Source organism: Muscardinus avellanarius (assembly GCF_963383645.1).
Source record: "Muscardinus avellanarius genome assembly, chromosome: X".
NCBI classification, from domain to species: domain Eukaryota; kingdom Metazoa; phylum Chordata; class Mammalia; order Rodentia; family Gliridae; genus Muscardinus; species Muscardinus avellanarius.
The window spans coordinates 110,006,217-110,148,326 of record NC_137792.1 but is presented as its reverse complement, the minus strand read 5'-3'; the positions used below and the strand labels follow the sequence as shown (position 1 = coordinate 110,148,326).

The window sequence follows — 142,110 nt, the reverse complement described above, 5'->3', positions numbered from 1 at the left end:
CACCATACATGGCTTCCTATTTTATTCTTTATTTTGAAGCAGGGTCTCACTAAGTTGAGGAGGGCCTCAGTATGTTGCTGAGGCTGGCCACAAACCTGTGATCCTCTGGTCTCAGTCTCCTAAAGAACTGGGATTACAGGCATGCACCACCATGCACAGTTTAGCCTGGCAATTTAGGAAGAACTTGTCTCGAAAGAGAAAGAAAGAGCCGGGCGTGGTGGCGCACGCTTGTAATCCCTGCGCTTGGGAGGCGGAGACAGGAGGATCGAGCAGGTTTGAAGCCAGCCGCACTGCTTTAAGAGACCCTGTGTCCAAATAAAAAAAGTATAAAAATAGGTCTGCGAGTGTAGCCCAGAGGTAGAAGGGTTTCCAGGAATCTCAGTATCGAGAGAGAGAGAGAGAGAGAGAGAGAGAGAACAAGAAAGCAAGCAAGCTAGGTATGGGGGTGTAGCTCAGAGGCAGAATGCCCCTGGGTTCAATCCTTAATACTGCAATGAATGAATGAATAAATACATAAATAAATAAATAAATAAATAAATAAATAAATGGCTGGGGATATAGCTCAGCGGTAGACTTACCTCCTCATATCTTTTTGTTTTGTTTTAAGATGGGGTCTTACCAAGTGTGGTGGTGCAAGCCTGTAATCCCATCTACCTGCAAGGCTGCTGCAGCAGCAAGAAGCCAGACCCTATGTTAAAATGAAAATAAAAGGCAGACTGAGGGTGCAGCTCAGTGGTTAAACGCCCTGGATTCACTTCCCAGTACCACACACAAATGCACACACACAAGATGGCGTCTCCCTGTGTTGTTCAGGGTAGCCCTGAACTGTTGGGCTCAAGTGATTTTCCTGCCTCAACCTCCCAAGTAGCTGGACTACAGGCACCTGCTACCATGCCTGGCTTCTCCTCACATCTTTTGACTTCTTCTCTTCCTTTCTATTCTACTTTCACTGGCTTAGTGCAGACATTGATAATCTTCCAACAGGATTAGTAAATCAGCTTCCTCCTCACTGTCTCCCTGCCTCCATTCATGGCCTCTTCAAATCTATTCTCCAAAATTTCTTCAGAGTGTTCTTTCTAGAATGTGTATATAGCAGGGTGAGGTGCCGCATGCTTTAATCCCAGTATTTAGGAAGCTGAGACAGGAGGATCGCAGGTTTGAGGCCAGACTCAGCAATTTGGTGAGACTCTGTTTCAAAATTAAAAATTAGCCGGGCATGGTAGTGCACACTTGTAATCCCAGCATTTGGGAGGCTGAGACAGGAGGATCACGGTTCGTGGACAGCCTCAGCTACCTAGTGAGGCCCTCTGCAACTCAGCGAGACCCTGTTTCAAAATAAAGAGTAAAAAAATAGGTCTGAAGGTGTAGCTTGGAGGTAGAATGCCCCTGAGTTTCATCCCAGTACTGCAAAAAAAATTAAATAAATAAAATAAAAATTTAAAATTTAAAAAATTAAATAAAAAAGGGCCAGAGGTGTAGCGCAGAGGTAGAATGCATCTGGGTTCAATCCCTAGTACTACTATGACGACAACGACAACTACTACTAATAATAATAAACAAAAAATAGTAGAATATGTATCTGCTTCATGTCACTCCCCTGCCTCAAATCTTTCATTGGAACTAGGACGTGGGAGGCTGAGACAGGAGGATCACAGCCTCAGCAACTTAGTGAGGCTGTTTAAAAAAAAATAATCCAGGTATGGTGGCACACACCTGTAATCACAGTCTGTGGGAGGCTGAGACCAGATGATCTCAGATTCACAGCCAGCCTCATCTACTTAGCAAGGCCCTCTGCAACTTAATGAGATCTTGTTTCAAAATAAAGAATAATAAATGGGGCTGGAGGTGTAGCTCAGAGGTAGAATGCCCCTGGGTTCAATCCCCAGCACCGCCAAAAAATAAAACAGAAATAATAAAATAGGGCTGGGGGTATAGCTCAGAGGTAGAATGCTCCTGGGTTCAATCCCCAGACCACAAGAAAGGAAGGAAGGAAGGAAGGAAGGAAGGAAGGAAGGAAGGGAGGGAAAGAAAGAGAAGGAAAGAAGAAAGGAAAGGAAGAAAGGAGAGAAAGAAAGGAAGAAAAAGAGAAAAAGGGAAGCAAGGTCTTTCTAGGTTGCTTAGAGTCTCATTACTTGCTGAGGCTGTCCTCAGCCCTGTGGTCCTACTCTCTCAGCCTTCCAAGTACTGGGATTACAGGTCACCAGACATGGTGTGTGTGTGTGTGTGTGTGTGTGTGTGTGTGTTGCTAGGGATTGATTGAACTCAGGGCCTCAGGCATGCTAGGAAAATGCTCTACTACTGAGCTATGTTTCCAGTCTTGGAGATCAGATATTTTGCCCTTCATATACAGTGACCAAGGAGGGGTGAAAGGTTGCCAGTAACCTTTTGTGCTAAATTCAGTTTAATTTTTTTTTGTAGTGCTGGGGATTGAACCCAGGGGCACTCTACCTCTGAGCTACACCCCAGCCTGATTTTTTAGTCTTTATTTTGAAACAGGGTCTCACTGAGTTGTGGAGGGCCTCATTAAGTAGCTGAGGCTGTTCTCAAACTTAGATCCTCCTGTCTCAGCCTCCCAAATATTGTCAGCTTAGGATTTATTCCTTCCACTATATGTATGTCCACCTCTTCTGCCTTATACATCTCTGTGGGAGCACCTATCATAGTAAGCCATATTGTCTGTTTACCTGTGTGCTCCTCCATTAGATAAAATAAGGGCAGAGACCATTTATCTCTATAAGTACCTATGTATTTGGCACACAGTAGGACTTTTTTGGTATTGGGGATTGAAACCAGGGGCGTTTTACCTCTGAGCTAAACTCCTAGCCCTTTTTATTTTTCTATTTATTTATTTAATATTTATTGTGATACTAGGGATTGAATCCAGGGGCATTATACCTCTGAGCCATAACCCCAGTCCTTTTCATTTCTTTCTTTAGGTTTGTAATGGTCTTGCTAGATTGCTGAGGGTCTACCTAATATGCTAAGGCATGTGCCACCATGCTTGGTAAGTAGGGATTTAGAATAAATTTGATGATGTCAGGCATGGTGGCACACACCTGTAATTTCAGTACTTGGGGGGCTGAGACCTGAAGGATTGCGGATTCAAGGACAGCCTCAGCAAGCACTGAGACTCTCATCAACCTAGTGAGATCCTATTTCAAGATAAAAATGAAATGGGGCTGGGGCTATAGCTCAGAGATAGAATGTCCCTGCGTTCAATCTGCAGCACCACAAAAAAAGAGAAGTTTGATACGTGATCAAGAGGTGGCCAAGGAGAAATGACTTGAAGCTGTCAACACAAGACCGTGGTCATTTCATCCTGGCAATATACCAGGCAGCACTCACAGAATTGTAATGAACTACACAGTAGCCTGTGGTAAATACTGTGTCCCGAATGGCCTGGACCAGATCCTACTTGAATGACTCGAAAGATGTCACACAGGCTAGCCTCTTGACCTGCACCATCCACCACCATTACCCACTCTTCCAAAGAAAATTATCCTGGAAGCTCAGTCAGTAATATCTTTCCAGGGAAAGGTTTATTTTCTGGATCATGATAGACTCTTTTTTAACAAATATTATTGGCATTAGAATTTGAACCCAGGGGTCATTCTACCTCTAAGCTATACCTCCAGCCATTTTTTCATTTGTTTAAAAAAATTGAAACAGGGCCTCACTAAGTAGCTGAGGCTGGCTATGAACCTGTGATCCTCCTCTCTCAGCCTCCCAAATATTGGGATTACAGGTGTGCACTGCCACATCCAGCTCATGGTAGTTTCTTTTTACAAATGGCTCCAAAGTATTGTACTTCTACCTCCTTGTCTCTTCAGCAGCAGCCATTGATCTCTCCAGCTACCTGTAACCCACTGAAGGGGGAGAATGGGCCTCCGTTGACCTCTGTTTATTTTAAAGAATAAGCAAGAACCTTATCTGAGCTGCCACCCTTCCTACCTCATCGCCTTCAAGAAAACTGCCAAGTTAAAAGTTATTGAGAGCCATGCACGGTGGTGTACACCTGAAATCTCAATACTTGGGAGGCTGAGACAGGAGGATTTGAAGCCAGCCTCCCCAACTTGTTGAGACCCTGTTTCTAAAGAAAAAGGGCTGTGGATGTAGCTTGTTGGTAGAGTGCCCTTGGGTTCAATACGCAATGCTGAGAGAAAGAGGGGGGAGAGACGAGAGGAGGAGGAGAGAGAGAGGAGAAAGAGGACAGAGAGAGAGAGGGAGAGACGAGAGAGAGGAGAAAGAGGAGCGAGAGAGGAGAAAGAGGAGAGAGAGAGAGAGAGAGAGAGAGAGGGAGAGAGGAGAGAAGAAAGGAGAGAGGGAGAGGAGAGAAGAGGGAGAAAAGAGAGAGGGGACAGAGAGGAGAGATATATTGAGAGGAGAAGAGAGAGAAGAGGGAAGAGAGAGGGGAGAGAGAGGAGAGAGAAGAGGATACAGATACATAGAGAGAGAGAAAAGAGAAGAGAGAGCGAAAAGAGGGAAGAGAGTGGAGAGAGAGAGGAGAGATAGAGATAGAGATATATAGAGAGGGGAGAGGGGAGAGAGAGAGGAAAGTTACCGAGGCTGCTCTGAGTGAGGTACATTGTTGGAGTTTTACCAACACGGTTTCCCAGATTTCTCTTCTCTCAACGTGTCGCTCCATGTTCAGCAACAGGAATGGGTTCTTGCTGAATTACTAATGAGATGATATTTCAAGACTTGGCTACAAAGCGTTCATTTCAACAAATATTTGCTAAGTACCTATCGTGTGCCAGGAGCTCTGTTAGGGGCTGTGGAGGACGGAGACTTGAACGAGACAAGTCTCTGGTTATTTAACCAACTAGCTCTAATAGAAAGTAAGCAAAATAAGTGTTAGGGATAGTAAGAGTTCGTGGTGGGAACACAGGTGAAAAAGGAAGGGTGAAGGGAATTCGAACTCACATGTCGTGAATTCCCAACTAGAAAAGCAAGTCCCGTCACATACAGTATCGCACAGATGAAATGTTTTGTGATGCTGGGGATTGAAGCCGGCGGCATACTACCTCCAAGCCACATCCCCAGCCCTTTTTATTTTATTTTTTATGTTTTGCAGTACTGGGGATGGAACCCAGGGGCATTCTACCTCTGAGCTACACCCCAGCCCTATGCTTTTATTCTTTATTTTGAAACAGGGTCTCACTGAGCTGCAAAGGGCCTCACTAAGTAGCTGAGGCTGGCCATGAACTCGGATCCTCCTGTCTCAGCCTCCCAAATGCTGGGATTACAAGTATGTGCCACCACGCCCGGCTTTTTTATTTTTATTTTGAAACGAAAGTAGATGAGGCTGTCCACGAACCACGATCCTCCTGTCTCAGCCTCCCAAATGCTGGGATTACAAGCATGTGCCACTGCGCCTGGCTTTTTTATTTTTATTTTGAAACGAGGCCTCACTAAGTAGCTGAGGCTGTCCACGAACCACGATCCTCCTGTCTCAGTCTCCCAAGTACTAAGATTATAGGCATGTGCCCTGAGCCTAGCTACAGAGATTAAGCTTAGAGAATCTGAGGGATTTTTTTTTTTTTGCGAACTGGGGATGGAACCCAAGACATTCTACCTCTGAGCAACACTCCTAGCCCTATATATATTTTTGTGGTATTGGGGTTCCTGGAAACCTTTCTACCTCTGGGCTACACTCCATGACCTATATTATATTTTTATTTGGAAACAGGGTCTCTCAAGCCAGCGAGGCTGGCTTTGAATCTGCGCGATCCTCCTGTCTCCACCTCCCAAGCGCGGGGATTACAAGTGTGCGCCACCACGCCCAGCCTCTATTTTTTATTCTTTATTTTGAAACCATCTCACTGAGTTGCAAAGGGCCCAAGTAAGCTGAGGCAGTCTGAGAATTGCAATCCTCCTGTCTCAGCCTCCCAAATGCTGGGATCACAAGCGTGCGCCACCGCGCCCGGCTCTGAAGGATCTTCGTGCACTAGGACCCGTAAGTCTTCAGAGATGAGTAAGGACTCCATAGCAAGTCAAATCAAAGGAAGTTGAAAGCAAAGTATGTAAAAAGGCCGCAGGGCATGAAAGTTCACGAGCTGTTCCAGGAACACAGAGTATTGGACGTGGCCAGGCCATCGGGTATCAAAGTTTAAAAGGGTGATGAGCCATGAAGAAGTATTTTGTCAGCAGACTTTGGAGGGATTTTAGTGCCTGGCTTGAAAATGTGAATTTTATTTAGTAGGCAATGAGGAAGCACTAAAAGCTTTGCAACGAGGAGGATGACAAGGTAGACATGATGTTTCAGGGAGATTATCTTGGCACAGTGGACCAGGGTTGGAGGAGACTAGAGTTACAAAGAAAGGTTGGAGGCCGCGTCAACAACCTGCGCATGAGGTTATAAAGATCTGGACTGGGGACGTGGGGAGAGCGAAGAAGCAGCAGACCCAGTAAGACTGCAACAAGTAACGAGAAGCAGTGTGGACTGCAGTGGGCCAGGAGCCCTGGCTTCCAGTCTAGACTTCCATTGTCAGGCCTTTCTTTCTTTCTTTCTTTCTTTCTTTCTTTCTTTCTTTCTTTCTGTATTAAGGATGGAACCCAGGGGCAGCCAACCTCTGAGCTACACCCCCAGCCCTAATCTATCTATCTATCTATCTATCTATCTATCTATCTATCTATCTATCTTTCTTTCCTTTCTTTCTTTCTTTCTTTCTTTCTTTCTTTCTTTCTTTCTTACTTACTTTCTTATTTTGGTGGTACTGGAGGTGGAACCCAGAGGCTTTCTACCTCCGAGCTATATTCCCAACCTTTTTTTAATATTTTATTTGGAAACAGGGTCTCACTAAGTTGCTGAGAGCCTCACTAAGTAGCTGAGGCTGGGTTCGAACCCGTGCGATCCTCCTGTCTCAGCCTCCCGAGCGCGGGGATTACAAGCGTGCGCCACCACGGCCAGCTTATTCTTTATTTTGAAACCGGGTCTCACTGAGTTGCAGAGGGCCTCACTAAGTAGCTGAGGCTGTCCGCGAACGGCGATCCTCCTGTCTTAACCTCCCAAATGCTGGGATTACAAGTGCCACCTGTAATCCCAGGGGCAGGCCTGTAATCGCAGTACTTGGGAGGCTGAAACAGGAGAATCACAGGTTTGAGGATGGCCTCAGCAATTTAGTGAGACTCTCAGACACTTATTTTCTGTTTCAAAACAAAACATAAAAAAGGGCTGGGGGACCGGGAATGGTGGCACATGCTTGTAATCCCAGTATTTGGGAGGCTGAGACAGGAGGATTGCAGGTTCATGGCCAACCTCAGCTACTTAGTGAGGCCCGCTGCAATTTAGTGAGAACCTGTTTTTATTTAATTTTTTTTTCTTTCGGAACTAGGGATGAAACTCAGGGGCATTCTTCCTCTGAGCTACACCCTAAAATCTATTTTTTTACTCTTTATTTTGAAACAGAGTCTCACTGAGTTGTAAAGGGTCTCACTAAGTAGCTGAGGCTGTCCGCGAACTATGAGCCTCCAATCTCAACCTCCCAAATACTGGGATTACAAGCGTGTGCCTCTACACACGGCCCTAATTTTATTTTTATTTTTGAAACAGGATCTCACTAAGTTGATGAGTCTCACGACTTTCTGAGGAGATCCTTGAACCCATGATCCTCCTGTCTCAGCCTCCCAAGTACTGGGATTTCGGGCATGTACCATCATGCCCAGTGAGACTCTGTGTTTATTTGTTTTTGGTGGTACCAGGGGATGAAACCCAGGGGCATTCTATCTCTAAGCTCCACCCTCAGCCTTATTTTACATTGTTTATTTTGAAACAGGGTCTCACTAAGTTGTGGAGGGCCTCACTAAGTAGATGAGGCTGGCTGTGAACCTGTGATCCTCCTGTCTCAGCCTCCCAAGTACTGGGATTACAAGCGTGCGCCACCACGCTCAGCTCTTATTTTTATTTTTGAAACAGAGTCTCACTAGTTGCTGAGACTGTCCTCAAACCTGTGATACTCCTGTGTCAGCCTACTAAGTACTGGGATTACAGGTATATGCCATCACACTCAGCTCGGACTAATGTTTAAGTGCAACTAAACTTTAATGATAGGAACTAGATTGTGTGTGGGGGAGGGTCTTCAAGCCCTGTTAATGAGTTTAGAATTAATCAGGTGTGGTAGCATATGCCTGCAATTTCAGTATTTGGGAGACTGAGACAGGAGGATTGCAGGTTGGGGACCAGCAAGTTAGTGAGACACTCATCAATCTAGTGAGGCCTTTTTTTTTTTTTTTTTTTTTTTTTTTTTACAAAAGAATTAAAAAGGGCTGGGGATGTAGCTAGGGGGTAGGATACCCCTGGGTTCAATCCTTAGTACCAAAAAAAAAAAATTTGGAATTTATTCTGAAATGTGGATCATGGAGATCCTTCAGGGCTGTTGTTTGTTTTGTCCTTGTTTTTGAGTCAGATTGGTCACATGTCCAGAATTGGAAGGGTAAAACTGTAAGAAGAGAAACCATTTGAGAGACTGAGCATGAAAAGATAAGGACCTGTTCTAAGACAGTGTCAAGGCACTGGGGGAGAATGAGCTGGGCACAGAGGTTCGTGCCTATATTCCCAGGGTTTGGGAGGCCAAGACGGGAGGATTGCAGGTTCAAGACCAACCTCAGTAACTTCGTGAGACCCTATTTCAAAATAAAAGTTTAAAAGGGTTGGCGGGGGTATAGCTCGGGGTAGATCATTCTTGTGTTTAATCGCTAGCATAAACATACACTGGCGCGTGCAGGTACACACAAACACACACACATATACACACACAGAGACACATACACAAATTATGTTGGGGAAAATGAAACAAATGGACAAATAAGAAAGGCGAGCTTTTTTAGGAAATAAAGATAATGGCAATTTCAGAACTATCATAGTGAAACCATTTCTTTTTTTTTTTTTCTTTTTTCTTTTTTTTTGGTGGTACTGGGGGTGGAACCCAGAGGCTTTCTACCTCCGGGCTATGCCCCCAGACATTTTTTTTTTTGATATTTTATTTGGAAACAGGGTCTCACTAAGTTCCTGAAAGCCTCACTAGGTAGCTGAGGCCGGCTTTGAATCTGTGCGATCCTCCTGTCTCAGCCTCCCAAGCGCGGGGATTACAAGCGTGCGCCACCATGCCCGGCTAGTGATACCATTTCTATCATCATCTTTCTCATTATATTGTGGTACTAGAGACTGACCTCAGGGGTATTATACTTTTGAGTTACACCTCCAGGCCTTTCTACTTTTTTATTTTGAGGCAGGGTCTCACTAAGTTGCTGAGACTGGCCTTGAACTGACCATCCTCCTGCCTCAGCCTCTCAAGTACTGGGATTCTTCTAAGCATATGTCACTGCATCTTGCAGTAATAGTGAAATTAAGTTCTTAGGCTTTAGACTCAGGAAGAATCCTGGCTCTGCAAAATCCCACTTGTGTGACCTTACACACATTTTTAAATTATTATTATTATTATTATTATTATTATTATTATTATTATTATTTTGTGGTACTGAGGGTAGAACCCAGGGGCTTTTCTACCTCCGGGCTATACTCCCAGACCTATTATTTTATACTTTATTTGGAAACAGGGTCTCACTAAGTTGCTGAGAGCCTCACTAAGTAGCTGAGGCTGGCTTCCAACCTGTATGATCCTCCTGTCTCAGCCTCCCAAGCGCAGGGATTACAAGTGTGCGCCACCATGTCCGGTTTATACACATTATTTAATATCTCAGAGTCTCAACTCTTCATCTGCAAAGGAGGATAATCACATACTTGCCTTGAGCCAAGCGTAGTGGCACAAATGTGTAATCCCAGCTGTTTGGGAGGTCAGAATGGACACGTTAATGAGATAGGAAGTGTCTGGAAATCCCAGTTCTTTGCAGGCAGGTTCAAGACCAGACTTAGCAAATGTGCAAGACTCTGTAACTCAGGGAGACCCGCTCGGGAGGCTGAGACAGGAGGCTCGCGCAGGTTCGAAGCCAGCCTCAGCTACTTAGTGAGGCTCTCAGCAACTCAGTGAGACCCTGTTTCCAAATAAAATAGAAAAAAGGTCTGGGAGTATAGCCCAGAGGTAGAAAGCCTCTGGGTTCCACCCCCAGTACCACCAAAAAGAAAAAAAAAAGAATCCTATTTGATGTGCATGAGTATCTTTAAATTCAGTCATGTGTGGTGGCGCACGCTTGTAATCCCCGCGCTTGGGAGGCTGAGACAGGAGGATCGCGCAGGTTCGAAGCCAGCCTCAGCTACTTAGTGAGGCTCTCAGCAACTTAGTGACACCCTGTTTCAAAATAAAATATAAAATGGGTCTGGGAGTATATCCCAGAGGTAGAAATAAAAAGCAGAGTCGGGCGTGGTGGCGCACACTTGTAATCCCAGCATTTGGGAGGCTGAGACAGGAGGATCGCGGTTCGCAGACAGCCTCAGCTACTTCATGAGGCCCTTGGCAATTCAGTGAGACCCTGTTTCAAAATATAGAATAAAAAATAGGGCTGGGGGTGTAGCTCGGAGGTAGAAGGCCCCTGGGTTCCATCTTCAGTACCGAAAAAAAATAATAAAAAAATAAAAAGGAGCTGGGCATGGTGGTGCACACTTGTAATCCCAGTACTTGGGAGACTGAGATAGGCAGATCTGGGTTCACAGTGAGCGCCAGCTACTTAGTGAGGTCCTCTGCAACTTAATGAGACCCTGTTTCAAAATAAAAGAATGGCCAGGCGTAGTGGCTCACGCTTGTAATTCCAGTGCTTGGGAGGCTGAGACAGGAGGATCGCACAGGTTGGAAGCCAGCCTCACCTACTTAGCGAGGCTCTCAGCAACGTAGTGGGACCCTGTTTCCAAAAAAATAGAAAATAGGTCTGGGAGTATAGCCCAAAGGTAGAAAGCCTCTGGGTTCCACCCCCCAGTACCACAAAAATAAATAAACAAACAACAATAAAAAGAATAAAAATCAGGCTGGGGGTGTAGCTTGGAGGCAGAATGCCCCTGGGTTCAACCCCCAGCACCACAAAAAAATAATTAATTAAAAAATAAAATAAGCTGGGCGTGGTGGCACAGGCTTGTAATGCCAGCATTCTGGAGGCTGAGACAGGTGGATCGTGGTTCGAAGACAGCCTCAGCTACTTAGTGAGGCCCTTTGCAACTCAGTGAGACCCTGTTTCAAAATAAAGAATAAAAAATAGGGCAGAAGGGTGTAGCTCGGAGGTCGAATACCTCTGGGTTCCATCCCTGGTACCACAAAAATAATAATAACTAAAATGAAATAAAAAGGAGACAGTCATGGTGGCACAGGCCAGCAATCTCAGTTTTGGGGAAGCTGATACAGGAGGATCACAAGTTCGAGGCCAGACTCAGCAACTTAGTGAGACCCTGTTTCAAAATAATAAGAATCAGCTATCATTAGTAAAATTATTAATTTTATGGCAAACTAATTTTTAGCGCCTGATAGGAGTGCCCCCAAATCAGTTGGTAATGCAAAGTGAAAATTAAGGTATGGAGCAAAGATTTCTCTTCACCTTTATAGAAATAACGATTGGTGTGGGAGAGGGGCTGAGCATCTGTGGAGGGCAGAGGACTGCATTTCCAGAATGTTCACAGAGGAGCCAGGAGAAAGGACACAGAAAATGAGTGGCAGGAGAGGAGGACGAGCTCATTACGTTGGAGAGGATCTTTAAATCGCCAAGCGCAGTGGCTTCATCTCCATCCTCAGGCCCGGACGCGTCTGCGCATCGGATGCAAGTGACCTCTTGAAGCCTTCTTTTGAGCAGCTCCTCTTCAGTTTCCATGGTGTTCTGCGCCCTTCCATCTTCCCTGATTATGCAGAGATGTCACAGCTGAAAGCCTCATGGTGCCTCCTTCCTCCAACCCCCTCATTTTACAAATGACGGGAGGCAAGGGCCAGAAAATGGAAGTGGCTTTATCCAGATTCGCAGTGGCCTCTGCCCTCTGTCTTTTCCTCCTTTTCTCGCTTCGCGCAGCTCTTTTCCCTTTGTCTTTCTACACTCACTTCCTCTTTCGATAAACTGATCTCTTTGCAGGCTTAGAGTATTGCTTTTAAGCTTCTTCTTTTTTTTTTTTTTTTTGCAGGGAGGGTACTGGGGATTAAGCCCAGCGGTGTTCATCTTCCCAGCTACAGCCTCCACATGTGTGTGTGAGTGTGAGTGTGTGTGTGTGTGTCTGTGTGTGTGTGGTACTAGGATTGAACCCAGAGGCATTCTACCTCTGAGCTACACACCCGCCCCATTTTATTTTTTCTTTGGAAAAAGTCTTGCCAGGTTGCTGAGGGCCCCTCCACGGTGCTGAGGCTGTCCTCAAACCTGTGCTCCTCCTGGCTCAGGCTCCCAGATATAGGGCTTATAAGTGTATACCACTATCTAGGAGCCCCGCCTTTTTGATTTTTTTTTTTAATTTTGAAACAGGATCTTGCTCAGTTGCTGAGGCGGGCCCCTCAGCTGCAGTCCTCTCTTTGGACCGCAGGTGTAGGCTGCTTTTAGGCTTCTGATTGACACATACAAATCTTCTGCCCTTCCTTTTCTTTTTTTCTTTTTTTTTTTTTTTCCTTTTGTGGCACTGGGGATGGAACCCAGGGGCACTCGACCGCCGAGCTACACCCCCTGCCTTATTTTTTATTCTTTATTTTGAAACAGGGTCTCACTGAGTTGCAAAGGGCCTCACTAAGTAGCTGAGGCTGGTTGCAAAGCACGATCCTCCTGTCCCAGCCTCCAGAATGCTGGCATTACAAGCGAGGGCCACCACACCTGGCTGCCCTTCCAGTGTTCCACCACTACCTTGCACTCACTATGCCTGAGTCCCTCCTTCCTCCCTTCATCTTCCTTCCTTTCTTTCTTCTTTCTTTCTTTCTTTCTTTCTTTCTTTCTTTCTTTCTTTCTTTCCTGGGGATTAAGCCCAGGGGCACTCTACCTCTGGGCTACACCCCCATCTCTATTTGATTTATTTATTTTTATTTTGAATCAGGGTCTCACTGAGTTGCAGAGGGCCTCACTACTTGCTGAAGCTGGCCAGGCACCTGCAAGCAGGTCTACATGGCCACACCCTCTGTGGAGATGCTTTACCTCACTCTAGGCCCACAGCAATGGCATCAGCCAGCCGCGAACTGAAACTTCGGAAACTATGAGGCAAGATACATCTTTCTTCCTTTAAGTTGTTTTGCTCGGGTGTTTTGTCACATTGTCAAAAAGCTGATGCAAGCCGGGCGTGGTGGCGCATGCATGTGATCCCAGTACTTGGGAGGCTGAGACAGGAGGATTGTAGGTTTGAGGCCTGCCTCGACTACTTAGTGAGGCCCTCCCCAACTTAGTGCGACTCTGTTTCCAAATAAAGAATAAAGTAGGGCTGAGGATGTAGCTCGGAGGTGGAATATTCCAATGCTGCTGGGAATTGAACTCAGGGGCATTCGACCTCTGAGCTGCAGCCCCAGGATTTTTCATTTCTTTTATTTTTTATTTATTTATGTTTTTGCGTTTTGGGGATGGAACCCAGGGACAGTCTACCTCTGAGCTACACCCCCAGCCCTAGTTTTTATCCTCTATTTTGAAACCGGGTCTCACTGAGTTGCAGAGGGCCTCACTAAGTAGCTGAGGCTGTCCGCGAACCGCGATCCTCCGGTCTCAGCCTCCTGAACGCTGGGATTACAAGCGTGTGCCACCATGCGTAGCCTAATTTCTTTTATTTTAAAACAAGGTCTCAAGTAACTTATTTTCAAGTTACTCCACTATATCCCTCTGATGTTGTGCTTTAATTTAATTTCTGTCCTATCTTTCTGCCTTTGTAATAATAAAATTGCTTAAGCTTAAAAAAAAGATTAAAAAATAAGGTCTCAAAGTGTTCTTGGTGGTGTACACTTATAATTCCAGTATGTGGGAGGCTGAGACAGGAGGATCCAGGTTCGCAGACAGCCACAGCTACTTAGTGAGACCCTGTTTCAAATTAAAGAATAAAAAATAGGGCTGAGGGTATAGTTTGGAGATAGAATGCCCCTGGGTTCCATTCCCAGTACCACCAAAACACAAAACAAAACAAAACAGAATCTCTCTGGTCATGATGGTGCATTCCTGAAATCCCAGTATTTGGAAGGCTCAGACAGTATGTGCCAGGCATCCTCGTAATCTCAGCACTTTAGGAGGCTGAGACGGAAGGATAGCAGGTTCACGGCCAGCCTCAGCTACTTAGTAAGGCCCTCTGCCACTTAGAAAGACCCTGTTTCGAAATAAAGAAGAAAAACTCAGGCTGGAGGTGTAGCTCGGAGGTAGAATGCCCCTGGGTTCCATCCCCAGTACCAAAAAACAACCAAGCAACCAACCAAGAGAGAGACATGCAAAAAAGAAAAAGGAAGGGCTGTAGCTCAGTGTAGCCTCACTAAGTTGCTGAGGCTGGCCTTGAACCTGTGATCCTCCTGTCTCAGCCTCCCAAGTACTAGGATTACGAGTGCGCACCACCACGCCCAGCTCCCAGCCCTTTTTTAGTCTGCATCTTGAAACAGGCTCTCCTTAAGTTACTTACTGTGTGCTGACCTCAAACCTATGATCCTCCTGTCTCAGCCTCTTAAGTAGTGGGATGACAGGTATGCACCTCCAGGCCTGGCTGGGGGACTATGTTTCAAAATAAGAAATAATAACGCATGCAGAGGGGCTGGGCTTTGCTTTGGGAAGCAGCCATGCAAACTACAGACCAGTTTTCTGTGACTGCCACTGTTGTCCCCACGCCACCATCTAATGATGCTTCAATACCAATGCAGAAGTCTTCCTGGGCTGTGGCTCTATCCCAGTGGTAGAGCCCTTGCCTAGATAGCATAGCAAAAGCTCTGACTTTCCCCCAGCATGGTGAGAGAAGGAAGGGAGGGGGGAAAGTGTGTGTGTGTGTGTGTGTGTGTGTGTGTGTGTGTTACAGGGGATTGAATGAAGGTACATTCTACCTCCAAGCTACACCCCAGCTCTTTTTTATTTTTTGTTTGCAAACAGGGTCTCTTTAAGTTGCTGAGGCTGGCCTCGAACCTACTAACCTCCTGCATCAGCTTCCCAAGTGCTGGGATTACAAGTGTGTACCACCTCACCTGGCCAATACTCTTTTCTGTTGTTGTTATTGTGGTGGTGGTGGTACTGGGAATTGAACCCAGGGGTATTGTACTTCCAAACTACATCCTCAACCCTTTTTACTTTTTTATTTGGAAACAGGGTCTCACTAAGTTGCTGACAGCCTCACTAAGTAGCTGAGGCTGGCTGCGAACCTGTGCGATCCTCCTGTCTCAGCCGCCCAAGTGAGTACTGGGATTACAGGTGTGTGCCACCACACCCAGCTCACTACTTTTCAGTGATGCTATGGAGAATTCGACCTTATTTTTCTTAAAATTATCTTGATATATAAACATTTTTAGTACTGGGGACCGAGCCCAGGGGTGTTCTACCTCTGAGCTACACCCCTACCTCTATTTTATTTATTTATTTATTTATTTATTTATTTATTTATTCATTTTGCATTACTGAGAATTGAACACAGGGGCATTCTACCTTCAAGCTATACGCTTATCCCTATTTATTTATTTATTTATTTATTTATTTATTTATTATTTTTCTAGTACTGGGGATGGAACTCAGGGTCATTCTACCTCTGAGCTATACCCCCAGCCCTATTTTTTATTCTTTATTTATTTATTTTTATTTATTTATTTATTTATTTTTGCGGGTCTGGGGATGGAACCCAGGGGCATTTGACCTCCAAGCTACAGTCCCTGCCCTATTTTTTTATTCTTTATTTTGAAACAGGGTCTCACTAAGTTGCGGAGGGCCTCACTATGTAGCTGAGGCTGTCCGGGAACCATGATCCTCTGGTCTCAGCCTCCCAAATGCTGGGATTACAAGCATGAGCCACCATGCCCGGCTTTATTCTTTATTTTGAGACAGGATCTCATTGAGTTTCAAAGGTCCTCATTAAGTAGCTGAGGCTGTCCTGAACTTAGATCCTCCTGTCTCAGCCTCCCAAGTCCTAGAATTACAAGTGTGCACCACTGCACTCAGCTTTTATTTAAAAAAAATTAAGCTGGGCGTGGTGGCTCACGCTTGGAATCCCAGCGCTTGGGAGGCTGATACAGGAGGATCACACAGGTTCGCAGCCAGCCTCAGCTACTTAGTGAGGCTGTCAGCAACTTAGTGAGACCCTGTTTCCAAATAAAGTATAAAATAGGTCTGGGAATATAGCCCGGAGGTTTGAGCCCCTGGTTTCTACCCCCAGTACCACAATTTTTTTTTTTTTTTTTTAGTTTTTGTGGTACTGGGGATGGGACCTAGAGACATTCTACCTCCAAGCTATACCCCCAGCCCTAATTTTATTTATTTATTTATTTGTTTGTTTATTTATTTATTTATTTTGGGGTACTGGGGATAAAACCCAGGGGCATTCTACCTCTGAGCTACATGCTCAACCCTATTTTTTATTCTTTATTTTAAAATGGTCTCACTGAATTGCAAAGGGCTTCACTAAGTAGCTGAGGCTGTCTGCCAACCGAGATCTCCTGTCTCAGCCTCCCAAATGCTGGGATTACAAGCGTGTGCCACCATGCCCAGCTTGCAGTATTCTCAACCATTAAAAAAATGAATGAACCGGGCATGGGGGTACATACCTGTAATCTCAGTACTTGGGAGGCTGAGACAGGAGGATCATAGGTTCATGACCAGTCTCAGCAACTTAGCACATGTCCCTCTGCAATTCAGTGAGATCCTGCTTCAAAATAAAAAATATAATAGGGCTGGGGGGTTAGCTCAGAGGTAGAATGTCTCTGGTTTCAATCTCTAGTAACACACACAGATATAGATAGAGAGATAGGGAGATAGGGAGAGAGAGAGAGAGAGAGAGAGAGAGAGAGAGAGAATGAATATGAGTCTGGCCTGGCCTGGTGGTGCATACCTCAGCAAATTAGTAAGACCCTGTTTCAAAATAAAAATATAAAATAGGGCTGGGCGTGGTGGCGCACGCTTGTAATCCCCGCGCTTGGGAGGCAGAGACAGGAGGATCGCGCAGGTTCGAAGCCAGCCACGTGTGCTGGCGTAGGAGACCCTGTTTCCAAATAAAATAGGTCTGTGAGTGTAGCCCGGAGGTAGAAGGGCGCTTCCAGGAACCCCAGTAACACACACACACACACACACACACACACACACACACACACACACACACTATATATATATATATATATATATATATATATATATATATATTATATATATATAATAAAATAGGGCTGGGGATGTAGTTCAGAGGTAGAACACCCCTGGGTTCAGTCCCCAGTACCCGCACACACAAAAAAATTAACGATCAGCTGCCAGTACTAGCTGAATGCAGTATACTAGTAGAGGTGCCTGCAAATTATGCAGAACATTTTTAGAAGGATTTTTGAAACTCAGGCCAGAGCCAGCAAGGTCTGGGTTGCTTTCTACTTTCATTCTTGTCCTGCCCCAGCGGTTCCAGATGTGCCTGCGCATCTGCCTGCCCTCTTGGGATAGGCTCCCTTAGCCCCTCTCCTAGAGGTTAGCAGATCAGGATCAGAAATCTGCCCCCCCACAATCAGTTGTATTGCCATTTAATCCTCTGTGTGTGTGTGTGTGTGTGTGTGTGTGTGTGTGTTACTGGGGATGGAACCCAGAGGCCTTCTACCTTCGAGTTACACCCCTAGCCCGATTTTATTTCTTATTTGGAAACAAGGTCTCACTAGGTTGATGAATCTCACTACTTGCTGAGGCTGTCCTTGAACCTTCCATCCTCCCGTCTCAGCCTCCCAAGTACTGGGATTATAGGCGTGCACCACCATGCCCCTCTCCTTTAATCCTTTGTGAGACCCAATGCAAGAACATCCTACTAGAGTCTTACGGGACACAGTTTAGCTCACTCTTTACCTGAATACCTTGGCAATATTTCCCAACTTTTCGTCATGCATGTGTTACCTTCGGAATTTTTGCCGTCTCCATGTGAACAATTATGCTATTCTTAACATTGTTCTTTAAAGGGCCTTTAAATCAATCTACTCCTCCCTTTTGGTGATTTTGCGTCTCCATAAAACAACAGGGAGACTCGCCCTTCAAAAATTCATGGGGAATACGTCACACTAGAGTGCAAAGTATTTCCTCCCAAGAAGTTCAACGAAACAGGTTTTGTTTCTTGGTTGAGTCCCTGGAGAAGTTGAGGGCATGCAGAGTTAGGAGCTGCACTGTTGAAAAACCTAAAAATTCAAACCCCATTTGGTGTCATTAGATTCCCATGGGGCTGGCAGTCTATTAGGGGGACATAGCAAACCCACATTCCCAGCGGTACTTCACTGAAGGAAAGGTGGGTGTTGATTGAGATCTTGGGGGAAGAGGTTGGGGGGAGGACCTAGACTATTTAAATATTTCTTTCTCTCTCAAAATTAATTAATAGTTTTTTTGGTACTGGGGATTCAGCCCAGGGCGATTCTACCTCTAAGCTAAACCCTCAGCCTTATTTTATTTTTAGTTTAAAACAGGGGCTCGCTAGGTTGATGAGAGTCTCATTATTGTTGAAGGGGCCCTCGAACCTGTGATCCTCCTGTCTCAGCCTCCCAAGTACTGGGATTACAAGTGTGTATCACCACGCCATTTCTGTTTTTTTTTTTTTTTAATTGAAACAGGATCTCACTAAGTTGCTGAGGGCCTCGCTAAGTTGCTGAAGTTGGCCTCTAACCTGCAATCCTCCTGTCTCAGCTTCTCAGCTTCCCAAGTACAGAGGTTACAGGTGTGTAATCACTATGCCTGGCTTCCCTCTCGAAATATGTAGGTGAATTCACTCATCTCAGTTTAATATGCTTATGATGGACATTACTAAATCCATAAATGTCCATTATCTGAATATACTCACAGGAGAGCCAGGCACCTTTGGCCTTCACCACAGAACAGCGTATAAGTAAATTAAAAATTACTCCAGATGTGAGGGGGAAAAGTACTGAAGATCTACTGGCTTCGCTGGTGTGGAAGCACATGCCTGTTATCCCAGTATTTGGGAAGCTAAGACAGGAGGATTGCATGTTCATGGCCAGCGTCAGCAACTTAGTGAGGCCTTGTTTCAAAATGAAGATTGAAAAGGACTCTGAGGGTAGATCAGTGGCAAAATGCCTTGGGTTCAATCCCTGGTGCTTAAAAAATTAATAATACAAACAATAATAAAAATACAAACAATAATACAAAAATAATAAATGCTGGTGAAGATGTGGGGAAATAGGAACCTTTATATGTTCTTGGTGGGATTGTAAATTAGTATAATCAGTATGGAGAGTCATATGGAGGTTCCTCAAAAGACTAGGAATGAAACAGCTTATGACCTGGCCATATCACTCCTTGGTGTCTTTCCAAAATAATTAAAGTTAGCCGGGCGTGGTGGCGCACGCTTGTAATCCCCGCGCTTGGGAGGCTGAGACAGGAGGATCGTACAGGTTCGAAGCCAGCCTCAGCTACTTAGTGAGGCTCTCAGCACCTTAGTGAGACCCTGTTTCCAAATAAAGTATAAAATAGGCCTGGGAGTATAGCCCGGAGGTAGAAAAAGCCCCTGGGTTCCACCCTCAGTAACACACACACACACACACACACACACACACACACACTCACAGAATTAAAGTTAAAATATAGTGATACATACCTGCATGCTCTTGTTTATAACAGTACAATTCACAAGAACCAAATTATGGAACCAACGTAGGTGTCTAGTAACAGATGACTGGGTAATGAAAATGTGCCCTAAACAAACAACGGAATCTCACTCACCCTTAGAGAAGAATAAACTTGTCATTTACAGGAAAATGTATGGAACTAGAGACTATTATGCTAAACTAGATCAGCCAGCATCAGAAAGTCAAGGTTTATATGTTTTATCTGATATGTGAAAGCTAGAGAGAAAATAGAAATAAGAGGGATTTCAGGTAAATGGGGAGACCAGGAGCTGGGTGCCGTGGCGCGCGCCTGGAACCCCAGTACTTGGGAGGCTGAGACGGGAGGATCGCAGGTTGGAGAACAGCCTCGGCAAGTAGTGAGACGCTCATCAACCTAGTGAGACCCTGCTTCCAAATAAGAAATCAAACTGGGCGGGAGACGTAGCTTAAAGGGAAGATGTGTCTGGGCTCAATCTCTAGTACCACAAAATAAGTAAGTAAGTAAATCAATAAGACCAGTAGAATAGTGGAATGGGATTGGAGGATGGAGGTGAGGACAGAAAAAATCGATGCTTGAGGAAAGAAACAGTTCATATAATGCTACGCTCATATATGAAGGTATTGCTACCAATCTCACTAATATGGACTGGAAGAGAGAAGGGGGAGCAGGACAGGATGTGAAGGGAGATACAGCAATAATATGTAGGTATGAATGTATCACTTTGAGCCGGGCGTGGTGGCGCACGCTTGTAATCCCAGCATTTGGGAGGCTGAGACCGGAGGGTCGTGGTTCAAGGACAGCCTCAGCTTCTAACTTAGTGAGGCCCTTTGCAACTCAGTGAGACCCTGTTTCAAAATAAAGAAAAAAAAATAGGGCAGGGGGTATAGCTCGGAGGTCGAATGCCCCTGGGTTCCATCCCCAGACCTGCAAAAAAATAAATAAAAATAAAAGAATGGCCGGGCGTGGTGGCGCACGCTTGTAATCCCCGCGCTTGGGAGGCAGAGACAGGAGGATCGCGCAGGTTCGAAGCCAGCCGCGCGCTGGCTTAGGAGACCCTGTTTCCAAATAAAAATGTAAAAATAGGTCTGGGAGTGTAGCCCGGAGATAGAAGGGCTTCCAGGAACCCCAGTACCACCAAAATAAATAAATAAAATAAAATAAAATAAAAGAATGTATCACTTTGGGTTTATTTATTTATTTATTTATTCAGTACTGGGGATTGAATCCAGGAGTATTCTACCTCCGATCTACATCCATTTTTTGTGTGTATGTTCTTCGGGATGGAACCCAGGGGCATTCTACTTCTGAGCTACACCCCCAGCCCTATTTTTTATTCTTTATTTGAAACAGGATCTCATTGAGTTGCGGAGGGCCTCACTAAATAGCTGAGGCTGTCCATGAACGGTGATCCTCTTGTCTCAGCCTCCTGAATGCTGGGATTACAAACACGCGCTATCACACCGGGCCAATCTATATCCATTTTTCTTCTTTTTTTGTGGTACTGTGCGGAGGGGCTTTTACCTCCGGGTTACATCCCAGTCCTATTTTATACTTTATTTGGAAACAGGGTCTCACTAAGTTGCTGAGAGCCTCGCTCAGTAGCCGAGGCTGGCTTTGAACCTGTGCGATCCTCCCGTTTCAGCCTCCCAAGCGCTGGGGTTACAAGCATGTGCCACCACGCCTGGTACTTTCTTCCTTATTTTGAAACAGACTCTCACTAAGTTTTGGAAGGCCTTAGTAAGTAGCTGAGGCTGGCTGAGAACCTACAATCCTCCTAACTCAGCCTCCTAAGGACCGGGAATCCAAGCGTGCGTCACCATGTCTGGCAAATCTCACTACAATGTACTTTGAATCTCACTACAATGTACAATTACAATGCACCAAAAAGGTATTTTAAAAATCCACCTCAGCTGGTCATGGTGGTGCCCGCCTGTAATCCCAGTACTTGGGAGGTTGGGACAGGAGGTTGGTATGTTTGAAGACAGCTTCAGTAACAAAACAGAACTCTCAGCAACCCACTGAAACACTATTTTCAAAACCAAAAAATAAAATAGGACTGGAGATGTGGCTTGGAAGTAAAATGCCCCTGGGTTGAATCTCCAGTACCAAAATAAAGAAACAAATAATAAAAGTAAAACCAAACCTCTGCTTTTGCTTTTTTTTTATAACTATAAATACAAATAAAATTTGGGAAAAAAACATCCCCAAATAAAATAGGCCTAGTGGGGTAGTTCACACATAGAGTGTGCCTAGGTTCAATCCTCAGTAACACACACACACACACACACACACACACACACACACACACACACACACACCACGGCTGGCTGGTTCTCATGTATGTAAGGGAAAACATCTAAAACCTTCACTGGCACTCACGCAGTCTTTCCTATCAAGCCGTCTTCAGATTCCTGTTCCAATTCACACCCTTCCCCCTCATATCCCCATTGTGCGGTGTGAATTGCTTGCTCTTCCTCAAATATGTAATACTCTTTCAAAACTCTGTGCCTTGGCCCCTGTTGTTTCACTGCTCTGAGCCTCTGAAATGTTTCCTCTTCTTTGACTTACAGCACAGGGTTAATATTCTTCGTGAAGTCTCTCAAGAAAAGTTAGTCTCTCCCACCCCCGCCCCACACGCTCTGTGCCTCTAATACTGAACTCACCACACGGCATTGTACAGACCTGTTTTACAGGTCTGGCTCCACTGCTGGACCGTGTCCTACCCCAGAGCCTAGCGCAGCGCTTGGAACAAGGCGAGAGCCAAGAGAGTTGCTGTTGAGGCTGGCCTTGAACCCGCTCAGCCTCAGTCCTCCTGTCTCAGCCTCCTAAGAACTGGGATTCCACGTGTGCACTACTACTGCGCCCAGCCCCAAAATGTTGTTGAAAGAATAGCTGGAGCTGGGCGTGGTGGTGCACATTTGTCATCCCAGCATTCGGGAGGCTGAGACCCGAGGATCGCCATTCACGGACAGCCTCAGCTACTTAGGCCCTCTGCAACTCAGTGAGACCCAGTTTCAAAATAAAGAATAAAAAATAGGGCAGGGGGTGTAGCGTGGAGGTCGAATGCCCCTGGGTTCCATCCCCAGTACCACGAAAGAGAGAGAGAGAGATAGAGAGAGGGGGGGGGGAGGGAGGGAGGAAGGAAGGAAGGAAGGAAGGAAGGAAGAAAGAAAGAAAGAAAGGAAGAAAGAAAGAAAGAAAGAAAGAGAAGCTGGAAAGGGGACTAATGGAGCCAGTTCCTAGACCTAGTCACTGGGCTGTTTCCTTTGTTGCATAAATGATCCTAACTTAATCCCCTCACCTGGGACACCCATGTCCCCAGGCCTGCCACTCTGTCTGACATCTCAGTCTTCATAGGAATCTAGCCCTTGCCAGACCTTTTGATACCTGTCATTCTGCCCTGAAAGCTCCATGGCCTTTGTCGCTGGCTGCCAACCTCCTATCCACCAGGGCTTCCTCCTAGTTTCTGCTGCATCCTGGTTAAGCAAATGCTTGCTCTATCTGCCTGTTTGAATAGTTGGCCGGGAGCCCTGCTGCTACCTCTGGGATCTTCTGCTTTACCCTGGCCCATCTGTCTGCTTTTAAAGTCCTGACCCTCCTTGCCCTAGTTTCTCCTGCCACCAAATGAGCCCCATTTTGTATAACTGTCCATCTAGAAGTCCGAACACTGCGTACTGATTAAAGTCATGACTCTGCATGCCAAGATTCAAACCCCAGCTTTTCTGCTGATAGCCAGTTGTGTGATCTTGAAGGAAGTCACTTTATCTCTTTTGTGTGTGGTACCAGGGATTGAACCCAGGGGGTTTCTATCTCTGAGTTACATCTCCGGCCCTTTTATTTTATTTTATTTTTTTGTTTTGAAACAGTCTTGTTAGATTGCTGAGAGTCTCGCTAAATTGCTGAGGCTGGCCTCGAATCTTCGATTCTCCTGTTTCAGCCTCCCAAGTACTGGGATTACAGGTGTGCGACACCATGCCTGGCTCACTTCATCTCTGAAGCACAGTTGGCTCATCTACAAAATGGGCATGATAATATCCGTATTATAGCCAAGTGGGGGGCTCATGCCTATAATCCCAGTACTTGGGGGTTTGAGACAGGAGAATTAAGGAGTTTGAGACAGGAGAATTGCAGGTTTGAGGACAGTGTGGGGTAGTTTACCAAGACACCGTTTCAAAATAAAAAATAAAACAGAGCTATGGGTATAGCTCAGAGGTAGAAAGCCCCTGGGTTCAAGCCTTAGTACACGCGAGTCTCTGCCCCCCAATCTACTGAATGTGTATTGGTTTTACACCACTGGATTGTCATAAAATCTTTAAATTGGACTGTCATAAGCTGACAGCTGTCAGTAATGTGACTAACACAGGACCTGGCACATGGTAAATATCCAATAACTATTTTCTGTCCTTTTACATTATTTTTACATTTCCAGTATCTAAGACAGAATTGGCACACAATAAATGTGTGTTGAGACGGAAAGGAAGAGAAGAAATAACAGTCCCTGGTTTCCTGTTCAAAATCCACTCCATCTGCTAATCCCGCTCCCACCCCAGGATGCAAATACCTTATGGCTAGTTGGTTCTGTCACTCAGCAATCTATCTTTCTTTCTTTCTTTCTTTCTTTCTTTCTTTCTTTCTTTCTTTCTTTCTTTCTTTCTTTCTTTCTTTCTGTGGCACTGGGACTTGAACCCAGGGGCATTCTACTTCAAAGCTACACCCTCAGCCTTTTTTATTTTTGGTTTTGAAACAGGGTCTTGCTAAATTGCTGACCTGGCCTTGAACCTATGATTCTCCTGTCTCAGTCTCCCAAGCACTGGGGATTACAAATGTGTGCCACCATGCATGGCCCTCAGCTATTTCTTAAATTCCACCTCCTCTAGGCATCATTTTACATTTGAAAGCCAATGGTTTTGCTGGTCCAAATCTGGTTGAAGAGATGTAAAACTCTTCCACTCCCCACTGTTCAGCAAACCAAACGCATTTCCTCTGATTATGCTTCCAAGGGCACTGACCCCCTAGATGTGTGGCTAGTGTGAAATTCTCGGATTATATATTTTACAAATGAGCTCCCTCTCCAGCAGCCTGCCGCATGTGTGTGCTTTCTGCACTCGTCTCAGATTGCCAGGGCAAAGACTGTGTGTAAACGAAGGAGGACAGACAGAGCTTGCATAGAGAGATGCTTCAGGGATGTTTTGTGATGAAGATGAGGAGCTGGGCTGGGGGGTAGTAGGATCTGCGTTTCCGCTTGCTCCTCACCTCAGCAGGGGCAGTAAAGTCTTTCCTGTTCTTTGGCTTACCTTCCTCTCTGAGGCCGGAGGGGCCGGCTTGGATAATACAGATGAGCTGTGGATGGGGCTCAGTCTAGGGGCCTGCGAAGGGGGCCCAGCTGGCTGGGAGGAAAGAGAAAAGGAAGCTGCCTACTTCATTCTTAGCACCCTCTCTGTTTCCCCAAGTTGTAAGCTACTCTCAATCAGTATCAAGGTGCAAAATTTGCCTCACAACACAGACCTGAGTCTGGGAGCTCTCTGCAGACTGGGTGGCCCTGAATCTCTAGCCCTTGATAATGACACTGAGACTCAGCGGAATTCATTGTGCACCTACTATGCACAAAGCCCTATGAGGCAGTATTAAGCCAAGATCCAACTGGAAGCACTGAATGATATACTTTAGCCGTGGGATAAGAAACAGAGCAGAGAAGGGATGACTGTGTAAGCATAAAAAAGCAACTGAAACAAGAACCAGCCCGGAGGGGACACGTTTAGCCAATTCCTTGCCAACCTCCTAATGAGCGATCTAGCTTCACTTGAGCCAATCCAGGAAAACATGCTGTGAAGACACGCATGAGGAACGGCACGGTTAAGGGCCCTCACACAGGACCATTCTTTCACCTGTTTAAGTTATCTGGGTCCGGGACAGTTTTTTGGTTCGGTCTCAGCTGCTACCCACCCCTCCATTAGGGATGGGAGGCGTTTTTTTCTTTACAGCGGCAGTCTCCCGGCAAAGCTGTGGTATGTGCCTGATGCACACGAGCAGGAGACCAGCAGAAATGTTTGGAAACTTCCAGCCCTAATTGTGTCCTCTCTGGACCCCTAGCTTAGCGAGGCAGTTGGGACAGAACCGCCTGACCTTTGCTAGGCACGCAGAGCTGCCTGCAGTCCGAAGTCGATCTGGAGACCCAAGCAGCAGCCGGGCCATCGCGTTTCTTCCTCACCCACCCCCATCGTGTGGAAGGCAAAGCTCAAAGAACAGTGAGGGGTTAAGCTCCTTATAAGGAAACGAACCTCCTCTTTCCTCTGCGGAAATTGTTTTTTTTTTCTTGCTTCTATATGTTTAAAGTTACACTGTAAAAAATATACATACTCGATGGGACACACACACACACACACACACACACACACACACACACACACTCCCCTAAGACAGGGGATGGGGGCGACAAGGAAAGAGGGAGCGAAAAAGGCCCAGTGGCCCGGGGCGGGGCGGGGCGGGGCTGAGGAAAGCGACCAGGCGAGGAATTTGAGGGATGAGTCATCAAAAAGAACCTGGAAAAGGGAGCGGAACTAGTCATCCGAGCGGGGCGAGAGATGAGCACTCATTAGACGAAGATTGTGTCAATCACATCTGCTCCGCCAATGACTGATAGCCTCGGGGCTTCTCAGACCGGAAAAAGGGTCTTGGGAGGCGGTCTAAAGCCTTTGAAATCGGAAAAGACCGTGCGCGAGGGAGCAGTCCGAGAAATCTGAGGCGGCGCAGGCAGGCTTGATAGGAAGATGGCGTTTGCCATCAAGGTCACATGGCCACTTTAGGGGACTAAAACGAAATGACAAGCTGAGGACAATGGGGGCGGCCACCATGGGACCAGATTTTCAGAAGACGGCTTAATTTCCAGTTTTTTTTGTTTGTTTACAGTTTCCAATTAGGCCTGTGAGCACATTTGCATTAGAACCCCTCCCTCTCGGCTGGGTAAAGGGGTGGGGACTCTGGGGCTTCACGCCTCCTGGAAGCCTGATTAGGTGGGGGAAGCCCAGCGACCCGGGGGACTGGAGAACCGGGAGGCAGCACGTGGTAGGATCGAAGGCGCCCGCTAGGGTCTGAGAACAAGAAAAGCTGATTCTGCCAGATACTGTGCACCTCAGAAAATCTGCCAGGCTCAAATCTAGGCAGCTTGGTTTAATGTCTGATCTCTCACTTGTTTGGAAAGGTCGGCCTGGTTGGTTAGATGTCTGGTACGTTGAATCAGATAAGTTCCTTTAAGGCGAAATTTTAGGCGATTCAGGAAAAGAAACGGGAGCTTTAGAAATTCATTTGTTCATATGTTCTTTTGTTACACTGTTATCCCGTTGTTTTCCTCACAAACGTTACTTTTGGAAAATTCCAGGCTTGTGTTAACCAAAGGATATGAAGGGATTTGTTCGTTCCTTGGCCAGTATAGATAGGCAGCCAGTATTCATGAGCCCCTGTATTGTAGGGACCAGGAAAGAGTTAGGGCATATAAAAGTACCCCAAGAATTGAAGCAGTCTAATCTAGTTGATGATCTCTTCCTTGTACACTTTGGCCATTTTTATGTCCCCCCCACCCCTCTGCTGCACAATCTCCCCAAACTGAGAGCTGTCCCAGAATTCACCAGCACTAGAAGAACCAGTAAAGGCTGCGCTTGGGAGGGTGAGGCACAAGAGACACGCAAACTTCCAAGGTGCCTGGGAATAGAGGCAGTGGCAGAGATTAACCTTTTCACTAGCTCCGTTTGTCCAGCCATCCCCTTAATCTAACCCATTGTGAGGCATACCTTCAGTTTGATTTTTCGTTTTTGAGACAGTCTTGCTAAGTCACCCTGGCTGGCCTCGAACTTGGCATCTTCCTGCTTCAGCCTCCCAAGTAGCAGGGATTACGGGCACGCACCCCCGCCAGCTTCTCCAGTTTTAGTTTGAATGATTACTGTGAATCTCTTTAGAAATGGAGTTTGAAGGAAAAAAAATGGCCACCGCCTGTCTGTCCTTTGAGGCATTCCTTCTTTCTCCCCTAACCTTTTAGAGGGACTGTAGGAATCGGAAAAAACCACATAAACCTGAGCTCAGAGGTGAACAAGACCCTTTAACTGTTACTCCCTTGGCCACCCTACAGGCACATGACATTTATCTGGTCAAATCCAAGATCTTGTATTATATGTGACAGTCTCAAGCCATCTTAAGAGACTGTGAGTGGAGAGCGAACAGAGGGAGGGGGACATGGCAACCCCAATCCTGTAGTACTCTGGAGAAAGTCCACATTCCTTGGGTTACTCTGGGTGAAACAAAAACCTCAACACCCCAGGAAATATGGCCATGAGGCCTGGAGCACCAATTTCTCTTCCTCTGCTTTTCCATTACACAGTCCCCAGAGCGCCTCTGAAAGGCTGTTTCTACCCTACTGGAAGGAAGCTAGCCCCATCCCCAGCTGCTGGGCTCTAAATTTAGGAAGGGAGGGGAACTGCTATATTCTGCCTTGAACACTAGGTGGCACCAAATCATAACCATTACTCCAAATAGGCTGTCTGGAATGGACCTTGAGAGCCCTTGAACTATTTTCCTCCCGTCCATGCTACCCGCCTGGAATTGAAGAATAAGAAGCCTTTCCGGTATGGTGGATAACCCTTCATCAGCGAGAACGCTGGAGTCCTTAAGCTAGAGCCGCTTGCAGCTGAAGATTGCTGGGGTTTATATATGGCCTTCCTTAGTCCCTGCTCTCTCTAGATACCCATTTTTCAGCCTCAGATAAGGACAAAGTTATTTTCGTGGAGTCTTTCCAGATGCCTCTATCCTCCAGAAGAGTTGTTTTCCTTCGAGAAGGTCGGTTGATTGATCTCAGACACGAAACTTAGGAGAGTCTGCTGAGATTCATAGGCATGCTGGGAATGACCTTGCCTAGAAGAGTGGTGTGGCGGAACAGACTCATTGCCTCTGCCAAGGCAAACAAGACTGCTTCCAGGTCCTCCGACACACTTCGTAAATTCCCATTTCAGGCTCTTCCACTTGAAATGCCGTTTTAGCTCAGCCATTTCTATATGTCAGATCTGTCCCATTTGCTGGGGGCACAGATCAGACCCCAGAAAGTGATTTTTGCTGTCCCTTAGTCTTAGGGACCACCTCCTCTTCTAAATGACCACAGCAACTTGTGCCATTTGTCCTGCTCTTCTATTTTTTGTGGTACTGGGGACTGAACCCAGGGTGGTTCTTGGTCTTAGTGACATCCCAGCCCTATTTTATATTTTATTTTTAAAAAAGGTTCTCGTTGCCCGGCATGGTGGCGCACGCTTGTAATCCCCGTGCTTGGGAGGCTGAGACAGGAGGATCGCTCAGGTTCGAACCCAGCTTCAGCTACTTAGTGAGACCCTGTTTCCAAATAAAGTATAAAATAGGTCTGGGAGTATAGTCCGGAGGTAGAAGGCTTCTGGGTTCCATCCTCAGTACCACAATTTAAAAACATAAAAGGTTCTTGCTAGCCAGGCATGGTGAAACACGCTTATAATCCCAGCATTTGGGAGGCCAAGACAGGAGGATCGTGGTTTGATGACAGCCTCAGCAACTTAGTGAGGCCCTTTGCAACTCAGTGACACCTGTTTCAAAATAAAGAATAAAAATCAGGCTGGGGGTGTAGCTCAGCGGTAGAATGCTCCTGGGTTCCATCCCAATACTGCCAAAAAAAAAAAAAAAAAAAGGTTCTTGCTAAGTTGCTGAGGCTGGCCTTGAACCTGCGATCCTCCTGTCTCAACAGATGTCATCACCACATCCAGCTTCCAGCTTGTTCCACTTTATAGCATGGTTATTTGTGAACATATCTTCCAAAATTGTGTACTTCCTGAGGACAAGGATCATGTTTTATTTACCTTTTTATACCCTATTCTTTCTTTTCCTTTTCTTTTTTTTTTTTCGATACTGGGGATGGAACCCAGGGGCATTCTACCTCCGAGCTATACCCTCAGCCTTGTTTTTATTCTTTATTTTGAAACAAGTTCTCACTAAGTTGTGGAGGGTCTAAGTAGCTGAGGCTGGACATGCATCTGTGATCCTCCCGTCTCAGCCTCCCAAATGCTGGGATTACAAGCATGCACCACCACACCTGGATCCTCCTCCTCCTCCTCCTCCTCCTCCTCCTCCTCCTCCTCCTCCTCCTCCTCCTCCTCCTCCTCCTCCTCCTCCTCTTCTTCTTCTTCTTCTTCTTCTTCTTCTTCTTCTTCTTCTTCTTCTTCTTCTTCTTCTTCTTCTTCTTCAGAGCTAGGGTTTGAACCCAGGGTCCCCTACACACTAGGCAAGAGATCTACCACCATTTATACCCTATCCTGATGAACACAGGAGGCACCCAGTAATCATAACACCACATTTGTGTAGCTTACTTTTTACAAAAGCACATTCTCATACATTTCTCACTTAATCCTCACAACTACCCTGTGAGGTAGGTATTATCCTTGTTTTTATAAATCAACACACCCAGACAAACTAAGCAACTTGCCCGAGATCATACAGCCAGGAAGAGGCAGAGTTGGATCTAAATGGAGGTTTTTCTTTTTTCTTTTCGTGGTACTGGGGTGGAATCCAGGGGCATTTGACCATCAAGCTATACCCCCAGCCCCAAATTTTTATTCTTTATTTTTGAAACAGGGTCTCATTGAGTTGCAAAGGGCCTCACTAAGTACCTAAGGCTGGTCATGAACCACAGATCCTCCTGTCTCAGTCTCCCAGATGCTGGGATTACAAGCTTGAGCCACCACTCCCGGCTTCAAATGCAGATTTTTCTGACTCTCAGTCCTGTTTTTTCAACTTTCTTTTTTTCCAGTACTGGGGATTGAACCCAGGGCATCCTACCTCCGAGCTATACCCCCAGTCCTATTTCATTCTTTATTTTGAAACAGGGTCTCACTAAGTTGGGAGGACCTCACTAAGTAGCTGAAACCGAGAACCTGTGATCCTCCTGGCTCAGCCTCCCCGGGATTACAAGTGTGTACCACCACGTCTGGCTTTCTTTCAACTTTCTGTAACTGAGCTGCCATCCAGAAATTTCCTCTTGAAGACTAAAGCCAGGAGGGCTCATCTAGGGATTGGGGAGGAGAGAGTAGAAGATCTTTAAAAAAAATGTTCTCTCCTTTCGTCGCTACTCACTTCTCCCTACTTCTGTTTCCAAAGAGGATTTCATAAAGCAGTTTTATTTTGTTTAAAAATGTCTGTTTGAGCCAGGCGTGGTGGCGCACGTTTGTAATCCCAGCATTCGGGAGGCTGAGACAGGAGGATCACGGTTCACGGACAGCCTCAGCTACTTAGTGAGGCCCTTTGCAATTCACTGAGACCCTGTTTCAAAGTAAAAATAAAAATAGGGCAGGGGGGTGTAGCTCGGAGGTCGAATGACCCTGGGTTCCATCCCCAGACCTGTAAAAACAAAACAAAACAAAACAAAACAAAACAAAACAAAACAAAAAAACAAAAAAAGTCTGGTGTGAAACTGGTTGTCAGTAGTGCATGCCTGTAATCCTAGTCCTTGGGGCTGTGGAGACAGGAGGATCACAGGTTCAGGGCCAAGCTCAGCAACTTGACAATGCTTTTAGCAATTTAGTGAGAACCCTGTTTCCAAATAAAAAGTAAAATAAGGTTGGGGTGTAGTTTTGAGGTTCAATCCCCAGCACTGAAATACATAAACAAATAAAATGTCTGGTGTGAGATGCCCTTTGTGGTTAAGAGGGGACACGTGAGGTGAAGACAGGACAGTAAGGTGTAGTCTCATTCGATTACCAATGGATCTTCGTCAGCCTCGAGGGTGGTCCCCGGGCTGCCCGATACTTCAGTTAATGACGTGGATGAGGACGCTGATGGTACTCTGATCAAATCTGTCAACGACATGAAGCTGATTTTAGAAAGATTCCAAGAAGTCATAATGAACCAGAAGAGGAAATGTAAAGTTTCAGAGCCAAGTTTGTTGTAACCAAATGTCTAAGTGTAAGGAAGGAGAGACATGACTTCTTAGCAATTGGCGTGAAAAGGTTTTAGGTGTTTAAAGTGACTGTGAGCTCATTAGTTTTGACACCAGCTGCCCCACATGCTAATGTATTCAGGTTTAGAATGGAGGGAGATTATAGTTCTGTTTTCTGCTCTGCTTAATAGATCACAGTGGAGGATCGGTTTTTAGCCTTGGGCACCAGACAGGAACAAGGACATTAGCAACTTAGAACAGTACAGAAGAGAAGCCGGGGGTGATGTGCACACTTGGAGTCTCTGTACTTGGGATGCTGAAGCAGGGGGATCACAGGTTCATGGCCAGCCTCAGCTACTCAGTGAGGTCCTCCGCAACTTAGTAAGATCCTGTTTCAAAATAAAGAATAAAAAGTTATCCCCCAATACTGCAAAAAAAAAGGGAGAGAGAGAGAGAGAGAGAGAGAGAGAGAGAGAACAGAAGTGTGAGAGACTTAAAAATTATTAGGTACATAGCCAAGTGGGGTGCCTGTCTGTAATTCCAATACAAGGGAGGCCAAGACAAGAGTATCCCAGGTTCAAGGCCAGCTTCAGCAATGTAGCAAGACCTTCAAACAACACAAACAACAATCCCAACTGTCCTGTTTCAGTTTAAAAGGAAAAAGGGCTATAGGTTTAGGTAGGAGATAGAATGACCCTGGGTTCAGTCCCTAGTACCGAAAAACAATTATCATGTACATACTACTGAAGCCATTGAACCTGGAGAAGGGATGAACAGGGTGATGGTGGCAGCTTATTATTCACTTTTCAAATATAGAAGAGAGATTACCCTTATTTTGCTTTGAAAGAGGGTACAATCAGGAGAAGAGGGTGAGCGCTACAGGAAAAATGATCAATCTTGGTCAGGCATGGTGGCGCACGCTTGTAATCCCCGCGCTTGGGAGGCGGAGACAGGAGGATCGCGCAGGTTCGAAGCCAGCCGCGCGGGTTTAAGAGACCCTGTTTCCAAATTAAAAAATATATATAAAATAGGTCTGGAAGTGTAGCCCGGAAGGAGAAGGGCTTCCAGGAACCCCAGTACCACCAAAAAAAAAAAAATAAATCAATCTAAGGAGGAACTTCATAATGGTTCACAATAATCCAGTGTGCAGTGATCTCCCTTGAGGAGGAGATTTTCCTATCACTGGAGGTATTTAAGCAGAGGCAAGATAACTACTTGACAAAGAGGTTGCATAATAGCTAGGCAAGATGGTACACACCTGTAATCCCAGTACTTGGGAGGCTGAGGCAAGAGGATCACAGGTTGGAGGCCACCCTCAGCAACTTAGTGAGCCGCTCTTTCCAAATAAAATATAAAATAGGGCTGGGGATGAGCTCAGAGTTAGAATGACCCTAGATTCAATCCCTAGTATATCACACACAAAAAGAGACGGCGTAAGGGAATCAAGGATAGATCATCAGGGAGAAGAACTAGAGAACCAATAAGGCTGCTTTTCACATTTTTTTTTTTTTTTTTTTTTTGTCAGTACTGGGGATTGAACCCAGGGACATTCTACCTCCGAGCTACACCCCAGCCTTTATTTTGAAACAGGGTCTCACTAAGTTGCGGAGGACCTCACTAAGTAGCTGAGGCTGTTTAGGAACCTGCGATCCTCCTGTCTCAGCCTCCCGAAGTACTGGGATTACAAGTATGCGCCACCACGCCCGGCTTCACACTGTAATTTTTTTTTTAATTTTGGTGGTACTGGGGCTCCTGGAAGCCCTTCTACCTCTGGGCTACACTCCCAGACCTATTTTATCCTTTTTTTATTTTTGGAAACAGGGTCTCTTAAGCCAGCGCGGCTGGCTTTGAACCTGCGCGATCCTCCTGTCTCAGTCTCCCAAGCGCGGGGATTACAAGTGTGCACCACCACGCCCGGCTTCACACTGTAATTTTGAAATTCAAAGAGGGGAGGGTGGAGGTGAAAATAGCTGTAGCCCTCAGAGCAGGTACCTCTCAACTAGTTACTATCTTTGTTTCCAATCTCTCCTCCTCTAGCCCACTCTGCACCTCTGCTGAAGAAATATTTTCCTGAATACTTTACCATGAGACTTTCCACCTCAAGTATCAGAGAATCTCAGTAACCCTAGAGGTCACTTGCTTTAGTCTTCAATCAGACACTTTCATCGCCTTTGCATCACACACCTGGGGTTGTTGACTAGTCCCTGCTTGATTGTCTCTGGTGCTAGACAGCTGCCTTTGGGGACAGTCCACTCCCCTTTTATTTTGCAATATTTGGAATGGAACCCAGGTGTGCTCTACCATATAGCTACATCCCCATCTCTTTTAATTATTTTTTTATTTTTAGTTTTGAGTCAGAATCTCCCTGAGCTGTCCAGGCTATCCCAGAACGTGTGATCCTCCTGCCGCAGCTTCCCAAGTTGCTAGGGTGACAGGTATGCATCACTGCACCTGGCTTGGGGCAGTCCCTTCTAATCCTTAGAAGGCCTCTTCTAAATACAGCAAAAATGCTTATGTTGGGATGTTAGGATTTACGTGAGGTTAGGGCTTTCGGGTCATTGTTTTCCTCCTCCTCCTCCTCCTCCTCCTCCTCCTCCTCCTCCTCCTCCTCTTCTTCTTCTTCTTCTTCTTCTTCTTCTTCTTCTTCTTCTTCTTCTTCTTTTGGTGGTACTGGGGTTCCTGGAAGCCCTTCGCCCTCCGGGCTATACTCCCAGACCTTTTTTTATTTATTTGGAAACAGGGTCTCTTAAACCAGCGAGGCTGACTACCAACCTGCGCGATCCTCCTGTCTCCGCCTCCCAAGCGCGGGGATTACAAGCTGTGCCACCACGCCCGGCTCGGGCCCGGCTGGCTCGGGTCCTTGTTTTCTATGGTGCTGGGGATGGAGTGCTAGTTAGGCAAATGCTCCACCACTGAATCACACCCCTAGCCCTGGGGCATTTTTTTTCTTCTCAGTTTTTGAGATTATTAATAATAAACTTTAAAGGACTTCAAGAGGCTGGAATCATGAACTGAAACTTTTATTAGAATTTTTCATTATAAAAAAGAAAGGAATAAAAGAGCAACTTCTTTATGTTCAACCCCAATCTGCTTTTCTGTAACTCCAATTCATTAGATGTCAGAGCCTTGGGAGTTATACAGAACAAATCTACAGTTTCTTCTTCCCCGTGAGCCCATTAACAATTTACTTGAGGATTCTCGAGCCCTCTTACTATTGTTGCCACCGTCCCCTAGACACCATTTTGGTGACAGCTCTTGAAGTCTGATGCCCACAGTGGAACAGAGCAGCACAAGGCAATCGCCTCCTTTACTCTGAATGATACACTCTTATTAATACGGTCCAAGGTCACAATACTCTTTGGAGCAACCAAACCAGACTTTTGTCTCATAGCTCATGATGAGCTTTCATTTACCCTAAAAACCCTGTAGGCCACCTTCTCTCGCATCCTATACTTGTGCTATTACATGTTGGAATTCAAATGAGGGGCTGTGCCGGCTTTGTGTGTATTTATAAATCTGAGCTGGTGACATTAAAACCAAATCCTTTTGTGTGGAGTCACTTAGCCAGTTAAGAGTCCACCTAGGTTTATATGTACCCACCCTGTATTGCTCTGTGCCATCCCAAGAGTGTTGAGACTATTTTGCTGAACTCCAAATACACCATGGGAATAGCATTTTCCTACTCTACTCATCCAGTCTCCCTATAAAAGGAAATAAATGGAGTGGGGAATGATTTGTTTTTTCCTGAAACCTATGTAAGTGCTCATCAATCATCCTTTTTTTTTTTTTTTTTTTTTGGTGGCACTGGGGGTGGAACCCAGAGGCTTTCTACCTCCGGGCTATACTCCCAGACCTTTTTTATATTTTATTTGGAAACAGGGCCTCACTAGGTTGCTGAGAGCCTCACTAAGTAGCTGAGGCTGGCTTCGAACCTGTGCGATCCTCCTGTCTCGGCCTCCCAAGCGCGGGGATTACAAGGGTGCGCCACCACGCCCGGCTTATCAATTATCCTTTTAAGCATTTGTCTGAAAATCTTGCCTTTGCTCAGTATCACATTTGTTGATCTATACATTTGTGGAATTTACCTTTTCTCACCTGCAAAATGGCAAGTTCACGGTTGCTTATCTCTAGGCTGCAGCACACACTTCTTCCCTTCTCTATGGGGGGTTCAAAGCTACCAGAAGTTATCCTGCAACTGAGCTGAGTCCTCCGAGTGCTCTTGGTGGTTATGGGCCCAGACTGAGATGGAGTTTCTCAGGACAGTTCCAGGCTCTCTGGGATAAGGCTGCCTTGTGGAGCTTCTTTCTGACGTTCGCCTTGTCCTTTTTTTTTGTGTGTATATGTGGTACTGGGGATTGAACCCAGGGACATTCTACTGCTGAGCTACACCCGCAGTACTATTTTATTTTTATTTTGAAACAGGGTCTCATTAAGATTCTGCATGCTGGTTTATAACCTGCAATCCTCCTGTCCCAGCCTCCCATGTACTGGGATTATAAGCATGCACCACCATGCCCAGCTCACTTTGTCCTTTCTACTCCGAAAATCCTTCTCCTTGAAGAACAGAAGAAGCAACCATGTAGCTGAGGAGGTTTTGTTTTCTCACTCTAAAACCATTAGCAAAAGCATTCATTCAGGGCATCCCATCTCTCATCCAGTAATACCCTAGTTCTCCTCTGTTATGAAGACTCCTCAACCACCTTTCCTATCTGACTTGCCATCATCAAACTTGGACCCTCTACTTTGCTCAGAACAGTCCCCTCAGCCAGGTATGGCAGCGCGTGCCTGTAATTCAAGTACTTGGGAGGCTGAGACAGAAGGATCACAGTTCGAGGACAGCCTCAGCAAGTAGTGAGACTCTCATCAACCTAGTGAGACCCTGTTTCCATATAAAAAATAAAGCTGGAGGTGTAGCTTGGAAGTAGAATGCCCCTGAGTTCAATCACCAGCACACACACACACACACACACACACACACACACACACACGTGCCCTCGCCGCTCCTCAACCATCTTTGACCTTTTCATCTCCATGCTCTGGCTGAGGTTTTTCTCCCGATTTGGAATGTCCACTGTTTCACCACACACATCTCATCTTAGCCTTTCTTACAATTTCTCCTGTCCTTTGAACTTTACTATACAATTGAAGTCACAAACTAGGCTCAGTTTTGTTTTCCTTACAGTACGCACCCCAACGTGGGTGTCTTCAAAGCATATATAAGCAGCACAGAGCCAGGCCTACGGTCCTGGTGGTCCCAATTCTATGGAGATTTCCGTAGTGACCGACCTCTGAGCCTTCACAAACACTACAAATTCAGATTCCTGAAGATAGTTGTGTTCAGCTCCATAAAGAACTAAAATATAAACCAGACTAACCTAGGGATGTAAGCTGGACCGAAGCTAGGCACTAATGATTTTTGCAAGGTAGAATTAAAAGTATGTCCTCAGCCAGGAATGGTGGCACATCTTTGTAACTCCAGTACTTTGGGAGGCTGAGACAGGAGGATCGCAGTTTTGTGGCTATTCTCCACAACCTAGTGAGACTCTGTTTCAAAATAAAAGAATAGGGATGGGGCATAGCTTAGAGGTAGAATGCCCCTGGGTTCCATCCCCAATACCACACACACACACACACACACACACACACACACACACACACACACACAAGTATGCCTTTAGCTTCTCTTTAAACAAAGAGCTGGGTTTTTTTTTAAAGCTGGGCTCAGGGCTGGTAGTCAGCAATCAGGCCAAGAACCTCAAGTGACATAGACACAGAATTGACTGTCACTTAGATTGAAATCCTGCCCCTCTAGCTGGGTGTGGCGGCACACGCTTGAAATCCAAATACTTGGGAAGCTGAGACAGGAGGATCACAGGTTTAAGGACAGCCTCAGCAAGTAGTGAGACTCTCATTAACCTAGTGAGACCCTGTTTCAAAATAAAAATAAAAAATAGGGCTGGGGGTGTAGCTCAGAGGTAAAACGCCCCTGGCTTCTATTCCCAGCACCACATGCACACATAAAAAATATCATGCCTGTCTTGGAGACAACCTCTTCACCCAGGCCTCTCAAAGTTATGAAGGCCCATTGTAATCTCTCACTGATGTGTCCCTAATAGTATTTGAAGTGGGTTTTCTATGGCACCTTGAGTTTGGAGAGGAAAGGAAGTATGTAAACTTTTCCGAAATAGAGACCTTCCTAACTTATAGGTGCACGCGCGCGCGCGCACGCACGCACGCACACACATGCACACACACACATACACACACACGCACACACACAGAGAGGCCCTGTTTGGAAATATCTGAAATGGAACAATCGAAGGTTGGAACAAGAACAAAGACTCTGACCTGGTGATGCAATCCAGCCCTGTGCTCTCTGGAAAGTGAAGGATACCAGTAATTTCCTCAGTAGCCATTCATTCCATTTGGCAACTCTTAGCCCATGATCATCTCCTCTCCATAGCAAAGCCTGTCTTTTCTCGGGTTCTCACTAAATCTCATTTCCCCCTCTCTCATGCTCAGAACAAACAGAGCACGTAAATCATGAGAACGCAGCCCTATCCTGATTTAAAAGTCACATTTTGCAGATGGTGATAGTACACTCGTCACATAGTAGGTGCTCTACAGCCGTTGAATGTTACTTTCTTTTTTTGCTAAATAATAAAAAAATACAGTGTGGGGGCACACACCTGTAATCCCAGTACTTGGAGGCTGAGACAGGAGGATGGAAGATTTGCAGCCAGTCTCAGCTACTTAGGTGAGGCCCTCCGCAGCTTAGACCTCGTTTCAAAATAAAGAATAAAAAATTAAAAATTAAAAAAAAAACAATGAAAACTCCAACACCCAGTCATTTGGCGCATTGTTTTTGTTGTGTTCTTTCCTTCTCCAGACCCTCTCCACTTTTCCACTTGTTAGAATGTGTTGATCAAGGATAAACCCATTTATGCTTTGGAAGGCATAACCAATGGCAGGTCGAGTGGAATAAATTGAGTAGGGTCTTATATTAACGGGTCACATTCTAGGTCTGTTTCTCACGCTAACTGTGATGGTTTTTTTTTTTTTTTTTTTTGGTACTGGAGGTTGAACCTAGGGATGTTGTACCTCTAAGCTACACCCTCAGCCCTTTTTATTGTTTATTTTGAAACAAGGTCTCCCTAAGTTACTGAGGCTGGCCTCAAACCTACAGCCTCCCAAGTTTTGTGATTATAGATGTGCGTCACTCTGCCTGGCTCGTGATGGGCTTTTGGGGGCCATTTCCCCAACTATCAGATAAGAGGTTGAAGTAGGTGACCCCAGGGTTACCTCTAGTTCTAGCACATCCTGATTACTTTCTGGCTCCTCCATGCTATATTTTGGTCACTATACACTATATCCCCATTAGTTTTGGAAAGAAGAAAGGAAAGAAAGGAGGGAAAGAGGAAAAGAGGGAGGAAACCAGCACTACAATCTGTGGACTCATGCAGATTACACCCTTTCCCCAGTTCTTCTTATTCGTAACTGTACATGTGTCCAGTCAATCACTGGCCATCTCTCTTGTCCCATGTGCCACATTAGTATATTAGTTCTGGTTTTGGTCTTTGTACACACTACCTTGTGTTTATCCCCTCTGAACATCATCCTGGTTGTGATGGTTCACTCCCTCATATTGTCAGAGTCACTTTGAAGAATTCTATCCCTGGATTCTGAGGTATCAGTAACTCTGCCCAACTGTCATACTCGATGAGCAGATTGCAGTTCGGTCCTTCAAGCCACTGAGAATCACATGAAATCCCATAATACTAACCCTGTAGAGCCCCACGGAATCTGTCCCCCAGATTTGCCTGGGAGCCAGTGATCACAATTCCGGAGAGAAATCGCTTCAAGGGTCTCAGCAACTTCTCCCATTCTAATATACAGAAGGGAAATGAGCATCCCTGGGAAGGAGAGGGGCCCCACTCTAACAGTCACCCAAGGCCAGGGAGTCCGCCTGTCTGATGCCGTATTGGATTTAAATAGGAGAAAGAACTTTAGCGTGTCAGAGGTCAAGCCTCCTCCCAGCCCCCAGTCCAAGATGAGGGCAGGGTGGTGGCGATGGCGATGGATGGCATGGTGACAGCAGAAGAGGATGTGGTGGCGCGGCAGTGGCCATGGTGCAGAGGAAGGAAGTATTATCTTTGTTGTTTCATTAGGAGGTGCTGAGAAAAGGCTTGGGCCTGCCCCAGGAACCCGGAGCGCTGGGGCAGGGGGATGGGGACAGCAACCTGATTGGAATCTGAGACGCCTCAAGCAGGGGGCCAGCCAAGTGCGGCCCAGACTTGTACCAGCTCAGAGGTAGGGGAGGCTGCCTGATTCCTAGCCCGCAGGGACACCCTGCTCCGAGGTCTGTTAGGGAAAGGCCTGTGCAAGGGAGGCAGGTTGGGAGTGCTAACTGGATTTTTTATTTTTATATCAAGACACTGTGTTTAAATTTCTTACAAAGGACAAACTCCATGGGTTTCCGTTAGTGTTTTAAGAACTTTTCTTAAAAAAAAAAAAACCAACAACAACAACAGAAAAAAAAAAGCACACCGCCTTTTGAAAGAGAAATGACAGACACAAAAGAGACTGTAAAAGAAAATGGGGTGAATTTCTGATAGTATATCCCCAAGGGCAGAGTCAGAACCCAGATTATCAACTGGGGGGGGGCAATAATGGCATGGCCTCCACAGTACCTCGATCTCCAAACCTAAGGTCTCCCCGGTCTAGTAAGGCCAACGCTGCTGGTCTCTGAGGAAGCAGGTCACCCTGCAGGGTCTGCAGCCCTCCACAGGGACACAGAGACAGACAGTTGGAGATCTCTCCTTGATGGCCCTCCAGCCCCATCCATCATTAGCCCCTTCCTCTGTTCACCCCATGGTCTTGCTTGAATCTGTTTCTTGGGGGGTCCTGTTCCTTGGTCCGATTGTGTGAGCACAGGGCGGGGGGGTTCCAGAACCAAGAGAGGCCTGGGCCTGGAGCCCTCCTTTCCAGAGCCTCTTAGCACTCATGGGTTGGAAAAAGCATGTGTTCCAAAAATTTTTTTAAAAAATCAACAAAAACAAGACCCAGAAAAAAGACCAAATCTGGGGGAGGAAGAGCTACTCTGCTCTTTCAAGCTCCCAAGTCTGGAGTTGGTCGGTGGTGCAGTTCCGAGAGAGGCCGAAGGCGAGCACCAAGGGGGTGTCCAGCTGTTGCTTTCAGGCCCCCCGGGAGTGTCTGTGGTCAGGCTCAGGGAGCTGGCTTTAGCTGCTGTTCCTGTTCCGGGTCCTTGGTTTACCAAGGACTCATTCGCGTCCCCATTTGCAGGGTCTGTCCAGGTTCGCTTCCATATTTGTGTTCTCGTACGTGCGGGTGCATGTCCACATCTGTCTCTGTTTGTGCAGATGGGCCTGCTGTAGGGTGTAGGTGCGTGCGTATACATATGTGTGTATGTGTGCAGATGTGTGTGTGTGTGTGTGTGTGTGTGTGTGTGCATGTGCGTGTGTTCATGGGTCTGGGAGGGAGGGAGCTGGGAGATGAGCTGTTTTCTGGGCTGGAGCTATACCCGGGTAGTAGAGTGTGAGTGAGGCAGCCCGGTACTGTTGAACCCTGCAGCAAAGGTGTTATAGGGGTGCAATGTCTGCAGCCCTACCAGGGAGTTGGGAATCATAGTGATGGTGTTGGGGGTCATGAGTGGGATGTCATCAGGGGAGCGCCGCAGGGTCAGAGTGTAGTCGGGCAATGCAGTGAGGCGCAGTGTGTCGTGGGGGGGTCCGGCCTCACACTCATGGTGAGTGGGGCCAAGCTGTAATGCTGCCAGCTCCTCCTCAGGAGCAGCTCCCAACTCAGGGGCCCCAGCTCCCCTCTGGGGGCTAGGCTGTCGCAGGGGTTCCTGGCGCCGTTTGTCCTTCCGGTAGTAGAGGGCAGCAAAGGCCAGAACATTGAGGAACAGGAGGGAGGCCCCTACAGCAATGGTGACACTTAATTCAGTAGAGTAGTCCCGAGGGTTTTCCACCAGGAGAGGCCCTGTATCCTGGTCCCCGTTCCAGGACCCTTGCGCATTCTCGTTGCTGTAGGCAGGTGAGATGGCTGGCCGCTTGGTGCTCCAGGTCTTGCCATTGGGCCTGCGGGTGATGTGGGAGCTGTGCGTGGTATCTGGGGGTGGCACTTTGGTGGTGGTGGACGTATAGTGGAACATGTCGTGCAGGTTGTACAAGTGGGGCACCAGGTGTTTCCAGAAGGCCACCTTGGTGGCTCGGTAATGATCGCGAACCCTCGGCTTCAGCCCGATGTGAAGGTAGAGCTGGTCTCGGGGATTGTATTTGGACCAGGCCACTTCTTCAAAGCGGTTAGCCTTGGTGTGAATGAACTTGGTGTCCTGGGGCACCGGCTTGTTGGGATCCCTGAAACACCACATGGGAATCTGGGGTCACTGCTCTTCCTGTATAAGGAAAGGGCCCAACCTCTTTCTTCTTGCATCCACCCTTAAGCTTACTCTTCCTCAGCCCAAAACTTCCCACCCCTTCCATCTTTTCCAGTGTCCCCCACTCTGTCCATACCACCTTTTTCCCCCAGGGCTTGAACTCATCAATAAATAAATATTTATTTATTTAATAAATAAATCATCAGGATTTATTTATTTTGGGAGTACTCGTGATTGAACTGAGGGGCATTCCACCTCCAAGCCATAACCTCAGCCCTTTTTGCTTTTTTTATTTTGAAACAGGGTCTCTTGCCAGGCATGGCAGCGCACGTGTGTAATCCCAGCACTTGGGAGGCTGAGACAGGAGGCTCACAGGTTCAAAGCCAGCCTTGGCAATTTAGGGAGATCCTGTTTAAACCTAAAAAATAAAATTGGAGTCAGGCATAGTGGCACAGACCTGTAATCCCAATACTTGGGAGGCTGTAATCCCAATACAGGAGGATTGCAGGTTCGAAAACAGCTTCAGCAAGTAGTGAGACTTGTTAACTTAGTGAGACCCTATTTCACAATAAAAATATAATGCTTCTAGATTCAATCCCAGCCCCACACATACAAAAATAATAACATGAAATAAAATTGGGCTGGGCATGTAGCTCAGAGGTAGAATGCCCCTGGGTTCAATCCCTAGTAGCCCCCATTCCCTGCACACACACACACACACACACACACACACACACACACACACAGTCTCACTAGACCGGGCGTGGTGGTGCACACTCGTAATCCCCACGCTTGGGAGGCTGAGACAGGAGGATCGCACAGGTTCGAAGCCAGCCTCAGCTACTTAGTGAGACCCTGTTTCCAAACAAAATATAAAAAAGGTCTGGGAGTGTAGCCCGGAGGTAGAAAGCCCCTGGGTTCCACCCCCAGTACCACCAAAAAAAAAAAAGAGGGTCTCACTAGGTTGCCAAGGCTGAAGACTCTTGATGTCTTGTGTTCTCATATGGTATGGATATCTGTTGATCTTTTCAGCTGTCCACTTTTGCAAAAAAAAAGCCCTCTGAGAGGATCTCACTAAGTTGCTGAGGTTGGCCTTGAACTTGTATACCTCCTACCTCACTCTCCCAAGTAGCTGGTATTATAGGTATATGACACCACACCCAGTTCCTGATAGCTCTTTAAATTTTTTTTGGTGGTGCTGAGGACCAAACCCAGGGATGTTCTACCTCTGAGCTACATCCTTAGCCCTATTTTGCCTTTTTTTTTTTTTTTGGTACTGGGGGTGGAACCCAGAGGCTTTCTACCTCTGGGCTATACTCCCAGACCTTTATATTTTATTTGGAAACAGGGTCTCACTAAGTAGCTGAAAGCCTCACTAAGTAGCTGAGCCTGGCTTTGAACCCGTGCGATCCTCCTATCTCAGCCTCCCAAGCACGGGGATTACAAGCGTGCGCCACCACGCCCGGCCTCTATTTTACTTTTTACTTTGAAACAAGGTCTAAGTTGCTGAGAGCCTCACTAAATTTCTGAGGTTGTCTGTGAACCTGAGACCCTCCTGTCTCAGGATTACAGGTGTGAGCCACTGCACCCAGCCCTAATGGCTTTTAAAAAAAATGACTATAAAAGTAATTTTCATGGTCATTTCACATGGCCTCTGACCAGCTAACCTTGAATTTCACAGTTCAACCAGTAACGCTCACTCCTGCTCAGTCACGATTGTAACAGACTTTTGGGTCTCAATACCATTTTTCCTTTTTGGTTCTGGGGATGGAACCCAGGGTTTTAGGGATGCCAAGCAGGAGCTCTACCATTGAGCTACATCTCTAGCTCCTTCAACAAAAAATGCGAAGGAAAATGGTCACAGAATCTTGAGAAGGAAGGTAGGAAAGGAAGTGAAAGGGTTAATAGGCAAGACTTTAGGAATATGGAGCCTGTGGCACAGTAACCCCAGTATTTAGGAGACTAAGCAGGGAGGATTGAAAATCTGAGGCCGATCTCAACAACTTAGTGAGACCCTTTTCCAAGGTAAGAACATAAATAGGGTGGTGCATGCCTGTAATCTCAGTACTGGGAGGCTGAAGCAGGAGGATCGTGGGTGTGAGGTTAGCCTCAGCAGCTTAGCGAGACTCTGTTTCAAAATAAAAATAATACAGTAGGGCTTGGGGTGTAGCTTAGAGATAAATGTGCCTGAGTTCAATTCCCAGTACCAGGATATATACAGGGATACAGCTCAGAGAAAGAATACGCCTCTGGGTTGAATCCCCGGTGCCACACAGCAAATGACTTGTAGAATGTGGTAGGAAGGAAGAGGATGAAAAAGATTAGCGAAGCAGATGAGGGCATGCTGGGTCCCAAAGAAGAAAAAATAATCATTTTATCCTTACCCAGTCTTGGCAAAGTTGGTCCAGTAGGTCATGACGACAGCACTGAGCATAACATCATTCTTGGAGAAGTTGCAGGGAAAAAGGTCAGTGGGGCCTACCATGGGGACACCGAAAACGTACGGTACTTCGTCCCCATGAGCTGCATCTGACCACGCAGGCTTCATGAGGCTCTGGCAGTGATGGTAGAAGGCGTAGAAGTAGGTGGGTGAGCCGTAGCGGGCATGCAGATCGGCTGTCACAACTGAGGGCTCCACCCACTGGTGGTCAGTGAAGAGTGCCACCAGCGTTTTACGACGGGTCTCGGGGTTGTCACGGTCGGCCCAGTCTGTGTACATGAACTTGATGGTCTCCCGCAGGGTGTCTTTCCCCTCGGGATAGCCATATAGATTGTCCACAAAGTTGGAGACGGAATAGTCAAAGTCAGTGCCAGAGACACCATCCTCAGGGTCTACCACCCCTTCCACGAACTTGAGACCCTCACCCTGGTTGACACCCAGCATGATGTCATAGTTGAGGAACTCGCCCTGTTCCATGAGGATCTCAGGGTCATCGGGAATGACATCACCATCAATCACAGGGCCAAAGGCCACATGGTAGCGGGCGGGCTGGATGTCTTGCTCTACCAGTTCTTTGGCGCTCTTTTGCCGAAGGCAGTCCACCATGTCCACGGTGTCCAGCACATTACAGCCCACTTTGTCTGCCAGCAGGCTGGTGTACTTTACCGGCTGGTAGTTCACTGCCCAGCTGGACAGAGCAGAGCCACTTTGGATGATGGCCCTCTGGAAAAGCCCTGTAGAAAACAAGTGCCATCAGGTCAGATTTGTGTGTCTCACACGGCCATAAAATACCTTACTCTCCTGTCACTGAGGCTGCCCTATGCTTTGCAAGGGAAGGGAAGGAGGAATTAACTCTTCTGGCCAGGGATGACAGGTTAGGACCTAAGGAGAAGGGATTGCTGAGCCTCTTCCTTGACTGCTCCCCTCCCTGATTCCTCTCTTGATTCCCTGTCCTGGTGTGGTGGCTGGTAACTTGGGGGTTAAGGAAATACCAGGGAGAATTAACCCCTTGTCTTCTGGACATCAGCCTCCTTATGCGCCCTCTCTTTATCGCTCCTTGTCTCCCGCGCTTGCTTCCTGCCCAGCTGGGCCCAGCTCTGTGCCAGCACAGCACCAGGGAGCTGGCACTTGCACCACAAAGGGGTCTTTTTCAAGAGGGATGAGAAATGCAGGCAGGGGAGAGCCCCATATTCTGGGAATTTGGGGAAGGATCCCAAGGGCAAAGGCCTTGCTTGGGGTCTGAAAGTCTCCTGGGCACATGCCCTGCTGGTCTGCAGTCTCCTTGGAAACTTTCCTTGGGTTGAAACTACTGGCACTTCACACCCTGATTTCCCCCAAGCCAACAAATAGCGAACCAGTCCCCCAACTAAAAAATGAGATGGTTCTTTTCCCTCTCGGAAAAAGAAGGGTGTCATTCTCTCTCTCTGACCCCAACATTCCCAAGGGAGAATCTGCTTCTCAGGCACACCATTGCATGGCAGAGAAAGGGAGTGTGCATGAGCAGAAAAAGAGGAGAGAAATACACACTGCTACTTAAGAGAGGGCCTTATTTTTATGAAGATTATTCTCCGGGAGACAATTGCAGCAAGGCAGAGAACGAGGCTTGGCTTCTTCCCTTTTTTCCTTTTTGTTACTGTAGATTGAACCCAGGGACATTCTAACTCCGAGATACACCCCCAGACCTTTTTTATTTCTTTATCTTGAAACAGTCTTGCTAAGTTGCAGAGGATCTCAGTACATTGCTGAGGCTGGCCTTGAACTTCCGATCCTCCTGCCTCAGCCTCCGGAGTACTGGGATTTATAGAGCTGCGACAGTCCTTCCTTCCTCCCCTCCCCTTCCTCCCGTCCTCCCTCCTCACTCCCTTCTTCCCTCCCTCTCTCTCTTCCTTCTTTCTTTCCTTTCACAGTTCTGGGGGACGGAGACATGTACCCTACCGCTGTTTTGCATCCCCAGCCCTCCATTCTCTCTTTAGAGACGGGGACCCCACTTTCGTCTTCCTTCATCTGGGTAGGGGAAGACTGGAGGAGCAGAGACTGAAGTTCTAGGTCGGGCAAGGTGATTCTTCTCTTTCAGAGAGACAGGCCCTCTTCAAAGTCTTCCTGGGAGATGATCACTAATTCATGGAGCTGATTTCAATGGAAAAAATGCATCCTCGCTCACAGATTCGCTCGCTTCAGGGAAGGGCACCTATTTTCGGGAGGTTTTTTCTTTGTAAGAAGCTCAGCTTTGTCTCTTGGAGACAGAATGTTCCCCAGTTTAGAGGCGAAGAGAACAAACTGGGAGAAAGATTCAGCCTATTGGAGGCGTCACCAGCAGAGAGGCCCACCACCAGGGGAGACGCTCCCTTAGGTGGCTTCCCTGCCCAGGAGGAGGTCTGAAGTCCAATCACACGCCATTGGCCCTTGGAAAATGCCCATCTCACAGGCTGGGATTCTGACTTTGGACCCACCTCCTGCTCAAGAACATTTTCGCTCTTGTATAGACTTGTTCTTTAGAGGAAAAGGCAGAAATGAGTGTTTCTTACACCTAGAAACTAATTTCCACCCTCTCGACTCTGAAGTCATGTGTCATTCCCATACTGCAAGATTCCTCCTGCCTCCAAACAACTATTGTCCCTTTGGAGAGAGGCATTCTAGCTGAGATTGGTGGCCACGCACACCTGTAATCCCAGCACTTGGGAGGCTGAGCCAGGAAGATCATAGGTATGAGGCCAGCCTCAGCAATTCAGTGAGACCTTGTTTCAATAATAAAAATAAAATAGGAAGCCATATGCAGTGGTGCACGCTTGTAATCCCACTACTTGGGAGGCTGAGACAGGAGGATCGCAGGTTCGAAGCCAGCCTCAGCTACTTAGTGAGGCCCTCTGCGACTTGGTGAGACCCCATTTCAAAAGAAAGAATAAAAAATAGGGCTGGGGGTGTAGCTCAGAGGTAGAGTGCTCCTGGGTTCAATCCCCAGTTCCACAAAAAATAAAATAAATAAAATAAAATAGGGATGAGGGTATAGCTCAGAAGTAGAGTACCCCTGAGTTCAATCCCCAGTACTACGATGAATATTCAATTCAAAGCCAAGCATTGTGGCACCTGACTGTAATCCTAGTACTTGGGAGGCTGAGACAGGAGGATTGCAGGTTGGAGGCCAGCTTTAGCAATTTAGTGAGAACCTGTTTCAAAAAATAAAACAGGGCTCGAGGTATAGCTCAGTGGTAAAATGCCCCTGAGCTTAATCCCCAGCACCACACACACACACACACACACACACACACACACACACACGAAAGGTATTCTATGCCCACTCTCCCAAATAAGACCCCCATATTGGAAGGAGCCTCTTGTTCTCTTAGAGTATAAACAGAATTCTCCCCTTTAGTTCTCTTACATTAGAAGTACTTCTTCCCTTCCTTCCACTTCTCCCCAAAAGGGATACAGAACTAGTGGAAAGGACGGATTTCCCAGGTACTCCCGAGACACATGGAAGGCGTCCTGGAGCGCAAAAGGCCCGGGCTCCAGGCACAGGAGCTACTCACCCTCAGAGTGATGTGACAGTGTGAGGAGGCTGACACAGGATGCGCCAATGCCCGAGCCAAAGACGGTGATACGGTGGGGATCTCCGCCAAAGAAGGCGATATTCTCGCTCACCCAGCGGAGGGCCTGGATTTGGTCGAGGAGCCCATAGTTGCCCTTGGCAGCCTGATCTCCAGTGCTCAGGAAACCTAGATTCAACAGAGGGCACGAGAACAGTGAAGGCAGAGGGATGGATGGCAGAGTCGGGTGCCGAGGGCATACGGGAGCTGGACAGAGGGTGAACACATGCAGCTGTAGGGCTCTTCCCACCTCCCTGAAATAAACTACTGCTCCTTTCTGCAAGATCCAGCATCATCAGTACAGGCAAGGTGGGCTCCCTCTCGCCACCCATTATCTAGTATGGAAGGAGGGGTCAGACCCGTTGAAGTAGCTGTCTCCCCCTGGAGAGAGAGTTAAACTGCAGAAATTGCCAATGGCCAGGACTCGGCAGCCTCTGCCCTGATGTACTGTCTGGGGACATGATCCTAACATCTACTAAGATACAATGGAAAGCCTGTAATGCAAGTACTTGAGAGGCTGAGACAGGAGGATCCTGGATTTGAGGCCAGCCTTGGCCACTGAGTGAGACCTTCGTCTCAAAATAAAAAGCAAAAAACGGCCCTAGAGTGTAGCTCAGAGGTAGAATGCTCCTGGGTTCAATCCTCAGTAACACAAATATAAAATAAAATAAAATCTCTGGGCCATAGTTTCCTCTTATGCAAAAGGGTGATAAAAATAACTCATGAGGTTGTAACAAGAATAAAATGAGCATAAGCCCAGCACACATGGTAGATCTACAGCTTCTTCTTTCTCTTTCCTTCTCTTTCTCTCTCTGAAGGAATAAAGGATCTCCAAAGGCAGCAACCCCAAGCTCTCCTTGACCTTCCCGTACAAATCAGTCCATCTCCATTTTTTCCTTTTCTTTTGTGGTGCCAGGGATGGAGCTCAGGGGCATTTGACCTCCAAGCTACACCCCAGCCCCATTTATTTTGTATTTGGAAACAGGGGCTCGCTAAGCCTCACTGAGTTGCTGGGGCTGGCTTTGAGTCTGTGATCCTCCTGTCTTAGCACCACCGAGACCAGCTCATCTCCACTTCTTTTTAGGGCTTTGGTTAGACCTTCTTTCCGATTCTCTAAGACCTAATGAATGAGAAACTGTGGGAATGAGGCCCAGGAATCTGTGTGGCTATTTATTTATTTATATTTCCAGTATTTGGGATTGGACCCCAGGACACTCTACCACTGAATCACATACCTAGCCCTTTTTATTTATGTTTGAGAAAGGGTCTGGCTAAGTTGCCCGGGCTGGCCTTGAACCTGCAATCCTCCTGCCTCGATCTTCCAAGCCACTAGGATTAGAGGAGTTTGCCACTGCCTGGCCAGCAATCCGTGTTTAAACAAGCTCTCCCAGAGATGCTGATGCCTGCTAAAATTACAAAGCAACTGGGGTAGACCGTGTGTGTGTGTGTGTGTGTGTGTGTGTGTGTGTGTGTGTGTGTTTTACTGGGGATTGAATCCAGAAGCATTCTATCTCTGAGCTACACCCCAGCCCATTTTAAAACAGGGTCTTGCTAAATTGCTGAGTCTGACCTCGAACTTGCAATCCTCCTGTCTCAGCCTCCCAAAGTGCTGGGATTACAGGGGTGCGCCACCCGGCCAGTTTAGACCTTTTTCATCTATCTAGTGGAGAAATGGGGAAGTCAGTGCTGTGCGTTACCACAGAAACAGGTCTTCCCGCCCACCCACTGGGATTTGCTGCTGAGGAGACAAGTCACCATGGAGACTACCTTCCCACCCACCTGCTGGGATTTGCTGCCGCGGAGATTTGTTGCCATGGTGACTACCTTCCCGCCCACCTGCTGGCTATCCCACAGAGATGTCCTATATCCCCCCTTCCATTTTAGACTGATCCTGCTGCCTTATTTTGTCTCTCTTCCCGGATCCTTACGTCCCTTGGAAGGCTCTGTCTTCTTCAGCTACAGGCTTTTGGGGGGGTCCTTTCCAGGTGGGTAATTGCTGTGCCTCTCCAGATTGAAACCAATGCTTAGATCAGTATATTTGTATTGACTCCACAGTTCAAAGCTCATACACAACAGCTGGAATCAACTAGGTGAGTGGCCATGTTAGAGAAGGCGCCCACAGCTCACAGAGCTGGCCTGGCAGTCATGAGCAGAGGCTGGTTTCAAATAGACTCAAGCTGCCACAAGACCTCTTTCTTTTTTCTTTCTTTCTTTCCTTCTTTCTTTCTTTCTTTCTTCCTTCCTTCCTTCCCCTCCCTCCCTCCCTCTCTCCCTCTCCCTCTATCTCTCTCTCCTCTCTCTCTCTCTCTCTCTCTCTCTCTCTCTCTCTCTCTCTCTCTTTCTTTCTCTCTCTCTTTCTTTCCTTCTCTCCCTTATACTGGAGTTTCCCTCTCTCTCTCCCTTATACTGGAGATTCAACCTTAGGGGCCTTCTACAACTGAGCTACACCTCCAGCCATTTTTATTTTTTATTTTGAAACAAAAGCTCACTAAGTTGCTGGGGCTGGCCTCAAACCTGAGATCCTCCTGTCCCAGCCTCCAAAGTACTGAGATGACAGTCATTTGCCACCATACCCAGATCCATCACTATCTTTCTGAAGTTCTTCTGCACCTAGCTTCTGCAAAAGAGCTCACCTTACCCTCCTCAAGTGTGTTATTAATTTACATTTGGTACAAATAACTGTGTAAAATATTTAGTTATGACTCCAGGGACCTAGTCACAAGTCCTGCTCAGTCCCAAGTTTCAAATGAGGAAAGGAGAAGGAATTAGAGGACGCCTGAAAAAGGACGAATGGAGGAGCTCTTGTTCCTCCAGACAGGGAACCAGCTTGTCCTTTACCTGCCCATGCAGAAACTGAACCTCCTTCTGCAAGTCTGAAAACAATGGTGACAATGAGCCAGGTATGGTGGTGTACACCTCTGATCCCAGTACCTGAGAGACTGAGACACTATCACAGGTTCAAGACCAGCTTCAGCAACTTAGGGAAACCCTCAACAACTTAGCAAGGGCCTGTTTCATTTTATTTTACTTTTTGTAGTACTGGGGATTGAACCCAGGGGCATTCTATCTCCAAGCTACACCCCAGCCCTAATTTTCATTCTTCTTCTTTTATTAGGTAGTTTTATTTTTATTTATTTATATATCTATGGTACTAGGGGTGGAACCAAGGGGTTTTTCTACCTCTGGGCTACACTCCCAGACCTATTTTATACTTTTATTTGGAAACAGGGTCTCACTAAGTTGCTGAGAGCCTCACTAAGTAGCTGAGGCTGGCTTCAAACCTGCGCGATCCTCCTGTCTCAGCCTCCCAAGCGCGGGGATTACAAGCGTGCGCCACCACGCCTGGCTCTCATTCTTTTAAATTTGAAACAGGGTTTCATTAAGTTGTGGGGCCTCACTAAGTAACTGAGGCTGGCCCCCAACCTGCAATCCTCCTGTCTCAGCCTCCCAAGTACTGGGATAAAAGCATGCACCATCATGCCCAGAAGCAAGACCCTGTTTCAAAAGAGAAAAAAAAAATGGCTGGAGTATAGCTAGAAGGTAGAATGCCCTTTGGGTTCAATCCCTAGTACCAAAACAAACAAACAAACAATGCGTAACCACATCCAATTCAGCTGCTGAGCCTTGAGACCCTCTGGCAAAAACCATGTTGTGCTTCTCTTAGTCTCCTTTTCTCCTCCCTCCTTCCCTCATATTCCCTTTTCTCGCTTAGGCAATAGCATTCTTGGCTTCAGTTGTTGCAAAGGCACCATCCAGAAAAATGCGTCAGGTATGTCTGTCTTGATGAACAGGAAAAGCCTATGGTTGGATATAGATTTCTACAACATGGACTGGTTTCTCATGTTCCAAACAAAGGCTTGAAAAGGTTGTTTGGTTGGAGAGTTTGACCAACCCCCACCTCCCTCTGACTCCCCCCCCCCCCCCCCGTCTCTTTCTTTTTTCTATTTTTCTTTTTTCTTTTTTTGGTACTGGGGTTGAACCCAGGGACATTCTTTTTTTTTTCTTTCTGGCACTGGAATTATTAAACCCAGGAGCATTCTACCTCTGAGGTATACCCCAGCCCTATTTTATATTTTATTTTGGTTTTATTTATTTATTTGTTTGTTTATTGGTGGTACTGGGGTTCCTGGAAACCCTTCTACTTCCAGGCTACAGTCCCAGACCTACTTTTTATATTTTTATTTGGAAACAGCGTCTCCTAAGCCAGCATGGCTGGGTTTGAACCTGCGCGATCCTCCTGTCTCCGCCTCCCAAGCATGGGGATTACAAGCGTGCGCCACCACGCCCGGCTTTATGTTTTACTTTGAAACATGTCTTGCTCAATTGCTGAGGCCAGCCTTGAACCTGTGATCCTCCCGTCCCAAGTGCTTCCCAAACCCATGTGTGCCACCGTGCTCAGCTTTTGGCCATTTCTCTCTGCTTCCTTAGATCGCATGAGCCTCCAGATAAGGGGCAGGGAAGCAGATGGATGGTGCCATGTGAATGACCCCTACTACAAAGAGAGTCCTGTCTCAGTACCGTATCCAATAGGCTCAGGCAAATGATACAGTGAACAGGACCCACCAGGTGCATGCAAAACCTGCTGGTTTGGGAATGCAGTCACTCCCTGCTCATTCTCCAGTATCTTGACCATCAACAGAAACCATGTGAGAATGGAGGCTGATATAGCCAACCCCGCGAAGTGTCAGAGTACATCTGAGCCAGTCTCTCTCGGCCCAAGTTGACATTACAATACATGGTAAGCTGCTTGTCAACAGAAGATGGGGGAGTTTGACAGATTGTATCAAAATCAGATATTTGTGTCACTCAAGGCTTGACGTTTACCAGGTTTTCAGTTTGCCTAGAGGGTACCTGAGCACGGATGTAGGATTAAATTAATTCTGGAAACCCGGAATAAAACTTGGCAAGCCCCTATTTCCTCAGCCCCAGGGAATCCACATCCTGTATTCTGCTGGAATCCTTTTCTTTTGTTGGCCCAAAGCCCAGTTGGGGCTTCTCAATTAATAGCTACCCCTCTGCCTTGGAGGAGATCCATGGATTAGCCTGTGACATTCCCAACATACATGAATCCGCCGAGATTTCTACAGAACTGTCTGGGCTTGGCGCTCAGGAGAAGTTGGTGAATGAATGCATGTAACTGGGGTCCCAAACTGGCCACCTGTTCTGTGACGCCTTGGGAAACAAAACCACCAAGCCTCAGCTACACAGCAAAATCCCCAGTGTCAGGGACAAACCCATGTTCTACATCTGGTGCCAAGAGACAAAAACATCTTGTATGTACTCAGAATACAATCATTGGCTTATTGATTATATTTGTGTTCCAGAACAGGAACTGAAGGGTACACAGGAAGTGGTGGGGAACTTCTGACCAATCTCAGCTTATAACTTTCTTTCTTTCTTCTTTCTTTCTTTCTTTCTTTCTTTCTTTCTTTCTTTCTTTCTTTCTTTCTTTCTTTCTTTCTTTCTTCTTCTTCTTCTTTCCTTTTCACAGTATTGGGGATTGAGCCCAGGGGCATCCTGCCTCTGAGCTACACCCCCAGCCCCATTTTTTATTCTTTATTTTGAAACAGGGTTTCACTCAAGTTGTGGAGGGCGTCGCTTAGTACCTGAGGCTGGCCATTAATCTGCGATCCTCCTGTTTTAGAATCCCAAGTACTGGGATTACAAGTGTGTGCCACCATGCCTGGCATAACTTTCTGAGTGTGGGATAATATTATTTGCATCATCAGCTGCTTAAGTCCAAAGAATGCTATTCCTGCTCCCCGAGATGTGCTGTTCCATCTTTATCCCAATGAATGGAGGTTCCAAAGTGAAAGTCCTTAGGCTGAATTTTATGGATGAACTTCAAGGGGAATTTGTGAGATTGTTTTGTTCTTGTTTTTGGTGGTACTAGGATGGAACCCAGGGGCTTTCTACTTCCGGGCAACACTCCCAGACCTATTTCCTATTTTATTTGGAAACAGGGTCTCACTAAGTTGCTGAGAGCCTCACTAAGAGCTGAGGCTGGCTTTGAACCCGTGCGATCCTCCTGTCTCAGCCTCCCAAGCGCGGGGATTACAAGCGTGCGCCACCACGCCCGGCTGAGATTGTTTTTATAAATGTGCACACTCATACACATTGTTCTTCTGGAAATCCATAGCTTTCTCAGAATTTCAAAAGAGTCCAAGACCCCCTAGAAGGTTAAGAACTTCTGACATAGAAGCCTAAGGAGTAGAGCAGCTGAAGAGATGTGAAGTAATGAGAAATCAGGACATCACAGCAACAGTCTTCTGGAGAGCTCAGCGCCCGACTGACCCCGTGGAAACCTTGAATCATTTTTGTCTCTCTCTAAATCCTATGGGCCCTTCCTTCTCCATCCTCTGTGCCTTGTTTCCTCAGGTCTCGATCATCCTCTGTTCTTTCCCTAGACCTTTTCTTTTTTTGGTACTAGGGCTTGAACCCAGGGGCATTCTACCTGTGAGGTACACTCACAGCCCCCATTTTACTTTGAAATAGGGTCTAAGTTTCAAGGCTCTCACCAAGTTGCTGAGGCTGGCCTTGAACCTGTGATCCTCCTGTCTTTACTCCCCAAGTACTGGGATTACCGGCACGTACCACCACGTTCAGCTTGTATTCATAATTTCTTAAGTAGTAAAGTTGAGTATTTTCTATTACTCTAAGAAATTAGTATAATTACTTTTGGCCACTGACTGCTGTGTATGTTTCTCTGTACATCTCCGTGTGATTCCGACTGTGCATTCATTACTCCTCAGGAACTGTGTGGCCCTAATGCGTGAGTTTACAGTGACCTTCATGGTACCCATGGCATTCGAATCTCCCTTCTCTACAGGGAAGAACTTACAAGAGCCCTGCCTTGGTTTTCGAAGCAATGCACAAAGACAGAGGATCATGGGCAGAAATATGAAATCTGAAGCCCACCAAACTGTGGAGAGGCCGCGGAGATACCTTACATGCTCCTCACCCGGTGTCCCAGCAGCCACGGGAGGGGATGCAGACTGGGTTTCCTTAAAGAATATCAATTTGTCGTTCCAAACCCCAAATAACTGTCTTCCTATCCCACATAGTATTACAAATAAGTCACTAGGAGATTGCAATTATGTGCACATCACCACACCCAGAAGGAAAATGCAGCACCAGGACCTCTGGGATCAGAGCTGGCAAATTCATATAATCAAGAGCAAATGGAAATAAGGACCCATCCTCCAGCCAGCCTAGGAGCAAGCCAGGCCTAAGCGCTGGTTTGGTTTCCGGGCCTGCAAACAGCCTAGACCCAGACTAGAACTTTGAGGACACAACCCCCCTCCCCCAGACACTAAGTTGGCCTCTGTGTTCCACTGCGGGAACATGGGGCATGGGTGAGAACCTGAAAGGGACCAAGGGCCTGTCTACTTCATCACCCTCTCTGAGGCACTCGCTTACCTCAAGACCTTGGCCATGGATAGGTACTGGTGGTCACCAAGGAAGGTAAGGGGCAGCATATGACCCAGAGGAGCATGGCGGAGTATGTGGGGGAAGGGTGAATGGGGCTGGCTGAAGAGGCATTGGAAAATGTGTGCGTGTGCCTAGGACGACGGACGTGTAGTAGGGTGGGATTGTGAGGATAGAGATATGGAGAGAGCGGAAGGGAAACATATGTGTGCATATATGGGGCATGCAAGTGCAGAGAGAAGAGTATGGCTGGGAATGGGTAGAGGTGTGTGTGTGTGTGCGCGCACGTGCATGTGTGTAGGGATACAAGGGATATAGGTACAACTCTATATGTTTTTTATTCAGTGCTGGGGATTGAACCTAGGGACATTCTACCTCTGAGCTATACCCTCAGCCTTACTTTTTATTCCTTATTTGGAAACAGGGTCTCATTAAGTAGCAGAGGGTTGCACTAAGTAGTTGATCCTCCTGTCTCAGCCTCCTAAGCACTGAGATTACAAACAAGTGTGCTCCACCATGCCTGGTGTGTGTGTGTGTGTGTGTGTGTGTGTGTGTGTGTGTGTGTGTGCCCCGGTATTAGAGATTGAACCCAGGGGCATTCTCCCTCTGAGCCACACCCCTAGCCCTTTTTATTTTATTTTATTTTTTGGTGGTACTGGGGGTGGAACCCAGAGGCTTTCTACCTCCAAGCTATATGCTCAGCCCTATTTTATATTTTATTTGGAAACAGGGTCTCCCTAAGTTGTTGAGAGTCTTGCTAAATTGACGAGGCTAGCCTTGAACCTGTGATCCTCCTGTTTCAGCCTTCCAAGTACTGGGATTATAGGTATATACCACTGCACCCAGCCAGGTGCAACTCTAAGTACATGAGTGTGGAATGCCTGTGGGGTAAGGGAATAAATTCACGTGTCTGTACTTAGTGTATATATGCAGGGCATGCGTGGGAAGAGTATGTATATGGGAATGGTTTATGCATCCATGGATCTGTGTAGGGGGTCGGGGATGTGTGTATACATGGGAGAATATATGAGTGTAGTGAATAGGATGTGTGTAGATGTGAGAGGAAAGATGTGTGTGTATGTGTGTGTGCACAGTACTTGTTAATATGTGGGGTAAGGCAGTGCGAGCATGCAGGTAAGGGTATATGCATGCAGGAGGGAGAATACTGGTTTATGTTTCTGTGAAGAAAGTGAGGAACAGATGTGTGTATATGTGCAGTATGTGGGTGTGTGGAGTAGCTGCAGAAGTGGGACATGTAGGAGGGTATGAGTGTGTGTGTATGTGTGTGGGTGGGTGGAAGGGATATTTATGTACATTTAAGGTATGTGGAATTCGGGTGTGGGTATGGATGTGCAGGGTGTAGGTCTTTATGTATGGTGTAAATATGGGTGTAGAGGAAAGTGAGTGTGGATCTGTGTAGTGTGTATGGGTGTAGATGTGTGTGTGTGTGTATGTGTGTGTTTGTGTGTGGAAGGTGAGATAGACCTTTTGGTGTGGAGTGTGTATGGGGGCATATAGAGTATGTGGGTGTGCAGATATGTGCACACAGGAGACTGTACACATAGAGTGTATATGGAGTGGCAGGAGAATGTGTCGCCGTCCAAGGGGGTCTATAGCTGTGGTGTGGAGCTATATGCATAAGTGCTTTGTGGGGGTGAGTGAGAAATAACCGTGCATGGGGGTGGTAGAGGAGGATGGGTGGAGATGGGAGGGTATGTGGGTGTATGGACATGGGGTGGACTAGAAGAAATATCTGAGCCGGATGCAGAGGCACACAGCTGTGATCTCAGTACACGGGAGGCTGAGACGGGACGATTGCAGGTTCAAGGACAGCCTTAGCAACTTAGCAAGCCCTTCAGTGACTGACAAGACCCTGTTTCAAGACAAAAAAATACAAAGGGTTTGGGGTGTAGCTCAGAGGTAGAACATCCCTGGGTTCAATCCTGAGTACCACTCACAAGAAAAGAAGGAATATCTGTTTACGTGTAGGGTATTTAAGCATGAGGACAGAATGCTGGAGAATTAACAGATCCTATAAAACTCAACTAAAAAAAAATCTGGGAGCAGAGACCTGGCTTGGGACCTAAGAGAAACTGAAGTTTGAACTGAATTTTCCAGTGGCATATAAATATTCCAAGAAAGGGCCTGGGGTTGTGAAGAATCCAGCTTGGGCCATGGAAAAACAACCTTTTGACTATTGTTAAGAACATGAGCTAGAAAGTCAAGGCGGCCTGTTTGGAACTTCCTGGCACCCCCACCCCACCCCAAGGAGCCAGCCTTCCTTCTAGGCACCTGGCAGGAAACATACCTAGCACCCCAACCCGGTAGTTGAGGGTGATGACGATGACGTTGCCGTAACTGGCGAGGACACTGCCATCAATCATGTTGCCCGTCCCTTCCATGTAAGAGCCTCCGTGGATATAGACCATGACGGGCTTAGCACCACTGTCCCGGATGTCTGCAAGGAGAAGGGGTGAGACATAGGCTGGGTAGGATGCCCTTCCTCCCCCACCCCCGCCAGCCCTGGGGGGGTGCGGGCAGCAAAGCTATCCCAGGTGCCAGGACACCACCACCATCCCTGAGGGCGGGATCCATGGGGCTGCTTAGCCCAGAGCGCAAGCATTGAGCAGACAGTTGAATCTCAGTGACTACACATATATGTGTAGGTAGGTTTCAATCCATACTGGGGATTGAACCCAGGGGCATTCTACCTCTGAGCTACATCCCCAGTCCCCCTTTTTGATTTTGAAACAGGGTCTCACTAAATTGCCAAGGCTGGCCTCAAACCAGCAATCCTTCTGCCTCGGCCTCCCAGGCACTAGGATTACAGGTGTGTGCCACTGCATCTGGCTCAGTGATATTTTTTGGAGGTGAGGTACTGGAGATGAACCCAGGGGCATTTTCCCTCTGAGCTAGTCCCCTTGCCTTATTTTATTTATTTTGAAACAGGATTTAATTAAGTTGCTGAGGGTGTCGCTAATTGTTGAGATTGGTCTCAAACCCATGCATGATCCTCCTGTCTCAGCCTCCCAAGTACTGGGATCACAGGCATGTGCCACCGCACCCAGTTTCAGTGACTTTTTTTTTAAAAGACTTACGTTTCAAGAATTTTCAGGCAAAGGCAGCCAGGAGTGCCAGAAACAAGTAGGCTTAGGTGGACCATGGCGGGGCAGCAGGAAGAGGAAGGGCTGGCCCCTTAGCTGCACCAAATGAATCCCTGCCCTGGGCACCAGGAGTCCTGGGACCTGACATGGCTTTAGAAAGCAGGGGCTGGGGAGCCCTGAAACCCGCAAGACTAGACCAGTTACATGGAAAAACGGCCATTGGCAGCAGCTGCCCCACCCCAGTGCAGACGAGACAAGAGGGGTGGGAAGAAAGGGAGGCACCGGGAGAGAACAAGGAAGGATGGGGTGGGGGAGGGAGTGAATGGCAGAGATGGGATGGGGAACCTTATTGACATGGTTTCTCAGCCACGTGCCCATTGACCCCATTCTCCCTGGGCAGACTTAACCGGAAACACTGGGGAGGGGGCAGAACTAAGAATGAGAGCGCTTGCTCCCAGTTGGCATTAAGATGAAGATGGCACCTTCCCAGAGGCCTTTCAAGGAAAGCCCGGCAAGTGGCCGCTCCCAAGCTCAGGCAGCATGGCAGCGTCGGGACTAGGGCAGCCAAGAGAAAGCCCCAGGCCTGACCGCCCCCGCCTGTTGCCTGTCACTCTGTGAGCTGGACCAATGCTCTCTGCCACACCGGCATAGCCCCACCCATCACCAGTGGGCCCCCTGAGTTGTCTGGCCCCTCCAGGGACAAAGGGGCGGGACCGGCACGGAGGTAGCAGGAATGCTCTCCACTACTGAACGAATGAACCTTTCACCCAGAGGACGAAAACTGGTCCCCTCACCAGCCGAGTCTACTGATGGCAGGCATCCGGGCTCAGCCCTGCAAGTCAGGCCTGTCCTGAAACTACTGCAGCCCCTGGCCCCATGGCCGTCTCCCTTTTGTTGGGAAAAGGCAAGGGAGGTTTTAGTTCCCTTTGGTGGTCACTGTCTTGTTCCTCAGAGCACCCCACCTCCCAGGAGCCAGACTCCCTCGAGACACCGGTGTCTCCTTGCCATCTGGTTCCTCCGGGCCTCTCCCCACCCTCCTGCAGCCCCGCTTGCTCTCCACTCTCCCTGCCGCTCAGTGGGGGCAGGTGCCGTGAACCATAGAGGAAGGGGGAGGGTGGGGGCCGGGGCGAGGAAGATGCCTTTCCCAGTGTCCATCACCCCGGAACTGCCAGTGGCCCGCGAGGCCAAAGACGGAGGAACAGCCCGACGGCCTCGTACAGGAACAGAAACACACCAATGGACGGACAGACAGACAGACGGGGCTTCTCCCCATCGAGAAGGGGAGGGGCTCTGTGCCATGCACCAGCCGCCGCGCCCTGCAGTCCCCAAATACCTTCATCTTCATCCCCGTCATTATCCGCTAAGTCCTCGCCCTGTTTCTTAGCGCCGGATCCTGGGGACCAGACACGGGGAGACACAACAGCACAGAACAGAGAACAAAACAGAGAGAGAATTCAAAAACAGCATGACTGCAGTGTGGCCCAGCAAGCCAGCTCTGGGCCTGGGCCCAGGACAGGCAGGAGGGATGGCAAGACTGAGGGAATGGGTGGGCCGCAGCCCAGACCGTCATCAGGATGATGGTGTTGCAGGCCTCTGCTGTGCTGGCCTTCCTGCACCTCCCTGCCCCGCCTCCCTGTCCCCAGCAGCCCCTCTCAGCAGCAGGTGGGCCAGGGCACAGAGCCAGAGAGCCACTGGGGGAAGGGTTCGTCGTGGGTGGAAATGCTGTGCGTGTATACACAGGCAGGTCGAGCCGGAGAGCAGGGTGGGTGCTAAAGATGAAGGGTGATAGTGCCAGCACGCGTGGATATTGATATGAGACGTATATGAAGGACCCCAGGCCTGAGCTTCTGGGGCCCAGTGGGCAGGCTCGAGCTGGGCTTCAGCTGACCCTGATTCCCTCAGGAGGAAATGGAGGATGAAGATTCCCCTTTGGCCTTGCTCACTGGGGCCCCTGCTCTGGTTAAAGGCAAGTGGGGTTCCTACTCATAGGAACCAGTCTTGAGAGCAGCAAGCATTGCTCTGAGATGTAGAGAGCCAGAGGGGAGGGAGGGAAGGAAGAAAGGGGAAAGGAGAAAGGGATGATGAGAGAGAAAGAGAGAGAGAGAGAAGAAGAAACAAAGATAGGAACAATGGTGATTAGTTCCTACCATGGACTGAATAGTTACCGTGTGCCAGACACTCTACGTCTCCTGCACTGTCTCATCCTGACACCCCACTGAGGTAGGTACTATCCTCACTCCGGTTCCACTGATGGGGAAACTGAGGTTCAGAGAGGTTAAGTGACTTGCTCAAGATCACATAGCTAGGAAGCGCTAGAGGTGAGATTCAAACCCAGGTCTGCTCCAAAGCCCATGGTCTTTCTACTGCACCATGACACCTTTAGGGCAAGGGGTAAAGGGAAGGGAAGAAAGAGATAAGCAAAGAGGTGGAACATGGAGGGAAGGGGAGGAGAGGGGAAGAACAAAGAAGAGACCAGAGGAGGGAAGAGAGACATTTAGGACCTAGGGATAAAGCTGGCACCGATTCTCCTTCCTGTTCTAAGGAGACTGGAAGTGAATCTTGGGATGGCTGTGGGAAGAAAGGACTTCCTGCCTGGATGCTGGTCATCGTGTGGCCACAGAGGTAATTCTCCTAGAACCCCAGAGCTCTTGAGTCTCTGACACCAGATACGCTCAGCCTAGAAGAAGCAAATAGGCCTTTCAGCTGGTCTGAGCTCTGTGGACTGCATTTTCCTATAGCTATTAATCAAAAAGGAATTGCCCTCGCATTACAAAATAGCTTTTCAACTAGAGAGGAGCCCAGCCCTAGGGCAGAAACTGCTTTCGGTTTCTGAACTTCTGGTGGCACCTATTGTCGTCTCACCTTAGCACAACACTGGCCAGTGCTGCCTTCAGAAGCCCAGTGGAACATAGACGTCCTCCCCAACACAGTGGACAGCCCACCAGATCGAAAGGAATCACTCAGCCCTAGACATGAACTCCCTGCAACTTGTTCCCTTGGCATCATCTCTGATTTAGAAGGTGTTGTCACTCCTGCCGTCCTCCTCCTCCTCCTCCTCCTCCTCCTCCTCCTCCTCCTCCTCCTCCTATTTCTCTTCTGATTGAATGGAGAGGGATCTATCTCTCAGCCCTTTTATTTATTTATTTATTTATTTCAGAACAGGGTCTTGCTAAGTTGCTAAGGTTGAACTTGAACCTGTGATCCTATTTCAGCCTCCTAAGACTACAGGCCTGTGTCACCACATCCAGTTTGTTTGATCGTTTATTTATTTGTTTATTTATACTGGGGATTGAACCCAGGGGCATTCTACCTCCAAACTATACCACCAGCCCTTTGTACATTATAGTTTGAAATAGGATCTTACTAAGTTGCTAAGGGGTTCTATCAATTGCTCAAGCTGGCCTCCAACCTGTGACCCTCCTGTCTCAGCCTCCCAAGTACTGGGATTACAAGCATGTGCCACCACACTTGGCTACCAGCTGAGTCTTCAAACCAGACCAGGAGCTTCTTCAGAGCAGTGATTAGGCCTTCAGTCCTTTCTACATCTTCCACTTCTTGAGAGCACCTATGGACCCGTGGTCCACAATCACCACTGGTAAGTGTATCAATAAACTGTCTAGTGAGAGTCTCAGGACTGGACTTGACTGCCCTGCCACCTACTAGAGCCCTGGAAGATCATTTTTCCTGAGATGGTCAATGTTAATGACATTTCTTCACCTCACCCATCCCACCAAGTAACTCATAGTAGCCAGTTTAAGAAACCTTTTTCCTGAATTCATCTGTAGCCTAATGGATAGTCTCCTTCCGCCTTGAGATGCCAAAACGGAGGGGGTCCCTTGCCCCCTCTCTGGCACTGGTGATTGATCCTAGAGGCACTCTATCTCTAAGCTACACCCCCAAACCTATTTTATTATTATTTTTTAAAATTTTGAAACAGGGTCTCGCTAAGTTGCTGAAGCTGACCTCAAATCTGCAATCTTCCTGTCTCAGCCTCCCAAGTATTGGGATTATAGGCATGCACCATCACACTCAGTGGAACAGACGTTCTTAGAGAAAAAGACTTGCCTGTGGTCTCACTGAGTCAGCAGCAGAGCTGAGACTCAGTCAGGCTTTGTCCTTCCCAGACCTGTACTCTTTCTGCGGTACCACACTGCTTCTGTATTTGTGTGAAAAATACTGATGGATTACCTACTGTGTGTGAGGCCCGGGGCTGGGCTGAGAGACACTGTCTTCAGGGTATTGTGTCTCACTCCATTGCTCCAGTGTACAGCAGAAACACTTAGGGTATATGTAGATTTCCAGGCTGTGCCTCAAGAGATTTTTTTTGTACTGGGGATTGAACCAGGGGCACTGTACCTCTTAGCTTCATCCTCAGGCTTTTCAAATGTATTTTTCTTTTATTTATTTATTTATTTATTTATTTATTTATTTATTTATTTATTTTTGTGGTACTGGGGGTGGAACCCAGAGGCTTTCCACCTCCAGGCTATACTCACGGACCTATTTTATACTTTATTTGGAAACAGGGTCTCACTAAGTTGCTGAGAGCCTCACTCAGTAGCTGAGGCTGGCTTCGAACCCGTGCGATCCTCCTGTCTCAGCCTCCCAAGCGTGGGGATTACAAGCGTGCGCCACCACGTCCGGTAAAATGTATTTTTATTTTGAAACAGGGTCTCACTAAATTGCTGAGGCTGGCCTTGAACCTGCCATCCTCCTGTCTTAGTCTCCCAGGTTCTGGGATTACAGGTGTGTGCCATCACACCTGGAAGCCCCCAGAAATTCTTATTCAGTAGGGAGCATCCCATCTCAGGAATCCTGATGACGCACTCTGAAAAACCTTGCCCCGGAACACCAAAGGGAAACCAACTCGAAAGGGGAGAGGGTTGTGTTTGTCCCCATCTGTTCTTTAAGGCTGTTACTGTTTCTGTGTTGGCCCAACCTGACCACATCTCACCATTTATTTTTCAGAGTTTGGGAGGTAGGAAGGACCAGACGGGAGTTTTGTCCATGCACTACCGTGGAAAGAGTACGCCCTGAGGGTCAGAGACCCAGGTTTTGGTCCCAGCTCTGCCACAGACCAGCAACAGGGCCCTTGAGCCAGGGCCAGTTTCCTCATCTGGCAAATTGGGATATGATTCCTGCTTTCTTCGCTTCCCGGGCTATGGGGAGGATTTTCTAAGGTAAATAAGGGCATGTTTTGCAGAAAACACAAAGTGGTATCAGAACAGGTAGAGTTAATATATGAGTGGCGCGGGGAGGGGGGCTAAATTCATCTCAGCAAGAAGGGAAACTGAAAATTTGCCTCCTCCAGAGTCCATAGTGCCCAGAGATCCCTCAAGTTCTTCCACCAGAGCAGCCCAGGCCTCTCAGCTGGGTTCTGGCCAGAGTGATGAGGCAGGGGCTGGAGTGGGGGGAGGAGTAACGGACTCTGTACACATGTTTGGTCTAAGCTTCAGGTGGGAACGGTGGAGTCTACACTCTCCATCTCGGACAGGGCACTAGGGGGATGACGCCGTGGCTCTCATCCCAAAAGGCGGGGGAGCCCTGCTCCATCTGGGTGTGCTTCGAGTTTCTCCCGTCTTTGGCACACCCTCGAGGGTGCAATTTGGAGCTGGGAAGATCGGAAGAAATGGGGTTGCTTCTTCTGCTCTGAACCTGCCTTAGGCCACCAAATTCTCCCTGCGCAGCAGCCAGGGCCCTCTGGTGAGGTGGGTCTTATGCCTGCTCACCGCCCCCTGAGCCTGGGCTATTTGAAGGAAGGCGCGGTTCTCGGGGGCCAGGGCAGGCGGGCAGGCAGCCCTCCCTCTCTCTCTCTCTCCCTCCCCGCCGGCTCGCTACCTACCTCCTTTCCTACATATTTTCTTGTTGGGCTTTCGGGCGCATTCCTTGGAAATCCGCTTTACTGTAAAATGAATAAAAAACTAAAAAATAACAGGAGGCCTCTGCCCAGGGGCATGCACCCCCCGTCCCCCCCAGGCCCCAAGAGCTGAGCTGCTCTGCAGGCGGCACATGGCAGAGAGCCTGTCCCACCATCTCCTTGTTGCTGTCACTTACCTTAGTGTGACCCCTGCGGGAGGAGGCATCAGGCTAGTGAAGGAGGAGGCACCTAAGCACCGCCCGCCCCCTCCCGCCCCCAGCACACACCCAGCACCCTGGGCCACGCGCACCTACCACCTTTGGAATTAGGTGGAAATGGCAGCCGGGGGCCTGGCAGAGCCAGCATCCTCCCGCAGACAGTTGCCAGCAGTGACCATACTCCCCCAGGCTGCCCCCATCCAGCACTGGACCTAGACCCGTCAAAGCTCTCAGGCCTGGCCAGGCCCCTCCTGGCGACAGTGTCACTCACACATGGGAGCTTGGACAATGCCGGGAGACGGGAGAACAGGGAGGGGTGGGGGTGGCGGAGGCCAAGCAGAGTGATGGTTAGAAGCATTTTCACAGACAGACAGACAGACGCATGCTGCAGGGCACACGACCACATGCAAGCCACCAACACAACGGGGGCAGGCGGGAGGGGGCACAGTGCCCGGCCACGGCACTCACCATCCTCTGTGGGCACATAGACATTCAGGTACAGGCAGTCTTCATTAGGTTCCTGGATGTAAGTGGCGACGATATCCAAGTTGGCAGTAAACCACACTGGCAGCATGACTTCGGGCACGGCCGTGTGAATGTTCTGGGGGCACACTGGGGGAAAGTGTGTGGCGTTCCGGATGCCCGACCAGGATGGGGGTGGCTCGGGGGGCAGGAAACGTTTCTCGCCGATCGGGGGAGCTGCGTAGGGTACCCCCAGGTATTGGTCCACAGGCCCCAAGATCTCACTAGGCAATGGTACCCGGGCGCCCCTCAGCTTCCCAAAGTGAGTATTGACTGTGGGCGCCGGGGCCTGGGTACTGGCCCTCAGCACCAAACCGAGGAACCACAGGGTGAAGCACAGGCTCCGGCCAACTGTTGGTGTGGGGCTCAGGGACAGCGAGGGCGAGCCAAGCCGCAGCCACATGTTCCGGGCAGGGGGGGACCGGCAGGAGAGGCAGACTCCAGGGTCACAGCATCAGCCAGATAGGCAGCCCCTCCATGGCCACACTGACTTGAACCTCAAAACTGTGCTCTCGAGGGACACCTACAGGTGCCCAGCAACGTGGAGAGCAGGTCGTCCAGGCACCACAGCTTCAGAAAGGGGACTCCCTCAGGGCCAGACAGGCCTGTGGAAAGAGGGAAGCACACATCATCGGACATCGAAATGGTCCAGGAGAGCGGTACAGTCAGTCTCTGAGGCCCTGCAGGGCTCGGTCTTTTCTACAGTTAGGGAAGGTTTCACAGGCCCCGGCTTTCCCGGGACTCATACGCCATCCATTGCTGGCCAGAATCATTCTATGGGCCCGGCCATGGTTGGAAAATCCAAGGAGATTGATGGAGTGACAGTTGTCACCACTGCAAGTTCACAGTTCCCAACTTTGACTTCATGGCCAATGGAGTCATCAGAGTCAGCTGAAGCCAGAGTGACATGTGGTGGCGGGGTGGGGGAGAGCTGGACATGGGTCCTCGGGCATGTCTGTGAACACTGAGCTGTCTAGCCCCCAGGACCAGGAAATCCCACACAGGGCCCCGCACAGGACAGAGTAGGATTATCTCCCTCTGGGACACTAAAGAATAAGAAGGGAACAGGGCAGATAGGTACAGCATCCCACGGAGAGACCCTTCCCAACCCTCAGACAGGGCAGGGGGCATGACAGCAATTCACAAGAATCCCCAGACGCTCCTGTGCCCCTCCGGTCTAATTTCTCCTGAGCCTTCACTACCCCCAAACCCTCAAGCCTCAGTCCTTTCTGCTGGCTATCTCTTCACTCACAAGCAACACCAGAACCCAGGGCAGAAACCTGTCTGCCTGGCACGCCAGGCATCGCCGATGCTAGTCCAGTGCAAAATAAACAACGGAGTATGGGTACACATGCTCAGAGACTCATAGAAATAAACTCACAAAGACTTTCAAAGAGGGAGAGAGACCACGCCAGGATCACAGACACTGCGATATTCACTCTCAGAGACATATATTCCAAACCCACAGAGATCCCCTCACATGGTCCCGCAGTCTGAGACAGAGCACCTCACACAGCCAGAGCTTCACAGAGTGCTACATTCAGAGAGGCACACAGAGACTTACTGAAATATAATCACACATACCCGCATAGGTAAATAGCCAGACACACGCAGCATAATGGTGACACATAGGTGGAGACAGACACAGAAATAGCAACACACTCAGACACACAGGCCTTCTGACACAGTTCCACAGTCAACACCTATACATGGGTGCACACAGACGCTCCTGCCCAGACACAAGTGCGCACGCGCACGCGAACACACACACACACACACACACACACACACACACACACACACGCCGCGGGTGTATTTAGTTTTCCCCTAGTTCTCCCGCCTTCCGAGATGGCAGGCCTGCTCCTTTAAGAAGTGGCTGAAGGGGTGGGGGAGGGAGATTGGGAATGCCAGGCGATGGCCACCACCACCACCACCACCACCACCACCACCACCACCACCACCTCCGCCGCCACCACCACGAGAGGGGAATGAGAATGTGGTGTGTTGCGTGTGTGTGTGTGTGTGTGTGTGTGTGTGTGTGTGTGTGAGAGAGAGAGAGAGAGAGAGAGAGAAGAGAGAGAGAGAGAGAGGAAAAAGGAGGCGGGCAGGCGGGCGGGTAAAGTGACTAGAGGGGTGGGGGTTCAGAGGAAATGGGGAGCAAAGTATGGGGGGGAATATCCCAGGCACTGCCCAGAATGCACCCGGCGGAGGGGAGGAGGGGAGTGGAAGGAAGGGGTAGGAGTAGGGAGGTGGGGCAGGAGGGAGTGGGTGGGTGTGTGTTTGGGGGGGAGAGTCCGCAGCTGAGTTCACACAATCCCCCCATTCACCGTCTCCATGGCAACTCTGGGGCACAGACCGCTCATTCACACGGCTTCCCCGCCAGCACCCCCCCATTAACCCCCTCAGTGCCGCCCCCACCTCAAGAATTCCATCAACCCTTACAGAATGCCTCCTCTCTTGTAACCCTTCGGCGCTGAACGCCCAGTTCCCCTCGGAGTCCATTCCTCGCAGCCCCTCCCCCGCGATACCCACATGAACCGACCGACCCCCAAATGCCCTCTGTACCCCAGGACCCACTGTGAGTTCCCGAGGCCAAGATCTCCATCCTGGTCCAACTTGCGATTTGGAAGAAGACAAGGGGAGATAGCGCCGGCGGGGGATGGGAATGGCATGGGGTGGGGGGGCTTTCCGAGCTGGAGCAGTACTGGGCGAGGGACATTGTGCACGAATGAACCAGCATTGAGAACTGCGGGACTGGGGGCCCATGGCTTCAGAATGGTATCGGGAGGATGGGGTTGCCTGGAATGGGGAGGATGGAATGAAGGCCTCCGTTGGGTGGGGGGGCTGCAGAGAGTGGGGGAGGGAGCCTGGCTGGGAGATGCCGTGATGTAGGGGGATGGGGCTGCACTGCAGGGGAGGGGGACTGGCAATGTGCAATACAGGGACGGGGCTGGGGGCCCTCCATAGGGGTATTTCGGTGAGCATGCAGGCTGGATTGTGGAAATAGAGGGACCGTGGGCGGGAGGATGATGGGGATGTGGGGTTTAGGGTGGAGGTGAAGAGGAGCAAAGCGGGGGTGAGGGCTGGGGGTCGGGGGTGCTGATGGAGAACGTGGGCTGAGAGGGGTGGGGGCCACTGGCTGGGGAGTGGAGAAGCCCGGATTGGGAGGGGTTAGGAGGGGGGCAAGGTATGGGCAGCTAGAGGACAAGAGACCGGGGCAGGCGGCCTCACCTGTTCCCCGGGCTGCTGCAAGCGACTGAACCGGGCCACGGACCACCCATATCGCCTCCAGGCCAAGGGCTCCGCACCGGAATCCCCGAGATCAGCTCTCCGGCAGCCTGGCTGCTGTGCCCGCGCACCAAGGGGGCGCGCTGCGCGTGCCCGGACATGGGGGGGCGCGGTCCCTGCCATTAACTCCTTTTGTGCCAGAGATGGCTCAAGTCCTGGGGCATGGCCCAAATCCCCCCCCACTCCATGCTCAGGCGCCCACTGCTTGCTCTCGCGGGCTCTATCTATCTCTTTCTCTCTCTCTCTTCACAAGCTGTCAAGAGACAGGTGATCTTCCAGGGCAGGTGGTCCAAACTTTACCTTCAAAGCTTGAGACCTTGGAACAAAGGGAGAAACTGAGGCACTGCACGCAGGAGCTCCCAGTCACAGTCTACACAAACCTGCCTCCGCCTCCCTAGGCACCCCTCGCCCCTACCCAGGTACTAACCACCAGTGGGGCCACTTTGCCCTCATCCTGTCATTCTCCAAAAGGTCAATGTCGTTCCCTGCTGCCGGAGCAGGTGAGCTTCGGACTGCTGGCGTGCCGGCGTTCTCACCATTTCGGCCTCTGCCCACCCTCCATATCTGGTGTCTTTATCTTTGGTTTCTTGGTGTAGTGCGCCTGTCCAGTTGGCCCAGAACATCCCAGCACCCTCCGGATGCCCCTTATCCCGGCCAATCCTCTACCCCTCTAGCTCCTTGGAGTGTTTATGTTAGGATGGAACAAGTCACAGAAAGCTTCAGTCATGCCCACCTTTAACCTGTGAGGGAGTCCCATTTCTTGCGCTCCCAAATATTTTTTTATTTTTATTTGGTACTGGGGATTGAACCCACGGGCATTCTACCTATGAGCCACACTCCCACCCTTTTTATCTCGAAACAGGGTCTTGCTAAGTTGCTGAGGCTGGCCTCAAGCCTGTGATCCTTCAGCCTCAGCCTCCTAAGGACTGGGATGATAGGTGTGTGCCATGGTGCCCAGGTGTGCTCACCAACTTTTAAATTTGGTACATCCCATATGCGCGAAGACTTTGTGGATAGACCTCAAAGAGGGATTTTATTTTTTTTCGAACCTGAGTATTGATTGGTGCTCCCAGTTTTACCAGCCACTTGACACTTCTGACAACAGGTTGATACTATGTTTGAGCAAACTTTGTTGCTGCTCTTGGGTCCTGAAATCTTCCTGCAGCACCCACCCACCCACTAGGCCAGAGAAAATCTTCTACCACCCATAGCTAGGCAGACCAGGGGACTCGGCTTTCCCGTGCAGCCCTGGATCTAAGGCCCAAAGCAGAAGGCAAGGGGGCTGAGAATGCGCCATGGCTCCAAATGTCACCCTGGAGCAAGTTTTGAGTTTTCTCTACTATAAAATCGGACTGGGCACCAGTCATCCTGGGAAACGGCCAAGGTGGGTCATGTGCAAACAAGCAGCTCCAGCAGCAGGGCAGAGACGGTGCTGCTTCCTACTGGCCGCTCCCACGCCTACAGCTACGCTGGTTCCTCCACTACCTATTCTCAGGGCAATTTTTTCATCTCAGAAATGCATTTCTCCGAGTTCTGTAGCCTACATAATGGATGTCCCTTGGTGTGTGATGGGGACCACGTGAGGTTTTATAAAGGACGGGTACTCTCTCTCATCTCTACCTCCAACCTCGGCTGTTGGAAGCCCAGCATCTAGAATGTTGTAGGAGAATTGGGTCGTTGATTTCTTTTTCTTTTTGATATTGGCAATTGAACCCAGGGGTCTTCTACTCCTCAGCCCTTTTCATAATTTCTTTGGAGACAGGGTCTCTATAAGTTGCTGAGGGTGGCTTCAAACTTGTGATAATTCTATCTCAGCCTCCCAAGTTCTAGGGTTACAGGCATGAGCCACCACTCCTGGCTCCATTAATTTTTTCCCTGGACCTACTAGCCTCCACAATTTCACTGACGCGTTCCCCCATTGGAAGAGACCTGTAAAGAAGCTAGTGTTTAGCTGAAGAGGTAAGTTATCTTTTTTTTGTGTGTGTGTGTGTGGTACCGGGGATTGAACCCAAGGAGTTTTTACCACAGAGGTACACTCCTAGCTTCTCTTTTTAAAAAATTTTTCTGTGGTACTGAGATTGAACCCAGAGGCATTCTACCTCCGAGCTATACCTCCAGCCTGATTTTATTTATTTGGAATCAGGGTCTTGCTAGGTTGATGAGAGTCTCACTACTTGCTGCGGCTGTCCTCGAACCTGCTCTCCAGTCTCAGCCTCCCAAGTACTGGGATTACAAGCATGTGCCACCATACCTGGCTCTCCTTTTATTTATTTATTTATTTATTTATTTATTTATTTATTTATTTATTTATTTATTTATTGGTGGTACTGGGGTTCCTGGAAGCCCTTCTTCCTCCGGGCTACACTCCCAGACCTATTTTATATTTTTGAAACAGGGTCTCTTACGCCAGCACGGCTGGCTTCGAACCTGCGCGATCCTCCTGTCTCCGCCTCCCAAGCGCGGGGATTACAAGCGTGCGCCACCACGCCCGGCTCTCTTTTTATTTTTAAAGAGGGTCTAAGTTGCTGAGGCTGGCCTGAAACCTCTACTCCTCTTGCCTTAGCCTCTCAGGTACTGGGATAACAGGCATATACCACTGCAACTGGCTATTTTTAATTTTATGATTATTTTCTTGTTATGGTACCAGGATTGAACTCAGGGGTATTCTACCTCTCAACTATATCCACAGCCTCCTTTTTTTTTTTTTGAGTGGGGATTAAACTCAGGGGCATTCCACCTCTGAGATACACCCCTAACCTTTTTTATTTTGAAGCAGAGTCTCACTAAGTTGCCGAGGGTCTTGGTGAGTTGCTGAGGCTGTCCTTGAATCTGCAATCTTCTTTTCTCAGCCTCCCAAGTACTGGGATTATAGGCATGTGCCAATGCGCCCGCTAGGATGCCCTTCTTAAGAGACTAAGCACTTTTACCTCAACATGTTGTCTTGGAGCAGGTAAGAGAGGGTAGTAATAAATTCAGAACTAAGAAACAGGAGGGGGAGGTAAATGGGAGATGACGTGGATAGCATGAAGGCCCAGCCTCATTGCGTTGCTCCAGCCCCCCTACTCTCCCAAGACCACCCTTCCCCGGCATGCAGAACTCACAAACTCCCTTTGCAAAGAAGCTCTGTGTATTGGGTGCAACAGCTCTGGGGTCTCTATATAAATAATATACAAAACCCAACAGCTCAATGCTTCACATTAACAAAAATACTAAAAATTCATTAAAAATGGAGCCTGAGGGAAGGGCCCCAACCACTACTGGTGCTAGCCCGGGAAGGGGGCTGGAGATCTAGAGGGAAGGGTATGGCCACATCCAGTGCACAAGCAGGTCCTCCAGGTGGCTCAGTAGCGTCCAAATATGTTGGTACTGGGCTGTGGCTGGGTATCTGTGAAAGACCAGAGATTGTCAGGGCTGGGAGATGATGCAGGGCTGTGGGTATGCAGGAGGAAAGCCGGGCAGGGGCCGAGGGAAAGGAAGGGGATCTTCCCCCTAACCTGGGCCTGAAGGTTCACCTCAGCTGCCTCTGCCCGCCCCAGCCCTCACCAGTCCCAAGGGCTTCTCTCTGGGAAGGCAGGCAGGCTTACTGGAGAGCTGCTGTTGGAGTTGCCGGACCAAAGCTGCTGTCTGCTGCTGCTGCTGGGTCTGCTGGAGCCCCTGGCGCTGGAACTGAGGTGGGAAGAGACGAGTGGAAGATGGAACGCTACCCTTCCGCTGCCTCTTCCTTTTTCATCTGTGGCACTGGGGATTGAACCCAGGGACACTCTACCTCTGAGCTACATGATCAGACCTATTTTATTTCGAGATAGGTCCTCGCTAAGTTGCTGAGGGTCCCACTAAGTGGCTGAGGCTGTCCTGGAGCCTGTGATCCTCCTGCCTCAGCCTGCCAAGCACTGGGATTCCAGGCAAGCACCACCACGCCCAGGTCTGCCTCCGTGCCATGCCTGGGTCTCCCGGGCCCTCCCCCAGCCCATTGCACAATGTTCCCAACCCAGTGCACTGGCTACGTGCTCAACCTGGGTCAACCTGGGCCGCCGTCCCTGAGCCTGGGGCTGGAGTCCAGAAGCTACCTGGGGCTGCGACTGGGGCTGGGGCTGGGGAGGAGCCGCCTGTTGCTGTTGCTGCTGCTGGTGTTGTTGCTGCTGCTGTTGTTGCTGCTGCTGCTGCTGCTGCTGCTGTTGCTGCTGCTGCTGCTGTTGCTGCTGCTGTTGCTGCTGCTGTGAGGACACAAGAGAGACTTCTGAGGACAGCAAGGCAGTGGAGACTCAGTATTGGAGGGATGGGATGGGGAGGGGAGAAGGAGTCAGGAGGGAGGCCCAGAAGCACAGGGAACTCTGGGTCCACGTCTTCCCCTTCTCAGACCACTGTAGAGAAGGACAGCAAAGCTAGAGCACACTAGTGTCCTCAGGGCAAGAACCAACATAATTATCACCAGAGGCCAGCTGCCCTGCCAGGTGCTTAGCACACCACCTTGTTCACTCTTCGCACTGGGGATTAAACTTAGGGGTGTTCTACCTCCAGGCTATACCCCCAGTCCTATTTATTTATTGACAGTACTGGGGTTGGAACCCAGGGGCATTCTATCTCTGATCTATGCCCCAGGCCCTATTTTTTATGCTTTATTTTGAAACAGGGTCTCACTGAGTTGCAAAGGGCCTCACTAGGTAGCTGAGGCTATCCGTGAACCCGGATCCTCCGGTCTCAGCCTCCCGAATGCTGGGATTACAAGCGTGCGCCACCAAGCCCAGCCCTATTTTATTTTGAAACAAGGTCTAAGTTGCTGAGGCTGGTCTTGAACCTGAGATCTGCCTCTCTCAGCCTCCTCAGTACTGGAATTACAGACATGTACCACCATGGCTGGCTCTCCTTCAGTCTTGATGATGGCGTAGAAAAACCTACGCCTATCTCCGTCCGTGCGCTCCAGAGTCCAGGATAAAGCAGGCCCTTACCCGCAGGATCTGCTGCTGCTGCTGCTGCCGGATGTGGTATTGCTGCTGCTGCTGCTGCTGCTGTTGCTGCTGTTGCTGCTGCTGCTGCTGCTGTTGCTGCTGCTGCTGTTGCTGCTGTTGCTGCTGCTGCTGTTGTTGCTCAGGCAGAATAGAAGTTGAGCGGACGCCAGCCTGGACGCCCTGGGCACTCAGTGGAGTCATGGTACCCATCATGGGTGTCTGCTGTAGTGTCTGGTGTGAAAACCTCCAAAGACAAGAGGTCCAGAGGTCAAGGCCCAGGGTGGGGGGAAGGGGGCATTATAAACCCTGGGTCCCTGACCTGAAACTTTAACAAGCCACTGCATTCATTCCTCTTGGCACTAACCAGAGGAGCCCTTTTGAATTCTGACAGACTTCGAGGTCGGGAATAAGGTGCAAAGACAATGCTCCATTTTAGTGTCTCATTGCCTTAATGGTTAGGAATTTTTCAATTCTGTTTTAGCTATTTTTTCTGGTATGAAAATAAAAATTGCTCTCAGCACATGATAGGCCTTCTGCAGACACTCACTAAGGCTGTTGTTCCCCAGTAACATTTCATGTTGTCCCGCTGTTCCTTATGCCCTACCAAAATCTGCAAATCCCAGAGACAGTCTGTGGTGGGCTATCTTGTCTTCCTTCTCCTAGCCAGTCATTCCACACTAGTCTCCCAATCCGTTCATCACTGCCTGTAATTCTCCTGATCAAAAAGCGCCCCCCATGCCGGGCGTGGTGGCGCACGCTTGTAATCCCCGCGCTTGGGAGGCGGAGACAGGAGGATCGCGCAGGTTCGAAGCCAGCTTCACTGGCTTAGGAGACCCTGTTTCCAAAAAATAAAATAGGTCTGGGAGTGTAGCCCTGAGGTAGAAGGGCTTCCAGGAACCCCAGCACCACCAAAAAAAAAAAAAAGCGCCCCCTCGTTTGTGATACTAGGAATTGAACCCAGGCGCATTCTAGCTCCAAGCTAAGCTATACCCGCCGCCCTACTTTAGTTTTGGTTTTGAAACAGGCTCCCACTATGTTGCTGAGGCTGATATTGAACCTGCAATCCTCCATCTCAGTCCCCCGAGTACTGGGATTACAGACATGCACCACCACACCCACCTCAAAAGAGCCCTTTCTGGGACTGTTTCAATGCTGCAGCTCAGCGTTCAGTGCCATTTATCAACCTGTCCCCTCCAAACCCAGCCCCTGCTACTTCCCTGGCACAAATACTTACTACACTTCATCCAAACTCTGTTCCTTTCTGTCCCCCAGCCCCTCAATCTCTCCAGTCCCCATGTCTTTGTTCAAACTACATCTCCTACTTGGTATGCCCTTCTGTCTCCTCTTTCTACAAATCCCAGTGATAACTATCCTTCAAAGGCCAGCCTAAGCGGGACCTCCCTCATGAGCCTTTCTCTGTTGGCTCAGGACTACGGTGAATAGTATCCCGCCATTTCTTTCTCTCTCTCTCCTTCCTTCCTTCTCTCTTTTTTCTTTCTTTTTTGTGGTACTGGGGATGGAACCCAGGAGCATTCTAACTCCAAGCCACATCCCCAGACCTAATCTTTTTTCTCTATCTTGAAACAGGGTCTCACTGAGTTGCAAAGGGCCTAACAAAGTAGCCGAGGCTGTCCTCAAACCGCGATCATCCTGTCAGCCTCCCAAATGCTGGGATTACAAGCGTGCGCCACCACGCTCGACTGTGTCCCACCTTTTCTGATTTCCCATTATGTTTTTGTGCACAGTACTCTCTAAATATTCTTTTTTTGGTACTGGGGATCAAAACTAGGAACATTTAACCTCTGAATTCCATTCCCAGCTCTATTTTATCATTTATTTATTTATTTATTTATTTATTTATTTATTTAATTTTTTTTTTTTTGGTGGTACTGGGGGTGGAACCCAGGGGCTTTCTCCCTCCAGGCTATACTCCCAGACCTATTTTATACTTTATTTGGAAACAGGGTCTCACTGAGTTGCTGAGAGCCTCACTAAGTAGCTGAGGCTGGCTTCGAACCTGTGCGATCCTCCTGTCTCAGCCTCCCAAGTGCTGAGATTACAAGCTTGTGCCACCACGCCTGGCTATTTTATCTTTTATTTTTGTGGTATTGGGGATTGAATCCAGAGGCATTCTACCTTTGAACTACACCCCCACCATGATTTCATATTTATTTATTTATTTATTTATTTATTTATTTATTTATTTATTTATTTATTTATTTAATTTTTGTGGTACTGGGGATGGAACCCAGGGGTATTCTACCTCTGAACTACACCTTCAGCCCTATTTTTTATTCTTTATTTTGAAACAGGTTCTTACTGAGTTGCAAAAGGCCTCACTAAATAGCTGAGGCTGTCCGTGAACTAGGATCCTCCTGTCTCAGCCTCCCAAATGCTGGTATTACAAGCGTGCACCATGATGCCCGGCTTTATTTCTTATTTTGAAATAGGGTCTTGCTAGGTTGATTAGAGTCTCACTACTTGCTGAGGATGTCTTTCAACCTGCAATCCTTCTATCTCAACCTCCCAAGTACTGGGATTACAGGTATGTACTACCATACCTGGCTTATTTTTAGGTTTGAAACAGGGTCTCACTAAGTTGTTGAGGCTGACCTTGAACCTGTGATCCTCCAGTCTCAGTTTCCCAAGTAGTGGGATTACAGGTGTGCACCACCACACTTGGCTCATGTGGCTTTTTTTTTGTGGTAGGGCCTCATACATGCTACGCAAGTGCTCTACCACTGAGCTATATACCCAGCCCTTATTTTTATATTTTGAAACATGGCCTCATAAAGTTGCTAAGACTAGCCTTGAACCTGTGATACTCCATCTCAGCCTCCCAAGTGCTAGAACTACAGGTGTCACGTGCCACCACATCTAGCTTAATATTCTTCTATACAATATTTTTATTCCTCAATTTTAGTAAAATTTCATTGTGGTGAAGGACTATGTATTTTTTTTATACGGGGGAGTAAACCCAGAGGCATTCTACTTCCTAACTATACTCATAGCTCTTTTTTCTATTTAAAATTTTTTTTTGTGGTACTGAAGGTGAAACCCAGAGGCTTTCTACCCCTGGGCTACACTCCCAGACCTATTTTATACTTTATTTGGAAACAGGGTCTCACTAAATTGCTGAGAGCCTTACTAAGTAGCTGAGGCTGGCTTAGAACCTGTGCAATCCTCCTGTCTCAGCCTAATTTTTAAATTTTGAAACAATGTCTTGCTAAGTGGCTGAAGCTGGTCTTGAACCTGTAATCTTCCCATCTCAGCGTTCCAAGTACTGAGATTACAGGCATGTGCCACCACGCCTGGCTTGTATTTTGTTTGATTACCTTTCTCACATCACTCAGTCCAAGTATAGTGTTGGTCACACCCTGGGCAATTAACCAGCCCACTCACTAGTGTTCTAAATCCTAAGCTGCAAAGCATCATGGCACAGTTACCAAGTCTTAACTAAGACTTGACTAACATTAAACAGGGTGTTTGTTATGTCCATCCTGCAGTTCAACTGTTCAATCCAAGCTTTATGACTCCTTACCATGAACTCTGTCTACAAACCCCAGATCTTTTCTTATCATAGTCAAATGATTTTTCCTCTCTGGTCTTCAAAGAAATACTGGGGAAATAGATGTGAGACTACTAGTCTCCAGGGCCCCTTCCAGATTCAGTCTTTTGTGATTAGGGCTCAATGTGCAGGTAAGTGTTCCTGACATTTCCAAAGGTTCAGGACAGTCCTGTCACCTTCAGGCACAGGTTGCTCCAAATCAGGTCTCCCTCAGACCCCGGTATCTCCTCCCAGCACAATACAACTGTGGGTACCTTTGAGAGGAGGGCAGTCCGTGTCCATAGGTTGGGGCCTGCTGGTGCACATAGCCACTGGGCCTCTGCTGCAGGTGGCGTGTAGGATCTACAAGAGTAGGATTGGTAGAAGGGTGGGTGCTCTGATAAGGCTGGCTGGAGTAGCTGGGGGGCACCATGGTACCTGCGGGGCCTGTGTGTTGCTGCAGTCCCACATGAGAAACATAAGGAGTATAGCCCTAGAGAGAAGGAGGAGATGGGGAGTCAGGGCCAAGAATGTACCTGGCAGCTTACCTCCCTCTCCCCAAGGCTCACAGTTCCAGACCCTTACCTGGGAAGTCTGCAAGCCATAGGAAGAGCTGGGCGTCATCTGATGGACAGATGACTGTCCCAATATCCCCTGACTCTGCTAAAGGGACAGAGGAGAGAATCTTGAACACAGGAAATACTTTCTGCAATGTCCTCTATTATATTTTTGTGGTGTGAGGGGAATTGAACCCAGGGGTGTTCTACCTATAAGCTATACCCCATGCCTATTTTATTTTTTTATATTTTGAAACAGAGTCTCACTAAGTTGCTAAGAGCCTTGCAAAATTGCTAAGGCTGGCCTTGAACCTGTGACCCTCCTGTCTTAGCCTCCCAAGTACTGGGATTACAGGAGTGCATCACTGTGCATGGCTCGCCATGTCCTCTCTCTTGTACCTCCCCCAGCTCTGTGCATCCTTGTGAAGACCCCAAGTGTCTCCTCAGTCCTGTGACCCACAAAACCCCCTCTCCCTGGCAGCCCTCCCGGCTGCCCCTCTCACTATCTTTGCCTGGAGCTGTTGGCGAAGGCGCTGTCCCTGGGGCACTGCAGGTTGCTGTTGCCGGTACACAGAAGTCTTATAAGACGAAGGTTCTAGGCCCATGACACCGGTCATGGTTGTGGGAAGCACTCCAGGGTACGTTGGTCGGGTTGGCAGCTTCTGTACTGGTAACCGCATAGGGCGGTATGGGTCCACACGAGGGCCACCTGGGAAGGAGAGCAGACTGGCCTAGCTGGGTTCCTCATCCCTCCAGCTCAGAACCCTGGTCATCCCCAGGGCCCCAGAGGAGTGGTAGAGCTTTGTCTGGTCCTCACCTGCAGGCAGTGGTTGGTTCTGGGTGTACAGGCCTAGGGAGCCCTGCCTGTAGCTCAGGTGGGCTATGGAGCCAGGGTTGGCATGGTGCAGGAGGTCTGGAGGCACTGTCACAGCATAGGGGCCACTCCGACCCGGGCCCATGCCATAGTCCTGTAGGGGGGCAGAGGAGAAAGGTGAGTGGCCATAGCAGCGTGGGGGTGGGGGGATGGGATGAAGAGGAACTGTGTTGACATGGTTAATATTTAAATTACGTTCCTAATGGCACCCACTCCCCATTATCTCCTAGAAACCAGAAACTGTCTCTGATGTGCAAAGTCACAAAGGGGCCGGGGGAGACGCACGATGGGGGTAGCACTGGCCTCGGTCTTGGTGGCTGGCTGGCTACGTTTCTTGCCCTTGGTGGACTTCTTCTTGCGTTCCTCAGTACTGGGCGGAGCAGCCCCTGGTTTGTCAGTTTTGGGGGGCTCAGGAGCCTTTTTCTCGGGCTCTAGCAGGGTGGGGGCCGGTGGCTCCTCATCTTCTGGTGGTAGCGGCAGTGGCTCCAGGTAATAGGCACGGGGCCGGGGCCTCAGGTGGGTGTGGTAGAGCAGCAAACGCTGCTGTTCCTCGCCCCGGGCGACCCGCCTGTCCACCTGCACGGTTCCAAACCAGCCCCAGGAGAGTGGTGCCGATGGCTTCAACCCCTCGAAAAGATCCCAGGGCGAGATCTTCTGTTTGGTGGAAACCTGTAGACCCTGCTCCAGAAAATAAGAGATAGCTGTTATGACTAGAGAAAACAAAAGAAAGACCTTGAGAATTTGTAGAAATGGGGAAATGGGTAAAATAATCTGCTGGAAAGGTTTTTTTTTTTTTTTTTTTTTGCGATGAAACCCAGGGGCCTTTGACCTCCGAGCTACACCCCCTGCCCTATTTTTTATTCTTTATTTTGAAACCGGTCTCACTGAGTTGCACAGGGCCTCACTAAGTAGCTGAGGCTGGCCGCGAACCGTGATCCTCCAGGTCTCAGCCTCCCGAATGCTGGGATTACAAGCGTGCGCCACCACGCCCGGCTGGAATGTTTTTTTTTTTTTTAAAGGAAAAAGCTGGGTACAGTGGTATATACCAGTAACCCCAACTACTTGGTAGGCTAAGGCAGGAGGATTCAAAGTTGGAGGCCAGCCTGGGCAACTTAGCGAGAAACTGTCCACAAATAAAAAGTAAAAGGCTGTGTGGAGTGGTGCACGCTTGTAATCCCAGCACTTGGGAGGCTGAGACAGGAGGATCACAGTTTGCGGACAGCCTCAGCTACTTAGTGAGCCCCTTTGTAACTCAGTGAGACCCTGTTTCAAAATAAAGAATAAAAATAGGGCTGGGGGTGTAGCTCAGAGGTAGAATGCCTCTGGTTTTCATCCCCAGTACCACACAAATAAATAAGTAAACAAACAAACAAATAAATATAGTAAAAAGGGCTGGGAATGTAGTTCAATGGTAGAGTGCCCTGAGTTCAATTCCTAGTACTACACACACAAAAAGGAAAAAGGGGCCTCGGAATCGCAGTACTTGGAAGGCTGAGACAGAAGGATTGCAGCTTGGAAACCAGCCTCAGTAATGGAGCAAGACTCTCTGCAATCTAGATAGACCCGGTTTCAAAATAAAATATATAACTAAAAAGGGCTGGGGATGTTGCTCAGAGGTAGAACACGTCTGTACAGAAACAAATGAAAACTGTTAGAGTCAGATGGTTATAGGAGATGTTATAGTCAGATGTTATAGGAGAGATGGTGAGAGGAGGGAAGTCAGCCATGGGCACACAGGGACACACACGTGTGGAAGAGGGTGTCAGGAGGGGAGAGAGTACTGGGGGAGCGGGGAAGGTGGGACGGGGAACGCAGCAGCCAGAAGAGCAGGCATGCAACAGAGAAGGCAGAGGGCATGGGAGAAGCAGAAACAGAGCAGGAGACAGAGAAGAGGGTGAGGAGAGAGAGAAAGGCAGGCAGAGATGGACATTCCGAGGAAGACAGAGACAGGAAAGCAGAAAGAGGGAGACGGACAGATACAGACAGGCACTAAAGACAGATAGAGAAAGACAGAGGCAGAGACCAAAATAGAGGAGAGACCAACAGGCAGGGGGAGAGAGACAGAGGCAAAGAGAGTCAGGCAGAGACAAAAAGTGAGAGCGATGAAGAGACATGACGAGAACGTCTACAGGCCCGGGTCATACTTTGGGTTTTCAACCGGGCACCCTTTTCCCCTCTCACTGTCCACTATACACAGGCTCATGGTTACTCAACAAATTCTGCAAGTGACAGAGGGAAGAGAGAAAGCTGCAGAGCTGGGTGGGTGGCTGAAAGGCAGGGAGAAAAGATACAGGGCTATCACCAGACAGATGGGTGGGGCCAGAGAGGCAGGCGGGGCCAAGGGAAGGGGGCGGGATGCTGCAGAAGGGGTGATAGGTGAAAAGGTGGCTGATGGTGGCGGAAGAGACCAAGGAAAGCGGGTAGGATTCCAAAGAGGGGAGGTGAAATGGAAGGAAAGCTAAGTGATTCCCTGAAAATCCCGAGACGGCTTTGCAGGCAGAGCTGGTGGATTCCTGGACCTGGTGAGCATTGCTAGGGCTCTGAGGTTAAGTGCAGGGAAGGCTACTGCCCAAGGGGGCAAAGAGCCAGAGAGCGTGCAAGGCAGTGGAACATGCCTCCTTCTTGAAGATGGAATCAAAGCCAGCGATCTTGTTGCCCTTGGTGTCGATAAGGGAGCCCTGGGGCTCACACGTGATGACATCTCGAGTCTGCTTGGGAAGTGGCAGCAACTGGTAAACCTTTTCCAGACTGTCTGACTGGTGTTCCCCCAACTCTTTCTGTGGGCACAGAAAGATGGGGCAAGAGGTCAGAGGCACAGAAAACAAAGAAGAGAGCCAAACATGGTGGTGCACACCTGTGATTCCAGTACTTGGGAGGCTGAGACAGGATGATCTGAGGTTCGAGGCCAGCTTCGGCAACTTCAATGGAACCCTGTTTCAAAATAAAGAATAAGTCAGGCATGGTGGCGCACGCTTGTAATCTCCGCGCTTGGGAAGCAGAGACAGGAGGATCGCACAGGTTCGTAGTCAGCCTCGCGGGCTTAAGAGACCCTGTCTCCAAATAAATAATAATAATAATATATAAACGGTCTGGGAGTGTAGCCCGGAGGTAGAAGGGCTTCCAGGAACACCAGTACCACCAAAAGTAAAAAAATAAAAAATAAAATTTTTTTTTTTTTTTTTGGTGGTACTGGGGTTCCTGGAAGCCCTTCTACCTCCGGGCTACACTCCCAGACCTATTTTTTATACTTTTTTATTTGGAAACAGGGTCTCATAAGCCAGCGCGCGCGGCTAGCTTCGAACCTGCGCGATCCTCCTGTCTCTGCCTCCCAAGCGCGGGGATTACAAGTGTGCGCCACCACGCCCGGCAAAAAAATTTTTAAAAATGGGAAGGGGGCCACCAAAGCGTGTGCATGTATGTCAGTGTCAACATGAATTACATTATGATGTGAGATTATCGTGCACCAACAAAAGTACACATACACAAAAAACAAAATAAAAGTATCTAATTTGTGAATAAAAAAATAGAGCTTGGAGTATAGCTCAGAGGTAGAATGTTTCTGCGTTCAACCCTCAGTGTCAAAGAGAAAAAAGTTAACAAAAAAAGGGTTGGGAGTATACTCTGAGCTAGAACGTCCCAGGATTCAATCCCCAGAACCAGATAAATGGAAAAAGAGGGATGAGCAAGGTGTGGTGGCATACACCTGTAATTCTAATGCTTGGGAGGCTGAGACAGGAAGGTCACAGGTTCACGGCCACCTTCGGTAACTCAGTGAGGCCCTCCATAACTTAGTGAGACCTACAAAATTAAGAAAAATAATGATAAAGAGCCAGGTGTGGTGGCGCACACTTGTAATCCCAGTACTTTGGAGGCTGAGACAGGAGGACCGCGCAGGTTCGAAGCCAGCCTCAGTTACTTAGTGAGACCCTGTTTCCAAACAAAATAAAAAAATAGGTCTGGGAGTGTAGCCCAGAGGTAGAAGGCCCCTGGGTTTCATCCCCAGTACCATCAAATAATAATAATAATAATAATAATAATAATAATAATAATAATAGGGCTAGGGGTGTAGCTCAGAGGCAGAATGCCCCTGAGTTCCATCTTTAGTACTGCAAAAAAAGAAAAAGAAGAAGAAGAAAAAAGAGGGATGGGAAATCTCAGATTCATCCAGACCGTGGCATAAAGAAGACATTCAGAGCCGGGTACGGTGGCACATGCGAGGCTGAGACAGGAGGATCGCAAGCTGATGGTCAACCTTGGCTATTTAGTGAGGCCCTCTGCAACTTAGCGAGACCCTGTTTCAAAATATAAAAATATAGGGCTGGGGGTGTAGCTTGGGAGGTAGAATGCCGGAGTTCAATCCTCAGTACCATACACATACAAAAGACACTCAGTACATTCTCATTGCATGAACAACAATTAAAAAAAAATGGAAGCCAAACAAGGAAGGGTAGAGGGTTCTGGCCAGAACACAGAATCTGAGGCTGGGCAGCGAGCGCAAAGTCAGGGCCAAGGTCCCGCCACCCCACCCCTTGCCTGTGCATTCCCTCCTCACCCGCAGCTTCTTCACCAGGTTCATGTATGCACGCTTGTTCTCTTCCATGCTGCCTTGAGAGATGCTAGACATGTCTGCAGCCAGGGTTCCATTGATAAGCACGCTCAGCATGTCCAACACAGTAGTAAAGAGCTCACTGTGACGGGAAGCCAGGATAAAACCGACAAAAAAAAGAAAGAAAAATGGCTCAGTGAGGACACACATAGGGAGAGGTGTGCAAGGTGTTATCCAAGGGCACAGACTGTCGACAGGTGCAGAGCCACCGCGTCAGCCACGCCGATGGAAGTGGCTGGTGCAGCTGGCAGGAGGTAGGAGGCTCCTCCGGGGTCTGGAAGTACAGGGAGCGACGAGGAGACTCACTTGTTGGACTGCATGTCAACAGTGCCGCTGATGATGATTTCCAGGAGGAGCATGGCCCACTCTGTGGTCTGCTGGGTGCTGCGCTGCACCGTGTCAAACATGCCGCCCACCTGCCAGGGCCACAAACTGTCAGTCAGATGGCTCAGAGGCGACAACCAGAGTTGGTTTTTTTTAAAAATTTTTTTGTGGTACTGGGGATTGAACCCAGGGGCATTCTACCTCTGAGCTATACCCCCAGCCCTATTATTTAGTCTTTATTTTGAGGCAGGGTCTCACTAAGTTGAGGACGATCTCACTAAGTAGCTGAGGCTGGCCACAAACCTGGGATTGATCCTCCTGTCTCAGCCTCCTAAGTACTGGGATTATTAGCGTGTGCCACCACACCCGGCTGACAATCCGGATTTAAGGAGAGTTTAGTAGTTAGAAGTTTTGGGTAGAAGCTGGGACCCCTGTGGTCAGGTTCCGTTTATTTGTACGAATGATTTGTACATAATCTCATACATGATCTCAGGCCAGGGACTGAATTCTTTTTTGTTTTGTTTTGTTCTCTCTTTTTTTGTGTGGGTCTGGGGATGGAACCCAGGGGCATTTGACCTCCAAGCTACACCCCCAGGCCTATTTTTTATACTTTCTTTTGAAACAGGGTCTCACTGAGTTGCAAAGGGCCTCACTAAGTAGCTGAGGCTGTCTATGAACCGTGATCCTCCTGTCTCAACCTCCCGAAAGCCACCACGCCTGGCTGACTGAATTCTTGATAAAATGGTGGGAGTCAGACTAAATGCCAGGACTCCTTTCGACATTGTCCAATGGGTTTTTAGTATTTCTAGGGTCCAGCCAGAATCTAGGCTACTGAGGCAAAGTACCTGCAAGGATGTGGGGTATGTAGCCTATTGGCCCCTGGCCCCAGAGAGACACAGTCCCTTTAACCATGTATAGACCCTGCATCCTTTAGGAGAAGAGAGTTAACGATTGGAAAACCCAAAGAACTTGAAGTCTCCCGTTGTCGTCCTTGTTCCCCCCCAGGTTTTTATTTCATTTTGAGGCAGAGTCTCGCTATGCTGTCCAGGCTGGTCTCAAACTCGTGGACTCAAGCCTCCCAAATGTTGAGACTACAAGTGCGCACCACCGTGACTGGCTGGGCTGGGGCTTTTCCCTGCATTTCCAGTCCCACCCCCTTCCTTCTTCTCCCCAGCTCCCCCCTCACCAGGTTGAGCCGCAGTTTGAGAGCCTCATGCATTAGCTGCTTTGGTTTGCAATCATCTAAGTACTGGTCATCTCGCCAATTTTTCACAATCTAGGATAAAACAAGTTTAATTCCAATGTGCCCCATGTGTTTATCAAAAAATAATGATGGTTCCGAGTATACAAAGGTCTCTTGGGTGCATCCTTCCCTGCTCTCTGCCCACTCTGTGGCCCAGACACCTGTACCTGGTTCACCTGGTTGTAGAGGGAGGTAAGGAGTCCCTCCCGTTGTTCATCTTGCCCTTTCAGACATGTCAGCACCAGAGATAAGAAGGGCTGCTGGCTCAACAGGGACATGCTAGAGACAAAAAGGATAGCAAAGAGAAAAAGAGAGGAGAGGACAGGACAGACCATGGGCTGGGTGGGGATCAGGCAACGTTTAGCCTCATTCCTCTATATCCCACACTTTGTCCTCTCCAGACCTTGCTTCTTGCTCAGCCATGCCACCCTTGCCCCCAATCTGCCACTTCCCTGTGATGTTGATGCTCATTCTTCAGCCTCCATTTTGATTCTTCCCCGGGTCTTCCTTCTCCTTTCTACCCCTCAATCTTGACCGCCTTCTATTTTACCTCTTTTTCTGTGATACTGGGGATTGACCCAGGGAGGAGAGTCTTATCTTCAAGCTACACCCCCCGCCCTATTTTATTTTTTATTTTTATTTATTTATTTTGGTGGTACTGGGGGTGGAACCCAGGGGCTTTCTACCTCCGGGCTATACACCCAGACCTATTTTATACTTGGAAACAGGGTCCCACTAAGTTGCTGAGAGTCTCACTAAGTAGCTGAGGCTGGCTTCGAACCTGTGCGATCCTCCTGTCTCAGTCTCCCAAGCTCGGGGATTACAAGCATGAGCCACCACGCCCGGCATTATTTTTTATTTTGAAACATGGCCTCACTAAGTTCCCACACTGGCTTTGAATCTGTGTTCTTCCTGTTTCAGCCCCCCCAAGTACTGGGATTGCAGGTGTGTGCCCCCACACCCGCTCCCCTTTACCTCTTCTGCTTTTGTCGATCACGTTCTTTGCGGGAAGAGGAGCCCAGGTGCTGCCCCTTCTCCAATTCCTCCCCAGCAGCCTTTAATACATGCCCTTGGACTGAGGTGGGCAATTTGGCAATGAGGGGGGCCACCAGCCATACACCAGAGCGCTCTAGAGAGCTGGAGGACAAACAGAAGACAGAGGGTTACAGGGGAGCTGGGCTAAGTTGAACGATCCATCCTCTCTGTTCCCTGTCCACGGGCGGCATCTCTGAGTGGCAGGCATTATTCATGCTACCAGGAGAGAAACCTTTGAGGGGACAAGCCCTGCTGCGTTTCTACCCAACCTGAGCACGGGCTTGGTCTTGCTGCTGCTGGGCATGTTGTTCGCAGTGCTTCCAGAAGCTGACCCTGTCTCTGCTGACTGTTGGAAAACCTCGATTGTGGCCTTGGCGATGTTCTCCAAGAGGGAGTTCATCTCCTGTGGAGGGTAAAAGGCACCGGAGTGATAAAATTGGCAACTCTGGGCAAAGGAAGCCGGAAAGTAGGCGAGATGGGAAATGAAGGGGAAGGAGGACATCTGTGGGGGTTGTTGGGAAGATAGGGACACAACCCTGTTGGGTGTTGGGCCCTCCAGCGCCTCTGGATTCCTCCAGTCTCCCATCATCTTCTCCTTTGCTACCTCTTTACTTGCATCTGTGGCTACAGAAACAGGTTTCACTGCCACTGCTGCCAAACGTCCCTGCAGCTCAGAGCTCCAATACTCCCAACCCACTTCTCTTATCAGACGCGCCACACGTCTGCCATTTTCCCATCGCCTCTTATCTCTCTCAGTTCAAGAGCTTGAGGGTAGGGCCTAGCTTCTTTTGCGGCGGCTCACCTCCCTGACAGGGGGTGCTAGAAGTGGACGTGGGAAAGTAGTATCGGGCACAACTCACATTGTTAGGGGTCTGCTTGATCATGAGCTGCAGCTCCAAGGAGGACTGGCGCATGGTCCACTGGTCCAAATTCTGTGATAAACGCCGGGCACCCAAGCTAGTCATCATCATGTCAACCCCAGCAACCCACAATCCTTATCTTCCATAACCTCAAATCACAGATTCCCAGGGATCTAAAAGGGACCTCTATGCCCTTCTCTTCAGGAAAGACCACATACAGGCCTGTACCACCTTTAGGAGTACAGGTTTAATACTTGGAGACCGCAAACAACATGGGAGTCTCCCATGATCATCCCTGTTCTCCCCAGGTTTTTATTTCATTTTGAGGCAGGGCCTTGAAATGCTGCCCAGGCTGGTCTTAAACTCCTGGACTCAAGAGATATTTGAATAATCCCAAATGGTTAAAAATCTAGCCTATTTATTTTGGTAGTAGGGACTGAATCCAGGGGGAATTCCACCTCCTAGTGACAGGTCTAACCCTTTTATTTTTGAAATGGGGTTTGCGGCCGCGTGTGGTAGTGCACGCTTGTAATCCCAGTACTGGGGAGGCTGAGACAGGAAGATCACGCAGGTTCGAAGCCAGCCTCAGCTACTGAGTGAGGCTCTCAGCAACTTAGTGAGACCCTGTTTCCAAACAAAATATAAAATAGGTCTGGGAGTATAGCCCCGAGGTAGAAAGCCCCTGGGTTCCATCCCCAGTACCACAAAAAGGGGGTCTTGCTAAGTTGTTGAGAGACTGCTAAATTGCCGAGGCTGGCCTTGAATCTGCAGTACTCCTGTTGCAGCCTTACAAGTACTGGGATTACAGATGTGCACCACCGCGGTCGGCCTAGTTTTTATTTTGAAACAGGGCCTCAATAATTGCTAGGGCTGGCCTCAAACCTGATTCTCCTGTCTCAGCCTCCCAGGTATTAGGGTTACAGATGTAGCCCACCAAGCCCAATTCTGGCCTATTTTAAATGTGGCTCAGGAAAGATTTCATGTCTTTCCCTAGACGCCTACTGCAGAGTTTTAACCTCCCTTAGTATCAGAAAGTTCTGCTTAATGCTTAACCTTTCAATCCTTGAATTTAAAGTTGAAGCTTGCCTCTATCTTAGACCACCTGCTCAAAATCCCTGCCAGGACCTTTACAGGACAATTCTCAAAGTCCTATAGACTGGAATGCCACTGTTAGCTAATCTCCTTTCCACACTACCTCCTCTCATTACTTCACTTTTTCTCCGTGGCCTTATTTTTCTATACCCCAGCCACCTGGCTTTTTTTTTTTTTGTACGTGTATGTGGTGCTGATGATTGAACCCAAGGGCATTCTGCCTCTGAGATAGTTGTTTCGAAACAGGGTCTCACTAGGTTGTTGAGCTCCGTACATTGCTGAGGCTGTCCTTGACCCTGCAATCTTTCTGTATCAGCCTCTCAAGTACTGGGATAACAGGCATGCGCCACTATGTGCATAAATGTTAAATGTCTTTTTGTTTTTTGTTTTTTTGGTACTGGGGATTGAACCAAGGGTTACTCTGCCTCTGAGCTATACCCCCGGCCCTTTTACTACATTTTATTTTACTTTGGCACTGAGGATTAACTCCAGGGACATTCTAGCCCCGAGCTACACCCCCAACCCTATCTTCCTATCTTTATTTTTTTATTTTGAAACAGGGCTTCACTAAACTGCTGAGGGCCTCACTATGTTGCAAGGCTGGCCCTGAACCTGTGATCCTCCTGTCTCAGCTTCCCAAGTACTGGGATTACAAGCATGGACCAACATGCCTGGCTGTCACCTGAATGTTGAAATCACTGGAAAGGGAACAGGAATACATACCTAGGCTCACATACTGACTAAACTTACTGGCCTGTGACCCTGACGAAGTTACTTAATCTCTTCAAGCCTTAGATTCCTCACTGGCCAAACAAAGATTTTCATACCTCCTTTATAGGCTTGCTAAGATTAAGTGAGAAGTTATCTGCATAGTGCCTGGCTCAGTACCTGTACATAAGCACATGCTCAATAAGTCATTGCTGACACTGTACCATTACTGAGTCACAACCAAAGTGTCAAATACATAAAACCAAAGACCAGGCCTCCCACTGATGAGCTATATGCACCAAACAGCTGTTCACTCACCTCACAGTCTCACTCTGAGTCTGGACTGTAACGGATTCACTCATAAACCCATACTGGAGCTGTTTCTCTCACCCCCTTTCTTATCCTGTCTACTGAACTCCCTCTCTTTTCCTCTGTTCCTACCGTTTCTTCCCAGGTCAGGCCCTATGGTTTCCTCCAAGTCCCCCACTGCCTTGGCCCACCTGGAGAATACGCTTGATGCGCTGCCTCTGGGGGTTTTCCCCATCCTCATTGTCCAGCAGTCGATGTGGGTAGCAGATGAGCTGCATAAGGCGCTGGGCCTGGGCGCTACTCAACACTGGGTCCTGGAGGTCATTGCTGTCCTCGCACAGCGACTTAAGGCAACGCTCTCCTACCCATTCCTGAGGAAGCTGACAATCAGGGCACTGGGGGCAGCCAGTGAGGGGTCAGGAATAAGGGGGATGTGCCCGGTAGGTAAGGGACCTGATGTCCAGTAGGGAGGGGTGCGTTCGGGAGCTGGAAACAGGACTATATTATACAGAGGCATTTAGGAAGCAGGGGAGGAAGGTGAGACTGACCTGTTGGCAGATGCTGCGCAGCACGTACTTGGCATAGACATCCAGACTGGCTGTCTCCACAGAGATGCTGCGGCCACCCTGCCTCCGACCGCCATTGCCACCCCCTCCCTCCTCTTCTGGAAGTTCTTCTGTTCCTCCTGTTACCGTAAAGCCTGAACCCTTCAGTTCCGCATCCCCTGTGGTTCATGGGTGGGAGATAGGGAGGGCACGGTAACATCAGAACAGTGTGTGGACACCCACCCCAGGCTCACAGAGACAGAAACTCCCCAAATGTTATCCTATGGGGCAGAAAGACACTTTGCTTCCTCTTCTCCTCCCCAAAGGTCAGAGAGACCACCTTTGGGAGGGACAAAGACTGTCCTCTGTAGTTTAGCTGGCACTCTACCCTATACACACTTCTGGCACCACTCCCTTCCTACCCCCATACCAAGTACAAACACAGCCTTGAGAACAGCAAACACAGCTCCATCCACGATGCGGTTCTGGGAGGCAGCCAGCAGGTGGCGGTCACAGGAGGAGCGGATTCCCACAGTAGGCTTGTCTGGGGAGGCAGAAGTCAGGGGAAATGTGTGTAGAGACCATGTGGTGGGGGAAAACACTTATCTTCTCTCTCCTCTTCCTGTCTGTCTCTCTCTCTCTCTCTCTCTCTCTCTCTCTCTCTCTCTCTCTCTCTCTCTCTCTGTCCTGGGGATTAAACACAGGGGCATTCTACTTCTGAACTTTATATCCTTAGTTCTTTTAATTAATTTATTTATTAACGTATTTATTTGTGATGCTGGGGATTGAACACAGGGGCATTTTACCTCTATTTTTAATTTGGAAGCAGGGTCTTACTAAGTTGCAGAGGGCAAACCTGGGATCCCCCTGCCTCAGCTTCCCAAGTATTGGGATTATAGGCGTGCAGCACTATAGTTCCTACTGCTTCCTGGCTCTAATCAGGGTCACTTACTGCCATCAGACTGGCAAGGATTGAGTTGTGGTGTCTTGAAGAGGTGGAGGAGGATGCGGCAGGTAAGTCGGGCCCCCGGTTCCGAGTCCTGTTCACTACAAGCTAAAAGGAAGACAAAGCAGATTGGGAAAGGATGATGCGGAAATGGGGGTGGGGACAGGAGGGGGAAATAGGGGGGGAGGTAAGAGGAGAAAAAGCAAAGTAGTACTTGAAAGTTAGAGCAGAGATCTGTTAATCAGTTGTTAAAGGGGAAAAAACAATGGAAAGTCATCGGGGCAGGGATGCAGCTCAGTGGCAGAGTGCATGCTTAGCACACACGAGGCCCTGGGTTCCACCCCCAGCACTGCGTGCGAGCACATGCTCATGTGTGCATGTACATGCACATGTGCACACATACAGACACAAACGAAAAGGTCAGGCTGCAAATCATGAGTTGTTAGAAAGCAGGTCCCGTCCAGCCTGGGGTATACCGAAGCACTGGCCTTCTGCTGAGGGGTATACCGAAGCACTGGCCTTCTGGTGAGGGCCAGGGAGCCTCAGCAGGGTGCCCCACACTACACGCAAGAGGATGGCTATTGAACGTATATTGGGATGCGGGGCCCAGAATTCTAGGAGTTGTGGAGTGGTAGTTCACCAGCATTAAGGAGTGAAGGGATGGCAGCACAGCGAATCAGATCCTCTAGGAGCAAACACTGCCGAGCGATGAGGATGGCAACAAAAGTAGCCAGGGAGTCATGAAAAGACAGGTCACTGACCTACAGGAAAAGGCAGATGGACATGACGGCTCAGTGTGGAGAGGGGGGCGTCCAAATGGCATGTCCACTCTACAGAACTCCAACCCTCTATGACCTTGGTCATTACCATACCCCGACACTGCTAACTGCCCATTCCCCAACAAGACCCCACCGCAAGCCTCACATCTACATTGCAGAGGAGATCATTGAAACCACAAGTGCCATTGTTAGAGGAGCAGCACAAGGCCTTAAGTACTCCCAGCCACTCGGCACTCAGCGACTTGCAGTAGCCGGTCAGCTCTGCACACAGGATTGCGATGTCATTCACCCTAGGGAAAAGCACAAATGCCCTCAGGAAAGGCCTTGCCCGCAGAACCTCACACTCGTCCACTTTTCATCTCTGCCCCCGAGTGATGAAGGGGGTGGTACCTCCCGGGTATGTCACCCCTCCCAACGTCAGGCGGGGGCAGTGATGCCCCTTCCTCACTCAGCACGCCCCATACCTATCGGGATCATGATGCCCCACACAGACGTGCATAAGGGCATTGCAGACAAAGCTGTAGCGGTTAGCAGGGTTCTCACTAAGACTCTTGCCTAGCCCCGTGTAGGTGAAGGTGTGAGCGGCAGGGTTCTCCAGGGTGTCAATCATGAACTCGGGTGCCCAGCGCATGTTGGACTCCGATGGCTCCACGTTACAGTAGATGGTGTTCTTCACCTTTGAGCAGAAGTCGCTGCAGGGGTGGGTGAGAGGAGATAGGGGTGCTGAAGAAAGTCTGGTGAGGCACAGGGAGGGGCTGGCAAAAGGGAGATTAGAAATACAAAGGAATGAAGAATGAGGGGTCTTGGGTCAAGAAAAGGGAGTAAATGGGTACAGAAGACTTGGGCCAAAAAGGAACCGTGTGAGAATAAGGAGCAGAAGACTTTGGGGGCATGGAGGAAGAAGGTCCACTCATGTGACAATACATGAAGGACATGGTCCATTAAGTGAGCCTGTGCAGACAGCAGGGCCCTGGGTGGGTGGTAATGGGAAGGAGATGGAACCAGGTCCCACTCTCCGCCCCTTGCCTCCCACCTCTCTTACCTGAAGAGCTCCCCAAATTTGCTCTTTAAATGGCTACAGGAGGTGTACAGATCATAGAGATAAGCAAGGATACAGCGTTCTGCAGAGGAGCCATCTGACCGGTTCATCCCATGCTTCACTACACCACACAGCCTGTCACAAGAGGCAGAGATGGGATGATCAGCAGGTGGTGTACAGAGCCTGAGGCACAAAGGCCCCTTCAAGCTGATCTGATCCTCCTTATGACATTATTCCTTCCCCACCTGCATGACAGGCACCTCCCCAAGGCCATGAGCTCACGCATTCTTTACAGGCCACGTCTACCACTGGCATGTGCCGGAGCGCCGCGTACTTCCAATCCTACTTACCCCTCGAAGACCTGGGCCATCTGGTCCTGGTTGAGGATGAGGCAGGCGTGGTAGTGCCTCAGGACAGCCACGATACACAGGCACAGGCTGGTAGTATAGCTGCCCACCAGATCGGAGGATTTGAGGAGCAGTTCAGCCTCAACCACGCTGAGTTCATTCAGCAGCTAGCAGAGTGAATGAGGGCGAAAATTGAGAAGTGGTCCCTAGTGTGAGACACAACCCTGCTCCCTGGGCAGAGTCTGCGAGGCCAGGCCTGAGCCCCTTCCTGCTGGGGCTGCCTCAGCCAAGAAGGGCCCCATTCCCACGTGCCACACTGTCCGCTACTCTATGAATGGCGCCTCTAAGCGATCTTCAGGACACACCTCTGCAAACTCCATGGTGGGAGGACGTGCTGTGCCCAGTGCTCCATTCTACCTCTGGGGCCTCCCTAGGGAGTGCGTACATCTCTATTCCTGTGGTCTTGGCTCACGTTCCACTCCCCTGTGCTAGCGTCTCTGCCCCTCCAGATGGCCTGGAGAGCCAGCTGGAGCCTCTGCCCTGTCCTCATGACCCTGCAGAGCATGGACTCCGTCCACCACCCTTCTCTCCCCCAACTTCCCCACCTGGATGGCAAAGTCGATGAGGCCACTGATGCTGAGTGAATATTCCATGAGGTCGAAGATGAACTGCACATGCTGCACCAGAGGCAAGTGGTACGACATGCCAAGGGCAAAGCTTGTGATCTGCTCCAGAACGTTTCGGGAGACCTGATAAGGGCAGTGGGAGTGAGAAGCGAGAAGAGGGAGGAAAGAAGAACCAGGGATGCAGGAAAGGATGATGGCAGAAGGGGATGAGACCAGCTGGCGTAGCCCGCCTGGGGGGGGTAAAGAGGGGCAGGAATACAGGACCTGAGGCCAGAATGTGGGAAGGGGGCTGGGCTTAGGCCCACACCTGAGCTGTGACCTGGTGTTGGTCGTAATGTGAAAGATGCTGGAACTTAGCAAAGATATCTTCAGCAGTGGGGAAGGCTTCAGGCCGGTTGCGGCGCCGCTTCTGCCCATCCTCCCCACCTGAGGGGACAGTGGAAAGGGATAAGCCGAGACACAGGAGATAAATGGTTGACCAGGGGAGGGGATTGGGGCATGGAGAGAAGGGACTACGAGAGGGAGGGAGGGGAAGGGCTGGGGGAGGGGAAAGGGAAGGGATGGGCAGGGGCAGTGGACCAATGGTTTAAAGGACCACAGACTATGTGGACCTTAGAGGATTACATACAGGGAGGTGCTAGGGTTGGGAGGGGAAGGGGAGACACGGCAGTATGGGGCTTACTGTGAGGTACCTAAGAATGTCAGGTCTCCAGGATTCAGAGGCACAATAGGAGCAAGCTGGTCTGCAGAGGGGGGGAATGAGGGGGAAGTTTCAAAAGGACTAGAGCTCTCAGAGACTCCAAGAGACAGGACATGAGGACACCACTGGGGGGTTCCCTATGCTGGGCATGGGAAGACTGACTAGGGCATTCTTTTGCGGGGGGGCAACTGATTAAGGAGCCTCAGACCCACCAGTTTCCGCTGTCCCCTTGCGGTTCAGAACCTTCAGGATATCCTTGGTGATTTTCTTGATGGCGTGGCGGGCATCATCTCGCTGCTTTCCCACCCCAAACAGTACCACCAACCGCTGGTTGCACTCGTGGCTGCAAGACTCCTCCTGCACCCCGGGCAGCACTTTCAGACTCTGGCACAGGTCTCCCCCCCTCTTTTTTGGGGGGAGGAGAGTACTGGGGATTGAACCCAAAAGCATTCTACCTCTATGCTCCACCCTTAGCCCTTTTATAATTTTTTATTTTGAAAAAGGGTCTTGCTAAGTTGCTGAGGATAGCCTTGAGCCTGCGCCCCTCCACTCTCAGCCTCCCAAGTACTGTACTACAGGTGTGCGCCACCACACTCCAGGCTACCCTTCTTCCCTCCTCTTAGCACCATGTTCCATAGCCCCGGGCACTCCCATGCTGGAGCCCCTTTCCAGCACGCTCAGGAACAGCTGCAACCCTCCAACAAACTCCTCTGGCAGAAATCCAGGCTCAAAACAGCTCACTCCAAGGTGTTATGGGACAGTACCTGGGGGATCGGGAAGTGTGTGGCATATTGCACATGTCGCGGCTGGTCATAAAGAACCCCAAGGGTGCCTTCGATCTTCTCCTTGGGTGGGGGCTTCACCTCCTTCTCGACATCTGGCTTCTCAGGGGATGGGCTGCCTTTCCCCTCACAGGGCATAGTAGGGGAGAACAACTAATAAAGGCAAAAGTGGAGCAGTTAGAGAAAGAAAAGGGGGTAAGGGAGCTTGAAGAAATTATAACAGAGGCATAACGGGAGGAGCAGAGGAGCTGGATTCTTCCACGCTTAGGATCTCACTTACTGAGAAGTCAGGCTTCTCCATGTCCTCAAAAAGCACGCTGGAACTAGGATCAATGTCCATAGACTCCGACAGTCCTGGATCCTGAGGGAACAGAACATAAGCACAGCTGCTTTAACCCTAGGGAGATGCTCTCTACCATCTAAAAACATTCACAGGAAAACTGGAGAGAGGAGACCATATTGGAGAAAGCACAAGTTCTGGATTCAAGCCTTGTCCAGTCACTAGACTATTATGGGCCCCGATCTCCATTGGCTTGTCATTCTCATTCGTCTGTCCATCCATCTATCCATCCATCCATCTGTCCGTCCATCTGTCCGTCCCTCCCTCTGTCCATCCATTGGTACTGGGGACTGACCCTAGGTGTGTTCTACCTCTGAGTTACACCCCCAGCCCTTTTTTATTATGAAACGGGGTTTCACTAAATTGCTGAGGTCCTTGCCAAGTTGCTGAGGCTAGCCTCAGACCTGTGATCGTCCTCCCTCAGCCTCCCAAGTACTGGTGTTATAGGCATGTACCACCGTGCCTATAACACTGTGCTTCCATTAGTGTGTGTGTGTGTGTGTGTGTGTTGCTAGAGATAGAACTCAAAGGTATTCTACCACTGAGCAATACCCCAGCCCTATTTTATGTTTTACTTGGCAACAGGGTCTCGCTAAGTTGCTGAGGCTGACTTTGAACTTGCAATCCTGCTGTCTTAGCCTTCCAGGTGGGATTATAGGCGTGTGTCACCATGCCTGGCTTCCATTAGCTTTAAATGTGAGATAAAAGCCGGGCATGGTGGTGCGCGCTTGTAATCCCAGCATTCGGGAGGCTGAGACCCAGAGGATCGCGGTTCACGGACAGCCTCAGCTACTTAGTGAGGCCCTCTGCAACTCAGTGCGACCCGGTTTCAAAATAAAGAATAAAAAATAGGGCAGGAGCCGGGCGTGGTGGCGCACGCTTGTAATCCCTGTGCTTGGGAGGCTGAGACAGGAGGCTCGCACGAGTTCGAAGCCAGCCTCAGCTACTTAGTGAGGCTTTCAGCAACTTAGTGAGACCCTGTTTCCAAATAGAATATAAAAAAGGTCTGGGAGTATAGCCTAGAGGTAGAAAGCCTCTGGGTTCCACCCCTAGTACCACAAAAAAATAAATAGGGCAGGGGGTGTAGCTCGGAGGTAGAATGCCCCTGGGTTCCATCCCCAGTCCTGAAAAAAAATAAATGTGAGATAAAACTGCACATGATAGTACAGACTTGTAATCCCAGTACTTGGGAGGCTGTGACAGGATTCACAGGTTCGTGGCCAGCCTCAGCTATTTAGTGAGGCCTCCCCAACTCAGTGAGACCCTGTTTCAAAATAAAGAATAAAAAACACGACTTGGGATGTAGCTCAGAGGTAAAAGGATCCTGGGTTCAATCCCCAGTACTACAAAAAAGAAAACAGGTCTGGAAGTATAGCTTGGAGGTAGAGTACCCCTGGATTTAATCCCAGTACCACAATATATAAATAAAATAAAATAAATGGGAGATAAGTGTACTTCCCAGGGCTTTGGTGAAGATCAAATGAAAAAAGTAACACGAGAGTGCTTTGGGAACCGCAAAGTGCTAAGGAGATACCACCCTTCTTGGACAAAATGGATTCTTGGGCTCTGGGAGGTGGGCAGATGGGACGAGGGCAAGGATTGGCCACTCACCTCCAGCTTGCTACTGCTGCTGCCTTCAGCCTCCTTGCGCTCTGGGTCATCCGCCGGGTCATCAAAGGGAGAGGGAGGCCGGGGACCAGGGGCACCAAAGGCAAGGTCCCCTCGAGAGATGAGTGTGCAAGTGTACATGTTGTGTGAGAAAACATCGTGCCGAATCAGTTCACAGAACAGCAGTACCAAGTTAAAGAATTCCACCCGCTCACTCTCACTTCGGGGATCCGCTGGAAGGAGGGAATGAGAAATGGGTTAGTAGGGCACAAAAGAGGGGGGCAGAAAGAGAGAGACACACAAACACCCACGAGGGCAAAGATATGAAGAACTCCTCCCCTCCAAAAAAATTCCGCAATCCGTTGAGGGACATAAAGTATTATTTCTAAAAGTCATTCTGCATATAGCACAAGACAGAAATACAGACAAAAGGCTCCTAATTATTCTTTCTAGTGACCGTGGCAGGTAACCGAGTCTAGGCAGAGTAATCAGAAGGCAGCAGGGATCCATACTCAGCATGGGAGCCTGTGTATCCAGAAACTGCAGGAGGACATCCTGGAAAATGGGAGCACTGGGAGCAGAAAGGGAGCCAGAGGCGATGGAACCCTTCTCATCTGCTGCTTCAGATTCTCCACAACGCTGCGAGATAAGAGAACAAACTGAGGACTGACTTTTCTCTGCCTCCTCTCTCCTCCCCTGCCTTCATAACCCAGAACGAATTCAGGGGTTGCCTCCACGGCACTTTCCCCTTTCACTCCCCCCACCTCCGTCTTCCTTGCCACCTCCCAAATCAGCCTTGATCTCTTCTCTCACCAGATATCAACCTGCTCCTCTCGGCTTGCGCTCATGTCCTTAATGTGCCCTGTAGGTTCTCTACCACTTCTCTACTCAGCCTTCTGCACTGGTCCCGGCAACACCTCATTTCCTCTGGGGTCTCCGACCCTAGTTTGATTCCTTCCCATTGGCCAATTCCCCTCTCTCTGCCCCCTAACCTCTGCTTCGATCTCTGCCTGTCTCTTCTCCAGGAGCTTAGCGACCACCATAGCACGATGCCGACCAGAACGCTTGCAGCTGACGGCCCATTCGCATAGTAACGACACCACAGCATCATCATCAGATGAAATCTGAAATCAAAGGAAGGCAGGGCTGACAACGGTAGGGTTGAAGGCAAAGAACTGAGTTCAGACTTTTTTATACCGTCTTCATTAGTACTGGGATTGAACCCAGGGGTCTTCTACCTCTAAGCTATACCCCCAGCTCCCCTCTTTTTTGTGATACTAGGGATTGAAGCCAGGGGTATTCTACCTCCAAGCTATTCCCCCAACCCCATTTAAATGTTTTCTGTAGTACAGGGGATTGAAACCAGAGGCGTTCTACCTTCGATCTATACCCCAGCCCAATTTTCTAATTTTATTTTTTATTTTGGAAACAGTCCCGCTAGACTGATGAGAGTCCTGCTGCTTGCTGAGGCTGTCCTTGAAACTGCGATCCTCCTGTCTAAGCCTCCCAAATACTGGGATTACAAGCACATGCCACCATGCCCAGCTCCCAACCCCATTTTATTTTTTTATTCTTAAACAGGGTCTAAGTTGTGGGGGCTTTACTAAGTAGCAGAGGGTTTCACTAAGTAGCTGAGGCTGGCTGCAAACCTGTAATCCTCCCGTCCCAGGCTCTCAAGTACAGGAATCACAAGCATGCACCACCATACCTAGCTCTCCCAGCCTTTTTTAATTTTGTGTTGAACAGGGTCTCACTAAATGGCTGAGGGTCTCGCTAGGTTGCTGAGGCCTTGAACCTGCGATACTCTTATTTCAGCCACAAACATCCTAGGACTTCAGGCATGCAGCAACGCGTCTGGCTCCTGCTCATTCTTTCTGCTCCCCTTCTTGCTCACCTCATGTCCATCCTTGCTAGGCCCCAGTCCAAAGATTCGGTTACAAAGGGAGTCAAGGGAGTTGCTGAAGTCAGAGCGCTCAAAGCTGTGGCTGTCCAGCACTTCCAAAGTATGGAGCACTCGTCCGATGGTGAAGCCTAAGGAGGGCAAGCAGCAACGGGGACTAATGAGAGGTCCGATGCGTTCCAACTCGCACATCCCTGCGTCCTGACCACCCCATCCCTTCCCCTAACAGACTCCCCGCTATCTGGCCTCTGACACCCACCTGCCGTGGCTTCCTGGCACTTATCAAAAGACCAGCGAACCTCAACTGCCTGTCCTCGCTCCTTGATCTGCTGCTCAATCTCCCGCAACTTTGCACGAACCTGTGATATCGAAAAGGAAGGCTTTAAGGATACGCTCAAAGCACAGTGGCAAACTCCAGATCAGAATTTCTAGAAGAGTATTTTAGACGCCTATGCCATCTGGGAATAGCAGGCTAGTGACGAGACTTACCTGCTGAGTGAAGGCACTATTGCCTTCTGGCATGGGCAGGTTGGAAGGGGCAATAGGCAGGTGGTCAAGTGGTGAGCCTGTCTTAATTCGGCTATCGGTCAGCGAGTAGTGCCAAACCAGGGCACTAGGGCAACACAGGAGGATCGTCTGCAAGGCAGAAACAGCTAAGTCAAACTCAGCATGGCTACCTCTCTGGAAGCCCATCATAAGACCCAACCCTTGGGTTTCAACAGATTCAACTTGACTCTGACTGAGTCCCTGAGGCCAGCACCAATCCAACCCCAATCCCCTACCTCCACCCACTTTCCAGAAAGGCTTCTTAGCCCCGAGAAAGTGGAGCCACAATCCCTAAAAGAGAACCAACACCCCATTCCCGAGAAGCAACAATCTCTGAGCAAGAACTCCGTGTCTATTCCCATCTCCAATTTAGAATAACCCCCATTTTCTAGGATGCGAACCCAGTTCTTCTCAAGCCATCTTTTACTACTTCTTTGGGCCTACTTCGTACCTACCTGTAGGATACAGCTGAGGCCAAAAACCAGGGGCCGGTGCTGAGGGCACATAAGCAGGTCACTAAAGGGAGTTGAGGGTGTGCTGCTAGTTGGGGGCTGAGGCGCAGGGGTGGTGGGCAGTGTGCTTGTTGACTGAGCAGATATAACATGGGCTGAATGGCTGCTCACGCCATCCAGCTGCAGAGCCAGTCTCCGGGTACAGAAGTAGGCGAGGCGGCGGGACAGGTATGCGGACTGAACGAATTCCCCAGAGTACTGTGAAGAGAGGACCATCAGAATCCCTGTTCTCTCCAAGTGACACTACTGTAATGTCTTAGTCTTCCCCAGATTCTCCCTAGACATCCCACCACCAGACCCTGGGCCTTACTCGAAGCAGCAGGGGCAGCAGCAGTTTAAGTAATTCATCCTCTCCAGGGCGGATTTTCTCAAAGCATTCAAGCACCCAGGTCAGGAACTCATGTCTGTCCAGCATTCCATCCTATGGGTACCAGGGGTGGGAAGAGCATTAGTTCAGCCCAGGGACTAGTAGACACGAAGCAGATGACGTTAATATAAGCATGAAGAGAACCACAACGGGGCAAGATGGAGGGCAGTCTCTGTTCTGTAGTGGCAGAGATGCAAGGTCAGGCTCATCCAACTCCCCATACAACATACCCCCTTTCCTACCTGAAACATGAACATGGCCAGCTTCTCGTTGTAGTCCCACTGCCTGATTGCCACCTCTACATCATGGGGCAAGGGCCCTATCGTGGAGCCACAGCCCCCACTTCCTGCAGGCCCAGGCCGGTAGTATTCAGCCATCTTTTGTAGCTGCTCCCATAAATACTTGGTGATGATCTGAGTCCACTCTAATGGAAAGATGGCAAAGAGATTACCTGACACTATCCTTCTGCTTAGAATACCTTCTGTTCCCTACCTTCACCCTCAATCACCACAGTTCTAAATTCTATTTATCCTCTTCACCTCTAATAAAATGTCACCTTCCAAAAGCTTTCTCAGGTATCCCCGAGAGAAAGTAATCTTTTTATCAACTGAAATCTCAAAAAACCTTCTGTTTCCTCTTCTGATATCTAACACTTCCTATAGTTAGGCTATGGGACATATGTCTTAGCATCCCTACAAGGTTATAAGCATTCTTTTTTTTTTTTTTTGGTGGTACTGGGGTGGAACCCAGGGGCTTTCTGCCACCAGGCTATACTCCAGACCTATTTTCTATTTTATTTGGAAACAGGGTCTCATTAAGTTGCTGGGAGCCTCACTAAGTAGCTGAGGCTGGCTTCGAACCCGTGCGATCCTCCTGTCTCAGCCTCCCAAGCGCGGGGATTACAAGTGTGGTTATAAGCATTCTAAGGGCAGAGATTATAGGAACACAATAATCAATTTACTCAATGTTTATCAACTGAGTGAATACAAGATACAAGCAAAAGCAGTATATATATATATATATATATATATATATATATATATATATATATATATATATATGCAGCAGCACTGAAGGTTGAACCCATACAGGGATGCTATACCATTAGGCCACATCTCCGCTGTTTTTTGTTTTATTTTGTGTGTGTGTGTGTGTGTGTGTGTGTGTGTGTGGTACTAGGGATGGAACCCAGGGGCATTCTACCTCCGAGATACACCCATAGCCCTATTTTTTTATTCTTTATTTTGAAACAGGGTCTCACTGAGTTGCAGAGGGCCTCATTAAATAGCTGAGGCTGTCCTCAAACCCGGATCCTCCCGTCTCAGCCTCCTGAATGCTGGGATTACAAGCGTGCGCCACCACGCCCGGCTTTTATATTTTATTTTGAGACAGGGTTGCTTGCTACATTGCCAAGGCTGGCTTAAACTTGTGATCCTTCCGCCTTAGCCCCTTGAGTAGCTGGGATTAGAGAGGTGTGCACCACCACATGCAGTCGGAAGCAAGAAATATATACTAGGAAGGAGAAGCATTTCAAAAGTTCACCCCCTGAAGCCATCACTGGTACACCTGGTATTCGCAGTTACTTACCCATGAAGGGGTCAATGACATATCTCTTCTTGACCTTGGTCTCACTGATTGCTGCATAGTAGGCACAGGTCATCTTAATGAGCCAGGCAGCTCGCATCACAGGCACCGTGTACTTAGCTAAGTACCCAAACACTTCTTCTTTCTTACTGAAAATGGGGACCTGGATGAACACCGCAAATTGTGAGCTTTCTATTACCCAATGAGCTGCCACCCATATAACTTAATTTAGGAATAGGAGGGTACTTGGTCTCCAGACCCCCCCTCTCGTAGTGTGAAGAACAGAAAATAGTACCTCACCTTTTTGGCTAGTTGTGTGAGTGGTTTGGTGCCAGCTAGGTCAGTGAACCAGGTACTAATGGCGCTCTGGGATCGTGCAGTCACCAGCCAGAAGTTGTCCTTCTGGTTCACCTGGGGCTTCCTGCGACCAGTGTCTGGGAAGGTGTTACAGCGTAATTTCTCTGCAATAATGCTGCTGAAGTTGGAACTGATCTGAAGGAGGAAAACTACGCCTCAGAGTGGGAAGAAAGGGAGACAGGTGGTCCTGTCTTTGATGGGAAACTGCCAGCCTGGTAGCAATGGATTATGAAGGCACACTCAGCCTCTTACATGGTCCCTCTACCTCTTCCCAACCCAGGGCCTTTGCTCCTAAAATTCTCCCATCTTATTCCTTCAGCCTGGCAGGGTTGTCTCACCTTGGCAGGATTAAAGTTGACGTTCTTGGCACTGCCATGTTCATCCCCAGAGACAGCAGGCTGGTTATTGAAGCCTTGTTTTACATTCAAGGCCGTCAGTTCATCCTGAGGCAGGAAAATGGCATTTTAGTTCCTCCCTCCTTGGGAGAAGGTTGTGGGAGAGGAGGGCAGAAGAGAAGGGAGCAAAGGGAAAAGGGAGGAGGATTATGAGTTGAACAGATGATGATGATAATAATGGTGGTGATTATTAATATTTTGTTGCACTGGGGCTTGAACCCAGGGGCATTTTACCTCCGAGCTACATCCCCGGCCCTATTTTATTTTTAATTGGAAACAGGGTCTCGCTAGGTTAATGAGTCTCACTACTTGCTGAGGCTGTCCTCGAACCTGCCATCCTCCTGTCTCCGCCTCCCAAGTACTGGGATTACAAGCGCGAGCCAACATGCCCGGCGAACAGATCCTTATTTAAGGCTAGGCCCTTCTATTCGTTTGGACCCCACCCTCACCCCCACAGTCGCTAAGACTCCCAGCCACCCAGAGCTCCCTGAACATCACTCTTCCCTGACAGCAGCTTCACCAAGCTGCCTCAGACAACTTTCTGAGACGTGTGTGTGTGTAGGGGGGCCCGACTCCGACGTGGCCTTCCTCATTCCTGTCCACGCCTCGGCCACCCCTCCCCCCGGGCGCACCGGTCCCCGAGGTCCGCCACCGGCCCACTTTACTCTTCCCCCTCTCGGGACTTTTGCACCCGCGGAATCGCTCCGCCCCCCCTTCCCGAAACTGTCAAAGCCTCTTCTTAAGCTAATCACCTGCCAGCCCCCCCCCCCCCTCAGGAGCCCAGATTTTTTAACGCACCTCCTTCTGTTTGGGATCTTGAGGGTACACATCGGGAGGCCCCAGCCGCGGCCGCTTCAGGGGCCGGTGTTCGTAGCTCAAGATCCCGAAGGCCGCCATTTTGCCCAGCCCGTAGCGCCGGCAGCGCCTGCAGGGCCAGGCTGGGGGGGAGGAGGGAGGGAGGGAGCCGAGAGAGGGGGCGGCGGTGGGGAGGACGGCGGCCGAGAGACAACAAGGGAGAAGGGTAGAAACTTTCGATGTTTGCCGGAAAGTACCGAGGAGAGCCGAGGGACGCCGGCAACGGACGGACAAAGCCGACCGCGGAGGGGCGGGGCCTGGCCGGCGAGGGGCGGAGCTTCGCGCGCTGGGAGCCTCGGAGGCGGAAAGCCAATTCCACTCGGAGGAACTGCGAAGCCTCGGCGAGCCCAGCCCCAGGCTAGAGGCCCGACCTGTAAAGGGGAGGCCGCGTTGCTTTGGTTAGGAACTCTCCCCTTTACGAACCACTTTCTCTTTTGGTTCCTTACCACAGGATAATGCGAATGCTAATGCCTCAAAGGACTGCTGAGAGGATTAGCAACTATTATATGCACAAGAAAACGCCCATTAAGCGCTGAAATGCCTGCTCTAATCTCTTTCCACTATTAGGGTCTCCACGAAGATTCCTAGTCTTTTTCTGTGTGTGTGGCTCACTAACCTATTATGATGTGGACCTTCACTTGGGAGGCTGAGATAGGAGGATTAAAAGTTAGAGACCAGCTGGGCGTGGCGGCGCACACTTGTAATCCCCGCGTTTGGGAGGCTGAGACAGGATCGCGCAGGTTCGAAGCCAGCCTCAGCTACTTAGTAAGGCTCTCAGCAACTTAGTGAGAGCCTGTTTCCAAATAAAATATAAAATAGGTCTGGGACTATAGCCCGGAGGTAGAAGGCCCTTGGGTTCCACCTCCAGTACCACCACCACCACCAAAAAAAAAAAAAAAAAAAAAAAAAAAAGTTAGAGACCAACCTTGGACCAACCTTGGCAATTTACTGAGATTTGAGACCCTGTCTCAAATTTTAAAAAGCTAAAAAAGGGCTGGGAGGGTATCCCAGGGGTAGAATGCCCCTGATTTCAATCCCCAGTAACACCAGAGAGAAAGAGAGGAGGGGAGAGAGAGAGAGAGAGAGAGAGAGAATAAAGATTAGTGGTGCATGCTTGTAATCCCAATATTCAGGAGGCTGAGACAGGAAGATTGGGGTTCACGGACAGCCTCAGCTATTTAGGCCCTTTGCAACTCAGTGAGACCCTATTTTAAAAAAAAATTTTTTTGTGGTAATGGGGGTGGAACCCAGGGGCTTTCTACCTCCGGGCTATACTCCCACACCTATTTTATACTTAGTTTGGAAACAGGGTCTCACTAAGGCTGAGACAGGAGGATTGCGCAGGTTCAAAGCCAGCCTCAGCTGGTTTAAGAGACCCTGTTTCCAAATATATATAAAAAATAGGTCTGGGAGTGTAGCCTGGTGGTATAAGGCCCCTGGGTTCCATCCCCAGTACCACCACCAGTGAGACCCTGTTTCAAAAAATAATAAAAAAGCCGGGTGTGTTGATGCACGCTTGTAATCCCAGCATTTGGGAGGCTGAGACAGGAGGATCACTATTCCTTGACAGCCTCACCTTTTTAGTGAGGCCCTTTGCAATTCATTGAATCTCTGTTTCAAAATAAAGAAAAAAAATAGGGCTGGAGGTAGGATTCCCCTGGGTTCCATCCCCAGTACCACAAAATAAAAGAATAAAAAATAGGGCTGGAAGCCGGGCGTGGTGGCGCACGCTTGTAATCCTAGCGCTTGGGAGGCTGAGACAGGAGGACCGCAGGTTCGAAGCTGGCCTCAGCTACTTAGTGAGGCTCTCAGCAACTTAGTGAGACCCTGTTTCCAAGTAAAAATATAAAAAATAGGTCTGGGAGTATAGCCCGGAGGTAGAAAAGCTCCTGGGTTTTACCCTCAGTACCACACACACACACAAAGAAAAATAGGGCTGGGGGTGTAGCTTGAACATAGAATGGCCCTGGGTTCCATCCCCAGTGCCGCAAAAAGAAAAAAAAAATTTGCAGACAATATGTTAAATACTTTCAGGTAAATTCTTAAATGCCCTGAAGCACACCCACCTAGCCCCAAAGTGTCTTCTAAACTTCAGGTTTAGAAGATGTCACGTGCTTGGCAGACATTATCTCCTTTAATCCACAAACAGCCCCATGACTTACAGATTGTTATTGCCCCCATTTTGTGCTAAGGAATCTGATTTTTTTTTTCCGGTAGTGGGGATGGAACCCAGGGGCATTCTACCTCTGAGCGACAATCTCAGCTCCATTTTTTTATTCTTTATTTTGAAACAGGGTCTCACTGAGTTGCAAAGTTCATCGCTAAGTAGTAGCTGAGGCTGTCCAAGAACCACGATCCTCCTGTCTTAGCCTCCTGAATGCTGGGATTACAAGTGTGTGCCACCACGCCCGGCTAGAATCTGATTTTTATTTTATTTTTTTTTTGTGGTACTGGGGGGTGGAACCCAGAGGCTTTCTACCTCCAGGCTATACTCCCAGACCTATTTTCTATTTTATTTGAAAACAGGATCTCACTAAGTAGCTGAGAGCCTCACTAAGTAGCTGAGGCTGGCTTTGAACCCGTACGATCCTCCTGTCTCAGCCTCCCAAGCACGGGGATTACAAGCGTGCGCCACCACACCTGGCTAGAATCTGAGTTTTAAAGAATAAAAATTACCTTTCTCTGCCGGGCGTGGTGGCACACGCTTGTAATCCCTGCGCTTGGGAGGCTGAGACAGGAGGATCACACAGGTTCGAAGCCAGCCTCAGCTGGTTTAAGAGACCCTGTTTCCAGATATATCAAAAATAGGTCAGGGAGTGTAGCCTGGAGGTATAAGGCCCCTGGTTTCCATCCCCAGTACCATCACCAAAAAAAAAAAAAAAAAAAAAATTACCTTGCTCAATGTGTATCTACTGAGTACCAGAGCTGAGACTGGGATTCTGGATTCCAGAACCAATATTCTTTCTGTTATGGTATTGTCTTTTAGAGAAGAGACAGCCAGAGTGCCATAATAAAAGTAACAAATAGAGATAGGAGGATAGGGAGGATTGCAGGGTTGAGGCCAGCCAGTGGCAATATAACAAGACTAAAAAAAAAAAATATAGGCTGGGCGTGGTGGAGTATGCCTGTTATCCTAGACTGAGACAGGAGGATCGAGGTCCGTGGAGAACTTCAGCAACTTAGAGAGACCTTTTGCAGAGCATGGTGGTGCACACTTGTAATCCCAGTGCTTGCGAAGCTGAGACAGGAGGATCGCACAGGTTCGAAGGCGGCCTCAGCTACTGAATGAGGCTCCCAGAAACTTAGTGAGACCCTGTTTCCAAATAAAGTATAAAATAGGTCTGGGAGTATAGCCTGGAGGTAGAAAGCCTTTGGGTTTTACCCCCCAGTACCACCAAAAATAAATAAAATAAATAAATACACAAATAAATAATCAAGTACGTACACACAAGTTTTTTAACCCAATATGATGTATGAATATAATGCACAAATAAAAAATTTAAGAAAAGACTATTAAGTCAGTACCTTGGTTTTTCTGACTTACTACATAAGCAATTTGTAACCTTTATTGCCCTCTATGATAATAAATATTTTGATTAATAGTCTTCATATATTATCAGAAAAAAGGGAATAGCTCTGAGGTAGAACACCCCTGGGTTCAGTCCTCAATCACACACACACACACACACACACACACACACACACACACACACACACGAACAAATAGCAGATAAAAAAAATAGTAAAAGTACAAGTAAAAATTAACAATGGCCGGGCATGGTGGCGCACGCTTGTAATCCCAGCATTTGGGAGGCTGAGACGGGAGGATCGCGGTTTGCGGACACCTCAGCTACTTAGTGAGGCCCTCCGCAACTTGGTGAGACCTGGTTTCAAAATAAAGAATAAAAAAATAGGGCAGGGAATGTAGCTTGGAGGTCAAATGCCCCTGGATTCCATCCCCAGACCCGCAAGAAAAAAAAATAATAATAACAATGACAAATTGCTACCAAATCACAAGGGGAGATAAACATTATTTCTAATGGGGAGAGAAAAACATTCTAGAAGTGGTAACATTTGAGCTAACCCTGAAGGATTTTTTATAAAGACATTTTTAGAGCAGTTTTAGACCCATAGCAATATTGGACAGAGGGTACAGAGAATTCCCATATACCTCCTCCTTCCATACATGCTGGACCTCCTCTATCATTAACACCTCCTCCCAGAGTGGTGTACTCATTACAATTGATGAACCTACATTAATACATCATTACTGAAAATCCAGAGGTTTTGTTTGATTCTTTTTACCTGCTGCTAATGAACCCAGAGTCTTCCATTCCTACCAGCAATGAATGAGAGCTCCCGTTGCTCTATATCCTTACCATCTTTAGTGTTCTTAGGATTCTGAATTTTGACTGTTCCAATGGGTGTGCAAATTTGAGAGATTTTAACCCACAGAAATTTAGGAACCATGCTAAATTCAGAGAGTAAATTCATATGATGTATCCAATGTGGCTGGAAGAGATGATTCAAGCTTGTACTTTATCCTGAAAGCCATATGTAGTTTTTTCCCTTTAGTACTGGAGGTCTTAGCATTCGACTTCTGAGCTACAGCCCCAGTACTATATTATTATTATTATTATTGTTATTATTATTATTTTGATACAGGGTCTTGCTACATTGCTGAAGCTGGCCTCAAACCTGTGATCCTCTTGTCTCAGCTAAGATTACAAACTGGGATTGTAGGGATTACAAGCATTTGCCACCATGCCCAGCTTCATAAGTAGCTTTTGAAGAGTTTTGAGTTAGATAATGCCCTCTGTAGTGGTTGCATGGTGCCCTCCAAAGAGATATATCCACTCAGAACCTGTGAATGTGCCCTTCTTTGGCAAAGGGGTTTTAAGAGCTGTAGTTAAGAATCCCCAGATGATAACATACTGGATTAAGGTAGGCCTTAAATGCAATGACAAGCATCCTTAGAAGAGAAGGGTAAAGGAGACAGGAAATGAAGTGACATGAAGATAGAGGCAGAGATTGGCGTAATCTATCTACAAAGCAAACAGTGCCGAGAATTGCCAGGCACCATCAACAGGTTAGGAGAGAGGCATGGAACCAATTTTACTTCTGAACTTCCGGAAGGGTAAACTCTCAACACCTTGATTTCAGACTTCTGGGGTCCAGAACTGTGGAAAAAATGCATTTCTGTTGTTCTAAATTGTCAACTTTGGGATAATTTGCTATGGCAGCCTTTGCAAACGAATACATCCTGGACCACGTAATTGAGTTTTCTTGAAAGGCCTAGTCAAGTGCTCTTTTCTTTTTTACTTATTTTTTGGAGGTGGGTAAGGGTACTGGACATTGAGCCCAAGGGCATTCTACACCTCTCAGCTATACCCTTGGCCCCTTTTATTTTTATTTGGAAACAGAGTTTCATTAAGTTGTCAAGGGTCTTACTAAGTTGCTGAGTCTACCTTCAAACCTGTGATCCTCCTATCTCAGCCTCCCAAATACTGGGATTTTAGGCATGTACCGTCACACCTGGATCAAGTGTTCTTTTCTTTCATCTGATGTTCTACCACCTTTCCCATCTGGTAAAACACACACACACACACACACACACACACACACACACACACACACATTGTGCTCCAAAAGCACCTCTCCGGTAAAGCTTCCCTGAACCCCTCTCCTTCTGGGTAAATTTTGTTACTTCCTCTTCTGTGTTCCCAAGCCATCTATGCTATAGAACTAATTGCACTATATTGTACTGTTTGTTATGCCTTCCCCACTTATCTATGAGCTTCTAGGATGATGAGGATGACTTATTTGTCATCTGTATTTGTTGTTTTTTTTTTTTCTCAGAACATAAGCACTGTGCCTGGCACATATTAGAAACACAATAAATGTTTGCCGGATAAACAATTTCTGTAAATATACTCTCCACTCAGCTCCATCTTTTGAGAGGAAGGTAAATCTGGCCACAGAATGAAGAATGGATTAGATAGCAGAGAGCTTTTAGAAAGGAAGACCAGTTAGTGGGTTCCAGTAATAATCGTGACTAGAGCTAATGAAAGGCTGATTTAGCACAGTGGCTGTGGTAATGGAAAGGAGGAAACAGCTGGGAGAAACAGCACAGAAGCACAGGGAGTCTCAGGGTGAAGAGTAAGGTTGGAGAGGATCCTGAGGTTTCAAGTCTGGGTGACCGAGAGGGTAATGATGCTATTAACAGAGAGGGGAGACAGGGAGAGAAGCAGATTTGGGGGGAAGATGAGGGTATTTGGAGCTAGTATTGTTCCTTTCTTTCCAAGTCAGACCTGCTCACCAGTCTCACCAGAGACCCAGCTCAGGCAGCAGATGAGTGGGCAATTCTGGTTCAGATTAGGTCAGATGAAAGACCACTCTATATGTACCCACAAGAGCCAAGACAGTATTTTCCAGCCTCCCAAGACAGTAAAGCTTTGTCTGAGATTTAGGGGTGACTGAGCCAAGGAAGATTTGTAGACTAGTCCATGTGTGTTGGTGGGGGGCGTTCAGACCCATCACTGTAAAGGATAACGGTTTTGAGAAGATGGTTGGGGAGCTGGTAGGGAACAGATTCATCCCAGGATCTAGGTGGTCTAAGGATTCTTGAGTGCGTGACGTTATTGGATACCCAGTGTCAGTTTCTATATCACACCACCTTACAGCAGCATCGAATCTCCTGGAGGTCTCAGCCCTGTCACTGAACACATTCGCCACACCCTCTGTAAAACCCGGTTTCTAAGGTTCTTTCCACCGGAAGCTATGACAGAAGGAAATGTGTGGGTGGGGAGGGGTAGAGAGTGAGGGGCCCAGGTTCCCCACACAGACTACACCCAAGGAATGAGGACCAAGTGCCATGTCGAAGTCATCATTGCCACTCACATCCCTCTTATTCCTGCAATTGCTTCTGCTGGAGGTGGGGCTGAACTCCACCGTCCTCTCTTCCGGTGTGAATGAAGACACCATGGCTAGTGGTGAGACCAAAGGAGGTTGGCGAGAGGGAGGCTATGGGAAGGGGTCATACAGAAATCTGGAACCTGCCATTCTCACAATGCGGGCAGAGCGGAAGAGCAGAATGAGGATTGCTGGGGAAGGGTTCCCGGCCTTACCCGATTCCTTCTCCGATATTTCCTCTTTCCCTACCTTGCTTCATTTTCTCCTCCACCTAGGTTTATCCATGGCTTCTGTGACCTCTGGCTCCCCTGGGGTTTCCACCCTGCCCTTGCCAGAAGTTCAGTGCTTTGTGTTTAATGTGGAGTACATGAATTGCACCTGGAACATCAGCTCCAAGTCCCAGCCTACCAACCTGACTCTGCACTATTGGTAAGAGAAGGGGAGAAGGGATTGCACAGGAGAGGGAGAGGAGGTGGTCTGGATGCGTAGAGAGACTGAATGGGGACCGAGAAAGAGGACAGTCAGCTGGGTGCAGTGGCACATGTCTATAATCCAAGTAATTGGGAGGCTGAGACAGTAGAATCGCAGATTTGAGGCCAGCCTCAAAAACTTAGCAAGACTCTGTTTTAAAATATAAAAATAAATAAATCTGAGTGTGGTGGTGCACACAGATAATCCCAGCATTTGGGAGGCTGAGCCAGGAGGATCGTGGTTCTCAGACAGCCTCAGCTACTATTTAGTGAGGCCCTTTGCAACTCAGTGAGACCTTGTTTCAAAATAAAAAATAAAACACGGCTGGAGGTATAGCTTGGAAGTAGAATGCCCTTGGGTTCCATCTCCAGTACTGCAATAAACAAACAAACAAATAAATAAAATAAAAGGAGCCACATATGCTTGTAATACCAGTACTTGGGAGGCTGAAAGAGGACAAATACAGGTTTGAGGACGGCCTCAGCTACTTAGGGAGCTCCCCTGCAACTTAATGATACCCTGCTTCAAAAATAAAAAATAGCCGAGCGGCGGTGCACGCTTGTAATCCCCACGCTTGGGAGGCTGAGACAGGAGAATCGCACAGATTCGAAGCCAGCCTCAGCTACTTAGTGAGGCTCTCAGCAACTTAGTGAGACCCTGTTTCCAAATAAAAAAATAAATTGGTCTGGGAGTATAGCCTGAAGGTAGATAGTTCCTGGGTTCCACCCCTAGTACCACCAATAAATAAATAAATAAATAAATAAATAAATAAATAAGGCTGGGGGTGTATTACTGAGGTAGACTGCCAGATGAGGGGAGGCTGTGGATATCCTCAGGACCCAAATTTACCCCCATTCCTCTTCCTTCCAACCTTTCTTTAGGTATGAAAACTTTAATCACAACAAAGTCCAGGAGTGTGGCCACTACCTATTCTTGGAAGAGATCACTTCTGGCTGTCACTTGCAAAAAGAAGAAATCTTTCTCTATCAAACATTTGTTGTGCGGCTCCAGCACCCGCGAGAACCCAGGAGGCAGGCCACACAGATGCTAAAACTGCAGAATCTGGGTAATCTTGAAAGACGTGGTCAAGAGGCCAGGGATAGCTGGGTGTGGTCAGGCTACTGCATGCCTGTAATCTCAGTACTTGAGAAGCTGAGACAGGACGATCACAGGTTCAAAGCCAGCCTCAGCAGTGTAGTAAGACTCTCAGCAACTTCGTGAGACCTTATTTACAAAAAATAATTAAATAACCAAAAAAATAAAAAGGGTTAGTGCCATCACTTGGATGTAGGATGCCCCTGGTTTCAGTTCCTGGTATCTAAAAAAAGGGGGGCAGGGAGGGTGTTGTGGAGCACTGGAGTCTGTAGAGTGGTGTTTTTTCCCTACTGCTGCACACAGGCAGAAAGGAAAAGGTAAGGGATTGGGATGGGGAAGGAGGAGGAAGGGATAAGGGGTATGATCTTCAAGATACGGACTCGTCTAGGCCAGGGGAATGACCGCACATGCACACATATCTCCAGTGATCCCATGGGCTCCGACGAACCTAACACTTCGCAACCTGAGTGAATCCCAGCTAGAACTGAATTGGAACAACACGTACTCGGGTCAGTGTTTGGAGCACTTGGTGCAGTACCGAAGCGACCGGGACCGGGACTGGACTGTGAGTAACTGGGGACATGAATTCAGTGCTAAGTCCAAGCAAGTAGGATAGGTCTCCGTAGCACAGGAGACCTCATCCCAAGCGCTTGTCCTTGGCTGCTCAGCCCACCCTCATCCTCCTTCAACCGCTTTCTCCATCATCACCTGTGAGTTTTCACCGTCCATGTGTTTCGTGACATTAGATAGACAAGTAAACAAAGGGAAGGTTTGGGAAGCTGAGACAGGAGGATTGCAGGTTTGAGGACAGCCTCAGCCATTTTTACTTAATTAATTAATTGATTAATTAATTTTTGCAGCTCTGGGGATGGAACCCAGAGGCGTTCGACCTCCGAGCTACACCCCCTGCCCACCTTTTTATTCTTTATTTTGAAACAGGGTCTCACTGAGTTGCGGAGGGCCTAAGTAGCTGAGGCTGTCTGCGAACTGGGATCCTCCTGTCTCAGCCTCCCAAATGCCGGGATTACAAGCGTGTGCCACCGCCCCCGGCAGCTCAGCCACTTTTAGAAAGACTGAAAATAGGTCAGGCGTGGTGGCACAGGCTTGTAATCCTAGCACTTGGAAGGCGGAAACAGGAGGATCGCACAGGTTCGAAGCCAGCCTCAGCTACTTAGTGAGGCTCTCAGCAACTTAGTGAGACCCTGTTTCCAAATAAAATATAAAATAGGTCTGGGAGTATAGCCCAGAAGTAGAAAGCCTCTGGGTTCCACCCCCAGTACCACCAAAAAAAAAAAAAAAGAAAAAGAAAAAGAAAGACTGAAAATAAAAAAGAAAAAGGGCTGTGGGGGGCAGGTTGTGTAATGCCTGTAATTGAGAGGCTGAGACAGAGGATTACAGGTTTGAGGTCAGCCTCAGCAACTTAGCAATGCCCTCAGCACCTTACTGAGATCCTATTTCACACTAAAAAATAAAATGGGGCTGGAGCTGTAGCTCAGAGGTAGATTGCCCCTGGGTTCAATCTCTGGTACCACATCCAAAAACAGAGTAGAAGGCACAATTAGAACTGAGAAGAACCAGAAACAGGTGCTATTCAGAGTTGGAGAAAACCAGAACTTGGAAAAACCAGAAAAGGTCATGGAAGTGTAGGCAGGAATATGTTTTATTGATTGATTGATTGATTGCGGCAGTGGGGATCGAGCCCCAGGACATTCTACTTTTGAGCTATACTCCCAGCCCTATTTTATTTTTATTTGGAAACAGGGTCTTGCTAGTTCAATGCAAGTCTCACTACTTGATGAGGTCATCCTCCAACCTGCACTCCTCCTGCGTCAGTCTCCCAAGTACTGGAATTACAATCATGCGCCATCACGCCAGACTGGGAGTATGTTCTAATCCTCAATTCTTTTAGATGCTCACTTTTCCTTCGCTCTCTTTTGTTTCAAGGAACAGGTAGTGTATCACAGACAAAGCTTCTCCCTGCCTAGTGTGGATAGCCAGAAACTGTACACATTCCGGGTTCGAAGCCGTTTTAACCCTCTCTGTGGAAGTGCCCAGCATTGGAGTGACTGGAGCCACCCAATCCACTGGGGAAGAAAATCTTCAAAGGGTAAAATGGGCGAAATATACGGCCTCAATCTGTCTTTTGCTCGATCTCCCTATCCCCATGTATGTCCCCAACTTGATGTTCCATCGCCCTACACTGAGCAACCTCAGCTCCTAGGAAGCAAAGTTTTTCTTTCTTTCTTTCTTTCTTTCTTTCTTTCTTTCTTTCTTTCTTTCTTTCTTTCTTTCTTTATTTATTTTTCTTTCTTTTTTTCTTTCTTTTTCTTTCTTTCTTTTTTTCTTTCTTTCTTTCTTTTTCTTTCTTTCTTTCTTTTTGCAGGTCTGGGGATGGAACCCAGGGGCATTCGACCTCCGGGCTACACTCCCTGCCCTATTTTTTTATATTCTTTATTTTGAAACCGGGTCTCACTGAGTTGCAGAGGGCCTCACTAAATAGCTGAGGCTGTCGGCGAACCGCGATCCTCTGGTCTCAGCCTCCCGAATGCTGGGATTACAAGCGTGCGCCACCACGCCCAGTTGCAATGCTTTTTTCTAAGCATTGACCTATATACCTTTATTTTACGATTGAATTGTAAATAATGCAATTTATATATTTATACTTATTATTTATTTATTTTTTTGGTGGTACTGGGGTTCCTCGAAGCCCTTCTACCTCCGGGCTACACTCCCAGACCTATTTTTACATTTTTATTTGGAAACAGGGTCTCCTAAGCCAGCGCACGTGGCTGGCTTCGAACCTGCGCGATCCTCCTGTCTCCGCCTCCCAAGCGCGGGGATTACAAGCGTGCGCCACCACGCCCGGCTATATTTATACTTATTTTGTCTAACTTTTTCTTGTGGTACTGGGGATTGAGCCCAGGGGAGTCCTACCTCTGAGTCACAACCCCAGCTCTACTCGATTTTATTTTCTAGTTTGAAAACAGGGTCCTACTAGGCTGCTGAGAGTCTTGCTATGTTGTGGAGGCTGTCGTCGAACCTTTGATCCTCCTATCTCAGCCTCCCAAGTCCCGGGATTACACGCGTGCGCCACCGTGCCCGGCTTGTCTAATTTATAACCTTTGTCGTGTGACTTTTTTTCCTTATATTTAAAGATTTTTGGAACTCTTTTTTAGACTTCTATTGCATCATCGTGAGATTCAAAGTGATACGCAAATACATGCACATAGCACTTGGTGTATTTCCCTCTGTATCCCGACCTTCTCCCCCTCCTCTCCCCCAGTCTATGTGAGTGAGATGAGTACTGATGTCTTCATGTGTGGACATAATACATGCACGGTCTCCTTCCTCAAGCCTCCTTTTCCCTCCCCAATCCTTTCCACTATTCTGCGCTCTCTCCTCATTTGACTGAAATCCTTGTGGTTGCCTATTTCCGTTCTAGCTTAGGGACAAGCGTGTTGTGTGCAAGGTTGGGTAGTGTGTTGCCAGAGTGCGGAGAGTGGATCGTGGAGGAGGCCAAAGGGAACTGGGGAGGGGTGGTTATGGAATGTGTAGGATTTTCCTACAGCATTCCAGAGAATGTGCATGGTGAAAATGGCCTTGGAACTGGCAGACCCCTTTGATTCTGTTTCCTCATCTGGAAAATGTAGATAAGTAATGGTCCTCCCTCTCGGGAGTTGTTGTGAAGATTAAGTGTAGGGAGTGTGTTCAGCGCGGTGCCTGGTGCCCACGTCGTCAGAGGGGTGCCACGAATGTCAGGCCCATTTTCCTGTCCTTTTCCCCACAGAGACTCCTTCGTCCTTTGCATTGGAAGCTGTGCTTATCCCTCTGGGCTCCATGGGATTGATTATTGGCCTCATCTGTGTGTACTGCTGGCTGGAACGGTGAGCTTTCAGGAAACCCAGAAAAACGAGGAGCGGGTGGCTGGAGAGAGTGGAGAAGGGTTGTTTAAGGGTCTTCGGAGATAAAGGGCGGGACAGCAAGGAACGAGGGATCACGCAAAAGGGCATGGTGACCGGAAGAAGCTACGGGCCCAGGAAAACGTGGAATCTAGCCAGGTTGCCGTAGAGCAGGCCTGTAATCCCAGTACTTGGGAAGGCTGAGATAGGAGGATCACAGGTTTGAGGCCAGCCTCAGAGACTTAGTGAGACTCTGTTTCCAAATAAAAAAATAAAAGCCGGGCGTGGTGGCGCACGCTTTTATCCCCACGCTTGGGAGGCAGAGACAGGAGGATCGCGCAGGTTCGAAGTCAGCCGCGCGCACTGGCTTAGGAGACCCTGTTTCCAAATAAAAATATAAAATAGGTCTGGGAGTGTAGCCCGGAGGTTGAAGGGCTTCCAGGAACCCCAGTACCAAAAAAATAAAAAAAATAAATAAATAAATAAAAAGGGCTTAGGGGGGTATAAGTCAATGGAGAATACCCCTGTGTTTAATCACCAGTACCACAAGAAAACAGAAAACGTGGAATCCCTTTGTTCCACGTGGGAGGGACCACTAGGAGAAGGAGAAGGGAAGACCTTTAACCTCTGTGCTCCTGCCCCCTCCTTTTCCCGCCCCCCCCCCCTCAGGACGATGCCTAGAATTCCCACCCTCAAGAACCTAGAGGATCTGGTCACTGAATACCACGGGAACTTTTCGGTGAGAACTCTGTCATGAGCATACTGCAGTCTGCCAACTGCCAACTGCCAGCCAGCAAGACCGGAGTGGGGGGGCAGAGTGGGGGGAGGGGACCAGTAGTAACTGTCAGGATGTGGTCGACCAAGTGGGGGATGGGCTAGAGAGAGGGAGACGCGGAAGAACAGATTATGGCTCCTGTGAGACAGATGGAAACGGTGGTGCTGGGGGCCCGGGAGTCTGGGCTTTCCTTCTATAATCACTGTGTCTGCAGACCTTGAGAGAGCCCCTTTGGCTCAGAGCCTGGGTCTTTTGCTTCCTGCCCCTATTTGATCTCTGACCTGGAGATATTTGTCCTTAGGCCTGGAGTGGTGTGTCCAAGGGACTGGCGGAGAGTCTGCAGCCAGACTACAACGAAAGGCTCTGCCATGTCAGTGAGATTCCTCCAAAAGGAGGGGCCCCAGGGGAGGGGCCTGGGGGCTCCCCCTGCAGTCAGCATAGCCCCTACTGGGCCCCCCCATGTTACACCTTGAAGCCTGAAACCTGAGCCCTGGTGCCCTGACAGAACCCTAGGTTCCTGTGGCCCTGCGTACTACTAACCTCCCCTCACCCACCTGCCCATCTGGGTCCATGTAATTTCCCCTTCAAACAATATCCCCTGCTAAGAAATGTCCCTACATGTTTCCCATCTCCCATCCTCTGGCCCTTCCTTTTTATAAGAATATTTTCTCCCTCCCTCCAACCTTCTGCCCCTCCTTCCCTCTTTCTGCTCACCCTTCAATGATTTCTGAATCAAAGAGAAATAAAGTTTCTGTTGACAATAATCAAGAATATCTGTCATTCCCAGTACTTGAGAGGCTGAAACGGGGATCTCAGGTTTGCGGTCAGCCTCAGCTACTTAGTGAGGCTGTCTGCAACTTAGTGAGACCCTGTTTCAAAATAAAGAATAAGGCCGGGCGTGGTGGCGCATGCTTTTAATCCCCGCGCTTGGGAGGCTGAGACAGGAGGATCACACGGGTTCGAAGCCAGCCTCAGCTACTTAGTGAGGCTTTCAGCAACTTAGTGAGACCCTCTTTCCAAATAAAATATTAAAAAAAAGGTCTGGGAGTATAGCCCAGAGGTAGAAAGTCTCGGGGTCCCAACCCCAGTACCACCAAAATAAAGAATAAAAAATAGGCCAGGCGTGGTGGCACACGCTTGTAATCCCAACATTTGGGAGGCTGAGACAGGAGGATTGCGGTTCGCAGACAGCCTCAGCTATTTAGTGAGGCCCTTTGCAACTCAGTGAGACCCTGTTTCAAAAAATAAAGAATAGCCGGGCGTGGTGGCGCACGCTTGTAATCCCCGCGCTTGGGAGGCAGAGACAGGAGGATCGCGCAGGTTTGAAGCCAGCCGTGCGCGCTGGCTTAGGAGACACTGTTTCCAAATGAAAATGTAAAAATAGGTCTGGGAGTGTAGCCCGGAGGTAGAAGGGCTTCCAGGAACCCCAGTACCAATAAATAAATAAATAAATAAATAAATAAATAAATAATAAAAAATAAAATAAAGAATAGCCGGGTGTGGTGGCGCACGCTTGTAATCCCCGTGCTTGGGAGGCGGAGATGGGAGGATCGCACAGGGTCGAAGCCAGCCATGCTGGCTTAAGAGACCCTGTTTCCAAAAATAAAAAAAATAGGTCTGGGAGTGTAGCCCGTAGGTAGAAGGGCTTCCAGGAACCCCAGTACCACACACACACAAAAAAATAAATAAAAATAAAGAATAAAAAATAGGACTAGGGGTGTAGCTCGGAGGTAGAATGCCCCTGGCTTCCATCCCTAGTACTGAAAGAAAGAAAGAAAGAAAGAAAGAAAGAAAGAAAGAATAAAAAATAGGGCTGGGAGTATAGCTCAGAGGTAAAATGTCCCTGGGTTCAATCCTCAGTAACACACACACACACACACACACACACACACGCGCGCGTCTGTTATTGTTATGTCGGGTGTGATGGTAAACACTTGGAATCCCAGTACTTGGGAGGCTGAGACAGAAAGATCACAGGTTTGAAGCCAGCCTCAGCCACTTAGTAAAGCTGTCAATAACTTAGTGAGACTCTATTTCCAAATAATAAAATAAAAAGGACTGGGGGTATAGCTTGGAGGTAGAATGCCCCTGATTCCAATCCCCAGTATTACAAAAAAATCAAAAATAAATGATAAAAAGAATGCCTGTCATGGGGTGGGGTCAGGGGAAGGGTGGGTGCGATGAGGATGCGAGGCATGGTGGGAGGAAGAGTGGAGGACATGTGGAAGTGGTAGTACTACAAAATCACTAGAACAGAGCACTGTTCTGGAAACTTCCTTTTCTTCAGTAAGTTTTCATACTCATTCCAGAGGGCAGTTTAAAGTTTGATTTCCCATGTTGCTCCCACTCCCAACCCATCCTTTACAGACTCCCACCCAAGTTCTTCTCCTTACTGCATCCTTTGCAATGCCTACTGCTTCTGATGTCATAATCCCTTCACTAGAGCCTCGGGCTCCGCCCTTAGGGCTGCTGCTTATCCATGCTGCCAAGAGCTCTCTCTGCCCCAGAGGCTGCTGAGCCTGGGCCTCTCAACTTATGGGCTCCATCTGCCCCTCCACTCCTCCAACCCTATGGGTCCACTTGGTCCCATAGGGTGTCTAAAGCACCCTCCTTTCACATGACTCCTCAGGGTGATCTCTGAAGAGTGAGATGACCTTGAGAGCATGTTTATCTTCATCAAACATGGAGGTGAGAGGCCCACACAGAGCTGGGGAAGTGTGAGGACAGTGGCGATGGCAGAGACGGTATGACTAGGGAAGGGCCTGCCTGCCCCATCTCATCTCTTCTCAGATGATCAGCAGTTTCTGGTAAATACCAATTGCTCGGTTCTAGTGTTGCTGCATTACACCCGCAGTAAAGTGGGGCTGCGTAAAACAGGTGAGGAGTTCGGGGAGGGGAGTAACAGCCAAAGGTCTGAAGCAGTAGGTAATCTCCAGCCCCTGGATCCTCCTCCTGACAACAAGGGAATGCCTCATCTCCCTCCAGCTTCCTCCAACCCCATTCTGTTTAGGATCACTGGTCTCTTGCTTTCACGCTTTGTCCTCAGCTGCCCCAATGACCCTGTGGCCTCCCTCCAGACACCATCGATCTGTGTGATGAATCGGGGACAATGAAGTTGCTTTTCCTGATGAAGACCCCCGGAGAATATGCCAGCAAATTCCTTACACCTCGAAACACCTACTACGTTTGTAAGGTGGAGCGTGGGGCACCAGGTAGAGGACTAGGAGCACTCCCCAGAGATAGAGCAAGGCCTTCAAGATGGCTCAGAAACTTTGTTCTTAAAATACGGTGACCTTGCCGGGTGTGGCGGCACACACCAGTAATCCCGGTATTCCGGAGGTAGAGGCAAGAGGATCACAGGTTCAAGGCTAACCTCAGCAACTTAGGGAAACCCTCAGCAACTTAGTGAGTCCCTGGTTCCAAACAAAAAATTAAAAGGGGGTTAGGGGGTATAGCTCAAAGGTAGAATGATCCTGGGCTCAATCCCCAATACAAAAAAAACAGGGCACCCTTAATCAGATCTAAACTGACAATATGTAGTCAACCTAAGAAAGGGTATTGCCAGCCAGGCGTGGTGGCACACACTTGTAATACCAGCCTTCGGGAGGCTGACACAGGAGGATTGTGGTTCATGGCCAGCCTTAGCTACTACTTAGGCCCTTTGTAACTCAGTGAGACCCTGTTTCAAAATAAAGAATAAAAAATAGGGCTGGGGATGTAGCTTGGAGGTTAGAATACCCCTGGGTTCCATCCCCAGTACTGCAAAAGAAAGAAAGAAAGAAAGAAAGAAAGAAAGAAAGAAAGAAAGACAAAGGGCACTGCCTCTATGCCAATAGGTTAGGTTCACACAAACTATGCCCTCCCACCTCATTCTAGGGTCCATAACTCACCCTAAGGTCCACACCTAAGTGTGAGGGGGGAATAAGATACACCATGGTGTTAGGATCCTGACAGGTGTTAGAGTCCTGAAATCTTGGGCTTTAGAAGGGTAGAGACCAGGTGGCAGAGACTGGGGAAGAGCACATGGCTGTGTTCACAGGAACCAGACTTGAGAATGCCTACAAAGCTTTTGTGCCCCTCCTGAAGAACCCAGCACCTGAGATGATTGGTAAGCAGTATGATGTGAGAGGGAGGAATATGGAGACTACTGTGCATGTGTGATTGAAATTAGAGGGTGGGATTAATATAGCATGGATAGCGAGAGCTAGAGGCTCATATAGGAGCTCACAGGAGCCTAGGAAAAGGGGATGGGGTTGGGTGTGGCAGCATGTACCTGTAATCCCAGCACCTCTGGAAGCTGGGTGGGGGGGTCACAAGTTTGGGACCAGCTGGAGCAACTTAGACCCTGCTTCAAAATAAAAAGAGCCGGGAGTGGCGGTGTATGCCTGTAATCCCAGTACTTGGGAGGCTGAGACAGGAGGATTGCAGGTTCAAGGCCAGCCTGAGCATCTCAGCAAAACCCTCAACAACTTAGTGAGACCCTGTCTCTAAACAAAAAATAAAAAAGGCTGGGAATGTAGCTTGTTGGTAGAACATTCAATCGACAGTTTATCCCCCCCCCAAACACACTAAATACAACTACAAAGGGCTGTGAGTGTAGCTCAGAGGCAGAATGCCCCCGAGTCCAATCCCCAGTACAACATAAGAAAGAAAGAAAGAAAGAAAGAAAGAAAGAAAGAAAGAAAGAAAGAAAAAGGAAGGAAGGAAGGAAGACAGGCAGGCAGGTGTGGTGGCCCATGCCTTGTAATCCTAGTACTTGGGAGGCTGAGACAGGAAGATCTCAGGTTTGCAGCCAGCCTCAACAATTAAATGAGGTCTTCTGCAACTGAATGAGAATGTTTTAAAATAAAAAAAAAAATAAGGCTGGGGATGTAGCTCAGAGGTAGCCTGCCCTGAGTGTTCAATCTCCAGCAACACACACACACACACACACACACACACACACACACACACACACAGTAAAAAATAAAAGCTGGGCATGGTGGTGCACACTTGTAATCCCAGCATTTGGGAGGCTGAAACAGGAGGATCGTGGTTCTCGGACAGCCTCAGCTACTACTTAGTGAGTCCCTCTGCAACTAGTGAGACCCTGTTTCAAAATAAAGAATAAAAAATAGCCCTGGGGGTGGAGCTCGGTGGTAGAATGCCCCTGGGTTCCATCCCCAGTACCGCAAAATAAATTAATTAATTAAAAGGCCAGGGGGTGTAGCTCAGTGCCAGCCTACTTTGCATGAGTCTGAATTTCATCTCTAGTATCTCAAAACAAAACAACAGCAACAACAACAAAAGGGAAATAAAGGGTGACCGGATCTAGATCTACGTTAGTGTCTGGTTTAACGCAGGCAGAGGGCACGTTCTCCTTCATTTCTCTGCCATCATCTCGGTGTATCTTCCTATTTTCACCCGTCGTGCCACTAACTCCAACTACTCATTGGGGTGACCGGAGGGCGACAGTGGGTAAGTCCTCAGAGGCGCGGGTGCCTGTGCTTCCTAGATGCCCTGCGCACACAGTGTGACATCCTGGAGAGGAGCCGAGTGAAGCTGCTTAGAAGCCTAGAAGCCAAGAAAGTCGCCGCAGCTGAATCTTCTGTGAACCTCCCAGTAAGACTCCCCAGATATGGCCCGCCCCAGTGCGCCCCCCTCCCTACCGGCCAACAGAAGACCCCCTCCACCTGGGCCCCCTGCCACAAGGAATTTCCTTCCGGAATCCAACACCTTTGCCAGAGACCTGCCCCCATCTCCTTTGCCCTTCCTTTGGCCCCAGTTGGTAGAAACCTTCCCTGCTGGGTTTTTGTTTATCTGCTGTCTTTCCCTTTCTAGTCCAAATCCGGACGTTCTGATGAAGATGGGCCCCCTCCCACTCGCAGGGGCCCACTTTATAAGACCAGAGCAGACTTTCTTAGGAGGGATAAACATCGCTAACTCAATAAAGTGAGGAGTGAGGGCAGTAACACTGGGTATGAAATTCCTGGAATTTAACGTGAAGTTCCTTTTTTGAGAAAGGCTCCTTCTCCCAGTATCTGCACTGAGGTTTCAGTAGGCCCCAGGCACCGTCGGAGAGGGCTGGGGCTAGCACATGGGTGGGGGCGAGGTAAGAGGCGCAGGCTAATACAATGAGCCTTTGAGGGATGGAGCAGGGGGTGGGGTCTCCTCAAACCAGACTACCTCCCCGAGGGAGGCCTATCGCACAGCCCGCCTGCTCCTGCTGGGGTTAGGTGACCCTCCCCGACCGCACTCCACCACCGCCCAGGCTGAAATTCCCCGCCCCCACCACTCCGGCGCCTTCGGGCAGTCCTTCCCCGAGTCGCCCAGCTCCCTCCCTTCCCCCTCCACAGAGGGGGCAGCAAGGCAGCAGAAACCAGAGCTGGTTATAGGCATTTATTGAATTTATTCATTTATTGATTTGACACACTTCCCCACTCCAATCTAGCACATGATACAATCTGGGTAGGCCAGGCGCTGACACAGGAAATGATGGGAACCCACAGCAGGGTGGGGGAGGGGACAAGGCAGAGGGCCCTAGGGGAGGGGCTGCTTTGGGGGCTGGGGTGGAGAAGGAGCCCCAGATGGCCTCCCTGGCAGGTGCTAGTAAACCTGATCCACATCCCGCCCCCCATCCCTGCTCCTTTCCCAGACCCTCAGCCAAGCTCCCCAGCTTCCCCTTCCCAGTTCCTCCCCTCCCCCCTGCCAGCCACCACACACACTTCCACATAACCCCTGTAGTCAGGGAAGGGGAAGAAGGGCAGGGACAGCTGTCAGGGGCCTTGAACAGGGAGGTCTCTGTACCTAACTTTACCACCCTAAATCCTTCCCTCCTCTTCTCCCGGCTCCCGCCCCTGCCCCCTCCAAGGCCCCACGCTAATTCCAGGCCTTCCATGCACTTTCTCCCAGCAGCGGGGATCCTTGCTGGGTCACACAAGAGTGTGGCTGTACCCCAGACACCACACTCCTAGGCACGAGTTGACCTTGAATGAGGGGACCTGCCTCCGGTTTTCCCTAGGGAAACTCCAGCCTAATTATGCTGAGACCCTTTTCTAGACCTGGTCCAAACAGGAGCTCTTCCCCACGTTCACCAGGGCTCCCACCTCTCTCCCTGGACTCCCCCCACCCCTGTGTTTCCCTAATATCTTCTGTAGTGTTTGTATCATGTCACTATGACAAAGCCTTCAGAAAGAAAGGAAGAAAGAAAGAAAAAGCACTCTACCCATCACTAGCACCTCGCCACTGTTAAAAGTCTCTAATATTTGTGTTTATTTTTCATTAAAAGTTTATAAAAAGCCTTTCTGATATCTGTAGCCTTCAAAAAAAAAAGGTGATTGGCCTGGAGAGCCACTCCAGTGCTCAGACCTTGGCCCTTCCCGGTCCCCCCCCCAACTTCCCCCTACCCACCCCACACCACTGGCCGAAGGGGCCACTGCATAAAAATCCCAGGCTCAGCCTAGCCTGGCCCAGCTCAGATAAGACTCTCTACAAAAAAATCCTGCTCCCAAAGGCAGGGGTAAGGCCACTGGTGACTTCACATTTCTGACAGCATCGCTGGCCCCTGCTACAAAGCCTAGGGGGTGGGAATGGGGAAGCCGAGGATGGCTCTTGAGAAAGGGCCTTATCCCCTAATTGGCACAGTGAGAATAAACCCTTTGCCCTTTCCCTCGCCCCTCCCCCCTAGTCCCCATATGGGGCAGCTTTATCTTTATAATTTCCTGAACACCCGGGTGCGACTAGACCCCACCCTAGCTCTAAAGCAGGGTCCCAAATATCTGGGGAGGGCTCGAGGGAAAAGAGTGGATATGGACGCGCCTGGCTCCGCCGTGGCTCAAGGATCTGTGGGAAGAAGAAATGGAGGACATAATAAGGGGGTTGGTAAGTGGTTCATCTCGGGCAGGCCAACTCCCTACTGTCCAGATGCACACTGAGGAAAACAGAGACAGCCCCTCTTCCCCGCTACCTGGTACTACTGAGGGGCTTGGAGGGCCCGTTTGGAAAGTATGCTACTCTCATGTGACATCCTCCCTCTCCAATCCCCCCAGGAGAGCACAGGCCACCCCTTATTTTAAATTGCTCCCTGGATCAGATCATGGGGTTATAACTGGGCATCCCGGAGCCGACATGATTTCAGATGCCTCAGGGACTGGTGGGTACCATACCTGGCTCAAAGTTGAAGTCCAGGCCCTCGGCCCCATCCATGAGGTCACTGATGATGTTATCCATGTCACACTCCAGGTTCTCCATATACATATCGAGATCTAGATCCTGAGGCATTCTGTCTTGGCTTGTAGCTTCGGTAGGTGTGAGCACAGGAACTCCCAGAGCCTTGGGGATGGGAGTACCTGCCATGACTGCAGGTGGTACCATCATAGGAAGGGTGGGAACCAGACTGCTGGGGCCTGGAGCCTCTAGGGGCTTGGGACATAGGCCGACCCCTGTGGCCAACTTACTGGAGGAAGGTATCCCCCCCAGCAACAGAAGTGTGGGAGCCTGGGACAGAATCGGATCTACCTGGGTCATGAGGACATCAGCAGGGGGCGGTGGTGTATCAGAGGTGAGCAGGGCCTCCAGAGATTGGGAGCTTGAGAAGCACCCTTCTCCTGCTGACATGGACCCCTCTGCTGGGCCGAACAGCGAGGCGCTGTAGGTGTGTAAGGGGCCAGTGACCCCAGGATGCTGCAAAGAGAAGCCAGAGAGACTGCTCCGAGATAGCAGAGAATGGGGAGATGTGAGATTGAGCCCATCCAGCAGCTCTAGATCTTCATTTAGGGCGTGAGGGACGCCCCCTGTGTAGCCGGTGATGGAGGCTGCTATTTCCTCCTCTGCCAGCACCTCAGACTCCGGCCTTCTGGGGGACAGCCGGGTGCTGACACTGCTGGCATTTGAACCGCTTCGTGGACGGAAGGCGGTCCACACATCGGCTTCTTCACGATTGCGAGAGCAAGGGCTGCCTGACCACTTGGAGAAGTGACCCATAGGGCTCGTCGGAGTGGCACCTTCAGGTGGAGCTGGCAGCACAGATGGTTTCTTCTTGGGGGCCTTGCTGCGGCCCCGGAGTAGCTTGCTGCTGCTATCCATGGAGGCAGCCCGGCGGCGGGGCGCCTTCCCACTCTTGCCTCCTTCCGGGTTCAGCATCCACCAAGAGCTCTTTCCAGTGGCCTCATTGTGCACCTTGATGAACTTGCTGTGCAAGGACAGGTTGTGGCGGATGGAGTTCTGGAGGGGACAGAGGTAGCAGGAAAGGGTCATGGGAGGTGGGTAGCTGACAGTCTAGTCTAAAGGGAGACTGGGACCCAGGAATGGGGTTTGGGTCCTGAAGACTCAGAGAGTGTCAGATCCAGAGGGGAGGGAGGGGAGACTGTACACGTTTCCCCACGGGGTGGGGGGAATCATAGACAAATTAACACTATATGGCAGAGGGTCTGGATAACCAACCTGGGAAAGTTCCCCCAAGATTGGGGGGATGTCCTTGGGACTGATGGAAACAGGGAGCCATAATATACCTAGCTCAGCAAGAACTAGGTTCAGATTGGAAAAAGCATTCCACAGCTCCACCCTTTCCTTGAGCGCAGGCTTAGGTGGAGATAATATTGACAGTGGTCACACCAGCCCAGGACTGACCCTTGCCCTGAGCTAGTTTTCTGAATAAGGCTGGGGGGCCAGAACCTCAGCACAGGTAGAGCTCTGGTTCACACTGTGTATTTGGGCCACCGATCTATGAATAGGATGGGAAGATTGTTGGTGGCACATGCCTATGATCCCAGTACTTGAGAGGTGGAGACAGGAGGATTGCAGGTTCAAGGCCAGCCTCAGTAACCTAGCAAGACCTTTTTTCCAAACAAAAAATTAAAAATAAAAGCTGAGGGTGAGCCAGGTGTAGCGGCACACGCTTGTAATCCCGGTACTTGGGAGGCTGGGAGGAGGATTGCAGGTTTTCAGCCAGTCTCAGCTACTTAGTGAGGCCTTCACAACTTGGTGAGACCCTATTTCAAAATGAAAAATAGAATAAAGAATAAAAATGGGTGTAGCCTGGAAGTAGAATGCCCCTGGATTCAATCCTCAGTACTGAAAAAAAAAAAGGCTGAGGGTGTAGCTGAGGTAGAATGTCCCTGGGTTCAACCCCCCAGTACCAAACACATAGCAATTTCCCCTCTGAAACCCAGCCTCATTTCTGCTGATCAGTGACCTACACACCCCTCAAATGCACTCCCAAGGTGCAATCTCTCCCTCCCTCTTTTTCCTAGGAAGAACCTCCTCTTTGTAAGTTCTGCTAGTTTGTCAAGACCAACCTTAAGTCCCACCTCTTTCATAAAGTGGTTGCTTGACTTTGACAGCCAAATTTCTTGCACAGTATTTTTGATCTGTTCCACACAATTTCCCCCAATTTATATTGTGTGGTTTATGGTTTTTGTAATTAGTCTCATCAAAGGTAAGCACCAAGAGCATGGACAATGCCCCCCCATCCCCACAGCCCTGCAACAGTGGCCCCTGAGATGGCCAAGCCCATGGTGCAGGAAACACACTACATAATCAATATCTGTTGCCCAATTAGTGGGTAGCCCCAATGATGGTGGTGAGGTGACCTTTGAGGCTCTGTCAGCTCTTGGATGCCTTGGGTATTGGAAGTCAGGTGTTTTTTTTCTTCCTCACTGGTGACACTCTGCTTGGGATCCATCTTTTCTCCCCAGTGGCCCAGGGAGCAAGATCTAGATATACAGGACCCCCCTGCCCCCCAAGCTTATTTTTACTGGATGCTTTAGGCTGGCTAACGCCATGGTTTGGGTCTCCACATCAACCTCTTGCCTCTTCCCTACCTACTTTTCCCATCTCCTCTTAGGAATTTCTACATAATCTTGTCACCCTCAGGGGCATTGGACCTCCCATATGGAGCTCTTTGGAAACTGTAGAAACTGAAGCAGTTGGAGCAACTAGGAGGCTGGGGCTATGGACAGTTAGGAACCCCACACATGTCTGACTGGTGCTTTAAGATAAGGGCACCTTTTGCCTGGGGAACACTGCACAGCAGCTTCATGTTCCACGGCTCTTTATCCAAAGAACACCTTGTCTCCCTATGACCCTGTGGTCACGGTGCCCCAACTACTCTGGATGCTTCTACCTCCTTAGAGGAGTCCCACTTGTCCATCCAGCCTGGGCTTTTAGTAACTGATGGTCACAGTGACTTCGGGCACTGTGACTTGCCCCCTTCTCGTTCTCTAACTCTGGGTCACTGAGAAGCCCCATTCCTTTCCCTATTACTTAGTACCTACAAGGCCCATTGCTCATGCCCTCTTCTTTAGGCCTTGGGAATAGCATGTGGTTGAAGTCAGAAGTGGGAGAGGTCAGAAGCCTCTTAAAGGTTTGAAGTGTGTGTGTGTTGGGGTGGTTGCTAATTGTTCCCCAAGCCACCTAACCTAAGCTCTCTGGTCCTAAGTGAGTGCCGCCCCCTGGTGGGGTGGGAGTAACCTTGGCACATCACCAGGGAAGCCAATTCAAGCTTGAAACTTCCCCCATGGGAGGGGTGGGGGCCTAGGAAGCCCCAGACTCGGCCTGATTTGGTTTTGCCATCATTCTAAGGGAAGCCGAGCAGTGCTTTCCTTAGAGAGATAGGATTTCAAGGTAGACCTGAGTTCAAGTCTTCATCCTGCTAACACAGTCCATGGGTTTCCTAACCTTTCTGTGCTTTAGCTTCCTAATAGGCCAAGTGTGGAATCTCAGAAAGGCTGTGAAGATTAAAAAAATGAAAAACATTTAAAAACTATTTTGGAAACGATAAAGCCCCGCGGAAGTGTAAATCCTAAAGAGAGACTGACTATACTCCCACAGTATAACTAACAACGCGTGGTTATTTCTTCTACCCTGGAAAATGAACCTAAGGGAAAAGAAAAACAGCTGTGTAGGCTGGGTCCAAGGAGGGGAGTTCTTTATGAGCCGAGACTGTGGCGTGGCAGTCTACTCAGAAATAGTGCCAAGGGTCTCAGTCAGCTGTCCTCTCTTCTGTTCTGTCCAACCCCTATGCACGCTGCACACCAGATCCCGAATCTCCCATACCTAGGGGAAGATAATTCTCATTCCACCCCTGTACTTTGTTGTCTGCTGGCTTCACCTTCTACGGTGGTATATGTTATCAGTAGGGGTTGAAGCTCCCCGATTTTGTGACCAGAGCCCCTATTTCTCAGGGCATTTTCTCAGAGGACCTCGTGAGGTCTTTTCCCACAGTTCTTTGAGGAAGGCCAAGGGAACTCCCCAACCTTGTGCTCTAAAGTCAGAGCCCTACCTCCTTTTTACATGAGTAATATTATTCCTCAACAGCAACTCAAGTCTTTTTCCCAAAGCAGGAACAGCCCCTCACAGGGGAGAGTTTCTTGGCATTACAGGGTAAACAGAGGCAGGTAACAGCTTACAGCCCCTCTTTTCTTCCTAGTGCGGAAGATCAGCTACTGCTCCCCACGAATATGGCCCTTTTCTACCTTTGCCATCCACTCCCTCTTCTTGGGTAGAGCAGTCGCTCTCCATCGAGTTATTGGGAGGCAAGCAGAGAATCCAAGTAATCCCACAGGAATGGGAGAAAAGGTGTTGGGGTGGGAGGGAGGGAGGAGGGGAGTCTAGGTTGGTGCGGGGAATCCACACAGTTCCTGCTGTACATAGGATAAAGACTTCTCTGTGGGAATAAGTGTTTGGGGAAGCCCAAGCCAAAGTGCTGGGAGTGTTGAGCAGCAAGCAGAGAATTCCATTTTCTCCAGGGCAGGGACAGTGTCTTAATTCATCGGTGATCCTCCAGCATCAAGCTCGGAGTGTGGCACTTACTATGTACTAAGTAAATGTTTGTCTAACTGACGATTGGAGGTGGATCTCCAGGCTGCTCAAAGGGGTGTGTGGGGGTGTTAAAGGGGGCCCCAGAGGAGGAGGAAGGGAGCTAAGGAGCCCGAAGGTAGATGGCCTTGGGACGAAAGGTAAAGGGGGTCATAGTTACCTTCCATCCTGCTGAGCTGTTGCTGTCGCCCTTGTCCTTGAAGTAGGGCACAGTGCGGACCATCCACTCATAGATCTGGGCGAGTGTCAGCCGCTTCTCCGGGGCGCTTTCAATGGCCTGGCTGATGAGTTCTGCATATGACTGATTTCCCCAGGCATTCCGGCGGGAGCCTCCCTTCCGAGGACCTGTTACAGCCCCCAGGATCCCCGGCCGGGGGCCCCCTGCCGGCTCTGGGAGCCTTGAGGGCAACAGGATCGGCTCTGAGTGCCCCTCCGTTTGTACCTTCTCCCCCAGACCTGGCTCCACCTCGGACGGCTCGGACGGCTCGGTAGCGAGCTCTGGTCTAGGAAGGGGCCAGGTGCAGGAGCGGGGACGGCTCTGGGGTTCGAAGTCGGGATCGAGGTCTATGATCGCCGCAGCCTCTGTGGCTGAATTCTTATTCCCTGGATCCATACGTGGAGTTGGACCTCCGCAGCTCAGCGTTCAGTGGAGCCTGCCACCGTCCCTCACCATGCCTCCCCCCAGGGGGGAAGCACCAAGGGCCAGGAGGCACATTCCTGCCAGTCCCCAGAAAGTCACGAACTTCCCCCTCGCCCCAGGACGCTAGCCCCCAAACTGTCCTTCCACACAGTTCTCCGATCCTCTGCCCGACTACAGCCTGCAGCCTCAGAGCTCTCTGCCGAGACACCACCTGTAACCTCCGCCTAGCGAAGGCACTTTTTCTCCAACCTCTCACTCAGCTTCCTGCTCTTTTAAACCTGAGGCACATATCCCCTCATACATTGCGCTCCCATCACCGAACGTCTCCTCAGCCGCAGTTCCCTCCCCCTTTTAAGTTGCTGCCCCCCGGACACTCCTCCCAAATTTCCTCCACCCGGATCACTGCCCTCCCCCACGCCCCGCTCCCCCGCGTCACTCGCCCCTCCCCTGGCTCCCCCTCCCCCCGCCTCCTCCCTTCTTGCCACTCTTAATAGGGTCAAGGTTCTTGTAGCCCCCGCCTCCCTTATTCCAGCACCGATCCCCCTATCAGACCCCCCCACCCCCCGCCCCCCGGGTTTCCCTTTTGTTTTGCTCCAAGCAGCAACCCCCGCCTGACGTCTCTGTTTACCAGTCGCCGGGGCAGCCATCTGCGCACGCGCCTGGAGGGCCAGTTGGGAAACCGAGTTCTTCAGTTTTGCCACCCTGGTCAGTCTTGAGGACTACATCTCCCGTCCTACCTCGGGACCAGGAGCCCGATACGCGCGGCAGGAGAGCGGCGTGGCAGGATATGGGGAGGTGGAACTTTAATTATTAGAGGTCGTCGGGGACTTTTTCTTTGCTTAAAAATCATTTTCCTCCACCCCAACCCCCTTTCCACCCTTGCCCTTGTGTCTTGGGGTCGCCTAGGTGACGGTGTTGACAGATGCTAGATCTTTCCCTCCTTCGGTTACGAGACAGCACAAGGAAAAATTAATAAGTAAGTAAGCAAGCAGATAAATAAATAAAGCTGTCTTTACAAAATGCGGAAAACCCAGAAAAAAGAAGGAAAGCACTTAGTAGAAAATAAGATGTGCGCTCGCTGGGGACTTGGGTGGGTGGCTAGTGCCACTTAAGCAAATGCTTAGCTGATGTTCGCGGTCCCCCTCCACCCCTTAGAGCAGTTTACTGACTAGAGCGAGGTCTCCCAATAGTTTCCTTCAATTCGCTCTTCTAACCTCCTCTTTAACATGGATACTTCCCTCGTTCCCTTCTTCAGTGGCTTCGCTTCTCATTCAACAGGTCTCAAAGGGAACTTTTTATCTGTCTGGCTCCCACACCCCTACCCTCTGGCTACTCGTAATCTCTGGATTGGGTTAGTGGTTACCCTGGCCTTCTCAGCCTCCCAAGCTAGGCTTCCTTTCACCTTTTCATCTGAGTTGCTCCATCCAGATCCCTGTTCGGGAGACCTTATTTATAAATTGCAGACTCCAAGCCTGGTGCAATGGCAGCAGGTCTGTAATCTCAGCGACTAGGGAAAAGCTGAGGCAAGAGAATCCAAAGTTTCAGCAGCAGCAATTTAGCGATAACCTGTCTCACATAAAGATAAATAAATAAATAAATAAATATTTTTTGGTGGTACTGGGGGTGGAACCCAGAGGCTTTCTGCCTCCAGGCTATACTCCCAGACCTTTTTTATACTTTATTTGGAAACAGGGTCTCACCAAGTTGCTGAGAGCCTCACTAAGTAGCTGAGGCTGGCTTCGAACCTGCGCGATCCTCCTGTCTCAGCCTCCCAAGTGCGGGGATTACAAGCGTGCGCCACCACGCCCGGCCATAAATTGTTTTAATTGGACCGCCTTCTTCCAATCTTTTCCCCACTACAGTTTATGTCCCGTGCTGCCAACAATGGTTACCTTTCTAAGAAGCACACTTGGTGATTGCAGCTAAAATGTATGGAGTACTTTTTACGTGTCAGTCACTGTGCTAATTGCTTTGCCAACGTTAGCTCACTTATTCCTCACATCAACCCTGGGAGGTAGGTACCGCTATTATCCCCATTTTATAGATCAAGGCACTAATAATACTCAGAGATCAAGTGACTTGCTCAAGAAGGGAGGAGAACTGGGACCACATCACTTATGTGTGATCATTCCATTTCCCTCCTCTGATTTTCCTGGTTGCTTATGTGATAAAGTTCAAACTCTCTGCCAAGGCTCTACAGTTTCAGGTCCTTTCACACTTTTCTTGCCTCATCTTTAGTTAGGCATTTTAAGTTTTAACCAGCCAGGCTTTCCTGCAATTTCCTGGAAATATCATGCCCTTTATTTTATTTTTATACTTGTATTAGTGTATTGTAATTATCTGTCAGAGTGAGATTCAAAGTGCCATTTATTTATTTATTTATTTATTTATCTTCTGCTGCACTGGGGATCAAACCTAGGACCTTGTGCATGCTCTGCACCATGCCCTTTTATACCTTTCTCCCTGCATTCTGTGATGCCATCACTCTTGTGATACCCACTTCAACTCTCTCTCTCTCTCTCTCTCTCTCTCTCTCTCTCTCTCTCTCTCTCTCGTGGTACTGGGGCTGGAACCCAGGGGATTTCTATATTTGGGCTATACTCCCAGACCTATTTTATATTTTTATTTGGAAACAGGATCTCACTAAGTTGCTGAGAGCCTCACTAAGTAGCTGAGGCTGTCTTTGAACCTGTGCGAGCCTCCTGTCTCAGCCTCCCAAGTGTGGGGATTACAAGCGTCCACCACGCCCGGCTCTTCAAGTCTCTTATTTTGGAAAACTCCTATCTAGCCTTTCCCATCTCCTTCAAATACAGTTAGTTCTCCCTTTATCGCATTCCCCAACACACTGAGCAGGCTTAACTTACATAGCTCAAACCATATTTGTTTACTTTTCTGGCTCTCCCAATAAACTTTGAGCTCTTTGAGGGCAGAGACAGTTTTATAAACCTCTGTGACTTCAGTTTTGAGTGACACAATAAACATTAAACATTGAATGAATGAGTGAAAGGAATCAGAAATCCAATAATACTCCACATGGACATTTTTTTTTTTGCAGTACTAGGGATAGAATCCGGGGCATTCTACCTTTGAACTACACCCCCAGCCCTATTTTTTCTTTTTTACTTTGAAACAGGGTCTCACTGGGTTGCAAAGGGCTTCACTAAGTAGCTGAGGCTGTCCCCAAACCACTATCTTCCGGTTTCAGCCTCTACACTTGGACATTTAAAAACTTTTTTTTTCATAACTGGGGATGGAATCCAGGGGCATTCTACCTCCAAGCTATATCCCCCAGCCCTATTTTTATTGTTTATTTTCAAACAGGGTCTCAGTAAGTTGTGGAGGGCCTCACTAAATATCTGAGGCTGACCTCAAACCTGTCCTATCTCAGCCTCCCAAGCACTAGAATTACAAGCATGTGCCAGCACGCCTGGCTTTAAAAACTTTTTATTTTATTTTATTTTTATTGGTGCATTGTGATCATTCATCTTAATGGAGTACAAGATGGTAGAGGCATACATGCACACATCACCCAATTAGCCCTTACCCAATTTCTGCCCCATTCCCTTCCCCTCCCTCTTTCTCATGTTTGGCTTAGTGATTGACTTTGATTAAAAACATTTAAATAAATATATCATGTGTATTCTCTGCCTGACCATGTTCCAATTTTCCTGACATACAGCAAGCTTACAGGGACTGTATTTTTTTGTGTGTGTGGTACTGGAGATGGAACCGAGGGGCATTCTACCTCCAAGCTATACCCCTGGCTCTAGTTTTTGTTCTTTATTTTTGAAACAGGGTCTCACTGAGTTGCAGAGGGCCTCACTAAGTAGCTGAGGCTGTCCGTGAACTGTGATCCTCCTGTCTCAGCCTTCCAAATGCTGGGATTATAAGCATGCACCACCATGCCCGGCTTTTTTTTAACTGGGGACTGAAGCCAGGGGTATTCTACCACTGAGCCCCACCCCAGACCTATTTATTTGTTTATCTATTTTGAGAGAAGATCTTGCTAAATTATTAAGGCTGGCCTCCAACCTATAATCCTCCTGCCTCGGGCTCCCAAGTACTGGGATTACAGCCATGCATCCCCATGCTTGGCTCAGGGACTATAATTTAACTTGTCTACCATTTGCAGTGTTGCTTGGTACATGTTCTGCGATACTGAGGGCTACCTCTCATGAGAAAGGATATCTGTGCAATCAGGATTTTTCTCAGTGTCAGCACATTTGGCCTTCAAACTGATATCAACTTGCCTGTGGTAAAATAAACATCTTGGTTTTCCACACTCCAGCATGCATTTACCTTCTACCTGTCACCTAGGCGGTACACAGGAGGCTGTATTTTCTTACCTGAGGTCCACACTAGAGAGATGGGATATAGTTGCTCATGACACCTGCAAATATTCTCTGCATAAGTTCCTTCCTCCTGCAGCCCAACCTGCAGTACCTGGTAAGTGGTTTGTGAGTGGTAAATTCAGTTGAGGCAAGAACCCGGTGGACACCCAGTTACAAGGAGCTCTCTTCAAACTGAGACAGGTGTGGTGACAGATGTTGCAGAGTTGCTGAGATGGGGAAATGGCGGGGCGGGGCAGGCACCTGTCCTGGCTTGAGTTATATCTTGCATTGTCTTTGTGCATTTGTTTGAAAAGGTCCACCTCTCCACTAACTCATGTCCATCACTTTTTTGAATTTCCAAAGTTTAAGAGTTACATGCTCTTGGAGATTCTCCCCAACTAGCCCAACCTGACAGATCACTTACCTATTTTGCACCTCCTGAACTTCTATGAACTTCGTTGATATTCTTTAATTTCGTGCTTTGGGTTACATGGCTTTTCATTTCATAAGGGTATAACAGCTCCCCTGCTAGATTCAAACCTCTGCCATCAATCAAGAGATGTTGGTTGAGGCTTCATGAGATGAAAGTAGGTCTTGAAATCTTATACAGATTAGAAATGGTCATAGGTCACAGGACCAGATGTTTGAGGAAGGTGAGCACAAGGATTGGTAGGATGATAAAAACACCATGCCTTTAAAGCTAGGGAGGTCAGGGTAACTCACCTCGTTGCTGTGGGAGTGTTAGACTGCACGCCAGTCAAGAAACAGTTAGCAAGGTGGCCTTGGAAAATAGAAGAGACATTGGTCAGAAGAAAAGATTAACAGGAGACCTTCAGAAAACCACTGTTGTCATAAACTATGAACAGATGGGAGGTACAGGCTTCTCTCCCAACTGGAACTCCAGTTTATGTTCTCAAATGCCTCCCCATTCGCCACTTGCCTTTTCCTCTTGAAGATCGTAGGGGTTTGGCTCTCTTGCCTTTTCCATTGCCACCACCCACTCTTCTACCAAGGTGCCATCCCCCAAGCCTGCTGCCAAACCGGCTTTATTCATTTGAATTGAGGTACACATTTCTCCACCTCTTTGTTACCCTGCCCATTTCTGAAAAACAAAACAAAACATATAACCCCCATCTAGAATATTTTTTGGTACTAGGGATTGAACCCAGAGCAATTCTACTTCTGAGCGATACCCCAACCATTTTTATTTAGAAAGAGTGTCTCATTAAGTTGCTAAGAGTCTCGCTAAGTTGTTGATGCCGGCCTTGAACCTGCGGTCCTCCTGTCTCAGCTTCCTAAGTACTGGGATTACAGACATGGGTCACCGTGTCCAGCTCCTCGCTTAGAACTCTTACAGTAATTTTGATAGTAATCACAGGAAAAGATGTAGTGGGGAACATAAATAAGAACAAGACCATTCCAGGATTACTTGCTCCTGATTTCCTTCCCCAACACACACACACACACACACACACACACACACACACACACACACACGCGCGCCTACTATTTTTCAGGGACCAGGTTAGCTAGGTGCTTTCACAGAAGTACACCCCAGACTGGAAGACTCAGATTTTCGCCCATAATAGATTTGAGTTGGCACCACAACTAAGTTTGAGGAATTTCAGTCCTTTTGTTTTCTTTCTATTCTTTTTTTCTTTTGGGGAGGGCAATGGGGATTGAACTCAGGGGCCTTCTACCTTTGAGCTATACGCCCAGCCCTATTTTATATATTTTATTTTCAAAGAGGGTCTTGCTAGGTTGATGAGAGTCTTACTACTTGCTAAGGCTGTCCTTGAACCCGTGATCCTCCTGTCTCAGTCTCCCAAATACTCTATAGGCACACTCCATCACACCTGGCTCATTTCAGTCCTTTCTGAATTTCAGGACTCAGTCCTGTGTACTGAAAAGAACTCTAGACCGTTAGGAGATCTGAGTCCTTGTCATAATTCTGTCAGTAACTAATTAAATAATGATCTCATTACATATTTACTGTTTTGTTTCTTTTTTTCAGTACAGGGGATTGAATCCAGGGCTGTTCTACCACTGAGGTATATCCCCAAGCCCTTTTTATTTATTTATTTATTTTTTTAATTTTGAAACGAGATATCACCGAGTTTCCTAGGCTGGCCTAAAACTTGCAATCCCCAGTCTCAGCCTCTCCAGTAACTGGGGTTACAAGTGTGTGCCACCATGACCGGCTTTTACCAGAATTCTTTGCTAAATAATTTTTACAAGAGACAGTTGCCAAAGAATTCCCCTACCAAAAAAAAATTTTCAGGAAAAAAGGGGTTGGGTTGCATCTCAGTGATAGAGTGCTTGCCTAGCATGCTTGAGGGGTTATTCAGTGCCTGGCACTGCAGAAAATAAAAAAGCCCCACAACTCAGTGAGACCCTGTTTCAAAACAAAGAATAGAAAATAAGGCTGGGGGTGCAGCTTTGAGGTAGAATGCCCCTGGGTTCCATCCCCAGTACCTCAATAAAAAAAAAGAAAAGAAAAAAAAAGAAAGTCATTTTGAATATACTAAAACATGCTTATGTTTTTTAATTTTTTATATTATTATTATTATTATTATTATTATTATTATTATTATTATTTTGGTGGTACTGGGGTTCCTGGAAACCCTTCTACCTCCGGGCTACACTCCTAGACCTATTTTTTATATATTTTAAATATTTGGAAACAGGGTCTCCTAAACTAGCGTGGCTGGCTTTGAACCTGCGCGATCCTCCTGTCTCCGCCTCCCAAGCGCGGGGATTACAAGCGTGCGCCCACCACGCCCGGCCATGCTTATGTTTTAAAATGATAAGTGCTGCTAAAAATTTTAAGTGCTGAGTGTGAACGTTTATATACTATATGCTTATAATATGGATTAATATATATTGAGAAAAGATAGGAATAAGTGCCACAAAGTGTTAATAATGGCTATCGTTTTCCCTTCACTTCCTTCTGTTTTTCCAACTTACTGTGACTGTAAAATTTTTAACTGGGTGAGCTGGGTACCTTGGCACACTCCTGTAATCCTAGAGATAAAAGGGAGGTGGAGATAAAAGGATTGCAGGTTTGAGGCCGGCCTCAGCAATTTAGTGAGACCCTGTTTCAAAATAACAAAGAAAAGCGGGGCGTGGTGGCGCAAGCTTGTAATCCCCACGCTTGGGAGGCTGAGACAGGAGGATTGCACAGCTTGGAAGCCAGCCTCAACTACTGAGTGAGGCTCTCAGCAACTTATTGAGACCCTGTTTCCAAATAAAATAAAATAGGTCTGGGAGTATAGCCCAGAGGTCTAAAAGCCTCTGGGTTCCACCCCCAGTACCACAAACAAACAAACAAACAAACAAAACAAAACAAAAAACAAAGAAAAAGGACTGGTGGTAGCTGGGTGCAGTGGAACATGCCTGTATTCCCAGTACTTGGAAGACTGAGGCAGGAGGGTCACGGGTTCAAGGCCAGCCTCAGCAACTTAGTGAGACCCTGTTTCAAAAATAAAATAGGGCTGAGCCAGGCGTGGTGGCACACATTTGTAATACCCGCGCTTGGGAGGCAGAGACAGGAGGACCTTTGCAGGCTTAAGAGACCCTGTTTCCAAATAAAAATATAAAAAATAGGTGTCTGGGAGTGTAGCCTGGAGGTAGAAGGGTTTACAGGAACCCCAGTACCACCAAAAATAAAATAAATAAAATAAAATAGGGCTGAGGGTGTAGCTTGGAGGTAGAATGCCCCTGGATTCCATCCCTAGTAACACACACACACACACACACACACACACACACACACACTGCTGGAGGTGTAGCTAAGAGTTAGAATGCCCCCAGAAACTGCTTTATATTTTGCCTCTTTCTACAAGGGATTTTAAGCGCCCTACCAAAAAAGAGTACAGATGTCATAAGATTATAGAAATAGAAAATCAGATTGCTGTGAATCTCCTTGATATTTTTCTGTTATCTATGTTACTAATAATGAAACTGTTAATTTTTAAATGAATGTTATCCCCCCAATTTGAAAGATAATGGAATGGTTTTAAAAGATTTTTGTATTCCTCAAAATTATCTATCAGAGGACTTTGTACATAGTAAATGCTTAATAAATATTCATTGATTGAATAAAAATCTAGAAAATCAGAGGCAAGGAATGGAAAGGAAGTTAATGTGCAATTACCGAGCATTAAATTCACCTTTTTGGGTAGTCATGGCAAAGGGGGAAATGCAGTAAATTACAGGAGTCTTGTTATCAGGAAGAAAGAAACACGGCGCTTCTCAAGAGAGAGAGAAATTTTCCTGTCACTAAATACTTTTCTCTCAAATTGAAAAGATAGGACGAGAGCAAACAAAATCCTTCAGACAAAACCAAACCCGAACGCTTCCAATCCCTTCGCCCTCATACAATTTCCATTTTTGCCCAGCAGCTTTCAGTCCTTGTCCATAGACACATATAATTTTACATGGCTGCAATTAGAGTCCATATACCATTTTGTGTTCTGCTTTTTTTCCCCATGAATGTATCATAAACATGTTTTCATATTCGGTCGTCCATAATTATAATTTTTAACAGCTACATAATGGTCCGTTGCTGGCACTAAATTCCATAAGAGATATTGCACGTGGGATTAACGTAAGGGAGATGTCCTCCGTAACAGTTTCATAACACACAGAGAAGAGATTTCCATATTACTTTCTCGTAACGACCCTGGCTAAAAGCCAAGGGCGTAACATTAAAACATCTCTGCAGGGGCTGAGCTCAGATGGTTCAGGCGTGTAACCTTCTGCTGCTCTAACTTGATCTGAGGACACAAGTTAAAATGCCACCTAAAGGACGGGATGGATAGAATGTCCCTTACAATGTATTCCATAAATATCTCCTCTCCCAGCCAGGCTTTTGACCAGACCTCAGAGGCCAGCCACATTTATTCTCTGATGAAGGCCAGAAGTATCGGTATGCTGTGTTGTTGACTGAGGAAGGATCCATATGTTTTGGAAGTCAGCAGAGCAGGTGGTCGGGTGACAGGGTTACCATTCCGGCTTGAAAGTTGAGAAGCCTGAACAGTGTTGTCCTGAACAGTGTTGTTGCCTGCATGGAACTTTGCCTCCTACCTCCCTGGAGGTAGGGTGCAGGTGAAACCAATTTTTTCTTGGGAAGTAGCTTTTGGATCTGAGTTCCACACCACAGAGAAAGGAGTTTTAGGGTTGTTTTTTTTTTTTTCCCAATCTGAACAGTTTCCTTTCTTTCTTTTCTTTTCTTTTTTTTTTTGGTGGTACTTGGAATAGAACCTACCAAGTACCACATGGGGCCTTTTACCTCTGGGGTATACCCCTAGACCTATTTTATTTTTTTTATTTGGAAACAAAGTCACTTAGTAGCTGAGGCTGCTTTCAAACCTGTGATCCTCCGGTCTCAGCCTCTCAAGTATTGGGATTACAAGCATGCACCAACATAACCAGCTAACAGCTTTTCTTTCTCCTCCTTCTCCTCTTCTTCCTCCTCCTCCTTCTTGTGGGGATTGAACCCATAGACAGTCTACCTCTGAGTTGCATCTCCAGGCCCTTTTATTTAATTAATTATTTTATTTATTTATTGGTGCTGGGGATTGAACCCAAGGGCATTCTAACTCTGAGCTACTCCCCCAGACTTTTTTTTTTTTTCTTTTTTGGTAGTGCTACTGAGGATTGAACTCAGGGATATTATATCTTCAGGCTACACCCTCAGTCTGATTTTATTTCTTATTTGGAAACAGGGTTTCATTAGATTGCTCAGTCTCACTATTTGCTGAGGTTGGCCTCAAATCTGCAATCCTCTTGTCTCAGCCTCCCAAGTACAGGGATTACAGGCATGTGCCACCACACTCAGCTTTGATTCTTTATTTTGAAACAGGGCTCACTAAGTTGATGAGGGTCTCACTAAGTTGCTGAGCCTGGCTTCAAACTTGTGGTTCTCCTGTCTCAGCCTCCCAAGTACTGAGTATTATAGACATATACCAGCACACCTGGCTGTTATTTTTACCTTTTATTTTATTTTATTTTTTTGGTGGTACTGGGGGTGGAACCCAGAGGCTTTCTACCTCCGGGCTATACTCCCAGACCTATTTTATACTTTATTTGGAAACAGGGTCTCACTAAGTTGCCGAAAGCCTCACTCAGTAGCTGAGACTGGCTTAGAACCTGTGCAATCCTCCTGTGTCAGCCTCCCAAGCGCAGGGATTACAAGCGTGCGCCACCATGCCCGGCTGTTATTTTTTATTTTGAAACAGGGTCTTGTTAAATTGCTGAGGCTGGCCTTGAACCTGTGATCCTCCTGTCTCGGGCTCCCAAATACTGGGATTACAGGCATGCGTTATTGCTCCTAGTGCTGAACAATTTTCAAAAACCATAACTAGTAATTTTAGTTTAGGCATAAGAAAGGAAGTCTGAAAATATTCCAATGTAACCTCTGTTTTTAGGTGTTGTAGGGCTCCACTGTGCCTAGCAGCATGAATTAGCTGCAGAATAGGGTTTTATATTGACCAATTGAATATTGGAGACTGTCATCAAGGATGATTAAATTTTTTTACATACAAGATGTCAAGCTGTTATTTCTGGCACTAATTATGTACCAGAGCCAATTACCTCTTAAGGACTACACCTAATATGCTATAATGTAACTATGCCTGCAGCATAAATCCTGATTTACCTTTTATTTCAAAAATTTTATTGTATAGACATTATAACCACAAATGAAAAAATTTTACAAATAAAAAGATGAAAATAAGTATTCACAGTCCCACCATCTGAACACAACTGTCCTTAAGCTTTTTTGTACTTCCTTTATTTTTCACATTTATATTCCTATTGCATGCCAATTTGTGTCCTTTCTTTTTGTACTGGGGATTAAACCCAGAGGCATTCTACTTCCAAATTACATCCCCAGCCTTTTTTCCTCTTTTTCTGGTACTGGGGATTGAATCCAAGGAGGGGAATTCTACCTCTGAACTACACTCCCCAGTCCTATTTCATTTTTATTTTGAAACAGGGTCTCGCTAGTCTGATGAGAGTCTCACCACTTGCTGAGACTGTTCTCGAATTTGCAGTCCTCCTGCCTCAGCCTCCCAAGTTATGTGGATTACAAGTGTGCGCCACCACATCTGGCTTATTTTTCATTTTGAAACAAAATCTCACTAAATTATTGCGTTTCTGAGTTTCCAAGGCTGGCTCTGAACCTGCAGTCTTCTTCTCTCAGTGTCCAAATCACCATGCCTGGCCTGTGTCCTGCTTTAATAATTGGAATTTAATAATTGTAATCATATAAGTGAATACATTAAAAAAATTAGAACATTACAGAAAAACCCTAACAGTCAATTTAGGCCCTTATCCCACAGACTTTATACCCCCTCCCTGACGTAATCACTGTTATAGGTTTGAAATGTATTCTTTCAGACCTTTTAAAAATACTATTATAAAGCCAGGCATGGTGGTGCACGCTTATAATCCCAGTACTTAGGAGGCTGAGACAGAAGGATCTGGATTTGCAGCCAGCCTTAGCTACTTAGTGAGGCATTCTGCAACTTAGTGAGGCCCTGTTTCAAAATAAAGAATAAAAAATTGGGTTGGGCATGTAGCTTGGAGGTAGAATGCCCCGGGTTCAATCCCCAGCACCACACACAAAAAATGCTCTTATATAGAAAAAATGTAGTTTTGTTGTCTTAGTCTATGTTCTGCTGCTATAACAGAATAACACAGATTGAATGATTTTTTTTTGGGGGGGGTCTGGGGATGGAACCCAGAGGCATTTGACCTCCGACCTACACCCCCTGCCACCATCTCCAGTTTCATACAAAGTTTTTGAGGTTTATCCTTTTTTTTTTTGGTGGTCTTGGGGGTGGAACCCAGGGGCTTTTTTTTTTTTTTACCTCCAGGCTAGACTCCCAGACCTATTTTATACTTTATTTGGAAACAGGGTCTCACTAAGTTGCTGAGCCTCACTAAGTAGCTGAGGCTGGCTTCGAATCTGTGCGATCCTCCTGTCTCAGCCTCCCAAGCGCGGGGATTAGGGATTACAAGTGTGCACCACCATGCCCGGTGAGGTTTATCCTTATTAATACATCTAATTTGTTCATTTAACTTTTATTGTATTTTTCCCAGTCCTGGGAGTTGAACCCAGAGGCATTTTCCTACAAAGCTATACCTAGAGCCCTATTTATTTTCTATATAGAGATAGGGTTTCTCAGCCAGCTGTGGTGGTGCACACTTGTAATCCCAGTACTTGGGAGGCTGAGACAGGTAGATCATAGGTTGAAGGACAGCCTCAGCTGCTTAGCGAGGCCTTCTGCAACTTAATAAATGAATAAAAATAGGACTGGGAGCCATGTAAAATGGCATACTCTTGTAATTCCAGTACTTGGGAGGCTGAGACAGGAGGATTGCAGGTTCAAGACCAGCATCAGCAACCTTGCAAGATCTTGTTTCAACATTAAAAAAAAAGGACTGGGGGTATAGCTTGCAAG

General features: G+C 48.4%; 5 protein-coding genes across 11 annotated transcripts; 2 read left to right on the top strand and 3 right to left on the bottom strand.

The window, feature by feature from the left end:
- Positions 1–41,087: 41,087 nt before the first annotated feature.
- NLGN3 (neuroligin 3) lies at positions 41,088–65,507 on the bottom strand (the record flags this gene model as incomplete). 6 transcript variants are annotated; one of them, XM_080719217.1, is made up of 7 exons in its annotated part: positions 41,088–41,931; positions 44,336–45,125; positions 47,919–48,104; positions 57,712–57,861; positions 59,841–59,900; positions 64,350–64,409; positions 65,051–65,507. In XM_080719217.1, the coding sequence occupies 7 exons, from the start codon at positions 65,505–65,507 to the stop codon at positions 41,088–41,090; spliced, it is 2,547 nt and encodes an 848-aa protein (XP_080575343.1). The 6 variants fall into 6 exon arrangements, with proteins under 6 accessions (XP_080575343.1, XP_080575344.1, XP_080575346.1 ...); XM_080719218.1 differs by lacking the exon at positions 64,350–64,409; XM_080719220.1 differs by lacking the exon at positions 59,841–59,900 and having other exon boundaries at positions 65,051–65,372.
- A 6,226-nt stretch (positions 65,508–71,733) lies between these two features.
- MED12 (mediator complex subunit 12) lies at positions 71,734–102,763 on the bottom strand (the record flags this gene model as incomplete). Of its 2 annotated transcripts, none has more annotated exons than XM_080718427.1 (45): positions 71,734–71,777; positions 71,977–72,058; positions 72,460–72,603; positions 73,339–73,582; positions 77,161–77,378; positions 77,471–77,548; positions 77,946–78,151; positions 78,260–78,410; positions 78,620–78,994; positions 80,932–81,093; positions 82,869–83,004; positions 83,229–83,338; positions 84,433–84,522; positions 84,657–84,768; positions 85,465–85,626; positions 85,794–85,927; positions 86,385–86,456; positions 88,685–88,864; positions 89,042–89,217; positions 89,469–89,582; positions 89,991–90,092; positions 90,625–90,745; positions 90,909–91,053; positions 91,228–91,455; positions 91,806–91,937; positions 92,153–92,316; positions 92,755–92,898; positions 93,083–93,201; positions 93,468–93,518; positions 93,688–93,832; positions 94,240–94,410; positions 94,538–94,618; positions 96,209–96,438; positions 96,718–96,844; positions 97,198–97,329; positions 98,100–98,236; positions 98,365–98,464; positions 98,595–98,741; positions 99,107–99,361; positions 99,474–99,584; positions 99,773–99,954; positions 101,118–101,277; positions 101,415–101,606; positions 101,810–101,914; positions 102,665–102,763. In XM_080718427.1, the coding sequence occupies 45 exons, from the start codon at positions 102,761–102,763 to the stop codon at positions 71,734–71,736; spliced, it is 6,570 nt and encodes a 2,189-aa protein (XP_080574553.1). The 2 variants fall into 2 exon arrangements, with proteins under 2 accessions (XP_080574553.1, XP_080574554.1); XM_080718428.1 differs by having other exon boundaries at positions 72,460–72,600; positions 77,955–78,151.
- A 6,832-nt stretch (positions 102,764–109,595) lies between these two features.
- IL2RG (interleukin 2 receptor subunit gamma) lies at positions 109,596–116,360 on the top strand (the record flags this gene model as incomplete). Its single annotated transcript, XM_080718990.1, has 8 exons — positions 109,596–109,713; positions 109,909–110,062; positions 110,986–111,170; positions 111,625–111,764; positions 113,144–113,306; positions 114,987–115,083; positions 115,768–115,837; positions 116,175–116,360. 8 exons carry the CDS (start codon positions 109,596–109,598, stop codon positions 116,358–116,360), a joined length of 1,113 nt encoding a protein of 370 aa, XP_080575116.1.
- A 2,176-nt stretch (positions 116,361–118,536) lies between these two features.
- On the top strand, positions 118,537–121,795 carry LOC308278732 (uncharacterized protein CXorf65 homolog; the record flags this gene model as incomplete). The annotated part of the gene is made up of 6 exons (XM_080718721.1): positions 118,537–118,561; positions 118,664–118,750; positions 118,951–119,085; positions 119,913–119,981; positions 121,368–121,474; positions 121,694–121,795. The coding sequence occupies 6 exons, from the start codon at positions 118,537–118,539 to the stop codon at positions 121,793–121,795; spliced, it is 525 nt and encodes a 174-aa protein (XP_080574847.1).
- Positions 121,796–123,994: 2,199 nt separating this feature from the next.
- Positions 123,995–129,281, bottom strand: FOXO4 (forkhead box O4; the record flags this gene model as incomplete). The annotated part of the gene is made up of 3 exons (XM_080718989.1): positions 123,995–125,074; positions 128,829–128,945; positions 129,111–129,281. 3 exons carry the CDS (start codon positions 129,279–129,281, stop codon positions 123,995–123,997), a joined length of 1,368 nt encoding a protein of 455 aa, XP_080575115.1.
- Positions 129,282–142,110: the final 12,829 nt, after the last annotated feature.